At 35.5% G+C, this 124,484-nt stretch overlaps 4 protein-coding genes across 6 annotated transcripts; 2 read left to right on the top strand and 2 right to left on the bottom strand.

Moving 5' to 3' along the window:
• Positions 1–9,867: 9,867 nt before the first annotated feature.
• Positions 9,868–62,188, top strand: LOC127847351 (CTD small phosphatase-like protein). 2 transcript variants are annotated; one of them, XM_052379204.1, is made up of 7 exons: positions 9,868–10,066; positions 18,794–18,945; positions 22,287–22,391; positions 46,936–47,085; positions 48,713–48,811; positions 52,222–52,308; positions 53,450–62,188. In XM_052379204.1, exons 1-7 carry the CDS (start codon positions 9,991–9,993, stop codon positions 53,582–53,584), a joined length of 804 nt encoding a protein of 267 aa, XP_052235164.1. In that variant the 5' UTR covers positions 9,868–9,990; the 3' UTR covers positions 53,585–62,188. The 2 variants fall into 2 exon arrangements, with proteins under 2 accessions (XP_052235164.1, XP_052235165.1); XM_052379205.1 differs by lacking the exon at positions 9,868–10,066 and adding an exon at positions 11,821–12,065.
• Positions 62,189–65,192: 3,004 nt separating this feature from the next.
• On the bottom strand, positions 65,193–83,160 carry LOC127847354 (uncharacterized). The gene is made up of 7 exons (XM_052379209.1): positions 83,054–83,160; positions 80,359–80,406; positions 78,736–79,730; positions 77,169–77,303; positions 73,257–73,435; positions 69,833–69,914; positions 65,193–66,396 (listed from the first exon to the last, which is right to left on the bottom strand). The coding sequence occupies exons 3-7, from the start codon at positions 79,727–79,729 to the stop codon at positions 66,017–66,019; spliced, it is 1,770 nt and encodes a 589-aa protein (XP_052235169.1). The 5' UTR covers position 79,730; positions 80,359–80,406; positions 83,054–83,160; the 3' UTR covers positions 65,193–66,016.
• A 122-nt stretch (positions 83,161–83,282) lies between these two features.
• Positions 83,283–96,683, top strand: LOC127847355 (transmembrane protein 41A-A-like). Of its 2 annotated transcripts, none has more exons than XM_052379212.1 (6): positions 83,283–83,404; positions 84,460–84,581; positions 85,859–86,015; positions 86,702–86,863; positions 87,970–88,108; positions 95,792–96,683. In XM_052379212.1, exons 2-6 carry the CDS (start codon positions 84,484–84,486, stop codon positions 95,968–95,970), a joined length of 735 nt encoding a protein of 244 aa, XP_052235172.1. In that variant the 5' UTR covers positions 83,283–83,404; positions 84,460–84,483; the 3' UTR covers positions 95,971–96,683. The 2 variants fall into 2 exon arrangements, with proteins under 2 accessions (XP_052235172.1, XP_052235170.1); XM_052379210.1 differs by lacking the exon at positions 95,792–96,683 and adding an exon at positions 91,798–92,757.
• Positions 96,684–102,539: 5,856 nt separating this feature from the next.
• Positions 102,540–113,144, bottom strand: LOC127847356 (heat shock 70 kDa protein 12A-like). The gene is made up of 4 exons (XM_052379213.1): positions 113,078–113,144; positions 111,112–111,400; positions 104,705–104,923; positions 102,540–103,987 (listed from the first exon to the last, which is right to left on the bottom strand). Exons 2-4 carry the CDS (start codon positions 111,394–111,396, stop codon positions 103,952–103,954), a joined length of 540 nt encoding a protein of 179 aa, XP_052235173.1. The 5' UTR covers positions 111,397–111,400; positions 113,078–113,144; the 3' UTR covers positions 102,540–103,951.
• Between the last annotated feature and the right edge of the window lie 11,340 nt (positions 113,145–124,484).

Here is a 124,484-nt window from a genome sequence, read left to right on the forward strand (position 1 = left end):
GCTACAAACTAATTATTTTGTCTATAGTAGTTATTGTCCTTTGCATAATTTTAATTATTTGTTGTGCAAACCATCATATTGAAATTTTCACGGGCAGAGAATAGCCGAAAAATGATTTAATTAATTATCCTGAAACTCATTATTTCATTTCATGTGACAAGAAAAAAACACTTTATTCATTTTTTACAAAGTTATTGTTCTTTGTCTATTTTCTGTTTAATCTGTATTTTCATTACAGTTAAAGATATGAACATGAAACGTCATTAATTTGCATAGAACATTGTTGATGAATGTAGATTGCTAGTATTACGCATCTATCCCTTGTTAAAGGAGTTCTGCCCCTTCGTTTTAATGTGCATACATAACCCCATTACATTATTGTATGAAGCGGATTATCAATCAATTATTTTTATAACGATTCCAATGAAATTTAATATATTGAAAATATTTTGAGCTTTTGATATAGATCAAGTTTATCATGCGAGTCTTAGAACCAATGTTAGCGCGAGGCTTGCTATTCCATTTATTCTATTATTTCCTCCCTTTTTTCCATTAATTATAATCAAATATCGCATTTTACGGAATCCGGATAGTTCCATTAGTGCAGCTGCCTCGGTCAAATTTTTCATCGAATCCTGCAATTTTGAGTTAAAGCATGAAATTTGGCACACTTATGTTCCAATCTATCCTGAACAATTTTGGATATGGATCCAGGTCGGCATGTATCTGTGGCGCTTGTGGCGGCCATTTTAAAAATGGCCGCCAAAATGGCGGTTGTATAAAACCTGAAATCAAAATTGACCTAATTTGGCAATTAAACCAAACCAGATAGGAGTTAACTATGTGTGGACCATTATCCCCACTCCTTTTTGGTCTTTCAAATGGGTATACATTTAAATAATAGTACTAGCATTTGGAAACATCATGAAAAAAGCAACATTGTGCACACCAAATGAGACTGTCATTTTCCTACATTTTTTATTTTCCCTCAAAAATGATATCATGTTCTTGTTTATTTAAAAGCACATACACCATCCCGAAATATTTATCAGCAAGAGAGGATATGACTACGACGTACATCTGACGCAAATGAAGATCAATATTAGCGGAATATACTATAAATAGTGTGCACTCAGTGAAAAGTAGCAATATAGGTCAATTCTGAATTGCTTTATACGAACGAATTATTCAACCTATGTTGAAAGGTTCACTACAAATTTCCAAGGGTTATTGTAATATTAAAAATATTAAACTAATATTATATGTAAAGTAGGGACAGATCGAAAAAGACTTACTTTTAGAATGGCAAGCAACTCACAGAATGAACACGATCGTATGGAAGCCAGTGCTTCACATCAATATTTTAACTGGAAATTGTGTATTTTATGTCAAGAACATAACAACCAGCCTCTTCAATGCCCCGCTAACTCATTGAGAAAAGACATCGGGGCTGGGTATAGTTATGTGTCTGAAAACCTAAAGCACTTCAATGATTTTAATTGTTTGCCATTTAATATAGACATTCAGCTATTAGATGATGGGACTGGAATAGGAAACACTATGCTGAAAAATCGTGCATCATGGCATAAGTCTTGTAGAGATAAAATAAGTAATGAGAAATTAGAAAGACTTCGTAAAAGGAAGATTGAAGATTCAACCGAATTTATATCTGCAAAGTACAGAAGGGCGAGTCTTCTGAAATCAACTGTGAGCAATTGCATTTTCTGTAATGAGCCAGCAGGACTTGATGGCCTCCATAGAGCCTCTACCTTTGAACTTGACTTCAAAGTGAGAAACTATGCTATAGAGCTTTAAGATACACAACTTTGGGCTAAACTTTCAGTTGGTGACATGGTTGCTATTGAAGCCCAATACCACAAAAAATGTCTTTTTGCACTTTACAGACGCGGACAATTAGCTGCAAAGGAAACAGCGCAAAGTTCGAAAGAAAGCTCAATGCATGGTTTGGCATTTGCAGATCTTGTATCGTACATGGAACATTGTATAGAAAACAGTGAAGGCCTTAAAATACCAGTCTTTCATATGCCTTTTCTTAAAAAGATGTACTGCATCCGGCTGAATGAACTAGGGCTAAAAGGTGTAACTGAGGTGCACACTATCAGGCTTAAAAATCGTCTATTGTCGACTTTGCCTAGTCTGAGAGAATACACTGAAAAGGGTAGAGTCATACTTGCATTCGATAAAGACGTTGGATCAGTCCTGAAACAGGTATTAGAACAAGATTTTGACTCGGAGGCTCTGCTCCTAAGCAAAGTTGACAAAATAGTGCGGCGTGATGTGTTTCAGCAAAAGCAGACATTCACTGGCAATCAAATCGGTTCCTCAAACACTAGCAGCTTTGATCAGTATGATTCTTGATGGTCTTAAAATTAAAGACCAATCTGAAGGTGAACATACACAGTCATGTGCCTCTATTGCTATATCACAGCTTATTGTTTTCAATAGCCTAAAATCTAGTGGGACTGGTGCTTTTCGTCGTCATAGTAAGGATCGAGAGACCCCACTTCCAATCTATCTTGCTCTTAAAGTTCATGGTGAGACGAGAAAGCGGATTCTGATAGACACATTGTACGATAATGGCTTATGCATATCGTATGACCGTTTGCTGTCTATTTCCACAGGTGTTGCAAACAGTGTATGCGCCAAGTATGAGGAAGATGGGATTGTGTGCCCACCAAAGCTCTCTAACCATTTATTTACTACAGCAGCGGTGGATAACATTGGCCATAATCCTAGCAGTACAACTTCTATGGATTCATTTCATGGAACAAGCATTTCTATTATGCAGCACCCAAAATTGGGGTTTGAAGGTGCACCAAGATTTAACCCTGTAATTGATGAAAGACTGATTGCTGGAAAGAAGATTACAGCTTTGCCAGATAGATACACCTACTATTATTGCACAGAAGGAGCAAATTGTTCCTCCAATAGTTGGTCCAGCTGTACGTTCTGAAGTTCCTGAAATAGATCCTTTGATAGTGAAGGAGTATGAATGGCTGAATAACCTAAAACATTTGTTGGACAAACCTGAGCTGGACATAGAGGACTATATATCATGGGGTGCATATCATGCTTCTAAACAAATGCCATTTAATAATATGAAAACAACTGTCACCCTCATGCCCTCTTTCTTGACTTTGCACATTCCATCGCAATGATAAAGAATTCTATGAATGTTATCAGCGACACCATACAACTGCTGAACCCGGGTCAAGTTCCCGTTAGCACCATGGATTAACCATTATTTGCTATAGCAAAATCAATTCAGTGGAACTTCCCTAATACCCACGGTGAAGATAAATTTGTTATAATGTCGGGTGGACTCCATATTGAAATGGCAGCATTCAAGACCCTGGGGAATTGGTTAGAGTGTAGCGGGTGGACTACAGCCATATGCACGGCAGAAATTGCAACTAGTGGGGTGGCGGACTCATTTATCAAGGTCACACATCTGACAAGGACAAGGCATGCTCATCAGGTCACAGCGGCTGCTTTGTTCATCTTAAGAAATCAAGCATATGATCACTACAAACAGGTGACTCCAGAAGATGAAGCTGTACTGGATTTTTTAGATTGGTGTACCAAAATGAAATCTGAGCAACCACAGTTTCTGTATTGGTCACATGTACTTGAACTTGAGCTATGTATATTCAGCTTAATTAACTCGATACGAAGTGGAAACTTTACCAAATATATTGAGTCTCTGATACAACTGATTCCATGGGTATTTAGCTTAGACCACACCAACTATGCCAGATGGTTGTCTGTTCATATTAGGGACATGAGCTCTTTGTCAGTCACTCTGCCAGCAGTGTAAATCAGGAGTTTTTATCTGGGGGTTTCGTAGCCTATAAGACTACTCGCCCGTTTTCAGCTATGGCCCTTGATCAGGCACATGAACAATGTAATGCTGTAGTTAAAGGTGATGGTGGGGCTGTTGGTCTGACCGACAATCCATCCGCTCTGACACGATGGATGGTGGCTGGTCCGGAAATGTCAAGAATGATTGAGGAATATGAAGGTCATCAAATTACGGAAAATGTATTTCAGAAACACCATGAACAGACTCCTGCTGTTCAGGCAAAGTTCAAAAAAGAAGTTGCTGGTCTCGTATCAATAATCACATACATGGGTAACCCTTTTACAGAGGACAGTGGGAACCTTCTTACTATTGATACAAAAGATATCATGGATAAAGTTGTAGTGGATTCTGTTAAGCAAGCTCTGCAACTCGGTAAGGAGCAGTACTATAGATTTCAAGATGAACGATTCATCAAAAGATCTGTTCCTATAAGCGAGCCCATCAAGAGAAACAAATTGGCATTGTTCCAATTTACAAAGGTGTCAAACAAGACAAAACCCCAACTTGCAATATTAAAAGATGACTGTGCCCTTTTTTCCAGGCTGTATATTGCATGCCAGTCTCGGGAAGGAAACCTGGATGAGTTTTTCAAGTATGAAAACCAACCATATCCACCTGCTTTGGCCAAAAATGGGGAAATGAGATCAGGAACAAAGGCTGATCTTCTTAGTGTACTAGAATCACATTCACGCCGTTTAGAAACAACCTCAAGAGTTAACATTCTAGACGGGGCGATGTTGGTTCAAATGTTACAACCTAGAGGTTCAAAAACATTTCAGGACTATGCTGACAATGTGTTTTTGTCACATCTCTCAGAAAGACTTATCCATGTAAAAAGATTGGATTTAATCTGGGACCGATACATTGCAGATAGTCTTAAATCAGCCACCAGAGGAAGAAGAGGACGTGGCTCAAGAAGACGTGTCACCTCTTCAAACCGTGTACCCAACAATTGGCAGTCGTTTCTTCGAGTTGACGAGAACAAAACGGAACTTTTTCAGTCTCTCGCTCAGCAGTCATTGTCTCTTTCGGAAGATGGAAAAGAAATCTCTTGCACTTCAGGTAAACAGGTTTTATGTGCCCCTCCAAGGATAGCAAATACAATCTTTGAGCCATGCACTCACGAGGAGGCTGATACAAGGATGGTACTTCACCTGTATGATGCGGCCCTATCAGGTTACAGGAGCATTATGATCACTGCGTCAGATAGAGATCTCTGTTCGTCATTATTTTATCGAATTTCCACAGAATTCCAGACTCTGAAATATGGCTGTTGTTTGGTGTTGGCAAAGGCACTGGAGAGTATTCCACCAACACAATCAGCTCTCACTCATCACTTACTGCGAGCGGTGTACCAAGGAGGCCATGTTTGGGGGAAAGCTCTACAGGCAAATCAAACACTACCAAGCCCGTCGCTCTGGGGATGGGAGAAACCAGGCACGGGTACGTGGAAGCCAAGGTGGACTACCCTAGGACAAGCCCAAGATATGTGCTATGAGCTTATTCACTGTGGATGTAAGAAAGCTTGCAGGGGACTGTGCAAGTGTAGCAAGGCCAGCCTTAAGTGTACAGCTCTCTGTTTCTGTGAAGGCCGTTGCTTCCCGGAATAACATGCCTTTTTTCATCGCACATCCACCAAAATGATATTGCCAATTGGATGAAATCATGTTTTATAACTAACATCAGTTAGGCTGGCATACTTTACAACTTGACCTTGTTTTTTTTACAATGCCCTGTATAATCCCCCATATAGCAGTGCATCAGTTATGTGTATGTTTACGCGATCAAACATAATCATATTAACGGTAATGCATACTTTTTCCTGTCAAAACATGGGCAAATAAAGAAAAAAATGTAAATATTTACATGTTCAACCCATCATAAAAAGTGAAATGAGATATTTGACCTTGACAATTTACCTCAAGGTCATCTCAAGGTCATTGCTGGATAGACAGTATATAATTTACTATAAGTCTTCAACACATACAATGCACATTAAACGACTAGTTATGGTGATATTTTGGATTAAAGTTGGAATGGCGGCCATTTTTGCGGCCATTTTGAAAATCGTTGACCACAGCCTTCCTGGGTGGCTGCTGATCTGGATCCATATCTAGATTTGTTTGTAATGGGTCAAAGAATAATTGTGCCAAGTTTCATGCTTCCACTCAAAAGTGCAGGAATCATTGGTATAGCAGCTGTACTACATCTATAATATCGCCCTTCTTCTTTTATCAAGAGCGACACACTACACACGAAGCGATACACGATATTTTGCGCGACAGTCGCGGCGACGCACAATATCGGGACGATATCTATATATTGTATAGAACACATTATATTAGTGCATGTTGTTTTTGTTTGTAATTATACTTAAAATTCATTGTAATTTTGATAACATTTTAATTAATTTTTAAGAATGTAATCAACAAATCCTATACGTTCATTAGAAATAGGTAATAGGTAGCTTGCCACTCTGAAAAAGATAATATATAATATAAGAAATTTATACCTGAAATAAAACCTGTAAGTTCATTTTAAATAACCTTAAATTTTCTTGTTCCCATTTTTTAAAAGCAAATTATCATATAATTTGAATACAAAGCAAGCTTATTACATTATTTGAGAGATGGGTAAAATATAATATGCTCTTAATTCCTAATTAGGTTCTTGATGTACTACGCATTTGAAGTGACATTTCAAAACTCGATTGCACCGTCGTCGCTTTAGTGCTCTGACTACCATTTTCATTTTTGGAGAAAAAGCATGTAAATGTTTAACCTTTATTTTCTCTCTTATTTATGCACGTATGTGGAAAAAATATACCGGAGTGTTTATCAGCAAACGGAGAATACGAATATAATTAAATTTTTACTTTAGTCTGTACTTTAACCCGGAAACAACTGAATGAAAAGGGTGATTTAAAAAAAGAAGGTATATTTACATTCCAATAATCGATTTAGCTCCCAGTATATAAAAACACTTGGAGACTTCTAACGCAATACTTTTCACACTTTTCACATTCAGTAATGAGTAAATATTATGATTCACAGTTGTACATGTAAGCATTTATACTACATTCTAAATTAGCTGACGATTTTAAATGATCCATCCGTGACGGTCTGACGCTTCAGCTCGTGTGGTTTCATATTTCTGCACGTGGAAATGGTGAAAAACTGAAAATCGATATAATTCTAAGTTGATTTTTGTATCATCATTGAAGGTGGAAAACATTAAGGAAAAAATGAAAAATCTTAAAAATGAATGGAGACCTTTTTACCGCAACACTTTTCAAACATGACTACCCCCCTTATGCATATTTTTAGTTATAAGTTATACTAGTTATAAGTCGGACCGGGGGGGGGGTTACTTCCTATATACGGGTATATAGGGGTGTGCCGATTTTATGGGGTGTGTTTTTTGACTAAAATTATAGATTTGGGTATGGTTTTGAGCATCTAAGTATAGATATGGGTATTGAAATCAGAAATTCGCTTGTATATAAATGCATATAGATTTGAAAGTTCAGTATCAAAATAGGTATGATAAATGTCATTCTTGTATATAAATGGGTATTAAAAAATTAATTACAGTAGCGGGAAAGATATAATAGCAAATTCAATAAGTATACTGTATTGATATGGAAGAGATTAAAATTCTAGTATGAAATGTGTCCACTTTATCAAATTCTGGTATTTAAATAGGTCCGGTTTATCAAACTTCTTGTTTTGAAATGGGTCCATTTTCTCAATGGTATCGTATACAAATGGGTATGCTTTTTCAAAAATCTTGTATCAAAATTGGTCTACTTTATCAGAGTTCCCATAGGCGGTTCCAGGGGGGGGGGGGGCGGACGCGTCGTACGCGGCGTACGCTCCCCTAAAATCTCCAAAGTAAAGTAAATTTATTTGATGTTTTACACTTAACTAGATCTAAGTCACCTATTTAAACTTGGCGAAGCCTTCAAAATCACTAAAATCGTGGAGCTTCTGGGGGGCTTCGCCCCCCCCCCCCCGGACCCCCAAAACTATAAACTATGCACTTTTTAGGCATTATAAGAATGTACTTTGATGAAAGTATATAAGGCGTGAAATGCTCGCGAAGTGGTTCTCAAAGCCTTCAAAATCACTAAAATCGTGAAGCTTCCGGGGGGCTTCGCCGCTCTAGACCCCCTAAACGATAAACTATTCATTTGTTGGCATTATACGAAGGTACTTTGATAAAAGTATATCAGGCGTGACATGCTTGAGAAGTGGTTGTCAAAGCCTTCAAAATCACTAAAATCGTGGAGCTTCCGGGGGGGGGGGGGGGGGGCTTCGCCCCCCTGGCCCCCAAAACTATAAACTATGCACTTTTTTGGCATTATAAGAAGGTACTTTGATGAAAGTATAAAAGGCGTGCCATGCTCGAGAAGTGGTTGTCAAAGTCTTCAAAAACACTAAAATCGCGAAGCTTCCGGGGCGCTTGGCCCCTCTAGACCCCCTAACGATAAACTATTCATTTTTTGGCATCATACGAAGGTACTTTGATGAAAGTATATAAGGCGTGACATGCTCGAGAAGTGGTTGTCAAAGCCTTCAAAATCACTAAAATCGTGGAGCTTCCGAGGGCTCTTCGCACCCCTGGACTCCCAAAACTATAAACTATGCACTTTTTTGGCATTATAAGAAGGCACTTTGATGAAAGTATATAAGGCGTGACATCCTCGAGAAGTGGTTGTCAAAGCCTTCAAAATCAATAAAATCCTGGAGCTTCCGGGGGGCTTCGCCCCTCTAGACCCCCTAAACGATATACTTTTCATTTTTTGGCATTATACGAAGGTACTTTGATGAAAGTATATAAGGCGTGACATGCTGGAGAAGTGGTTGTCAAAGCCTTCAAAATCACTAAAATCGTGGAGCTTTCGGGGGGGGGGGGGGGGGGGGGCTTTGCCCCCCTGGACACCCAAAACTATAAACTATGCACTTTTTTGGCATTATAAGAAGGTACTTTGATGTAAGTATAAGGCGTGACATGCTCGAGAAGTGGTTGTCAAAGCCTTCGAAATCACTAAAATCGTGAAGCTTACGGTGGGCATCGCCCCCTGGACCCCCTAGCAGAGCTTTGCCCAGCACCCGCCAGGGGCCTAGCGGCAGCCTTGATCTCCAACAAATCATTCAATATCCCCCCCCCCCCTTAACCAGAAATCCTGGAGCCGCCCCTGGTTCCGGTATAAAAATGGGTCACATTTCTGAAGTCTCAGCGAGACACCCCTACCCTATAATTTGGGAAGTTAGCTCCCCCCCCACCCCCCGGGAGTCGGACAAGACTTATTACTAACCTTTTTTACTATCATTATTAATATATATATCCTTTATTGTATAAGATATCTGTATATTTTATAAACGTGCAAAAAAAGATAGAACCATGTGCTGGAGCGTATGATCGTCGTGGACGAATTATTTTATCGTGTAACCCGAATGTAGTCATATGATCACAAGTGAAAATATTTAAGTTTGAAAAGTGTTGCGTTAGAAAAGTCTCCAAGTGTATACAAACTTAAATCAAGATTTATGGTCCTGGTAAGAGTCAGATATATGTTAACAGTTAATTGGGAGACGTTCAAGGGAGCATCACCGCATTCACATATATCCAATATATCTTTACGTATTCTGAATTTTCGGAATAAATTTAAGTACGACGTATATAATTTAAAAAGTATTATAAGAAATTAAATTCGTGTCAACTGTCTTTAAAAAGAATAGATCTACAGTACAACACACACATTAAACACACTATATATTGTACTGTCTGTAAAATGCAGCAAACACACAAAAATAATCTCATTCATAAACCGCTTTTAGTGCCTAATTATTTTTTCAGTTTACGGCGAGCTATTGTATCTTTCAGTTGTCACAAGCTATGCTGTTAATAATATCCGCGCGCAATTTTGAAACAGGTCATAAGTTTATCTTGACCTATTTACTTCACAGAAACAGAGTAGCGATACACTGGTAGTAGTAGTAACGCGGTTGTCCATATTGTAGTGTAACCAAAATAATATGTCTTGTACATCGGATACATGGCGCGGATAAAACCACGGATTTAATTACGTTCTGCGGCTATAAATGGACGCACCGTCCATTATTACTCAAGTTTCGCGCGATGACGAACAATTGCATACGTTTCCTTCAACGGAAAAGGGTAAGCATTTCGTTTCATTTATCAGAATCGAAAATGGCGATATACTTGCAAAAAAACATTACGCGCTGCGAAGTAGATCGCCACCTGGTAATTCAATTAGCGCTTATCACGCACATTTCGCTAAGAAAATACTACATTTACATGAGATGGAACTAAATTCGCCAAAATAATAATTATTTTGCATTAATGCAGTGCTGTTACATGCAATAAATCGAATATTTACATTTGTTCGTTTCGGGGTCAAGGTCGTTTTGCCTTCGGTATGCTACACGCAAATTTTGTGTGAGAAGATTAAAGAATTATCGCTTGGTACACAACGTATTATTAATATTCAACGATAAAACTCTGTTTTAAACTGTTCTGATTACTAGTCAACCCTACATGAATTAATATTTATCAAATTAAAAGACCGATCACCATTTGTTTACATGTTTAAATATGCAGGTTGTTCTGGTTGTGCCAACACCACAAGTGTGTTGACCGAGATTACGGTAGATAGTTACGACATAAACATATCTAGCGTTTGTATTATTAAGGGCAGTGTATTTATCAGCTGAATAGTAATAAGGACGCATGAATGTCTTTTTGAACATTTAATGTAATTTTAATTGATATATTTTCAACCAAGTTATGCAAATTAACTTAAATGGGTTTAACATTCTTGAATTAAATTATTTTGGAATGTTTGATAATGAATTTGCATGATTTACGGTGCATTAGGGGGCATTGTGTTTCTGACAAACAAATCTCTTGTTTTTTTATAAAAAATGTCTAAGTATAATTGCGACTCAATTTTATTTCAATTTCATATAGACAAAGGATACAACTTATTTGATTTAGATCAATTAGTTTTTACCCAAGTGGACTTTTCTGCTAATAAATTCCCAATACTATTTTGTGTCCCCAAAAGGGCCTGGAAAAGGCCTGTTATTATCATGAATATTGCTCAGAACATTTCTTCTTATATAATATTGATAAAGTTTTTAAGGCTTCATTTCCAACCCTTAGATACTGATGAGCAGCAAACAGCATAAAACCTGAATAGACTGTGAGTTATACACAGGCTGTTCTGGTTTTATGCTGGTTGCAAAAGCCATTTTCACTTTGATTCTAAAGGGGGGAAGGGTTATAGTTTGCTGAATGTTGAAAAGCAATTTTCTTTTCTGTTGAATAGGAAAAAAAAGAATCTTTTATTTAAGATATAACAGAAGTTGCCTATCAACAACCTCAATGTATTTGTTAATTTTATTGTTACTGTTGTTCACAGGAAACGTCTGAATGAAATGATTTATGGAACAGAAGTTTATAAAATTACGCAGGTTTTTGAGCAAATGATACTCAAACCCAATTTACTAGCAACCAAATCCAAATAACCAAATACTTGAACCCTTATATGCGTAAATCTAAAGAAAAATTCAATTTGGGGGTATTGCATGATGGAACAAATTGTGACAGTCATTTTCAGTTGTGTTTCTGCTTTATAGCAATTTTTAGTTATGTTTGTTGATGAGGTCATGCTTTTCGCCATGTGAACATATACAAAAGGGTTATCTATAAAGCAACACATGACATGAGCTGATCAACTATTGCTATTACAAACATCAATGATAATTTAGTATATGATTATAATGAACATAAATAGGTTATCACCCAGGTATCAGATAATACCTATAATTGAATGCCAATCTTGATGAACTCTACGTTCTAATTTTAATTAAGCCACTGTTTGAACTTTGATTGTTTATATTCACTGGTATTTTGAGAATGATTTGTTCTTTACCTGATGATGGGTATAGATGATGTAAATCAATTGAATGTGTAATGCTTAATTTTATGGATAATTTTGAATAATTCGGCTTAATTTTCAAACTAAAAGTAGAGGGAAGTGAAAATTATATAAGATACCATATCATGAATGCATAACCAGTTAACATGTCTGCTACAAAAGTTTGGAGATTGGTAATACAACACCTACAAGAGTTTGTGTCGTGCATTAAAGGTACCGGTACATGTAGATAAACCTCCAAAAACATGTATTCAATAATTATTATGCAATAACCTTGATAAAACGTTTAATGCTACAATGATCCACAGTAATCAAATACCTGCATCATATGAATAATAGTTTAGAGAAAAGTTAATAGTATTACATTTTAGTAGTGTTAATATTTGTATGAAGAATAGTATGTCATTGTGTGAAATAACTAAAAAATGTAATTTACGTTTTCATTTATCAAATATCATTTTGAGATTTACCCCAGAAGTCATTTTTCCAACTTATTTTCATTGAGAATTATACCATTAAACCTATTATTGTTGAGGTAATATTGTAACTATTAAAAAGAACTGTCAAAATGATTAATAATTTTTAGGGCTGTCACGATTCACCGGTATATCGGTATATCGCGGTGCATGTCGTGAAAAAATCGCACCGCAGTGCGCGGGACGGCGTTGCAGCACCGGTTTTTTAAATATTATTATATTAGCACAGATATAAATACATTACATAATTATTTTGATATAGATATCGTTTTGAAAAATGTAGAAGCGATTCAAAAGGGCTAAATAAATAATCTGTTAATATCCAGGTCAAGCAAGCGCTTCCACTTGTAGATGTTTAACTTTCACGTTTAAAATACGGCGATGTATGGGTCCGTATCTTTTTTGGAATTAGGGACAGATTTCCTTTGCAAAAAGTTCATTATTATCCAAAAGATGTTTATTCTATTTCTTATTTTCTTTCTTTAGTATATCGATCGTTCGAAGCATGGCACTTCCGAATCATGTTATCTTAAGATTCTGAATAAGTCGAGGAAGAGTCAGAACGCTACGGATTTTCAATACTGGGCCCGCTGACTCCGCATTTTGAACATGCCCTTGAAGCGTTCGATTTACACAGATCGTAGTCACAGCTATTGTAAACAACATGGCGGACATTTTAGAAAAAGACGCGAACAATAACAATGACTACTTCTATCAAGTTTATTACAGTTTCTTTTACAGTTTCTAGTCATACTATGATACGAGTGTTTTCTGATTATTGAGTTTAATAAAGTTTGTAAAACTTGTTATTCTGCTGTTTTCTTCACAGATACATATTCTGTAAAATATCGCGGTACGTACCGCGATTCAGTGTTGCCGTACCACAATATACCGCGGTACGCTCACAGCGTATCGTGACAGCCCTAATAATTTTATAGAGTAACATAGTATTCTATTGATGGTATTTATTGAATTCTCTTTATACAAATATTGTAATAATAATCCTAGTATTTACATGTATCTTGTTTTCCCTTGTTATGATTGTACAAAATTCCTGCAAACGATAAAATATGACAAAATATATGTAAATGTAAACAGAACTTTGTAACACATATTCCGACATGTATTATACTTGTAGGCATGAACTGGGGTATCAAATGAATCACAATTTTGTCAATAAGTATTCATGTACAGATAAATTAAATAAATTTGAACTTGAATTTCGTGTTTATTATAAGCAACACAAAACTGTTTGTTTGTGCCATTCTATTCATGCCATCAGAAAAACAATTTACATGTAGTCAATCTACATGTATATATAATAGATTAATTATTTATATATGATTATCCCATTATAAGTCGGATACATTAAAAGTTGGCATAATAAGACAGAGAAATACAGCAGTTACTGTATGACGGCAGGTGTTTTTCATGTACACAATTAAGCTGTAGCAATTAATAAATTGGTCACTTGTCCTATATTATTATTAAAAATACTATCAGTCTTTCCGAAATCTCGTCGGACTGCGGACATGTCATTCTCATACAAAACATTATTCCTTTAACACAAAATATTGGAAAAACATCGATCTTAAAATAGCGCAGCAAACTTATGAATATTCATACAGTTGTATACACTCATAATGAGTCTCGCGAGTCATTATGCTAATAGTGAGACAATGAACTTCACGTTCATTGGTGGCCTGATCAGCATATCTGTTTCCCTACATTCGTTATTTTCGTCCAAAGCGGGAAAACCGAGGCCCCGCTGTGTTTTGACCTCTTTTCAAGGACTCTTTGCAAATGTAACAACAGTGGATTCATTCCTTTTCGAAATTAAAATAACCAGCAACGAGCGTGAATTTAGCGGCCACACAACTGAAGCTATTGTCTCTGTAGATGTTACTGGAAATAAATTTGAATACTGACAGTATCTGTTAGTCCAATTGTCTTACCTTTTAGAATTAACGAAATTTGCCCAATATGCCTTGTCTGGTTAAATGTTTTTCGGTCTCGTAAAATGTTTTTTGGTCTGGTAAAATGTCAAAGTTTACCAGACCAAATGTCCTGTAAAATGTTGGCAACTTTTGGAAAGACTTTACTAACAATGTTTTTTCACCATTTTTGGAATGGGGCCGGGTCACTTTTGATCAGGAAAAATCACAGCATTTTTTACTAAAATTATGAAATTGTGAAATTAGTGTTTTTGTTGTTGTTCTGTCAAGAAATGCTTTGAATATGAGAAAAAAGTTTTTTCGATAATATCAGGGCCGTCGTTTGGCAGTTTTTGCCCTTTAAAAAGTATACTTTTTTCCCCTATTTCAGCTAAAAATTCCCCCCTCCCCCCAATTTTTTTTCTATACCTATGTTGCCAGCTGGTATCGTGCTATTAACCTTTGATTAAATGTATATTTATGTAAATCACATTAAAATATAACAATTTTAAGTGTTGAATGGTTGGTGAAAAGATCTTCTAAAATTCCCCTTTTCGCCCAAAACGGATCGAAATTCCCTCCTCTAATGGGCCCCGGCCCAAATCCCCCAAAGTGTAGCAAGGGCCCTGTGACTTAGGTTCAATTTATAGAGCTGGATGTGAGATGAACTAAATATTGAGATCTAAGTGTGTGTTTTTTTCAACCTTAAGTTTGGAATTTTAAAGTCCCATTACGAAAAAATAATATACTTTTCATTGGGAATGGGGTATCGCCCTGCTACATGTACATGCATATTAATATACAAAATAGATCTTTTCCTTTTTAACTGTATTGTCAACTAGGAAAAGTTCAAAATCTGTAAGATTTTTTTTTTAATTTCATTTTTCAATTTATTAAGTAGCATTAACATTGTATAAGATATATTAAAAAAGTTATGGAATAATAAAATTAAATTTTGCATTACATGCACTACTTGTTTTGACATCTATTACTATGAATGAATGTTTAATTTCTATTTATGGTACATGTAGCTAAAATGTGCAGTAAAGATTATTAAATCAGTTGCTAACAGTAAACATAAACACTTCCTGTTTGAAGGGTTGAATTACTACATTAAAATCCAAATGAAGCGTGAAAAAGATGTTGCCATATTTCGGCATAAATTTGCCAGCATACATAATACTGTTACAATCTACAATGCTTGACAAGAGATTGTAAAGTTTTTGATCAGTACCCATTGAATCCCATTGAAAGTTGCTTTTGAACTGTGAGATTACAGTCACAGTGCTATATAAGGATTTGCTCCACTGTATAATGAACTACATGTAATAAGCCCTATGTTTAAAATAGGTAAAATATGCATGTATCAAATTTCCACTTTGGATGAAAGGCCAGTACACTCTTTGAGTTAAATAACTGTTAGTAGGTTCATATATGCAAACCATGGCATTTATTGCTGTGTGCATAATACAGTTTTCTGGAAGGATCTTTATCTGCATTCACAGTTGACCATATGAGTCGTGTTCTGAGAAAACTGGGCATAATGCATGTGCGTAAAGTATTGTCCCAGTTTAGCCTGTGCAGTCCGCACAGGCTTATCAGGGACGACACTTTCCGCTTAAACTAGATTTTCGGTAAAAAGGGACTTCCTCTAAACGAAAAATACCATTGAAGCGGAAAGTGTTGTCCCTGATTAGCCTGTGCAGACTGCACAGGTTTATCTGGGACGACACTTTATGCACATGCATTATGCCCAGCTTTCACAGAATAAGACACGTATAGTGTGCATACATCAATAATAATTTTATACCAGTTGTCAAAATTAGCGGTTTGACCAGTAGTTACAAGGCTTGCTGTTTGTGTTATTTTTATGCCAATCACATTTGCTGTGGTCTTAAGCATTTAGCCATTTCAAAGCCTGAATTTCACCTTTTTAAAGGTGTATAGTCAGTCTTCTCAGGAAGCACCTGCAGCCGGCGATTTCACTGGTTTGTAACCAACAATCTTGACGCCAGCTACTTTTCCCCAAAATATCAATTCAAGACAGTGGAAAAAAATGTCCCTTTTAGTTCTTAGTCGCTGGCTATACTTTGAAAATGTATTTGGCTACTCATTTTTTTATGGAGAACACTGGTATAATACCTATATGTAGTGCATTGAATTGCAAACAGGTAGTGTATGGAATTGCAGGGGTTGAAGAATTTTTCCAGAGCCACTCGCCCTGCAGGGCGAGTAGGCCTGACAATCCACTCGCCTTCCACTTTAATCTACTCGCACTGCATTATAAAAATAGATATCTATATTTAAAGTTATGATCAACCAGAACCTTCTAAATCTACTTAACATAGTGACACTAAACTGCAAACAAATTATCTACACTATCGGATGGATTATATTTGCTTTCCTTACGTTTTCTGCACCTCTTTCCTTTTCTCAATTCTTTCCGCTTTTCGTCTTGAGGACCTTTCTAATTCTTTCTGTTCCCTGTCGCCACCACCTTGCAGATATTTTAAAATAGAACCCTTTTCCATTTTAATATTTCAGATGAATTTTTTCTTAAAGACACACTTGATTGACAATCGGTTGCAATGTGGTAAATTATGCCTAAGGCTTCTGATCACGAAATTCGGAATTATTCTGTTTATTAATAATTATTTCTTTTCTGTTTATTTTTAATTTCATATAAGAAGTATTATAACTAACCAGTGATGTATTATTGTTTTATTGATATTTACATTAAAATTCACAGAATGACCAATATATTTAACAGTTTTATTCACTTTAAATCGATTAGCTAAGAGCACTGACATGGACGAAAAGAGCGCAGCCGATTTCGAGAATTATTTTTACTGTGCCCGTGACGTCATTTTTCATTGTCAAAACGAAAGTGCAGTTTCTTTGTGTACTTAACGTATGTTTTGTTCGTTCGAAAAATTGTTCGCAATTTGTATCGATGTGGAAGGTGTTCTGGAACTGAATTTATATTTCTCAACTTGAAAAACAGCACTCGCCTGGTCGGACGAGTATTTAGCAAATTTTACTCGCCCGACCGTCAACTTCACTCGCATATGCGAGCGGTCGAGTGGATTCTTCAACCCCTGAATTGCAAATTACTATTTTGGTTGTTGTAAGTGTCTGGGACACGTACCAGTAAATATCAAATTAATGGCCAATGCCTGTTTTTATGCCCCCGGTAGGGTGGCATATAGCATTCGAACTGTCGGTCCGTCCGTCCGAAAACTTTAACATTTGCCATTTAACTTTTACAATATTGAAAATAGCAACTTGATATTTGGCATGCATGTGTATCTCATAGAGCTGCACATTTTGAGTGGTGAAAGGTCAAGTTCAAGGTCATCCTTTAAGGTCTAAAGTAAAAAAAATACAATCCAAGGGAATTAATAAGCTTTAAAAGGGAGATAATTTCTAAACCTGCCAAATGATATATTGAAATTTTATTTCAAAGCGGCGCAATAGGGGCATTGTGTTTCTGACAAACACATCTCTCAGGGTTTTTTTAGAAAAAGGGGAAGACGCTGGACGCTGGGTAAAAAGGGAAAATAGAGCGCGAAAGAGACATATTTTGGGAAAAAGTAAAAACTTTTCATTTCAACTCTATAACTCACCTACAGACTTCAGGTTTTTTTTTTAGAAAAAGAGGCATGTCTCTGACCTTTTTGTTCTTAAACAAATGAACAAATATGATATTAAAGTCAAAGTCCTAAATAAAGTTGCGGGGGTAGATCTTATAATGGGAAATGTTTTCAACTGGGGCGGGGGGACGATGTCAATATTTTGATTTCAATTTCATGATGAATGGGTAGATGATTTAGATCTGCTTCAGTATTGGAAGGGAAAGGTGCGGCAGCTGCCGATTGTGTACTTTCACTTTCACAATGTTCGATGTTGATTACATGTACCTCCGAATCCTGCTGGGTTTCAACGGTTTTTGATGATTCATTCTTAAAAAATGTGTCGACGCAATTAATATTTTCCGAGTCCGAACGTTTTATTTTGTTCGTGTATGAAAGCCAATTGTGAGACTTTTTTCTGTTTTAACGTTTATATCTTGGCTTTCACATAGCCTGGATGAAAATTTGACTGGTTTCCGGTAATTAATTGACGAAACACCCTTCTCGCGCAAGACCGGAATCCAGTAAAATAGTCACATGATTAATACGATTAGTTGCCCGGTTTCCCTGACGTTATTTAAGAGCTATATTTAGAATCACTGGTGTTCCCAGATTTGAGTGTTTGGAAGAGAGAGAGCGAGATCGTTGTACATGGTAAACATTGGATAAGTGTCGACTTCCCAAAAGAAAAAAACAACATTTCTTTGAGGGTAAAATATATTTTGGTGAAAAATTATATTTTTGGAGGGGAAATTGTATTTTTAGGGGAAAAATTCTGGCAGGGGAAGACGCCGAATATCCGCGTCACTTTCTTAGTAAAAAAACCCCCTGTCTCTTGTTTGTCATAAAGCACTATCAACAGTTTTAGTAACCATGTGTCAAATGTTTTCTCATTCTAGGGTCGTCGACGTTGAACAACAAAAAACGAAATCGCGGTATTTTTAGCTCATTTCTCTGTTGCTTTGGCAACAAGAACCACCACTCGTCATCAAGTGCCTACCAAGCGCCCATCGCTGTCGAGGAAAATGGCAATCCTAGGGGCATCACACATGTAAGCAGGTTTTCCTAACAGCACAGTTTATATTTGGGACATATTTTTTAAGTTTTTTTACAGGCAGAAATTTCATGCCAAACCCCCCAGCTAAGAATATATCCCCTAACCTTTATACTAGCCCCCCTTCGTTGTTTTAAATTCAATTTTAGTAAAAGTATTTGAATGCTATTCAAACTTTGCCCTTTATTATTTTTAAATTATCATCATTTTAAATTAACTAATTATGAATTATGTTAAATAAATTATTATGAGCAAACATGTTGTTTTAAAATTGTCTGTTCTCACATTGTGTGCATATAAAACAGATAACTATAAATCCTATTATACAATAAGAAGACTAAAGGAGACTAAACATTATGTCATTTTATACCATTGTATGAAAGATTCAGTATTTGAATGCAGTCATGTATTAAGTCTGTAGGTTCAAGTCTTACAAATATGCTCAATAAGGTAATCATATTGTATTAACAAATGTAATTAGCATTATTTGTTTTACTAAGTTTGCAATGTTACTACTCATAAGATAGGTCATAGTTAAAGTTAAGTTATTAAAATGGAACAGTACCCTTGCATGATGAATAATTATAACTGAACAGGTCTGCTTTAATGTTTGTAAAGAAGAATGTCTTTGAGATGACAAAGAGAGTCACGCTAGCAATTATAGGCAAGATACACCTTGGTTATATGTTATTTCAAAACACTTAATATATTTTTGGAGTATCGTGTGTATTGTAACCTATAGGTAAAACCTTAGTTAAAGGAAATGATATTGGAAGTAGAATTCAAGTGATATTTGTTGTTAATTCAAATTCTTTTTAAAGCCACATAAATACTCAAAATCAACGATAATATCGTAAAATATTTCGTAAAATAAAGTAAACCTATAAAAATCAGTGTTCCTTATAGCAATAGGTAAAAAGTCAATGCTAGATGGGGTATTGTAACTTAGATTTAAGGAGATACAAAATGCTGGGTTTTATTTTTTGTGCGACAATATATTTCATGTTAATTTTCCGCCATGATATCTGATTATTTAGGACCTAACACGAGTCTGGCTTTGGGCAGCGTTGGAAGAACAACGTATTCATGAGAACTTTTTATGCCCCCTTTCGAAGAAAAGGGGGTAAATAGTTATCACACTGTCCGTCTGTAAGTCTGTCTGTCACACTTTCGTGTCCACTCTCTAATTCAAATAGTTTTCATCCAATCTTTACCAAACTTGATCAGAAGTTGTATCTAGACAATATCTAGGTCAAGTTCGAATATGGGTCATGCCAGTTCAAAAACTAGGTCACGGGGTCGAAAAAACAAATCAAAGTGAAGTAATAAGCTTTAAATGGACATAATTATCTGGCCTGCCTAATTATATATTCTTGTTAAATAAATTAAAGCGGCGCAGTAGGTGGCATTGTGTTTCTGACAAACACATCTTGTTAAGTTCAAGATCATCCTTCAAGGTCTAAGGTCAAAAATACAAATCCAAGGGAAGTAATAAGCTTTAAAGGGAGATAATTATTCAATATTGAACATAACAACTTGATATTTGGCATGCAAGTGTATCTCATGAAGCTGCACATTTTGAGCATTGAATCTACAGTCACGGTAGTGGCTTTTAATTATTTGCTACTAAAAATAGATAGTGGCTTTTAATTATTTGCTACTAAAAGTAGACATTTGTTAGAAACAATTATTTTCAAGGGAAAGAAATTTATATAATTATAAATCTCTTATTATATACTTCCTTACCAAGAATTTAAGTTCTTTTCACAGTTACTGTACATATTTTTTACTTTTATTATTTATAACTCAAATGATTGATTTGTCAAAGTTTTTTTTAATGATATAATTATTTCTTTGTACTTATTTGTGAATAGTAGGGTTCCACAGAGCTCCAGATAAGGGTCGTATTTTCGTATTTACGAATTATTTTCAAGTCCGTTACGTATTTATTTTAAAATCTTGTCGTACCATTAAGAATTACAAAATCAAGTTACGAATATTATTTTTTTTATTGAGTTCTTTTCCCGTATTAAAGATCTTTGCGGTGCTTATTTAGAATGGTTATCGGGATTGTTTAAGAAAGTGCATTTTTTCCAATAAAAGCGGCGTATACAGTCTATCTGTCAAAAACAATGGCAAAAGGCATGCAATCTAAGCACAGTTTGGGCATATGAAGGTATTTGAAAAATAAAATTGTATAATACTGAAAAGACACTGTTGAACTCGTATAAATAAAGTTGCTAGTATGTTTATTTTGATTTTTTTTCATGAAAATAACCAGTATTATTTATTTTTAGGTCATTTATAAAAAATAAGAATTATTTTCCAAAACTTAGTAGTAACGTTAACAATAAAATTTCAGAGTTACGTATTCTTTTTGAAAATCTGGTAGTAATTTAAGAATTTCACAAAACCTTATCTGGAGCTCTGGTTCCACCCCCCGTCCCTGTTTGGATTGGACAAAATCTTTAAAGGGAGATGATTTCTTTACCTGCCAAATGATAAATAGAAATTTCATTTCAAAGCGGTGCAGTAGGGGGCATTGTGTTTCTGACACACACATATCTTGTTCTTTCCTAAAACTTTAACCTTCGTTAAAGTATGGTCATAACTTTTATAATATTGATGATAGCAATTTGATATTTGGCATGCATGTGTATCTCATGGAGCTGCATATTATGAGTGGCTAAAGGTCAAGGTCATCGTTCAAGGTCAAAGGTAAAATTTATGGCTTCAAAGCGGCGCAATAGGGGGCATTGTGTTTTTGACAAACACATCTTTTGGTTTTTTGTAAATGCTTTTAAAGCAGTTTCAGTGATTGTTCATGGCAATTATGATGCTTTTAAAGAAATGCCAGTAATTGTTTTTGCCATTGCCTATTTTTTTTAGTCCTCTACCGGTTTCACCGGAGGGACTTATGGTTTGCACGCCGTCTGTCTGTCTGTCAGTCAGTCACTCTGTCACAATTTTCTGGATCCTGCGATAACTTTAAAAGTTCTTAATATTTTTTCATGAAACTTGGAACATAGATACAAATGTAGATGTCAATATGGACATTATGCACGTCTTTTCATTTTGTTCCTATGTCAAAAATTCTGGTTGTTATGGCAACAAATATAAAAAAAATATTCTGAAAAATGGTGGAATTTCTGACAATGGTGGAGCCAGTAGGGGACTTATATTGCTTGACAATAGTCTTGTTTAAGCTATCCCTATCCTTTCCTATAATTGTTTATTCCTATTCTTTTTAACGACTGTTTTTACCAATTCTTATGCCAATTACTATTCTTTTTTAATACAATTACTGTTTATTCTAATGCTGATGTTTAATGTTGTAGAATTCCAATGAAAAGTATCTGTTACCCGCTGTACGTCCCCAGGATTCCACCAAGAAGTGTGTTGTGATAGATTTAGATGAAACCCTTGTACATAGTTCCTTCAAGGTAAAACTTTTGCTCCTTATTTAATCCTACTATTAATATAAGTTCCCTCAATTTAGATGAAACCTTTGTTGTAAGGTCCCATAAGAGAATACTTTAGGAAGTTAGTATATATTAGGTTATAGTTTGCTCATACTACAAAGTTAAAACCCTTGAACTAACATGTAGTTCCTTTGAAGTAAAACATTTGTTCCTAGTTTGTTCATAGAATATTAAGTCCCTAGAAAAAAAATCAGTTCTTTGAAGGTTAAACTGTGTTCATAGTTTTTTCATAGTTCCTGCAAATGAAACCCCTGTATATGATGCCTTTAAATTAAAACCTTAGTTCATAGTTGACTGTTCATAATGCTTGCAAAGTAAAATCCTTTATCATAGAACCTTGAAGATAAAAGGCTTGTTTATACATGTAGTTTGTTCATCATTCCTTAATGGTTAAACCTTTTAGTGTCTTCAAGGTGAACCCTTTGTTTGTACTGTTGTTCATTTTCAAAAATACAATCATTGTTAATTTTTCCATTAAAGCAGTTTTTTTTCAGAATTTGTATTTTATTCAATGTGAAACTCTTGTACGTTCATTTGTGAATGGTGAAATACAAGTGAGGGCAAAGTCTTTAAATTGGCCCCTTAATGCTTTACACATAAAATAAGGTCTTTCACATAGAAGAGGTTTCTGATAGCGTCTGTTAATGTTGTTGAGCATGTTTAGAATATACAGTCTCTCTGCACATCATATTTAAGCAGAAATGATTCTTACAATCCTCATCCCAGGACTCCTACATACAGTCATGCTTACCTACATGTACAATGTACCTACCTGTATTGCACACAGGCCTAAATATCATAGGTCAATCCTCAGAATAGCAAGGAATGAATGTCAGTTACCAGGAACTCAGATACCAGGAACTTCTCTCTGAAAGTGTAGGAGAATGATTTTTTCCCAAAGATGCAAGACAGTAAATAATAAACGTCGGTAAAAAATAGGTGATAACATGAACAATTAACCACGTACCACTTAGATACGAATTTTGAAGTATTTGTAGTCCCTCAGAAAGTTAAATCAAATTAAAGACCTTTCTTACTAGATTCAAATTTAAAAGTCTTCATTTTCAACCGTTAGATCCTGATGAGCAGCAAACAGCATAAAACCTGAACAGACTGTGAATTACTCACAGGCTGTTCTGGTTATATGCTGGTTGCAAAAGCTGATTTCACTTCGCTTCTTATGGGAAGGGAGTTAAGAAATCTGAAAACGATTTCATAAACTGTCAATTATTAATTTTAGCTCACCTGTCAGGAAGTGACATGGTGAGCTAATGTGATCGTGAGATGTCTGGCGTCCGTTGTGCATGCGTGCGTGTGTTTGTCCGTCAACAATTTGTTTGTGAAGACAGTAGATGTCAGTTTTCATCCAATCTTTATGAAATTTGGTCAGAATGTTTATCTTGATGAAATCTGGGTTGGGATTATAATGGGTTATCTGGGTTCAAAAACTAGGTCACTAGGTCAAATAATAGAAAAACCTTGTGTAGACAATAGAGGTCACAGTTTTCATCCAATCTTTATGAAGTTTTGTCAGAATGTTTATCTTGAAACCTGGGTTGGGATTGTATTTGGGTCATCTGGGGTCAAAACTAGGTCACTAGGTCAAATAATAGAAAAACGTTGTGTAGACAATAGAGGTCACATTTTTCATCTGATCTTTATCTGGGTTGGGATTGTATTTGGGTTATCTGGGGTCAAAAACTAGGTCACTAGGTCAAATAATAGAAAGACCTTGTGTAGACAATAGAGGTCACAGTGTCCATCCAATCTTTATGAAGTTTTGTAAGAATGTTTATCTTGGTGATACCTGGGTTGGGATTGTATTTGGGTCATCTGGGGTCAAAAACTAGGTCACTAGGTCAAATAATAGAAAAAACGTTGTGTAGACAATAGAGGTCACAGTTTTCATCAGATCTTTATAAAATTTGGTCAGAATGTTTATCTTGATGATATCTGGGTTGGGATTGTATTTGGGTTATCTGGGGTCAAAAACTAGTTCACTAGGTCAAATAATAGAAAAACCTTGTGTAGACAATAGAGGTCACAGTTTTCATCCAATCTTTATGAAATTTTGTCAGAATGTTTATCTTGATGAAATCTGGGTTGTCTGTCTTGTTAAAATCTGGGTTGAGACCAAATTTGGGTCATCTAGGGTCAAAAACTAGGTCACTAGGTCAAAGTTAAAAAAAACAACTGTGTAAACAGTATAGGTCGCAGTTTTCATCAAATCTTAATAAAATTTGGCCAGAATGTTAATCTTGATGAAATCTGGGTTGGGATTGTATTTGGGTCATCTGGGGTCAAAAACTAGGTCACTAGGTCAAATCATAGAAAAACCTTGTGTAGACAATAGAGGTCACAGTTTCCATCAGATCTTTATGAAATTTTTCTCAGAATGTTTATCTTGATGAAATCTGGATTGGGATTGTATTTGGGTCATCTGGGGTCAGAAACTAGGTCACTAGGTCAAATCATAGAAAAACCTTGTGTAGACAATAGATGTCATAGTTTTCATCTGATCTTTATGAGTCAGGTGAGCGATTCAGGGCTATCATGACTAGGGCTGCAACAATATACCGGTATATCGGTATATATCGCAATACGCAATCTGCATATTGTATTGCGATATGATTTTCATCATACCGGTACGAAAAGTTTACAAAAATTCATTCACATTTCGTCCAGAAAAGCCATCCGAAATAATGATAAAAAGGTAAACAAAACAAAGCAGTGTAAATTATTTTTTACGTAAAAATAGCATTCTAAAAAGTGTATTATACGGAGTAGCGTTGTTACATGGGAGCATTCATTCGATGCTTTTGAACAGATTATCGTTGAATTAATTTCGCACAGCTGTAAATGTTTCGTTCGATTCTGATTTGAGCATTATTTGTAATCCGAATTACAGAAACACGCTTCCAAATTTGAATGCTAACGCGACAATAAAAAATTATAGCGTCAAATAAAAAGTGCTTTATCCTTTGTCTCAATAAAAAGCGCGCGAAAATTATACAGACATGTAGAACGTCGCATGGAAAGTATGGGTGTATTTTGTGTTGTATACAAACGGGAACATCACGTCAGCTGAATTACGAGTGTTCAGCGGGAAAAACGCCCCGGTTGGACGTTATTTCATCACATCTTTAAATAGTAACAATTGCAAAAATGTATTTGATACTTAAGAAAATTTGCGAATGTTTGTGTTTCTTATTATTCTTGAGCACATTTATAGTAAATATTTACCAGAATTTGCTTTAAAATTGGAATTTATGGGATTATCGGGTAATTGGCAAGTTATAATTTTGGTACAAGTTAGCAATATATTGCGATATATTGCAATACGGGTTTTTGAACTGACAATATTGCAATACGGTTTTTGGCGTATTGTTGCAGCACTAATCATGACCCTCTTGTTTCATTACATGATGATTTCCACTTAAGTTTTAATTATTAATGTAAGTCTTCACAAGCATTTAAAAGTCAGTTCTGTCAAGCATTCATTATACAGTCTTCAAGCTAAATATTAAGACCAATAGCCCTTTTCGTGTAGCTTTATATCATCAATGCAGAGGTACATGTACAATGTGCCTTTTATAAATACATTGTCATTGTAACTGGGTCAATAGCAGGGATCATATTTTTGTCGGTTTTGTCGGTCCTAGACCGATTGGGGTCATGAAAGACCGATTGAAAATCCCAAACAGTAGGTCCGATTCTGTTTGCTATTAAAATTCCCATGTCATGAAATCGAAAACTTGTGAACAGCGGATTAAAGACGCATCTGAAAAGACGCGTCTGAAAGCACGCGCTGTAACTAAACAAAACATGCCGATACATTTTCCACCAACGTTATAATCCGGTAATATAATTATGAATGAAAGTCGCGGATCTGATCGAAAGAACAGCGGAAAGTTATTTTTATGGGCTGAACTTCACATAAAATAGTACACAAGAAAAATAATATACATTGAATAAATCTTTAGTGAAACCATGTTAGAATCGAAATAATTTGTGTACTTTATACTTTGTTGTTGAATAACTCACGACCGGAAAATTAGATGCGTGGTTTCAAATGCTTCGCTCTCGTGATTAAATCCCTACGCATCTAAACTATCGGCCGTGGGTTATTTGACAACAAACTATTTCTTAATTATTTGGTTTGTTGTTGTCAGTAGCCAACCTACGCACAGACTTTTGTTTGGTTCAGTGCCTGTTTGTAAGCTATTATCGAGTCGACAACAATTTTAAACATCGGTATAGACTTACACAGATTAATAATATTGACAACTATGAAAAAAGTCTGATAAAACAGCACAAGAAACAACAATGAAATACCAAATGATAAAACCAGTTGAGAAAACTCGTTCTGTTTAAAAAAAATGCCTAAGGGAATTTTACTTGTACATTTATTATACCACCTTCATGAATGGCAAAATCAATGGTATATATTTTAACGTAATTTGTCATGATTTCGGATATACATTTTTGGATACTTTTCCCCATTTATATCCGGACCGATTGATGTTGCGAGAAAATATGATCCCTGGTCAATAGAATTTGATGCAAATCTTGGTCAGAAGTTGTATCTACATGATGTCTAGGCCAAGTTCGAACATGGGCCTTACCGGGTCAAAAACTAGGTCACAGGGTATCTTAGTGCGTTTTAAACATTCAGCATGTTGTCCGCTCTCTAATTCAAGTAGTTTTCATCTGATCTTCACCAAACTTGGTCAGAAGTTGTATCTAGATAATCTTAAGGCCAAGTTCGAACTAGGGCCTTGCCGGGTAAAAAACTAGGTCACGGGGTCACTTAGTGCGTTTTTTATCATTCAGCATGGTGTCCTCTCTCTTATTCAAGTAGTTTTCATCCGCTCTTCACCAAACTTGATCAGAAGTTTTATCTAGATGATCTGAAGGCCAAGATCGAACATGGGTCATGCCAGATCAAAAACTAGGTCACAGGGTCACTTAGTATGTTTTACACATTGAGCATGTAGTGTTTTTCCCAGGAGGACAAAGTGGCATGGCGCATTACTTTCAAAAAGGGCATTTTAGCGCGCAGTTTAGGAAAAAAAGGGCAAAAACGTTCCGTGAATACCTGAATTAGGGAGAAACATGTAATCACATCAGAGACAGTTGTGGAACAAAATATAAACAAGCACATTTAATGGTAATATATGTATTTAACTTACTATGATTTATATTCATATATTTACCTTGCAATGTACATTTAAGTTCCATGCTGTTTCAATAAACTGTACAGCACGACAAACATAATAAAGCAATATATGCATATGAATCTGATTTTACACAGATCCACTAACATATAAATGTAACCATGTTTGTCTTATCCAATTTTCTAACAATAATCTCGACAGATGTTTAAAATAACATTGCGAGTAAATTGATCGCTAACAATATGCAAACACTCGTTTCCGTGACATACATCCACCGAGTAGATTACAAATAAATAAATAATGTTGTTGCTATCTAAAACATTTTTATGCATCGTTGATTATCACAGACATTTCATTAATTCCTTCATAATGTATAATCTCCATCGTTAATTCGATCGTTTACGACGTTATTTGCCATTTTTGCCGAGTCACAATTTAATTCTGTATAGTCCGCCATGTTGATTAAATGTCAAATGATGTAAACGACAGGTGCGCATAGCAACGTTTAATCGTATACGCGATTTGCATTTTGTTAAATTAGTATACGTCTCAGTAATTATTTCAATAATTAGATCTAATTATCTTAAAAACGAAAACGATAATGAATAAATTTGTTTGTGATTTTAAATGTAATCATGCGTAAAAATATATGTTTTGATATAACTGAATAATGCATGCAATGCACAATTGCCACGAGAATAACATCGAGTTTTTCATCAAAAGTCTCCGAAGTAATGATTTTATCGTGGAGGAGTACCATTGCCGACCGAAAAGTGCGCTTGGTATAACATAGCCTTCGGCATTATCGATTGATACTGACACGGGGTTATTCACGCATGACTAATACACAGTTTTGGAGCAGTCAGTAAGACCAACCTATAAATCGAGCACTGTAATAGATTAAATCTGCTCAATTTATAGTCGATTATACGTTGACGTCTCTCGAGTAAATCAAGACAGTTGAAGCGTCACAGACAATCAAGGAAGCTGATTTTGCGGACCAAGTTAAATCGTAAGGCAATAAAGATGTTATCGATAAGAGCACGTGGCGGAATTTGCCTTTAAAAAAAGGGCGCGTGGCGAAATTTGCCTTTGAAAAGGGCAGAGTGGCGATCCGGGAGGGTGGCGTGGCTTTTCGCCACGCTAAAATGGCCTGGGAAAAACACTAGCATGGTGTCCGCTCTCTATTTCAAGTAGTTTAAATCCGATCTTCACCACACTTCGGAAGTTGTAACTAGATGATGTGTAGGTCAAGTTCGAATATGGGCCATGCCGAGTCAAAAACTAGGTCACGGGGTCACTCAGTGTGTTTTAAACCTCACCATGTTGTCCGCTCTCTAATTCAAGTAGTTTTTATCCAATCTTCACCAAAAATGGTCAGAAGTTGTATCTTGATAATGTCTAGGGCAAGTCTGAATATGGGTCATACAGGGTCAAAAACAAGGTCACGGGATTACTTAGTGCGTTTTTCGCTCACCTGAGTACAACGTTCTCATGGTGAGCTTTTGTGATCGATTTTTGTCCGTTGTCCGTTGTGCGGCGTCAACATTTGCCTTGTTAACTCTCTAGAGTCCACATTTATTGTCCAATCTTCATGAAATTTGGTCAGATTGGTTTCAATGATATCTTGGATGCAGCGTTTTTTTTACCTGTTTGGGAACACGTCCTGTCCCCTAGAAATTGGGAATTTTTGAGTAGCGAAATCCTTCAAATTGGGAATTTGCGCGTCGTGAAATCCATCAAATTGGGAAATATAAAAAATCAAACAAATACATCAACTGGAATCTATTTTATGTAGTAAACAATGCTTTTATACACTATCAATGGCATTCTGGGATAGAGTAGATCATAAGTCTGTATAACAAATACCAGTTTATTCAAAAAAAAAAAAAAGAACTGGTTTTCCAGATAGAATTAATGGGTATTGCCGCAATATAACTGAAAATTGTTTAAAATGGCATTTAACAATTACTATGTGTGGCAATTTGAGATAACTTGTCTAAATTAAAAGGACCAGCAGATGACCATTGTTATAATGGAAAACAGAAATTTAGGTGGAAAACATTGTGTCAAAGGGTGACGTGCTTAAGACTTTTATGCTTGGCTGATTTTGTTTTGTTCACTTTCTTCAAGTCAAGTAGTATTTTGAATTGTGACTCATTTTCTGGCTATTTATATAAAAACCACGATGCGAGTGTGCAAAATCGTCGGAAGTAGTTGACTATTTAACTTCGCCACGAGTATTTGAAGAGTAAAACGAGATTTCGGATTTCCATATTTGGGTTTGTTTACTACGTAAAGACGTCGCTACGAATAAAACCAAAACCCGGGAAAATATTTTGTCAAAGTCGGCATTTCGAAATATCTATCATTCTTTTCGGATAAGGGTTTTATTTTGTATATTGAATCTGTATTTAACGAGAACGTTCAATAAACAACTGTCAGAACATGTGAAACATTGTTATCGAAGCGTACAAAACAAGGTCAATGTTACTACTATTGCCTTATTTGGTTGACTGTTTCCCCGCCAGCATTCAATAATGCCGCATTATGTATGCCGGCCAGGGAACAGTCAACTTGGTAACTAGGTGGCTCCACCTATCGAAAGTTGCATCGGCCTCATTCTAAAAGAACAACAACAACTACAACAACAACCGTTTCCTTTTCATACTTGTTTACTAACTTTTGAAGTCGTTTTGAGACAAAAAAAAGTCTGTTTGGGATTTTCGAATCGATACGAGGCCGTTTTTATATAAACTATTTGGGATAAGACTGTTTTCTAAATTGGGAAGGGTCCGTCGGCGATTTTGGGACCAGGTCTGGTCCCGATTGGGAACAGGGCCGTTTGCCGGACCCGTTCAACGAAAGGAAAAAAACCGCTGGGATGAGTTCGAAAATGGTTACGTTTGCTTGAAAAACATGGCTGCCAAGGAGCGGGGCATTTTTCCTTATATGGCATTATATGGCTATAGTAAAATCTTGTTAACACTCTAGCGGCCACAGTTACTGTCTGATCTTCATTAAACTTGGTCAGAAGATTCATCCCAATAATATCTTGGACAAGTTCGAAAATGATGTCGGTTGGTTGAAAAACATGGCCAGATTTGTCCCACTGATATCTTGGATGAGTTCAAAAATGGTAACCTTTACTTGAAAAACATGGCTGCCAAGGGGCGGGGCATTTTCCTTATATGGCTATAGTAAAATCTTGTTAACACTCTAGAAGCCACATTTATTATCCAATATTTATGTAACTTAGTCAGAAGATTCATCCCAATTATATCTTAGACGAGTTCGAAAATGATGTTGGTTAGTTGAAAAACATGGCTGCCAGGGGGCGGGGCATTTTTCCTTATATGGCTACAGTAAAACCTTGTTAACACTCTAAAGGCCACATTTATTGTCCAATCTTGATGAAATATGCTCAGAAGATTTGTCTAAATGATATCTTGGATGAGTTTGAAAATGGTTACGTTTGCTTGAAAAACATGGCTGCCAAGGGGCGGGGCATTTTTCCTTATATGGCTATAGTGGCTATAGTAAAATCTTGTTAACACTCTAGAGGCCACATTAATAGTCCCATCTTCATGAAACTCAGTCAAAAGATTCATCCTGGTAATATCTTGGACGAGTTCAAAAATGATGTTGGTTGGTTGAAAAACATGGCCACCACGGGCTATTTTCCTTATATTGTTATAGTAAAACCTTGTTAACACTCTAGAGGTCACATTTATTTGCGGATCATCATGAAACTTGGTCAGAAGATTTGTCCCAATGATATCTTGGATGAGTTCGAAAATGGTTTTGGTTGCTCTAAAAACATGGCCACTAGGGACGGGGCATTTTTCCTTATATGGCTATAGTAAAACCTTGTTAACACTCTAGAGGCCACATTTATTGTCCAATCTTCATGACATTTGGTCAGAAGATTTGTCTCAATGATATCTTGGATGAGTTCGAAAATAATAATGTTTGCTTTAAAAAAATGGCTTCCAAGGGGCTCTAACACTCTAGAGGCCACATTTACTGTCCGATCTTCATGAAACTTGGTCAGAAGATTCATCCCGATAATATCTTGGAAGAGTTAAACATTGATGCCGGTTGGTTGAAAAACATGGCTGCCACGGGGCGGGGCATTTTTCCTTATATTGTTATAGTAAAACCTTGTTAACACTCTAGATGGCCACATTTATTTTCCGATCTTCATGAGCCTTGGTCAGAAGATTCGTCCCAATAATATCTTGTTATCTCAGGTAAGCGACTTTGGGCCTTTCAGGCCCTCTTGTTTAACAATCAGCATGGTGTCTGCTCTCTAATTCAAGTAGATTACATCCGATCTTCACCAAACTTGGTCAGAAGTTTTATGGAGATGATCTTAAGGCCATTAGTTACAACATGGGTCTTTCTGGGTCAAAAACTAAGTCAAGGGGTTACTTAGTGCGTTTTAAAATTGAGCGTGGTGTCCGCTGTTTTTTGTGAAGACAACATGCAAAATATTATGTGTCAATGCGGCATGTGGGGGTATTCGTCTCGTCTGTGACAAAGCTCTAGTTTACCTGGTAGCGCGCCTCTGTGGTATCAAAGTTGGCTAAAAGCCATCTTGAGCGCGATCTTAACGCAAAGATTTTTTTAATGAGTCATCATACCACAAAGAAGAGCCAAATAGGTCCATTAACACCCTCTACAAAAATAAGCTTATATTTTTGTCGGCTTTGAACAAACAAACCAATTGTAACACTTTTTCCATCTCCAGAGTCTCCATCAGAGTGGAACACGGATGTGTTGATTGGCTAACAACTTGTACTGACTGGTGTTCATGTATTTTTTCACTTTGTTTACAATTTTATGCTCAAATATTTAATAAAACGGTCGGGCTATTTAATATGCATTTATGATCGACCGACCAGCCCAAGAATCGACTTGGGCTTCGGGCTGATAGGCTAAATCAAAGACTGATAATATTTAGCAAAAAACCCATATTTCATCTGTGTTAAGCAGTAACAAATAAGAGATTACAATGTTTGAAAAGTTAGCATTCAAATCGATCTGTATTGTTTGTCTGGCATCTCTAATGTCTTAGTGAATATCTTGCATTTATTGTATGGAATAAAGATATTGTTTATACAATTCATGTACACCTTATTTCTCACTAAATGAAACTTTGGAAGGGTTTTGCATTGAAAACTTTAAAATTAATGCATTTAAAGTTATTATCACAGTTTACATAAATATTCATAATTATGTGTAATTTCAACAATATATTGTAAAAGTTCTTTAATGTTTTAACACCATATTTTACCAATATAGCCTGTTATCTGGGACTAGTTTGATAACATAATATGTGTACAGGTCAATGTTATCTTAACACAAAATCTACATAATATTGTACATGTACTAGTGTTATCTAGTTAAAGTGCTGTCCTTTTTTATTGGGCTGAGTTATGATGATATCTACCCAACTGTGTTAAGAAGATAACTTTGTAGCTAGCATAGGCATGGACAATATAACAATTGCCATGACGCCTTATCAGTGATCGCTCCACCCACTTAATCACGTGGCTCAGCGGGAGGAAAACCTAGACAAGCTAACACCAAAATGGCTTCTTTGCCTATAGACTGCATATAGATTTACGCGATATTCCGGATGATTTTATTGACTTGTTTAATACCATTTTACACTTGTAAAGGGGTTGATGCCATTTAGTTATTCTGCAAATGCAAAAAATATACGATTAAAGAGAACATCAGCTATTTATAACGGGTAAATCGGTACATTAAACACGCTCTCAAACGCTTGCGGGCTTACCGAAATCGAACCCGTTATTACGTGTAATGGTGGTACAGTACAGGCAACGTGTACTTTGACAAAAACGCGTGTCTGCGGTGTTCAATTTTCCCGATGGGTGACATTTCGCGGGGGGCGGACACGCTACTGACCGCGGTGTTCGGCGAACACCCAAAATCGCCGCGATTGCACGCTATCATTAACTGGAACACCCGTGATCACCGCAATGCCGCGCGGCCATTGATACATGTAATACCTGTCTGCGATGGTCATTCAAGAGTTTTAAATTTACATGTACAATGTACAAATGAACATAATAAACTACATGTATGTGCAAATGTATGCGTTCTTAAAGTGATATTATGGGCAACTAACAGTATTTGCAATATACAATGTAGGTGTGTATCGTAACCGTTGTTTGTTTTTTGTGTTTTCGCTCGATATACACTTGTATTTGTTAATGCAGCATCAACATAATTAAACAATATCCCGAAAAGAAAAATAATCCATTTGAATATCAACCGTACTTTCGTTTTGACAACTTACGACAGAAATGAATCGATGTACGATGCGAGTCTAAATGTAGTTTTCATGCAGATTCTTTCATACCACACAATGACACAATTTGGTTTTACGGATCATTTCAGGTTAGAGGGATGGGTGAGTCATGTAACATATCGAAAATAATATAAAATTTTTATAAACAACCGGTAACAAGATGAGTTGTAGATAATTTCAGATACCACATTCATTATAACTTATTGTTTTCACCCGTTTCTTTTCAGCTCAATTCAACAGTAACAAAATGCCCATCACTTTAAATTATCTACAACTCGTCTTGCTTCCAGTGGTTAATAAAAAAAATATAATATTCGATATTTTTCATGACAGTTCAGTCCTCTAAGCCGAAATGATCCGTAAAACAAATTTGTGTCTTTGTGTCGTATGAATGAATCTGCACTAAAATGAAATTTAGGTTTACATCGTACCCCTAATCATAACGAAAGTACAATTGATATTCAAATGATTTTTTGATTTTTCCGGGATATCGTTTTAGAATGTTGATGATGCATTCATAGATATAAGTTTATGTAAAGTGACAACACCAAAAAATAACCGACGGTTGCGATAGACACCTATAAACATTGCATATATTGTTAGATGCGCATAATATTACGTTAAATACTTAAAATATCCTTCGACCAGCATGTACATAAAAATAGACTATATTTACTTGTATTCATTATCGCTTAAAGCGGGTATATACGATTTTTTATATGTGTTTAATTGTAATACATTGATAAAATATGTTACAATAACACAAAATAGGCAAGAAAAATTACACATTAAAGCCGAATTTCATAAAATGCAGCAAAGACAAATTAGCGCCCCGAGTCGATTGTGACGTACATATTTTCCTACAATAACCGAAGCATTCGTCTTTGCATTAGGATCGGAGTTAGTGTTCGTGTGTCGTATGAATAGATATCGTTGCAGGAATTCAAATAAACCGTTAAACTAAGTTTAGATTCACATCGTACATGTATGGTTTACATGCTAGCGAATTCGGCTGCACAGCCGTTTTAAATTTCAGAATTAAATATCTGGCTTATTTCGCATTTTTCGACACGTTCTTCTTAACTTTTATTTTAATTTATATTTAAATATATATATAATAAGTTTATTACACATTTTATATAAATTCATAAATATTTGACAACAACGTATATACCCGCTTTAAATGAAAGGGATCAATAATTTACGTTTATATTTAATTATTTTTTTTTGCGAACACGATGAACACCGCGGTAGATATAATGGGTCCGCGGTGATTCGCGGTGTCCACCTTATTGAAAACGGCCCCCGCGAATATTTGATCTGAACACCCATCGCGGGGGTCGTTTGGTAAGCGAACACCGTAAAATGAACACCGCGACGAGTGGCGTTTGTCAAAGTACACGTTGCCTGTACTGTATTTGCAATAAATTAACACTTCACCGGTATTTACCCGTGTTATTAACAAAATTATTACCGAAACATTCCCCCTACCCGTATATTTGACACGAAATAGCGCTTTATAACTGGGAATTCGGTGAAGTTTTACGCGCTTTCTGACGCCGGATGGGTACCTCAATCCCACATGTTATTGCGTATAAAAGTGATATTAATCATATTAAACATTGCTTATGGGACATTTATCAATCACTATAATTTAAAGCGCAAAAACAACACAGTAAGTTTGGACATTGTCTGATATAAAATTAGCGTTGTACGAAAAGAAATATGGTCAGGCTATTATAAATTAATAAGGCTACCAATATAAGACGCTCGCGCAGGTACCGACTTCCCCGAAGTTACCGCATATATTGGTTAACTAATATCAGTAATAATAACTCTTTTACAATAGCATTTATCGATACGTTTTTATTAAAATAATAACAAAATGGTTTTCACTTGTGTCTGACACACACAGAAACGCGATTTTTAACGGGGATTTCGTAAAGTTACACGAATTGGGTACCAAAATTCTCAATTATTTTACATGCACACGTGACATAATACATACTTAATAATGCTTAGTTATTGCTTATATGACATTTCAAGTTTGTGAAATAAATTAATGTTCTATAAAGGGGATCTCGGTAATTCTTGAAGCTTCCACTCGCTCTTGGCGAGACCGCATTGCCGCATTGGAAATGGTATAAATTTAATTCATCTAACTTATCTTTCTGGAGACCAAATGTCAGAGTTGCATTAACCCTTTTTACACCGTTTTTGCCATATTTCATTTCCGTTTTTTAATCCGAACAAAATAAACGAAACTTGTTTAAAAAAATGAGATCTAGGCATTCGAGCTCCTAGTGTGGAAAAGCGTTTAATGGTGACACCACATGAGTGCAAATGTGTTGATACCGTTAATAAGATAATATATCACATGTCATCTTCAAATACATGTAACATGTATGATGTCAAATAAGTGCATTACTATTAAAGTAATAAAACACAGCATGAATTAGGCTTCATGCTGGGTTTTATTTCTCTGTAAGTAATGCAGATGAACCTCGCTTCTGACATATCCGATAAAAATATATTATAATTGTCTTTGACAGTGTTGACGTTCAGTTGTTCGTGGTGACGACCGCATGTATTTATACATCTCTTACACTTCTCAAGATCTCTTTTTGGCTTTGGAAACGATATAAATTAAATGTCACCAACTAATCTTTCAGGATATCGATTGTCCGAGTTACATAATCCCCATTGACACCGTTTAACCATTTTTAATCGTTTTTTTAAAGAGGAAAACAAAAGAAACTCGTTGGAATAAAAGTGAACCTAAACATGTAGCTTGTCTAGAAAATGGCGGACAGGTCGTTGCTAACGAGTGCGCCCGATTAATCGATCGCTGATTGGTGGATCATTTCTAGTGGACGGAGCGATCATAGATAAGGCGTCATGTCAATTATGTTTCTGTTATTGGCCTGCTCAATCCTATATTTTAATGCAATCCATGTTGTTTTGTTAATAATTCTGGAGTTGCAAATTTGGGTCAGATTTTGGCCCCATTGGCAGTCTCATAAAGTAAATATTTTTCAAAAATGACTGCCTATTTAACTTCCCAATTAAAGGTTTTCAAAAACAACAGCCATTAAATAAAAATCTAAATATATTAACAACATTCAGCGTCCTATCCAAGCAAAACACCTTGATGTTAAATTGTTTTTATTAGCAAAAGAAACTTATCCCAATTTTCATATTTTAGTTTAAAAAAAAAGCCATGATTGTCCCAATGCAAAGGACTTAGCCTTTTTCTAAGTTGGTTAAAAAAAAAATTTAGACTAATAGTATTATCAATATGCAGAATGCACTTGGGTCACATTTTGTATATGCTCAATGAAGGAAGTTTTTGGGCCATCAGGGCTTGCACTAAGAAATAAATTTTGGAAGTCCTGACTTCCTGCCCTTTAATTATGGAAGTCCCACTCAAAAATGTTGGAAGTCCAAACAACTTTAATGTTGATGTTAACGGAATGTCAACTGCGTAAATGATCACAAACTCTTCCCATCCATTTTGGGTCACTGTACATCTGTGAAAGTAACTAGATACATGTATATCTTACAACAAGGCGGAGACTACCCTAGGCTTTAAAAATAGGGAGAAGTTTGGAAAATCAGGGTATAAGTTTGTGCAAACAATATCGACTTAAAAAACAAAACATGTTAATTTCAAAACTTTGATTATTTCTATCATTTTACTATGTTCATTTGTAAAAACAATAAATTCTCATTAAAATCTATGTAATCATAACACATTTAAGTCATTCAACACATTTAAGTAATTTGAGATATGTGCGGTTGCACATTTTCATCACATATTTATTGTCATTTTATTATCCTCATTCCTATGACTGCATTTGCAACAAAACACAATCTTAATGAATGGTCATGATGGAGCATCTAGTATATCAATTACTGTTTATCCGAATACTATATATGTCCGAAATATGTACACTTAATAAATGCCTTACCAGTTAAACTTCAATAATCCAAACTTTCCTTGTTGTTATCTGGTTTAACAAACCTTATCAACTATTTGTTACATTTTGTAAATCCATTTAATGTTTTCTCCATTATTGAACCAACATTACTTGTAATTTGAATCGCCAGCTTTGAACTGAACGCGGGTTGAATGTTACAACAGGTCAGCCATTTGCAATGTCGAAAATCATGACGTAGCAATTTAATTCTACTCGGATAATTTATATCTAATCAAGGAAATGTGTTTTCTGAATGTTTCTTACTAGTAAAATGACTTGTTAGTATAGAAAATGAACTGTGATTCCAGTTTATATAAGATGGTTATTACTCGTAATTATCGGTGGATTAACAAACTGTGAAAACTCGCGGGACCTAATACGGTAGTGAATCTACGTAATTAATTAAACTTTGATCAATTTTGTTTTTCTTTAATTATTTTTGCCGTCTTTCTTTTACCGTACCGTCTGCCCAAAACCAGCAATTATCTCCTAATCATTAGACAACATATGGCACGCGAAGAGACACGAGTGTGTTGTTAAAGCAACCAATTTTAAGCGACTGCTTTGTCACAGTCAATTTGCGATCCGCGCGGGGGGTAAATTGTGTAACCGTTAGATAAACAATAAACTTGCTAATCACCTGCGGGCGGTAGCAAATATAAGGAGGCGGAGTTTAGACTGATCGAGACGTGTGCAAAACACATTGAGTCGGCAGAAAGCAGTGTTGATTGAAGTGTTATTTTAATCAACAGCTTACGTCACGGGTTGCTATTTTCGGCGTATGACCAATTTTAAGGAAGTACAGTGGACGTCATGGCTTTTTTTTATCGGCGTATGGAAACAATTATCGGGCGTAATATACGGCCGTACGCCGCTTAGTGCAAGCCCTGCGGCCATTGATGTATACACCATGACACACCCACCCACAAACTATTCTACAAAACTATACCAACCTGCCCTAAAATACTATTTTGGTCTAGCCACTTGAAACAAATATTATTCTTTAACCTCAGCCTTAAATTAATATTGTATTGAACATATATATGGACGATCAAAGAAGTAGATTTACCTTAGGCAGTTGGTCATGATTGAATCGGCTTGTACATTTGTAATGTTATTCTTATTGTTAGAGATAAGACTCTATGAATTATAAGAATACAGGAATTCTTTGTCGACAACACTGATTTGTTGGCAAAATGTCATTTATGATTTCATCAGACAGTTATTTAAGAAGACAACTAGTCTAAGATTCTAAAGTGTAATAAAGCATTTCTTTAAAAGTGTCTTAAATGTTTCTCTGAAAGCCAGATTAACTTAAGTAAGTAGTCCATTTTGCTTGCTTCCTGACCCATTCACAATGCAGCAAACAAATCAACTGATTTCTTGATAATGATTCTTCTTTACCATGTTTCTTAACACATGTAAAATCATGAGGATTTGGATGACTCTGTTTTGTACCAATGTGTCTGTCAACTACAATGATATGAAGAAAATGTGAGAGATGAATATTGAAGACTTCAGGAAGTGTTTATTCTAAATGCATGTCAAGTGAGTCTGTTAAGTGTACATTACTTTGTTTTAAGCAACATGTGCTTCAACATGAGCTGCCCTATTTCTGGAACATAAAATACATGTACTATCATTACACTGTATACTCCACTTTGTGTATTACATTGTTCTATGGGTTCAAGTGCATACATGTAATATGTAAGATAAATGTTTTTATGCCCCCGGATCGATAGATCGGGGGTATATTGTTTTTGTCTTGTCTTTCTGTCATTCTGTCCAAAAATTTTAACCTTGGTTAAAGTTTGATAACTTTTGCAATATTGAATAAAGCAACTTGATATTTACAATGCATGTGTATCTCATGGAGCTGCTCATTTTGAGTGGTGAAAAGTCAAGGTCATCCTTCAAGGTCAAAGGTCAAATATAAATGTATTTTTCTTTCCTAAAACTTTAACGAAAGTTAAAGTTTTATCATAACTTATTAGCTCACCTGATTGCTCAGGTGAGCTTTTGTGACCGGTCTTTGTCCGTCGTCTGTCCGTCCGTCGTCCACATTTGGTTTGTAAACACTCTAGAGGCCACATTTCTTGTCCGATCTTCATGAAACATGGTCAGAAGATCTGTCCCAATGATACCTCCATTGAGTTTGAAACTGGGTCATGCTGGGTCAAAAACTAGGTCACTAGGTCAAAAAAAAGGAAAACCTTGTTAAAACTGTAGAAGTCACATTTTATGCCCAATCTTCATGTTACTTTGTCAAAATGTTTGTCTTAATGATATGTTGGTTGAGTTCAAAAGTGGTTCCGTCCGTTGAAAAACATGGCCTTCAGTGGGCAGGGCAGTTTTCCTTATTTGGCTATAGAGAAACCTTGTAAACACTCTAGAGGCCACATTTCTTGTCCGATCTTAATGAAACTTGGTCAGAAGATTTGTCCCAATGATGACTTGATCGAGTTCAAAACTGGATCATGCTAGGTTAAAAACTAGGTCACTAGGTCAAAATAAATAAAAACCTTGTTAACACTGTAGAAGTCACATTTCATGCCCAATCTTCATGTAACTTTGTCAAAATGTTTGTCTTGATGATATGTTGGTTGAGTTCAAAAGTGGTTCTTGTCCATTGAAAAACATGGCTGCCAGTAGGCGGGGCAATATTCTTTATTTAGCTATAGAGAAACCTTGTAAACACTCAGGAGGCCACATTTCTAGGTCCAAATCTTACAAAAACCTTGTAAACACATGTAGAATTAGCATTGCTTGCAAATGTTTGCATTGCAAAAAACCCATTCAAATGGACAGTACTCAATCAGAATTAATCATATGCTCACACTGCAAAAGTAAACAGAAGAGAACCAATGTAATATGCTCTAGAGTACTGAATTTTCAACTACCGGTAAGCAATGAACAAGGCCTTGTAAAAAAAGGTGAGCGAACTAGGGCCATCTTGGCCCTCTTGTTTAATATTGAGCACAGCAACTTCATTTTTGGCATGCATGTGTATCCCATGGAGCTGCACATTTTGAGTGGTAAAAGGTCAAGGTCATCCTTCAAGGTCAAAGGTAAAAAAAAAAAATAATTTCTCCATTCAATCTCTTACTTTTCTTACTTACTTCTCGTGGAGCTTCACATTTTTAGTGGTGAAAGGTCAAGGTCATCCTTCAAGGTCAAAGGTCAAATAAAAAATCAAATCGGCGCAGTAGGGGGCATTGTGTTTCTGACAAACACATCTCTTGTTTCTTCATGTTTACAGTTGCCATTTTTAGAGCTGATAAGCAAACTCTAGCCTCTGGCTTCACTAAATATAAAGTCCATTAGCCTTCATTGAAGCTAGGTAGAGGGATCATTTTCTGCTAGGCTTTACTTAACCCTTTCCCACTCAGAAGCAAAGTGAAAATGTCTATGTGCATACAGCATAAAACCAGAACAGCATGTGAGTAACTTGCAGTCTGTTCAGGTTTTATGCTGTTTGCTGCTCATCAGTTATTCAGTATCTTAGGGTTGGAAATGAAGCCTATCAAACTTGAATATATTAAGAAAGGACATAAATTTAATTTGATTTTTTAAAGGACTTCAAATGCATCAAAGTTCATGTCGGAGTGGTAAAGGGTTTAAAATATTGTCCCTAATCCCGTCAAATATGATTAGAAGATTGATCCAAGTCTGCCATGCAGTTTCACAATTAACAAAAAAACATTCTTTTCATTTCATGGCTCCAAAGTGTATGCCTTGAACAATATATGTAACCAAGAACAATATATCACTGCTCTATATTCACAGTAAATACAGGTAAACAATGCTGGTAGACATAAGACATCTAGGAGACTTGTGAACATAAACACAGCTGTAAAGTGGCTTGAGATATTACAGAAGTAGAACACAAGTTGTGCATTCCTTTGAACAGTGAAAAGTGGCTGCTGCAGTGTACAGTTCCTATGTCTGTAGGCGTAATTGTTTTATTTATTAAAGTTCTTTTGAGTTGTTCATTTCTTGAGTTTGAGGGAAACACTTTTAGCAAGCAATGTTACATTTTGTAGTTTTCTTTGTTTGGCATTTGTACTGCATTCATGATCAATTTAAAGCAGCATTTAATTGTGCAATAATAAAGTTTAATGTGAATTCCTGAGTCTTTAGTGTCTTAATTCTGTCCTTTCTTAAAAAAATATTAGCTTTCTTCTTGAAAATATGACTTATGTGTAAGATGATTAGAAAAGGTTTTTGGAAAATGGAGCTTTATACATGTGCCTAAATTGTTGTTCCAGATTAGCCTGCCTAGTCTGCAGGCTTATTTAGGCCTTAGAAAATAAATTCCTAGATTCTCATCCCCGCCCCGCCCCTTGATAATTGTCCCGCCAAAACAGTTTTTATTTGAAAAAAAAATCAAGCCGCAAAATACTGAGGAGGAAATTACTGAAAGTACGAAAATAGCAAAGTGCGAATCGGCAACTCAATGTGTCCGAGACGCTTATTGATTTTTAACGGCGCACAAGCGTCATCTGAAATTTTAGTGATCGAGCGCAAACAACAACAAAATGTTTCTTGTTTTGAGGTGTAAAGACGGCGTTACAACCGTAAAAGATAGGTACAGGTTGTCAAAATGTCCAGAAACTTTAACTTTAGCGGAACTGTACGATGAGTTCATTTGTGGTTCGTATGATCAAGCCCCATGATTGTTGAAAGTTGACCTCCTGAAAATGGTCTGTGCCTGCGTCGGCAGTTACAGTAAGTCAAGCTGTCGGCTGCCTAGGAAATTTTATTCTGTTCTGTTAAGATTTGTATTTTCTTTAATACTTTGTCTAGTCAATGTTTTATTGAATGTCAGAATATGTTGAACGTGATATTAAAAAGGTAAAATAAAACACAGTAGTCAAATTTTGATAATGTATTTTTTTTATTCTATATAATTTTACAAACATACATATATATATAGGCGTTATGTATATAAACCAACAAATTCGTGAACATTTCATTACTTATATATAGGTAAGACACATAAAATGAAAAATAAACAATAAAACCCACCCACCCGCCCCAATTTTCCCCCAAATTTGGATGAGAATCTAGGTATTTATTTTCTATTGCCTAAGAACAACACTTTTGCCTAGGGTGAAATTTTAAGAAGAGACTTCATTTAACCCTTTACCACTTAGAAACACACTTTGACACATTTGCAGTGCCATAGAAAGTTTAATTTAATTAAATACCTTTCTTACTAACTTCAAGTTTTAAAGGCTTCATTTCCAACCCTTAGCTACTAAAGATCAGCAAACAGCATGAAACCTGAACAGACTGCGATTTACTCACAGGCTGTTCTGGTTTTATGCTGTTTGCACAAAGCCCTTTTCACTTTGCTTCTGAATGGGAAAGGGTTAAACAAAACATTCCAGAGAGCCCACTTTTCTCATAACACTCCTATAATCTCCACACATCTGTTGCATGGATTCCTGAGTTCAGAATAGAAGCAACTTGTTCTGCAGAAGTTTCACATTCCTCATATAAATTGTACTGTTTTACATGCACAGTTGGTAGATAATCCATATATGGTATATTGGTCTCTTATTTAATTGCATGTAAATAATACAAGATATAAAATTTGTATCATCAATCACATTATTCAAAACATTCTATTTATATATTTGAATATTTTATAATATACATACACATTTAAATCAATAATTCAATTGTATACTCCTAATAAATTAGAATACAGTCATGTAATAGAAAACATGCTTGAAATTCTTTGATAAATATTTGGCATTATTTACCTTGGGTTTGAATGTTTTGGATGTCCCTGCAACACTTATTCTGGGCTCAAAGCCAACATGCCTACCTGTATTAGTCTCAGAAATAGAGGACATTGACAGGACATTGACCATGAGTATGTAAAGATTAAACATTCATAGTGCATTTGATATCTTCCCTTTGTGTACATTGTTATCTTGGGGTTTGGTAAAAGGAAGGAATAGGATGTTTAATTTTATGTTTTTTTATGCCCCCGGATCGAATGATCGGGGGGCCGGGCATATTGTTTTTGGCCTGTCTGTCTGTCTGTCATTCCGTCATTCTGTCATTAGACTGTCCCAAAACTTTAACCTTACAGTAAAGTTTTGCAATAACTTTTGAAATATTGAAAATAGCAACTTGATATTTGGCATGCATGTGTATCTCATGGAGCTGCACATTTTGAGTGGTGAAAGGTCAAGGTCATCCTTCAAGGTCGAAGGTAAAAAAAGCGTCGCATTAAGGGGCATTGTGTTTCTGACAAACACATCTCTTGTTGTTTTTTGTTTTTTTAGGGGGGGGGGGGGGGGGGGCATGGTGGTAAAGGAAGAATTTTTGTTTTACTGCAGCTATATAATACAAAGTTTTTCAGCTTTCAAACTTCATAAGCAATCTTGCATCTAGCTCCTAGTTGTACAAGTAAAAATAGGGTTGCCATTTAATGATTGCCCACCTTGAGGTAATTGTTTCAGTACTTGTACTGTACTTAATGTACCTCAATACTTCTTTTGAGGCCATATTTATAATTCAATCTTCTTAAGAATTGTTCAGAGTGTTCATTTTAGCAATACCTAGGCTGTATTCGAATATCGGTCACATGCAACAACAAATTAGGTCATCTGGGCAAATCTTAGGAAAACCTTGTTACATGTACCACACTAAGAGAAACATTTGTTTCTCAAGCTTGATGAAACAAGGTCAGACTGTTATCTTGACGATATCTAGACCAAGTTTGAATCTGATCAGATGCGTCTTAAAAGTAGGTCACGAGGTCAAATCTTTAAAAAAGTTATCTCTGTAGGCCACATTTATGACTCAGTTTTAACGAAACTTGGTCAGAAATTGTAATTTGACAATAAATGTATGAAGGTCATGTTTTAATCTGGTTAAAGTGTGGTAAGAAACTATATCACCTGGTAAAGTGATAAGCCTCATCATGGCCCTCTTGTACATTTGTATTTATGTGCTTCTCTTCCCCAAAACAGTGAAACTTGCTGTTGAAGTATTTGGTGAATGTTAAAGTAGTTACCATTTTTCACTAAGCACCAGCACAAATTAATATCCCAACAAAGTTAATTCATTGTTCAGCACTAACCCTGTGTACAAGTATTGTAAAGTCGTTTAGCAGAGCTTTGATGATGTCTTGTTTTGGTACTGTACAGGTAACAGGGGGAGTTATGAAAATGGTGTGTAGGAGCATCACCTATATTTATGTTCCAGAACTAATGCACTTTATCTGTGTACCAGTACATGAGCACTCTACCTGTGTGATGAACTTAAGTTTTCATGATGTTGCAGCTGAGTTCAAAATAGTTATGGACAAATAAAAGGCCTCTTAGATCAGTAGAGTTCTTTTTGGTGTCAGGTGAGCGACCCTGACTTATACGGCTGGCCTTCTTGTTTTTATTCTATGCTCATGGTAGGCTTGGTAGAGTTTATTGAGTCAATTACCAACTAGTTTCACAGGAGGGAATCCCGTATTATTTTTTTTTGGCGTAAGCTGTATTAAGCCAGCTTTTCACCCTGACTTGACCTTTGTAAGTGTCCAATAATACTCAAATAAAATTTCCCGCGGCTAGGTACGAATGAATACACTTCATTTATTCCATTGGCTGATTTGAGTATAACACCAGAACATTGGAAACATATCCGCGTCTTTGTAACACTGTTTTACTGCATGAAACAATTTTATCTCTAATGAAAAGGCTCAATAGATAGAACAGTTTTACAATCAATTTTCAACATAAATACAGTTTGTGCGTTCACCTTTTATTTTCAGAGAATTACCAGCGCAAAAGCGTTTATACTAAAGGCTATGTTGCCATATTTAGTACTTACTTGCATTGCATTTCAACCCGCGAGGTTTCGGGTCAATTCGCGGCCATTTGTGAAAATCAGAGTTTATATACAGTTCATCAATGGAGTTCGCAGAAGGGGTTGCGATCATTGTGTTACACTGTTCTTACTGACAATAACGTAGTGACTGTAATGCATTGCATTCCAATCCGCAAGGTATCAAGGTCAGTTTGCGGTCAGTTGCAGAAATCTTTATATAAACGCCGTCTCGTAAACTTTGTGCACTTGAAGTCTGTTTTGATCAGAAAGATACTAAATAAAGATATTCGGCGATATTATTGTGGTATGTCAATCATCGATTTTTAATATGGTTTCAACATTAGCATGATAAGGACCAATTTTGATAAAATTAATTAGAAATATTTATCCATTTAGACCAGTTTATTAAGCATGAGCACAATAATTTACTATACTATAATTATGCAATTAAATAAAATTCGAGCCGGCTGACCTATATGCACTCGTTTATTTTCATGTTTCTTGTGTTTTTCTATTCTGTAAATATAGATATCTGAGTAATAATATCACATAAAGCAAAATAAGCCACGAAATCTGGCTCAACATCCCGTAATTGATTTGCTTATGATGTAGCTAAGAACTGCGCAGAAAAAATGGCATCCGCTACTTTTTATCTCATAGAGATAACTTTTGATCGTTCATAAACATCGACTACAATCAACGCCGTATATCTTTTTTAAAGATATTTCTTGTTTGTATATATGCTATTATAGAAACAAGGAGTGTAACTTCATTTGCCGAAAAACTACACCATCTTAACTGTAAACCATGTAACTCGAACAATTTTAAACGAATCAACTACACACCGGTTGTTTTCGAAATCTAATAAAATATTTTATCAGAAAAAATTAACATCAGTACCATTGATCCAGCAGTATTTCGATGGTGTATTTTTTCGGCAAATGAAGTTGCACTCCTTGTTTCTATTATAGCATATATATACAAAAAAATATATATAAAAAATACGGGATTCCCTCCTGTGACTAGTTTATGTTGCTATTGTTTCATTTAATCCAGTTTCAGCTGCTGTTTTCCATTTCCAGTCTATCAGACATACAGATTTTAATTACATTTTCCCATGTTTTATTTCTAACCAATCAACAATCACCATTTTCTATTTTCAGCCAATCAGCAATGCTGACTTTATAGTTCCTGTAGAGATAGACGGCACTGTACACCAGGTGTACGTATTGAAGCGACCGTTTGTCGACGAATTTCTTAAAAAAATGGGCGAACTCTTTGAATGTGTCTTGTTCACTGCTAGTCTTGCAAAAGTAAGTAAATGTTTCGATGTAGGAAGTTGATATTTTCTGAATCGATACATACATATATAAGACATATTTTACCAATTATTTCAACTGCCCATTGTGGTGGTTTCAAGTTAATAACTTCCGTTTACATTGACCAATTGTTGTTGTCATGACACTTTGGAAATAGCAAGATTGCATCAAGTTTTAGCTTGGGATTTTATTATCCCCAGCCAGAGGCGGAGGGATATTGTTTTGGCGTTGTCCGTCCGCCCGCCCGCCCGTCCGTCCATCCGTCTGGCACTTTTGTGTCCGGAGCCATATCTTGGAAGTTCTTTGGGGGATTTCATTTAAACTTGGTATGAGTATATATATGCATAAGAGGATGATGCACGCCAAATGGCATTGTACACCATCTGTTAAAAACAGACTTATGGCCCTTTGTATCTTGAAAAAATGCTTTTTAGTGTCCGGAGCCATATCTTGGAAGTTCTTTGGCGGATTTCATTGAAACTTGGTATGAGTATATATATGCATAAAAGAATGATGCACGCCAAATGGCATTGTACACCATCTGTTAAAAACAGACTTATGGCCCTTTGTATCTTGAAAAAATGCTTTTTACTATAGGCACTTTTGTGTCCGGAGCTATATCTTGGAAGTGCTTTGGCTGATTTCTTTGAAACTTGGTATGAGTATATATATGCATAAGAGGATGATGCAGGCCAAATGGCATTGTACACCATCTGTTAAAAACAGACTTATGGCCCTTTGTATCTTGAAAAAATGCTTTTTACTATAGGCATTTTTGTTTCCGGAGCCATATCTTGGAAGCGCTTTGGCGGATTTCTTTGAAACTTGGTATGAATATATTCCCGCGCCAGAGGCGGAGGGATATTGTTTTGGCGTTGTCCGTCCGTCCGGCTGTCCGTCCGGCACTTTTGTGTCCGGAGCCATATGGCAGATGTTGTGTTCACTCTGCAACACTCTGAAAATTGAGCGTATGTAAACGTTGAATGTTTTTGTGGAAAACGAACGACTTATTAATTCACCTAAATAAATTGTGAAGGCTTAAGAACCTTCCTTTGTCTTAGTTTTGTGTTATTGTCCTCTGTCCGTCCATCTATCATTATGTTCATCCGTCCAATTTGCACCCATCCTCAAACAAAGCATATGTTGTGGGGGATACCTTGGGCCTTTCAGGCCCTCTTGTTTGATGAAAGCCAGGTTGATGTCACTGTTACTTAAAATATAAATTTGTTTGTTAAATAATTTTCAGTTTGGTTGCGGGTATTGCTCTTAATTATTTCTGGAGAAAGTTTAAATGCATACTAAGCTAATATTGTTCAATTGATTAGTTTGATAGAAAGAAATTGGCAAAACATCTGGTATTGTGGTTATTTGCCATGTTATTTGTATTCAAGTTTGTGTTTAACATTTGAAATACTGTTATTTATAATCATATAAATAATGTTTAATTTTATTTCCGATTTTCAGACTATCACCATATTTTCCTCAATCCAAAAGCTGTAAAATATAAAGCAAAAAATCCCTCTGAATCCCCATTACTGTTTATCACTATAATGAAGTACCATTAATTTATCAATTAATTCAAGTTATTGTGATTGCCATTCAACACTGTTTAATATTTCAGTATGCTGACCCAGTTGCTGACCTACTGGATAAATGGGGCGTGTTTCGAGCGCGACTGTTCAGGGAGTCATGTGTCTTTCATCGGGGAAACTATGTCAAAGTAAGGCTCAGGGCTCGAATTTAACTTTTTTTTTCTACTTGCAAAACATTGCGAGCAGCTTTAATACCAATTCGCAAAATCAAAAACATTCTCGCAAATTTTGCTGGAAACATAATTTAATTTCATTTTTTTATTCAACAGTTAACTTTGCTTTATCTTTCGTATTGTTATTTCAATCTGTGGGCAAAAAGAAACTAGTTATTTTTCGCTTCGACACCATGTCTGTTCAAGTTCAATGAACATGTGTGAATTAGTCGACTGTTTAACGTTCTTTGTACCAATACCATCCTCGTATCTGTACTATAAGTAAACTAGTCTATATACAAGGTGCGCGCTTCCGCATACGGGTATTAGGACATTCTATGACATATGGTTTAGCATTCAGGATGTCGAACGCATTTAGCAATATTACTGTTGTTTTTTTTCACTATTTCGTTACTCGCAAAAAATTACTAGTGGCTTAAAACTTAACTCGCAATCGGTATTTTTCACTCGCATTTTGTGAGTGTGCGAGTGTCAATTTCGAGCCCTGGTAAGGCTTATATTTTGCTTTGTAACTTTTTGATTTATTAACAGTTTTCATTATAGAGAAAGGAAAAAACTAGATAAGTTTATTATATAGAAAGGAATATTACTATATTATCAGCATTCAAGGTATGGTGTTTTTGTGGTGACCAAATTAGTATATATAGTATATTATTATAGAGAAAGGGAAATAGAAATTAAGAAACAAGAGAGTATTAAAATTGTGTTTTTAAATTGGCTGTTTTGTTGACTAAATATAGCTATAAAAAGAACTACTTTGTTTCAGTGCATTTATTTAAATGTCAATGACAAGTATTCAACAAATGCCCTTGAATTTGTTTGAGCTCTGAGTCTCACTCTGGGAAAACAGGGCTTAATGCATGTTTGTAAAGTGTCATCCCAGAGAAGCCTGTGCAGTGCGCACAGAATGATCAGGGACTACTTATTCTGCTTATATGGTATTTTTCTCAAAAGGCAATCATGTTTTTAGCTCACCTGAGCACAACGTGCTCATGGTGAGCTTTTGTGATCGCCTTTTGTCCGTCATGCTTTGTCCGTCATGCGTCGTCCGTCGTCAACATTTTGCCTTGTGAACACTCTAGAGGCCACATTTATTGTCTGATCTTCATGAAATTTGGTCAGAACATTTGTCCCATTGATACCTCGACTGAGTTCAAAACTGGGTCATGCTGGGTCAAAAACTAGGTCACTAGGTCAAAAAAAAGAAAACCTTGTGAACACTGTAGAAGTCACATTTGATGCCCAATCTTCATGTAACTTTGTCAAAATGTTTGTCTAAATGATATGTTGGTTGTGTTTAAAAATGGTTCCGGTCCGTTGAAAAACATGGCCGCCAGGGGGCGGGTCAGTATTTCTTATATGGCGATAGAGAAACCTTGTGAACACTCTAGAAGTCACAATTTTTGCCCAATCATCATGAAACTTAATCAAAACATTGGTTTCATAGATATCTTGGAGTTCGAAAATGGTCCAAATCGATGAAAAAACATGGCCGACAGTGGGCGGGGCAGTTTTCCTTATATGGCTATAGTAACACCTTGTAAACACTCTAGAGGCCACATTTATTGTCCAATCTTCATGAAATTTGGTCAGAAGATTGGTCTGAATGATATCTTGGATGAGTTCGAAAATGGTTATGTTTGCTTTAAAAACATGGCTGCCAAGGAGCGGGGCATTTTTCCTTATATGGCTATATATGGCTATAGTAAAATCTTGTTAACACTGTAGAGACCACATTTATTGTCGGATCTTCATTAAAGTTGGTCAAAAGATTCATCCCAATAATATCTTGGACAAGTTAAAAAATGATGCCGGTTGGTTGAAAAACATGGCCGCCAGGGGGCGGGGCATTTTTCCTAATATGGCTATAGTAAAACCTTGTTAACACTCTGGAGGCCTGGTTTATTTTCCGATCTTAATGAAACTTGGTCAGAAGATTTGTCATAATGATATCTTGGACGAGTTCGAAAATGGTTTGGGTTGCTTGAAAAACATGGCTGCCAAGGGGCGGGGCATTTTTCCTAATATGGCTATATATGGCAATAGGAAAATCTTGTAAACACTCTTGGGGCCACATTTATTGTCCGATCTTCATGAAACTTGGTCAAACGATTAATCTCAATAATATCTTGAACAATTAAACAAATAATGCCGGTTGGTTGAATAACATCGCCACCACGGGGCGGGGCATTTTTCCTTATGTGGCTATAGTAAAACCTTGTTTACACTCTAGAGGCCACATTTATTTTCCGCTCATCATGAAACTTCGTCAGATGATTTGTCCCAATGATATCTTGGATGAGGTCGAAAATGGTTCCGGTTGGTGGATAAACATGTCCGCCATAGGGGCGTGGCATTTTTCCTTATACATGTATAGCTATAGTTAAACCTTATTAACACTCTAGAAGCCGTATTTATTGTACAATCAGACATCATGAAACTGTCAGAAGATTTGTCCCAATGATATTTTGGACAAGTTCGAAAATGGTTCCAGTTGCTTGAAAAACATGGCCACCAGTGGGCGGGGCATTTTTCCTTATATGGACTTATGAATCTTCATGAAACTTTGTCAGTATGTTTGTTTAAATGATATCTTGGATGTGTATGAAAATGGTTCCGGTCTGTTGAAAAACGTGGCTGCCAGGGTGTTCACTATTCATGAAAGTTGGTAAGAACATTTTGTTCTAATGACATCTTAGGCTGCACAGAACAGGTTAGTTCCTTCGAATCTCAGGTGAGCGACTTAGGGGTTTCAGGCCCTCTTGTTTCAAAAATCTAGTATAATCTGAAAGTGTCTTAACGCACATGTTTTAGCTAATCTGAGACAAAAACGTTACGCACATGCTATAAGCCTGGTTTTCCCAGATTGACTCATTTATAACATTTGGTGATAAGCTAAAATAAATGTATGAAGGGCGTAATAAGCAGTGGTTTTTTCACCATTTTGGGAATGGGGCCAGGTCCCTTTCGATTGAGAAATACCGCGTCTTTTTGACTAAAATTGGGAAATTAAGGTTGTGGGTTTTATGCTTACAAACACTTTATAATTGATAATAAAAGTCATTTCGATATTATATTTTCAACGGTTCAACTTATGGATCTGGATTTTGAAATGAATGACATGTTTAGACTTATAAAAAAAAAGCTTATTTTGGAATGCTTTAATTAGGAATTTAATTTATTTTTTTCCTTTGGAAATGGAACCCCTACCAGACCCAAATTTGAAAGAAAAGAAAAACAATGATAAGGAAGCCTTGGCTTAGAAAGTTTACTCAAAGGTTGAACAAAATTTAGGTCAGACAATGTTATTAAATTTTGCATTTAACCTTTTCGCAGATGAAAAAGTGTCATGTTTTATGTTTTAGGACTTGAGTAGACTTGGTCGGGAACTAAGTCAAGTGATTATCATTGATAACTCGCCAGCCTCCTATATCTTCCATCCAGATAATGCTGTAAGTACTGTACAATCGGAATTATTTGTTGGAAGTTATTTTTTGTGTATTTTGCTTGGTCCTCTAAACATCAACATAAAATGCCCAAGGCATGTCAAAGATGGAAGTCTTATATCAGACATTATTTAAAAAATCCATGAATTTACAATCAAATGAAAGTTCCAGATTTATGTATCTAGTAAATTTCATGTCAATGAAAGACATTGAATCTACAGTATTTATCACACCAAGCTGGTTCTTGTTTACATGTTAGGTAAGTTATTGTTATCATGCTGTTGCGCTTTCTTAATGTTATTGATAAAATAAACACAACCCCGTATTGGAACATTTGTTACTGGTCATAATACCAAAGTACTGGGAACAGGGCAATGGTAAGTGCTATATAATTGCGTATAATTCCCCTAAGTGTTGTGCAGCTTATCAGATATGCAGCTAAATTAGACAAATGTGCCATATACATACCTAATCTCCAGCATGATAAAGGTAATAACTTATGGCCATAATAAATAAGTGGTCAATTTGTCAGATAACCACACACAATGTTATTTCATGTATTTGTTTTGTCCTCCAGGAAAAAGATCAATGATGGAAATCATAGATGGAAAATGGTTCTTACATATCTCTTCAATTACAATGTATATAGTAAAATTATGAAATATTCCATTTGTCCTTATATCAATGATTCAACACAGCTTTTCACACGTACAAACATGCAGTTTATCCAAGCAAGTTTAAATTCCTGTATTCTTTCAAATGAGCAGGAAAGGTAACAAGGTCATCAATATGCATGTACATCTGAGACTCAGAATTTCTCATGGTTTTACTGGCTCAAGACTTTGTTTGGCCAAATTTACTGCATAACATACACATTATTCACATTTTAGCTGTTTTATGTGGTTTTATGTAAAAAAAGTTGTAGCCAAATGGAAATTACTTTAGGCTGTATTTTACATGTGCCATGTTGTAGAGTATATGGTGTTTGATCCCCACTGTGGGGACGTTCTTTAGATCTCCACCCAAAGATACCAAGCATTGGTTCTACCTCGGAAAATGACTCAAGAGTGTTTCAATTAGTCTTGGGCTTTTGATTCAATGAAGCTAATATGAATGCATATAAACTAAACTGGACTGTATTTGACAGGTACCGTGTCAGTCGTGGTTCGATGACATGCAGGACACAGAGTTACTGGACTTGATACCGTTTTTCGAGGGTCTCGCCAAAGTGGACGATGTGTATTCTGTGCTACGAAACACTAGCAGTACTGACTCCTCCTAGTATATAGTGGATTGTAACCTACGGGTATAGTGTAGTGGTGTGTAGCCTTAATGACATCGAGGTCAGTCGAGGATTATTAAGTGGGAAGTTGACCATCGTTTTTAACTGGAACACCCCATATTGACGGAGTTATTCCTCGGATCTTATTGGATCATTTATATATGTCACCTGTCACCATATAATAACACATCTGCGTTGTTGCTGATAGTAATTAACAGATTGCTATGTTTCTAAATAAGAACAAAAGCTGAATTGTGAACTGAAATTTGATTTTTCATGTTCTTATTCATTTGTCATTTTTGTGGAAAATGTAGGGAAAATTCTACAATAATTATTTTATTGATATCGGCCGTTTTATGTTTGTTAGAAGAAAAATATCTTGAAGAAGACAGAGTTGATTTAACTTGCCTTGCAGGCTACACTGGAATAAGGCGAAGCTAATAAAGAACTCGGCTTGTCTAAGAGGACAGGGCAGTTCTGGTTATTAGCATCGTTAGCTTGGAAAACAGACTGCAACTTCGGTAGAAATTGTGGTTGATGTCTTGTTGAAAGCAGGTTATTTGCTGCGATGTATGTAAAAATAAGTAAAATTGATTAGGAAGTAGTAGAATGCAGTTTCAGATTTTTATTGTCTGACTTGTTATTGTTACAACAAACAAATTATAAAAGAGTGTAAATTGCACATCTTTCAGCAAAATATCATAATAAAATTTTAAAAGAAAAGAGACAACTATGGAGATTTGTTAAAGTAGAATAAAACAAAAAATACAATAATGAGTTTATGCATGTGCATGCAAAGACATGCAATACATACAGATTATTCATATATGTATTATATTTACATTTGCTTTGAGACATTTTCTTTGAATTTAAATGAGCTTATATGTGCATGTATATCAATCGTTACAACATGGCCCATGTTCACCTACCAATTCTTAGACTTTAAAAGGATTTATAAGAATAAAGATTATTAATTAAACTGGAATGCTCTAAATTTTCTCCATTGTGGAGTTTTACTTGGCGCTTTGACATAAAATCCTTTGATAACCTGCATCTTTGTGTTTTGGATTTGAAAAATGGAAGCGTTTTTACCCATATTCGGAAATTATTGTTGTTAGTTGTTTTGGTAACAAATTCTTCAAAATTGAGTATATTAGTGTTTTCAGCATTATGTTCACTAAGGTTTTACTTATAGAGCTGGATGGGAGGTTAACTCATTGTTAACTATTCTAACAACAATAATATTTTTGTTTGAGGGGGGCGGATGAGTACCTTCTATTCTGAAAATGTTTAGGTTCTATTATGGGAAAAATTTACACTTTTTTCAATTGAGGAAATGTTAAGATAAACAATAACTGAACTGTGAATTAAGATTTCTTGATTTTAAGTCTATTCTTTATACTTAACCCATTTATGCCTAGCGTCTAGACTAAAGGTCTGGCAAACGGCGTAGATGAGGGTCTGCGCTGTTTGCTTAAAGGAATTTCTGTAAGAAATATTCTAAATGTAGAAATAAATATACTAGACATCCCTAATTTTGGAAATAAATTGATCATATTCAGAAGGATGGCAGAGTTCACTAGGCATAAATGGGTTAAGTCTAAGAATGGGTTGATGACTACGGGCTTCAGTGATCGTTTGAGGCTATGTACAGCTCACCTGTCGTGTGTTTGACATCTTACATGCTGTCACTTATAAAACCGCATTTTACACGTATGCAAAGTCTATGAGACTGTTGCGTCATGCGATGTAACTTACTGTTACACATATGCTCAATAACGTATTAACGGTCAAATTTCATGAAACTTTTTGTTGTAATTTAAATTAAAAGTGCACCTAAAAAGAAGAAATTCTGTTAAAAAATGGCGAAAAAATCCAACAAGCTCAGACACAAAGAAATCTAGATATGCGAATCTATTTCTTCTGTACTTCTGCCAATTCACATGAAGTAGAGTGAAATTTTACAAAGTAGAAAAAAAGACTTGAACTGTTTGTCTATGATGACATTAAAGATACTCTGAAATAAGAAATGTAACAAATGTTTGAAAATCTCAATTTTTCACGAAAAAGTTTCATGAATATTGGCCGTTATTATATACTATTTATACTGTACATATATACATGCACCTGATTTGTAAAATAAGTGACTGTATAAAATGTGCTTATTTTATTGAATGAAATCTATGTTATTCTATATGCCTGTCTTATGAGCTTTTGCTTTCAGGGCAAACATTAAGTAAAAGTTGTAACGCTGCTCGGGGTAACAAGTTGGAAACAATTGTGTCTTGTTCTGAGAAAATTGGGCTTAATGCATGTGCGTAAAGTGTCGTCCCAGATTAGCCTGTGCAGTTCGCACAGGCTAATCAGGGACAACACTTTGCGCCTTATCCGTATTTTTGTGTAGAAGAGACTTCCTTTAAACGAAAAATACCATAAAAGTGGACAGTGTCGTCCCTGATTAGCCTGTGGGACGACACTTTACTCACATGCATTAAGCCCAATTTTCTCAGAGCAAGACACAATTCATCTGCGCCACAGTAATTTAGTAAAGCTTGAATAGTCCTGATCAGCTCAAGTACTACTAAAATGTACCCTGGATACTCTTAAGTTTACTTAAATGTTCTCGTGAATTGTAACAATAAATAGGTTTGGCTTTTTTTTCAAATGAATTATGTTCATATTTATGTAAATATTTATAAAATGGCCTCTTTATCATAGAAACTCGTATTCAAAAATGAATATTGAGGTAGGATTTGTTCAAAGAGTTTTCTTTCGTATTCCCTACCGCGTTTTACAACATCGGATTTTGGGAGGGAATAAAACTTGCGTACAGTCTAAATTTGCCGGGTACGTTTTAGTATATTTTCCAAACTTAGGGAAAATTTAATTATACTTGAGAGTAACTGGGTTACATTTAAAAAGTACCCAAGCTGACAATGACCAATCAAGCCACAGTAAATACAGAAACTTCAGCAACATTATCAGTAGAGGAATTCTTATCAACACCCTCTAGTCTTGTGTTTAAGGCAAGGTACCAATACAATGTACAATGCAATATTATACAAACAACATTTTGTGTCAAGAATACTTACACATTTGCACTTTGAGCATGTAAAGATTATTGAACGTAGTTTGAGCAATACACTTCTTTAAGAATTTTATTTATGCTGGTAATTTTATGTATTTGTACATTACCTGGTTTTGTCAGTATTCCTTAAGAATGAATCAATGAATTTATTGAATTTGCATACATCTTAAGTATGACCTCTTAACAATTTTAATAGTGAAAACTTGGTTTGTCCATAATAATTAAATATGCACTTTGGTAAAAAAACATGAAGACCATGGTTTTAATAGCCTGTATTGAATAATCTGTGTTTGATGTTCATGTTTTCAAGATTACTGATCCTTGTTAAACATTGGAAATACCCAAAATATATAATAATTCTTTTTTAAGATTTCTTATTTTATGCAATTAGCTTAAATGGTGTGCAGCTTGATTTAAGCCAGTGTAAATGATGTTATCTTGTGAACTTTGCCTTATATCTTGTCCTGTTACTTTCTTTATGCTAAAAGACAATCATTATGTATTTTGTCCACTGCAAAAAACTGAATCTTCATAACATACTAAGTGTGTGCTTAAATTATCAAATGGTTATTTGCTATGGTAAATACCAATTCTGCTTAAGGATAACATTGGTAAAATGATACAGCTTGACACAACATGTAGGAACAATTTTTGCTCAGAAATTTGCTAGTTAACAATGCACACAATTGATAAAATTGTTTTTTCTACAAGTTTTTTTAAAAATATGTTGAGTATACAGATTTGTTTATGTAAATATTTTAATACATTGTACTTATTCAAACTCAGTCATGTCTGAGGATCCTTAATTGCTTTCAAAAGCTTCACGTGGGAAAATTATAGGGCCAAACTTTTGTTTATTTTATGCTCGCAAATTTTAAATATTTTTTTAATGATTTTATGCATGTGACATTCTTTTACATTTCTATCATAAGCTGCATTTCTATGTTTTTAAGTGTATAAAACATTTCAAGCTGTAAGGTCAGACCTGGTTGCTGGACAATTCTTAAGCCTGTTTTATCTGGATTGGCTTTAGCTCACCTGTTTCATATGGAATATCGTGTAGTTATATTATTAATTTTGATACAACCACTCAAATCTTTAAATGAAAAGTGTATATGAAATAAACGACAAAATACTGCTTTGTATAAAAACCTTTACTTTAACAAAGTAATATTAATTACTTGAATAAGGGACTTAAGGCAGTTAATTTAAACCAGGCTTAAAAATTATGTTAGAAATCAGGGCCTTGCGATAACATTTAACCCAGTGGTTCTAGATGAAGTATTCAAAACTGATACTTTCTGAGCTTACTATTGACCTGTAGTCAATTGTATAGAGACGGATCACTTAACCCTGTCCCACTTAGAGGCAAAGTGAAAATGGCTATGTGCAAACAGCATAAAACCAGAACAGCCTGCGAGTAACTCGCAGTCTGTTTAGGTTTTATGCTGTTTGCTGCTCATCAGTATCTTAGAGTTGGAGATGAAGCCTTAAAAACTTCAATCTAGTAACAAAGGTCTTTTATTACATTAAACTTTCTAAGGGACTACAAATGCGTAATAATACATATCTAAGTAGCAAAGGGTTAAGCCAATCCAAAATTCCAATAAAGATAACCTAAGTCAATTACAGTACAGGCAACGAGTACTTTGACAAACGCCACTCGTTTTGGTGTTCATTTTACTGTGTTCGCTTACCAAACGACCTCCGCGATGTGTGTTCAGATCAAATATTCGCGGGGGCCGTTTTCCATAAGGTGGACACCGCAAATCACCGCGGACCCATAATATCTACGGCAGTGTTCATCGTGTTCGCTAGAAATAAAATAATTGAACATAAACATAGGTCGGTAGCAATTTGCAGAAAGAATCTACCGTGCATTTGAATGTTGCAGGTGTCATTTGGTGTCTAAAAAATTAACAACGATTACAAACAATCACAATCGATTACCGCATACATGCAAAAATTCCCGTCTCTGTCCATTACCCGATAATCCCGAGATTTACGATTTCATGCAAATTCTGGTCAATGTTGACGATAAAAGTGTGATAAAAATGCAAAAATCACAAACGTTCGCCATATCTCTAAACTATCAAATGAATTTCTGCATATGTTTCTATTTAAAGATTTGATGAAATAAGCGCCAAATCAGAACAGGTGTATTCCAACATTCATAAATCACCTGACGCCTAGTGTGCGCGTTGTGTAGAGTTCATGTTCTGTTACAAATTGTAGCCACAAATAAATACATGTATATATGCCTATGATATTTTCATTTTCTTTGTTCTGAACCATAAATAGCGCGCGAAAATTGGCGTGGGTGTATTTATTTTTGACACAAAATCTTCGTAGCGCAGACAACATTGGGATCTTTTAATTTCGATTTAAAGTTTCGTAGTGAATTTCTTCTCAAGTACCGGGGTAGCTCGCGAATGATTTGGAATTGACATTTCGTCTGAATAAAATAAAAATCAAACACGCTGTAACACGCTATATTTAGATTTCATGCAACATGTACAAGTCATTTTCTGGAAATCGGGAAAAATTAAACCCAATTTTGTGAAAACAAAAAGGGGAATTGCATTGATTAACACCATAAAAGTTAATCGTATTGATTATCTAAACGCTTAGTTTTAGTTTCCGACTTAACGTACTGCCCGAGTTAAAGTACACATAAAAAATGTGCACATAATATCTACATGTACATGAAGTATATGATTTTATTTTGTACATGTACATGTACATTTAAAACGTGTGAATGACCCTCGCAGACAGGTGTTTACGGTGGCTGCGCAACATCGCGGTGATCACGGGTGTTCCGGTTAACGATAGCGTGCAATCACGGCGATTTCGGGTGTTCGCCGAACACCGCGGTCAGTAGCGTGTCCACCCCCGCGAAATGTCACCCATCGGGAAAATTGAACACCGCCGTCACGCGTTTTTGTCAAAGTACACATTGCCTGTACTGTACCTTTGCTAACTTATCCAAATCTTAACCAAAACGTGCAACTTGTCTGAGATCTATTTTTTATGCAATCACCAACAATTTTTTTTTTTTCCATAAAATTGAAGATAACCAACAGTTATCAGCTGAATAGGAGATATCCAGATTTATACAATTGGCTACAGGAACCAAATTAAGAGTTTTAAAGTACTCATTCATGTATATAATGCAAAGTTATGTTCCTAAACTGAGTACAAACAAGTGGAATATGGTTCTAATTTCTTTTGCACAAAGTATAATCAAGCTGTGGTTGAATCATAATAATGTTGAAATTCAATAAAAACTGCTTTATTTGTCATCAAAATGTTGCCATAATGTATTGCTTTGTCAGGTTTAAAACATGAGACTAAAGTGCCCTCCCTTTTATGGTAGTGAAAATTAAAAATTGATGTAGTAGCAGACGATTTGTCCTGTGGTTGTGAAAGAGTACAAAATGCACTTCAAAAGGTGAGAAAATGCCACGTATTTTTGGAATACATGCATGTACAGGTATATAGTTTACATATACTTCAGGCTGTTTAAATTGAAGGCTTAATTTTTCGCAATAAATTGTCCTGGTCCTATTCCCAAAAAGTGAAAACAACAACACTATATAATTCTCATGTATGGGCAGTTGATTTCCCAAAATGGCTACATGTACATGTATATAACTATTACTTAAGTGGATTTGTGAATTTGTTTAGGAGTATGCACTTGTTATGTTTTGTATTTAAAAGTTATCTGTTTAGGACATGTATATATATTATCACTGGGAAGTGAGGATATTTATGTTTGCCTTTGTTTTTATGAACAGTAAAACATGTATGTAGTGGCAGGAAAGGATTCTCAATATATTTTGAATAAAATGCAAAAAAGTACTAAAGCTAATGCTCTTGTAAGTGCAAAATCTATTTATCTTATTCCTAATTTTCGGTTTTTTTTATTTACAAAAAAGTTAAGCAAGTTTGTTAATGTATAGAATTTCTTTTGAATTAATTTAATTAATAACATGAATGTGTGCAAAATTAATTTATTTTATTATAGGAGATAGCTATTTAGGGAGGGCGTGACATTGTCTTACAAAACGGGGTGTAAGCTGCATAATTATGTATTATTTAGTATGTTTAATTAACACATTACAATATGGTAGATGTTATGATGTTTTATATTTATCACTGGCTAAAATGTTGTTTTGTTTTATGATATGGGTTAGAATCGTGTTTATTTTTGACATTTAGTCAACTTGTTAAAACTTGATTGATATGTAAAATAGTGTACATACATTTATACATGTACATAAGTCACTTGTTATCTGATTGTAGATAATAGACTTATACAGATGTATACGGAGTTGATAGTATTTTTGTTAAAGATGAATTGTTAAACTCGTTTTCATAACTCACATTATACCTTGTTCCCCTGTTTGCATCATATTTATCATTCTGAATCATGAAATGCCATTTTTTTGTCAAGAAAACCTTGAAATGTAAGAAATCATGTTTCCCTTTAATGCCATTTTCGCTTAGATTCTTATTGCTTAACTTATTTAAATCGCTGTGACCAAACTGTACTTTGCCTTGATGCACTGTTGACATGCAAATCTGATGTTGCTTTTATATTTTAGTCATTTTACAATTTGTATCAGTTTTCACGTAATTGTTTTCCTGTCTTTTGTAATTACTAATTAATTAAAAGGCTCCAGACTTGACACTATTAAAATTTGTTTTCATAGTGTTTTATGAGTAAAATTAAGTTGCCCTCTCATAAATGAACGTGATTTTTAAAAAATATGGACAACATTCATAAATTATGGTGAGATTGGGTTCTGTGTTAGACTAACAGTGTTAAATGCTCTGATGTCTTTAGTGTTCAGAACAATGTCTACCATATTTATGCTTTAAAGGTTGTATGTAAATGGCAAAACGTTATAGGACAAAATTATATTTTTAACTAGGAAGTATAAAACATTTTATAAAGTTACCAATACAGATTGCAGTGAAACAAAAAAAAAATTATTGTGCACAAATACATTTAATTATTTTTTGTTTTGAGACATTTGGAAGTAGTGAAATCGGCATTGCAAAAAAAAGGTTATTTTTCGATGATGGTGAAAATAACATTTTTTAAATCTCATGTAACACAAGTACATATGCACTGACTTGATGGAAATAATTTCTCAAGCTGTTTCACTGATGTAAATGGGAGATAACCATGTAGCGAAATATTTGTGTTGATATTGACAAACAAATACCGTTTGCATATAATATTTGTGATATGAAAGAGATACTTTGCAAGATATTACATGTATTTTGTTCATTCACCTTATCTTCATCACTGTCATCATCATCATTTACATTGTTCATCATCATCATTACAATCTATATAGCCTCATGCGTAGTGTTTTATATGTATACTAAATATACTAGACAAATAACATTTTATGATGTATTATATGCCCATATACTGCGGGAATAATATAAAGTATTTTGTATTTTCTCTGATTTTTAACATGAAAATAAAAATGATTATCATATATTGTGTTGTTTGTTTTACAATAACAACATTTTTAAATGACATGTCTCGTTTTAAATTATTTTTGTTAAGAAAACTGCTGAAAAAATACGTGGTTCATAAAAAAGTGTGGTGCAAGTTCACTGACTTTGTGGGGTTCACAATTTAATGTTTATGGATGTAAACACACCGGTATGTGGTGCTTTTCTTCAAATACTTTAAAACATTTTTTCTTAAGAAGTTTAAGTAGTGCATTGAAGACAGTTTGTAATGATGCTTATGGCAAAGTGAACTACATCAGAATAATCTGAATCAGAATTACCTTATTTAATAAGCCCATGTTCTTGCCAAAAATTTGATGTTTAACGCGTGATGCTGCACACAACGTGAAATTTTGGCGTCGATTTTAGACGCATTCAATGATTTATTCTAAAATCTTAAAATATTAGCACAAACTGCAAGAAAAAACTGTCTTGTATGCACTCAAGATTTGTGCTGATGTATTTCAATAACTTTAAATATTTGCAAAAATAAAGATCTTAACGTGTGTTAACATTCTGTCCAGCCTTAGTGTAAACCCCTGTGAACCCCGTTGATTCTGCAGCCTGAAAAAGGACTTCTGTCTGTGTGCAAGTGATCTATCAAGTGAGCTAGCTGGGTTGCTTTCACAGCTATTAATCTACTAAAAGTAACTTAATGTGCCTCAGTATGGGCTATTAAGTATTTAATGCACATTAAATGCCCATTTAATACACTATATTTTTCAGTGCATTTTTACATAAAGTGAATAAATACACTTAAAAGAGTACATATTTTATGGTGAAGTGTACTTTTTGTGTCCCCCACTATAGTAGAGGGGGACATATTGTTTTTGCCCTGTCTGTTGGTCTGTCTGTTGGTCTGTTTGCGCCAACTTTAACATTTTGCAATAACTTTTGCTATATTGAAGATAGCAACTTCATATTTGGCATGCACGTGTATCTCATGAAGCTGCACATTTTGAGTGGTGAAAGGTCAAGGTCATCCTTCAAGGTCAGAGGTCAAATATATGTGGCCAAAATCGCTCATTTTATGAATACTTTTGCAATATTGAAGATAGCAACTTGATATTTGGCATGCATGTGTATCTCATGGAGCTGCACATTTTGAGTGGTGAAAGGTCAAGGTAATCCTTCAAGGTCAGAGGTCAAATATATGTGGCCCAAATCGCTTATTTTATAAGTACTTTTGCAATATTGAAGATAGCAACTTGATATTTGGCATGCATGTGCATCTCATGGAGCTGCACATTTTGAGTGGTGAAAGGTCAAGGTCATCCTTCAAGGTCAGAGGTCAAATATATGTGGCCCAAATCGCTTATTTTATGAATACTTTTGCAATATTGAAGATAGCAACTTGATATTTGGCATGCATGTGTATCTCATGGAGCTGCACATTTTGAGAGGTGAAAAGTCAAGGTCAAGGTCATCCTTCACAAGGTCAAGGTCATCCTACAAGGTCAAACATCATATAGGGGGACATTGTGTTTCACAAACACATCTTGTTTAAAGAAGAAATACACTTGAAATGCACTAACATGTTCATGTATTAATGCATGAAAAATGTAGAAAAATAAACTTCTTTCAGTACAGTGATTTTTTCTGCAATTTCATCTGTAATAAATGCTCATGACATTCACAAAAATATGATGATTATACCGCAGCATTTAATCCACATTAACTATGCTTTCAAGAAGGGTAAGTTCCCTTCAGAGGGGTAAGTACCCTTCAGAGAAACTAGATTGTGAGTTTGATTCTTCCATTCCAAATGGCAATGAAAAAATATCCTCATTGGAGACAACAGTTTTGAGTTTAAATAAGGAAAGGTAAAAAAAAAAGAACCCGTATCATTATTTTGCCAGGTTACAAGACTATTGCCAAGCAATATATGTCCCGTACCAGCTCCACCATTGTCAGAAATTACGCCATTGTCAGATTTTTTTATATTTGTTGCCATAGCAACCAGAATTTTTTACGTAGGAACAAAATGAAATGACGTACATAATGTCCATATTGCAATCTATCCATGTTTCAAGTTTCATGAAAAAATATGAAGAACTTTAAAGTTATCGCAGGATCCAGAAAACCACCATTTTCAGCAGTATTTCTAGTCTATTTTTTGCCATAGCAACCAGAAACTTTGACATAGGAACAAAATAAAATTACGTGCATAATGTCCATATTGCCATCTATCCATGTTTCAAGTTTCATGAAAAAAAAATATTAAGAACTTTTTAAAGTTATCGCAGGATCCAGAAAAGTGTGACTGACCGACAGACAGACAGAGCGCAAACCATAAGTCTCCTCCGGTGAAACCGGTAGGGGACAATAAACACATTGTATTTGTAAATTCGCAGCAACTGAACATTATACCACAACAGATATGCCTGGACAAGCGTGCATAGATAATTGTCCTATTGGATTTTTTTCTATAAAAGTAATGCTGAAACTTTCTGTGATATATTTAAAAAAAAGATAATTTTAACGATGATCCATTTTTAATAACTAATATGTAGGTCATGATTATATAGGTTTGACACATGTTAATATGCCTTATAGTGAATATGTAGTTTGTTCAAGGAAGAAAATTCATGTCAGTTCACCTGATATTTGGGACTACTTTGTTTGGTTTGGTACAAATTTGCTCCCTTTAATGGAACATAATTTGAATGGCTAATAAACATACATGTAGCTTAAGAGATATTTCAATAAAATGTGAAAGAAAAAGTGTGCTTTTTGAGTCTTTTATGCCAAAAAGATTTAAACTCAAGTCACAGTGGTATTAAATTTTAATTTGGAAAAGATATACATCAACAGTTCAGTGTTCTAATTTCTAATTTAACAAAAATAATCTAATTTTAACGATCTATATTGTATTTCATGAAAGGTATTTGAACAATTCCTGTTTTATATGGCCTATCTAGTTATAAGCTAAACTCAATCAATATTTTAAATTAATAAATGTAAAGCAGTAACAGAAGAACATGATACTAATTTATGTATTTATTTACCAGGCTGCAATACATGACAAACAGCTGCTTACTTGTATACAGCAATGAAGGGCATCACATGATCAGTAAGTGGTCAGGTATTTTTTCACTTTTATCACAATTTTAAAAAAGTTTGAAAAGCATGTATAGCTAGACACTATTAAACGTACACTGGCCTTTATGCATCAATGTTACAAGTACTGTAAGGATTAATACATTAGTTTTTCGTTTTACAAAAAAAATGGGTTTCATAGATAAAAGAATATAAAAAGTTACAATTAAGTCATCATTATATCATGCAGCATATGCACAAACACAAAGGAGTATGAATGTTAGACTTAATAGAAGTCTGTAATTTACGCACATAGAGTTTGAAAGTTACCGGTTAAAAAATGGTATGTAAAACACACACACACACAAACATATATACGTTTGTATATGACTCTTGCTCTAAAAAAATGGGGCTTAATGCATGTGTGCACAGTGTCAGTGTCCTTCCATATTATCAAGTGCATTTCGCATGGGCTTATCAGGGACAGCACATTCTGATTATAATGAATTTTTTCTTTAAGAAGAGATCACACTAGGTTTTCATTTAGAAGAGACATCATTAAAATAAAAAAGTTCATAAAAGCGATGGTATTGTCCTGATCAGGCTGTGCAAACTGGACAGGCTAATCTGGGACAACATTTTACAAATATGTTTTGAGCCCAGTTTACTCAGAATGCAGCTCCATATATAATAAGTTCCCTCACAATTACATAATGATACATACATGGTTTAATGTTCAGCAATAGAACAGTGAATCAATGTTGTGTTTATCATCCACTTTTTCCCTCTGAAAGTTGCTTATTTTTTCCTCCGTATGTTGCTCGTTTTTTTCTTCTAATGTTGCTAATTTTCTCTTCCAAATGTCCCTCATTTTTCATTCCAACGTTGCTCAGATTTTCCTCCAAATGTTGCTCCTTTTTCCTTCCAACTTTGATCATTTGTTCCTTCAAATGTTGCTCATTATTTCCCTCCAACTGTTGCTCATTTTTACTCTCAAGGTCTCGTAACCATGGCAATTCTTCCTCAGAGAATGTATACGGGTCTGCTTCCTCCACACATTTCGGGTCAAATTTCGGTCCAACAGTCCACAGGGTTTCAAGGTCATATTTTTCACGCACATCTGGCATGAACATGTGGAGAACAATGTTTCCTGAAGAAAATAAAACTGGGAAATTAAGAATTAATATTGTCAATATCACATGTATATCTTTAGAAATAAAGATATTTTGAATAAAAAACAACAAAGAAATGAGTTTATAGAAAGTTTTCTGACTAATATCACAACAGAACATTTGTTTGATGAATCTTTTAATAAACAGCTACAAGAAATGTCTAGGAATTTTGTACATTTATAAAAAAGAATGATTCATTTGATAAAATATATCAGGTTTACACGTTCTTGAACATTACTTCAAGCTCTAATCGAAACAAGAGGGCCAAGATGGCCCTAGTTCGCTCACCTGAGAGGAGTCGGTTCATTCAATCTTTACCTAATGGCAAACTTGACCTAGATATTGACCAGACAAACATCCTGGTCAAGTTTCATCATTATTGAACCAAAACTCTGGCGTACATGTAGGGAGTGTTTTTGTTTTTGTAAGATTTGAAATGGTGACCTATCATCAAACTTGACTGAGATCTTTCAGCAACTTTGATAAAGAATGCTTGAGAAATGTGAATGCTAGAGTGTTTACAAACCAAATGTGGACGGACAGCGGACAAAGACCAATCCTAAAACCTCACCTGAGCAATCAGGTGAGCTAAAAAGTGTGTTTCACCGATCTGAGCCATTTTCCAACTAGTCCAAGAAATCAATAAAACCAATGTATTGACTAAGTTTCACGATGATTAAGCAAAATATGTGACTTCCATAGTGTTCGATCACAAGGTTTCTCTATATAGTCAAATAAGGAAAACTGCCCCACCCCCCTGGCAGCCATGTTTATTGACCCATCGGGACCTTTTGCAAACTCATCTGAGATATATATAAAACCAATCTTTTCACCAAGTTTCATGATGATTGGGCAAAAAATGTGACTTCTAGAGTGTTCACAAGCTTTCTTTTACTATATAAATATAAGAAAACTGCCCCCAAGCCCCCTCGGCAGACATGTTATTCAACTGACAGGAAGCATTTTCCAACTCAACTCTCGTATCAAGGAAACAAATGTTCTGACCAAATTTCATGAAAATTGGGCAAAAAATGTGACTTCTAGAGTGTTCACATGTTTTCACTACAAACATATAGTGAAAAATGCCCCGCCCACTGGCGGCATGTTTTTTCACCGATCTGGACCATTTTCGAACTCGTCCAACATATCAATAAAACCAATGTTTTGATTAACTTTCATGATGATTGGGCCAAAATTGTGACTTCTAGAGTGTTTACAAGGTTTCTCTATAGTCATGTAAGGAAAACTGCCCTGCCCACTGGCTGCCATGTTTTTCAACGGACCGGAACCACTTTTGAACTCAACCAACATATCATTAAGACAGACATTTGGACAAAATTACATGAAGATTGGGCATTAAATGTGACTTCTACAGTGTTTACAAGCTTTTTCTTTTTTTTTGACCTAGTGACCTAGTTTTTGACCCAGCATGACCCAGTTTCAAACTCGATCGAGATATCATTGGGACAAATCTTCTGACCAAGTTTCATGAAGATCGGAAGATAAATATGGCCTCTAGAGTGTTTACGAACAAATGTGGACGGACGACGGACGGACGGATGACGGACAAACACCGGTCACAAAAGCTCCCCTGAGCAATCAGGTGAGCTTAAAAACATCCAACCTCGAATAACAATTAACACATAAATGATACACAAATCTACGCTGTATTATTATGAAAACATTAATAATCAAAGGGGAGTAACTACTGTAAACTTAAATGCAATATTTAGAAGAGTTGTCTCGCATGTTACATGACCTTAATTCATGATTGTTTACAAGCCTTTTTACTATATAAATATAAGGAAAACTGAGCCGTCCCGCTGGCAACCATGTTTTTCAACGGACCGGAACCATTTTCAAACTTAACTCACGTATCTAGGAAACAAAAGTTCTGACAAAATTTCACGAAAATTGGGCCAAAAATGTGACTTCTAGAGTGTTGACATGTTTTCACTATATACACATAGAGAAAAATGCCCCCCCCCACTTGCGGCCATGTTTTTTCACAGATTTGGACCATTTCCGAACTCGTCCGAGAAATCAATAAAACCAATGTTTTGATTAACTTTCATGATAATTGGGCAAAAAGTGTGACTTCCAGAATGTTTACAAGGTTTCTCTATAGCCAAATAAGGAAAACTGCCCCGCCCACTAGCGGCCATGTTTTTCAACGAACCGGAACCACTTTTAAACTCAGCCAACATATCATTAAGACAAACATTTTGACAAAGTTACATGAAGATTGGGCATGAAATGTGACTTCTACAGTGTTTACAAGTTTTTTCTTTTTTTTGACCTAGTGACCTAGTTTTTGACCCGGCAAGACCCAGTTTCGAACTCGACCGAGATTTTATTGGGACGAAGCTTCTGACCAAGTTTCATGAAGATCAGACTATAAAAGTGGCCTCTAGAGTGTTTACGAACAAATGTTAACGGATGGATGGACGGACGGACGACGGACAAAGACCGGTAAAAAAATCTCACAAATTGAACTACCGGTATGCAAAACTACTTCAATCACATTTGCCAATAAAATCATCTGTAAACCTGTCTGTCTGATATCTAACTGACTAAAACCTTCATTTTAAAATAAAATGATTTGGTTGCTAATATGTCCAGTAGAAACTATAACTGCAATGTATTTGTGGAGTAGGGTTTTAATGCATCCGTAAAATAAAAAAAATAAAACATGGAAGTTCTGGGAATTTCATGATGTAAGTACCATCAAGTTAAGATAAACATATTGAAATAACAATTTAAGTGTATACCACTTTAAGTGACTGATTTTACTTTAAAAAAGAAAAAAATGACCTAAAAAAACCACAACTTATATTTGAATTCTGAAATTCATGTACTCAGGACATTTAAGGCTGCCAAAATTTCCAAATACTCTAAGGAAAATATCCAGAATCTGAGAGTTAGGAAATGGTCAAAATGGGTCGTGCTCTGTGGAAAGGAGTTAAATGCATGTGTGTAAAATTTTGTCCCAGATTAGCATGTGCTAATCAGGGACTACACTTACTGCCTAAACTGGATTTTTGCTAAGAAGAGACTTTCTGCGAACTGCGGAAGCTAATCTGGGACAACACTTTACGCACATACTTTAACCCCCTTTTCACAGAGCATGGCCCAAATAAAAAATAAACGCCATGAATATAACGTGAGCTGCGTTCTGGTAAACCAGGGCTTAACACATGAGCATAAGGTGGTCCATGTTGCCACAGGCTTATCAGGAACAACACTTCCTTTTTGTATTTTTCATTTAATGGAAGTCTCTTAATAGCAAAAATCCAGTCTAGGCAGAAAATATTGTCCCTGTTTAGCCTGTGCTTTCAGGCTAATCTGGAAAATTATGCACATGCATTAAGCCCTGTTTTCCCAGAGTGTACCTCATATGTTTATTACACATACCCAGATCTAGACAACACCACTCTGTATCCTCGCCATGAACACGAACATAGGGCCGATCCTTGTAGCCTCGCTTACGCTTGTACTGAAAATATAGAACCATGCATACTCTAGAACTGAAAATTGAGAAGCATATCCATGTACTTAAATAGAGAACCATATGTTTGTACTGAAAATATAAGACTATATTTTTGTGCTAAAAATAGAGAACCATATTCCTGTGCTGAAAATAGAGACCCAATCAGGCCATTTTGACCTTTGAACTCTTGAATTCTTTCGCATGACAGGCCATCCAATGACTGTGAACAAAATTAATGGATAATCTCACAATGAATAACATAGTTATGGCCTGGACAAGCTCATTTATGGCAATTTTTGACTTTTGAACTCCAAGTGTGACTTTGACCTTAAAGATATTGACGTAATTCTTGCGCATGACACACCATCCAATGATTGTGAACAAATGTACCAAGTAATTTTAAAATCTCACAATGAATGACATAGTTATGGCCCAGACAAGATCATTTATGGCCATTTTTGACCTTTGAACTCAAAGTGCAGGGCCCTCACACTACTTTGGGGGAAGGGGTCCGCAGCCCTTAGGAGGGGGAATTTTCGCGGCGTTTCCCTTTTTGGGGGATTTTTTTACTTACTCTCTCATTATTTCATTTGTACATGTTTGCACTACATGCATTTTTCATAATTTAGTATATTTGAAAAGATTAAATTAAAAGAGAATTGAGATATAATAATCATGAGACACATCTTTCTATTAAAAAAAAAAATAATAATAAATTTTTTTTTTTTTTTTTAGGGGGATTTTTTCCCCCCAAAAGGGGAAAACAGTATACTTTTCAGGTGGGGGACTGCCGCCGAAATTCGGCGGCAGATTTGATAGATTGAGGGCCCTGAAGTGTGACCTTGACCTTGGAGATATCGACGCAATTCTTTCTCATGACACACCGTCCAATGATTGTGAACAAATGTACCGAATAATTTTAAAATCTCATAATGAATGACATAGTTATGGCCCAGACTAGCTCATTTCTGGCCATTTTTGACCTTCAAACTCAAAGTGTTACCTTGACCTTGGAGATATCAACATAATTCTTTGGCCTGACACACCCTCCAATAATGGTGAACATATGTGCCAAATGATTTTAAAATCTCACAATGAACGACATAGTTATGGACCGGACAAGCTCATTTATGGCCAGTTTTGACTTTTCAACTCAAAGTGTGACCTTAACCTTGGAGATATCGATGTAATTCTTTCGCATGACACTCCGTCCAATGATGGTAAACAAACGTGCCAAATGATTTTAAAGTCTCACCATAAATGATAGTTATGGGCCAGACACGCTAATTCATGGGCAACTCAAAAGGCACGCTTACTAACAAAATTCCTGAACTCGTTTAATAAAATATGGTATGATATGACAACTTGTGCCAGATCTTATATATAGTTTCTGAGTTTCTATAGCCCTAAAAAGTTTGTGACCAACAGACAGACTGACTGACGGACAATTGCAAAACTATATCCCCCTGCCTTTGGCGGGAGATTAAAAAGATCAAATCAGTCAAGCTCACATGCCTATAATAATATGTTCATAAAGTTTCTTCACTCTAGAAGCAATACTTTTTGAGTCATGCATTATACAAATTTCAAAAGGACGGACAGAGGGACAGACAGGGGAAATCTAAATGGTCCCCCTCTGAAAGAACGGTTCCCTGCCTTTAAGCACAGTGGTACCATGTACCCAAATTTCCAAAAAGGTTACCTATGTGTCCTAATTTCAAAAAGGATTACCCGTGTGCCAGAAGTTTCAATTATGATACACCCCTGAACCTTCATTTCTATTGTTATCTGTGTGTGCTTGTTTCAGCTCTGGAGTAAAGAAGAAATCAATTTAGGGCAGAATAAATTGAGTAAAAAACTAAATCCTGTGGAAAATGCCTGCCTTGCTCGAAATTCACACATATTGCTTAATGATGTTGCACCCTGAAGTACAATAAGCTTTTTCAAACATAACTAACGAGCCTTTATAGGAACCCATAAAATACTCAAGAGACCAGACTTACATGTATTTACTCATGCAGTCCTTTTCTTGGCATTTCTACAGGTCCGTCGAACGGACCCATTACCACAGCAAAATGGTTTAAAAATATCAAAATTGATTTTTTTTCACATTTTTTTTTTATTCAAGAAGTGTCTACAGGGCTCGAATTTAACTTTTTTTTCTCCTTGCAAAACATTGCGAGCAGCTTTAATACCAACTCGCAAAAGCAAAAACTTTCTCGCAAATTTTGCTGGAAACATAATTTAATTTCGTCTTTTTTTATTCAACAGTTATTGTGAGTTAACTTTGCTTTATCTTTCGTATTGTTAAATCCATCTGTGGGCAAAAAGAAACTAGTTATTTTTCGCTTCGACGCCATGTCTGTTCAAGTTCAATGAACAGTACGTGTGAATTAGTTGACTGTTTAACGTTTCGTTGTACCAATACGATCCTCGTATCTGTACTATAAGTATACTAGTCTATATTCAAGCTGCGCGCTTCCGCATATGGGTATGAGGACGTTCTATGACCTATGGTTTAGCGTTCAGGAAGTCGAACGCATTTAGCAATATAACTTTTTTTCACTATTTCTTTACTCGCAAAAAATTACTAGTGGCTTAAAACTTAACTCGCAATCGGTATTTTTCACTCGCATTTTGCGAGTGTGCGAGTGTTAATTTCGAGCCCTGGTCTAATGTCAATTATAACAATGACATCCAACAATGCATATGACTATCATTTCAGTTCTTTCCAGATGTCATTTAACAGTCTCTTGCCCAGGCGCTTGAATGTCAAAATCAGAGTCCCCAGGGCGCCTGATATTGTTTGATTAGTGTATTTTTTCAGTTGACCAAGCCATGTCGTCCAAGGTGGAAGTTTTCAAACACCTGTCGTCTCATTTATCAATGTGTTGCTAGGTACATGTAACCTAGGATTTCAGGATTGTAATTGAGCAAATTAACCGGATCAATGCAGTTAGCAGTACACCCAGCACTTGCATGTTGTATTCCTTAAATAATATTATGTATCTTTGTCTTATCGCCCAATTAAGCCATAAACATCCAATGCAGTGTGTATTTTATCACCCACAATTAAGTTAAGTACATATTGAATTTGTTTTTGTAGCACGTTGTGCTCAGGTGAGCAAAAAAATTCAATGTACAGCCCTGAGGCATCTGAAAGAATTCCTGTGGAAAACACTTAATTTATATAATTTTGTTCTAATAATTTGGTTATAAAGAATTATATTTTTGTTTTTCCCCAAATCAGAAGCCTTCACCCCAAAAATATTATTACATGCATCATTATCAATCCTAAAATTGCATTTTTCCCCAAAACAGCCATAAAGAGGCCTGTCATATACTCACTGTCCACTTCAAGTCCTCACCCATGGCGCGCAGATGTCTGTTGCTGTTGGCACTAACAATGACCATATAGTCGGCAAAGTTGAGGTCCGGCGAGATACGGATGGTAACAATGTCGGCTGCGTTTATTGACTCCAGCAGCGTCACCAGATCTTCAACGTCAAACACGCCTGTCTTCCCACCTGTGGGAGGTGACAATCAGGATAATTTATTATCCCAATAAAGGGGCTAGTTTAAGCCCCACTATCCACATACCTTCTAAACATTGAACTGTGCAGATATTGCTTTGAATAGATTCTATTCTAACACCACCCCCCTGCCCCCCCCCAAAAAAAAACATTTTGCAATATAATTATTGAAATGGTCAAATAATAATGATAAGGTAAATGTTAAATAAATTGCTAATAATAGATAACTGTTAAAATCAATAAAAATAAGTGACCAAATGCCAATACAATAGAAAAGTCACCAAACTAACGTGTGAGAGGTATGGGGGCCTGCCAGGGCTGGGCTACATACGTGTGAGAGGTATGGGGGACTGCCAGGGCTGGGCTACATACAAGTGAGAGGTATGGGGGCCTGCCAAGGCTGTACTACATACGTGTGAGAGGTATGGGGGTCTGCAAAGGCTGTACTACATACGTGTGAGAGGTATGGGGCTTGCCAAGGCTGTACTACATACGTGTGAAAGGTATGGGGGACTGCCAGGGCTGGGCTACATACAAGTGAGAGGTATGGGAGCCTGCCAAGGCTGTACTACATACGTGTGAGAGGTATGGGGGTCTGCCAAGGCTGTACTACATACGTGTGAGAGGTATGGGGCTTGCCAAGGCTGTACTACACACATGTGAGAGGTATAGGGGCCTGCCACGGCTGGGCTACATAAGTGTGAAAGGTATGGGGGCCTGCCAGGGCTGTTCAACATACGTGTGAGAGGTATGGGAGCCTGCCAGGACTGTACTTCATATGTGTGAGAGGTATGGGGGCCTGCCAGGGCTGGGCTACATACGTGTGAGAGGTATGGGGGTCTGCCAGGGCTGGGCTACATACGTGTGAGAGGTATGGGGGCCTGCCAGAGCTGTACTACATAAGTGTGAGAGGCATGGGGGCCTGCCAGGGCTGTACTTCATATGTGTGAGAGGTATAGGGGCCTGCCAAGGCATTACTACATACGTGTGAGAGGTATGGGAGCCCGCCAGGGCTGTACTACATACGTGTGAGAGGTATGGGAGCCTGCCAGGGCTGTACTACATACGTGTAAATAGTATAGAGGCATGCCAGGGCTGTACTGCATATGTGTGAGGTATGGGGGCCTGCCAGGGCTGTACTACATATGTGTGAGAGGTATTGGGGCCTGCCAAGGCTGTACTACATACATGTGAGAGGTATGGGGGCCTGCCAGGGCTGTACTACATACGTGTGAGTGGTATGGGGGCCTGCCAAAGCTATACTACATACGTGTGAGAGGTATGGGAGCCTGCCAGGGCTGTACTACATACGTGTGAGAGGTATGGGAGCCTGCCAGGGCTGTACTACATACGTGTGAGAGATATGGGAGCCTGCCAGGGCTGGGCTACATACGTGTGAGAGGTATGGGGTACTGCCAGGGCTGTACTACATACGTGTGAGAGGTATGGGGGCCTGCCAGGGCTGTACTACATACGTGTGAGAGGTATGGGAGCCTGCCAGGGCTGTACTACATACGTGTGAGAGGTATGGGAGCCTGCCATGGCTGCACTACATACGTGTTAGAGGTATGGGGGACTGCCAGGGCTGGGCTACATACATGTGAGAGGTATGGGGGCCTGCAAGGGCTGTACAACATACGTGTGAGAGGTATGGGAGCCTGCCAAGGCTGTACTACATACGTGTGAGAGGTATGGGGGCCTGCCAGGGCTGTACTACATACATGTGAGAGGTATGGGGGCCTGCCAGGGCTGTACTACATATGTGTGAGAGGTATGGGGGCCTGCCAGGGCTGTACTTCACACATGTGAGAGGTATGGGAGCCTGCCAGGGCTGTACTACATATGTGTGAGAGGTATGGGGGCCTGCTAGGACTGGGCTCCATACATGTGAGAGGTATGGGGGCCTGCCAGGGCTGTACTACATACGTGTGCGAGGTATGGGAGCCTGCCAGGGCTGTACTACATACGTGTAAATAGTATAGGGGCCTGCCAGGGCTGTACTACATATGTGTGAGAGGTATGGGGGTCTGCCAGGGCTGTACTACATATGTGTGAGAGGTATTGGGGCCTGCCAAGGCTGTACTACATACATGTGAGAGGTATGGGGGCCTGCCAGGGCTGTACTACATATGTGTGAGAGGTATGGGGGCCTGCCAAGGCTGTACTACAAACATGTGAGAGATATGGGAGCCTGCCAGGGCTGTACTACATACGTGTGAGATGTATGGGAGCCTGCCAGGGCTGTACTACATACGTGTGAGAGGTATGGGAGCCTGCCAGGGCTGGGCTACATACGTGTGAGGTATGGGGGACTGCCAGGGCTGTACTACATACATGTGAGAGGTATGGAGGCCTGCCAGGGCTGTACTACATTCGTGTGAGAGGTATGGGAGCCTGCCAGGGCTGTACTACATACATGTGAGAGGTATGGGGGCCTGCCAGGGCTGGGCTACATACGTGTGAGAGGTATGGGAGCCTGCCAGGGCTGGGCTACATACGTGTGAGAGGTATGGGGGACTGCCAGGGCTGTACTACATACGTGTGAGAGGTATGGGGGCCTGCCAGGGCTGTACTACATTTGTGTGAGAGGTATGGGAGCCTGCCAGGGCTGTACTACATATGTGTGAGAGGTATGGGTGCCTGCCAGGGCTGGGCTACATGTATGTGAGAGGTATGGGTGCCTGCCAAGGCTGTACTACATACGTGTGAGAGGTATGGGAGCCTGCCAGGGCTGTACTACATACATATGAGAGGTATGGGGGCTTGCCAGGGCTGTACTACATATGTGTGAGAGGTATGGGGGCCTGCCAGGGCTGTACTACACACATGTGAGAGGTATTGGAGCCTGCCAGGGCTGTACTACATACGTGTGAGAGGTATGGGGGCCTGCCAGGGCTGGGCTTTATACATGTGAGAGGTATGGGGGCCTGCCAGGGCTGTACTACATATGTGTGCGAGGTATGGGGGCCTGCCTGGGCTGTAGTACATACGTGTGAGAGGTATGGGGGACTGCCAAGGCTGTACTACATACGTGTGAGAGGTATGGGGGCCTGCCAGGGCTGTACTATATACGTGTGAGAGGTATGGGGACTGCCAGGGCTGGGCTACATACATGTGAGAGGTATGGGAGCCTGCCAAAGCTGTACTACATACGTGTGCAAGGTATGGGGGCCTGCAAGGGCTGTACTACATACTTGTGAGAGGTATGGGGGACTGCCAAGGCTGTACTACATACGTGTGAGAGGTATGGGGGCCTGCCAGGGCTGTACTACATACGTGTGAGAGGTATGGGGGCCTGCCAGAGCTGTACTACATACGTGTGAGAGGTACGGGGGCCTGCCAGGGCTGTACTACATATGTGTGACAGGTATGGGGGCCTGTCAGGGCTGTACTTCATATGTGTGAGAGGTATGGGAGCCTGCCAGGGCTGTACTACATACATGTGAGAGGTATGGGGGCCTGCCAGGGCTGTACTACATACATGTGACAGGTATGGGGGCCTGCCATGGCTGTACTACATACGTGTGAGAGGTATGGGGGCCTGCAATGGCTGTACTACATACGTGTGAGAGGTATGGGGGCCTGCCAGGGCTGTACTACATACGTGTGAGAGGTATGGGAGCCTGCCAGGGCTGTACTACATACATGTGAGAGGTATGGGGGCCTGCCTGGGCTGTACTACATACGTGTGAGAGGTATGAGTGCCTGCCAGGGCTGGGCTACATACGTGTGAGAGGTATGGGGGCCTGCCAGGGCTGGGCTACATCAGGCTCAGGCTGAACTATGTTCACAAAGTCCTCTATCTCAACGTCCGACCACATCCTTCCAGTGTCTGGGGCCACTGTGCTGCCCTTACCAGCGGCTGAAAACAAACACTGATCATTTGAGATCATATATGGAACACTGATGAATAAAAAAGATACCATGGTAACTGGTGACATAGTGACTACTAAAAAGATTATTTTTAAGACCAATTTTATAGATCTCCTCATAAAAGTAACTTTACAAAATACTACCTTTTTCTTAAGTTTTTTTATTGTGTTTATTGTCATTGAAGTAAGAACCAAATTGTGTTTAGCAGTCAACATCTTTTTAAGAGATTGCAATAGTTCTTAACAAAACAAATATAATTTGACAGTTTTTTTTAATTATTTGTTTAACATCACATACTTACGACTCAAGGGGATGAAAATACTCCACCCTACTGAGGTCACTTGTTACAACATCCATTCACATTCATTGAGAACATAAGCTGTAAGGAGAATATAAGCTGAAAGGACAAAATAAGCTGACAGTAGGAAATAAGCCAAAAGAAGGAAATAAGCTGAAAGAAGAAAATAAGCAGAACAGATAAAACAAGACTATTGCCAAGCAATAAAAGTCCCCTACCGGCTCCACCATTGTCAGAAATTCAACCTTTGTCAGAATATTTTTTTATTTGTTGCCATAGCAACCAGAATTTTTGACGTAGGAACAAAATGAAATGACGTGCATAATGTCCATATTACCATCTATGCATGTTCCAAGTTTCATGAAAAAATATTAAGAACTTTTAAAGTTATCGCAGGATCCAGAAAACCACAATTTTCAGCAGTATTTCTAGTCTATTTGTTGCCATAGAAACCAGAATTTTAGATGTAGGAACAAAATGAAATAACGTGCATAATGTCCATATTGCCATCTATAAATGTTCCAAGTTTCATGAAAAAATATTAAGAACTTTTAAAGTTATCAGAGGATCCAGAAAACCACCATTTTCAGCAGTATTTCTAGTCTATTTGTTGCCATAGCAACCAGAATTTTTGCACTAGGAACAAAATGAAATGACGTGCATAATGCCCATATTGCCATCTATCCATGTTCCAAGTTTCATGAAAAAATATTAAGAACTTTTAAAGTTATCGCAGGATCTAGAAAACCACCATTTTCAGCAGTATTTCTAGTCTATTTTTTGCCATAGCAACCAGAATTTTAGACGTAGGAACAAAATGAAATGATGTGCATAATGTCCATATTGCCATCTATCCATGTTCCAAGTTTCATGAAAAAATATTAAGAACTTTAAAAGATATCACAGGATCGAGAAAAGTGTGACAGACTCACAGACTGACGGACACACAGTGCGCAAACCATAAGTCCCCTCCGGTGAAACCGGTAGGGGACTAATAAGCAAGCTGAAAGGAAGAAATAAGCTAAAAGAAGAAAATAATCTGTTAAGGTGAAAATAAGCTTTATGAAGAAATAACACCCATGCAGAGTTACTCATTTTTCAAAAGTGTAAAAAGAGTGTTTACCCTTGATTGTCCCAGGTAGATTGTCGTCCTCAGGGTACGACAGAACCACAACCGAGTCTGGGTTCTCTGAGCCTATCCTATACCTCCCAGCATGCAACACCTCACTTTCTGTTTTACCCACAATGCCATCCTCTGAGAGCTCAGAAATCTCAATTTCACTTTTGTTTGCTGATGCTTTTAAACTTTGTTTGGCTTCAGGTTTAGAAAAAACTTTAATGTCTGTTTTCTCCTTCTCAAGACTGCTGTTTTTTTCTTTTACAATCTTATTTGATTTTTTATTGCTGTTGTCATTACCACCACCACTACCACCATTGTTATCATCATCACTGTCACTACTGGAACTACTAGAGGAGTCACTGTCACTATCGCTACTTGATGAATCGCTGTGTAAATCTGCATCATCATCTTCATTGTTGATGCCTTGAACATGTAATGTACCAACATTCAAACTTGTTTCCCGTCTTTCTTTCAGCATGGCAATATATTCTTCAGTGGTGTAGCCAAGTTTTTCATATTTCTCAATTTCACCATCATTTTCTACCTTATGTTCATCATCACCCTTATGGGTATTTGAACTTTTGTTGGAACTTATTTGATTAAGCTCCCTATTGAAATCTTCACGGATATCTTGGAGTAAAGACTGTACTTCCTTATCATTTTTATAATCAGCCGAATCAGATCCAGATGATAAGAAACGCTTAACAAAGGACACTCCATCACATCTACATAATGACATATCATTCTTTGTGAATATAATATTTTGGCCTTTTAAAGACAAACTTAAATACTTTTTAAATAATGTGGCACTTTGTGGATCATATGAAAATGTCTTAAGAAACATTCTATATTTTGGTATTTCATTTGTTTTCCTGAATGAATGCTTGTTTTGTCTGCAGACAGGAGCTAAACTCCAGTACCTCAAACATGGTTGAGACAGCATGCAGGTAAATCTGCACTGATAATACAGCAACATTTTGAGGGCTCTAGGTGACATTCTGCAAATATATTTTTAACATCATGAAATGGTACAAGTTACTGCCTGAGCTTGTTCATGAACAGGTATGGGCATATTTTGCATAATTGGATGCAGCATCAACAACTTAAATCACCACATGCATGCAGTTTTAGCCAAAACTTAATAGCATTTCAATTAAAATTATTGGATAACTAGATAACTGCAGTCATTTAATAGGGAAGATCCCAAAGATGCATTTATCACCTGTATATTATTTTATATTATTCACTGCACTGGTTGGTGAGTATTTCTCAGACGGAAAATTGGTTTTTCTTGAATTAATTCCTCAATAATAAGAGATATTGCATGAAAAATTTACTTGGGTTTGTCATCAACAAGCGAATGTAAACAAAGTATTTGTTTGATGTGCGCATGTGCCTGTAGGAGGGCAGAAAATTGGGTCATTAAAGGGGGGTAATTGTCCTCTGTAGTGTACAGGATTCCCGGACATTTACATGTAGATAATTTGAGTATTTGGAACAAATAAGAAATAAAATGATACTTTGATAATTTGATGATGCAATATGCTGTCATCTGTGTGTGTAAATATAGTTCATTTGTTTCCAATCATTCTATCATTCTTTAGTACTTTTAATTATAATACTTGCCTTTTAACTAATTGCTGCTGCTGCTGTCAACTTCAAGAAAACAAGCATCTGCAAGTATGTGACAAAGCAAATCGTATTAAAGAGTTACAATACATGAAATAAACTGAACGTCTGATAAATACTGCTGTCCGACAAATATTTACTAACCAGTAGGTGTTAACAAGGACAAATAATGATTCTTGTATACTGTACAGTATGGCATATGAGACATCCATGCAAATTAGTAAAATGTAATACGTCTAACTTTCCATCCAATGTCTTAGTTCTAATTCTGAGTTATGGAGGTTTCGGTAAATAACAAGTTCGGTAAATTGGATTTATATAGTTAATGCTGCGGAGGTTTCGGTAAATTGGTATAAATAGGGAATATCACACCTTGAATCGATGAGGGTGTACACTATAAATTGAGTTGTTTGGCACTAATTAAATTATCAGATTAAAATGTATGAAGTTGATGTTACCAATTGGGAGATGCAACGTGTTAATATTAATTACCCAGGCTTGCAACCTATTAATATTCTAATCACAGGAGGTAATTTATATATTAAAAGTTTATATTAAGGTCCTGTTTTTTGTTTTTTTCACATATGTTTTATACAATTAATTGGAAAAACCTTAATTAAAGTTTATCAGATAAAAATATAAATAATTTTATAAAATATATTTGTTTCTTATATGAATATAATTTTCGCATCTTTTTACAACAAGCAGGTCAGCACATAAGGTAGTCATGAAGACGCATTGATGACTTGTAAATAAACTCTGACCTTCACACACACTTTTTAATACAAAAGTTTACAGTGATATGCCTTATTAATTTGCTAAATATTGTGAGTGGTGTTTTATCCATGTTTTAAATGTGTCTTATTTATTATATATGGTCAATAAAACGGATTAAAATGATAATCAGTTCGTATTATTGTATTCAACGGGTTTTTTCAGGCAATAAATTATATCAGTTATTTTGGCAGTAAATCCAATTTTTCCAGTACAGTAGCCAGGTGCCTGTGTATTGAGCTGATAAGATAGGGATCACCACGGCAGGTTGCTAATACACACTGTAGACTTCCCCTGTTTTACTATTGTATTTGTTATTAACCTGATTTGAATAAATGAAGTGTATTCATTCAGGTCTGCTGGCGTTATGTTAGAGGTCATTTTTATCAGTTTTTAATTATGTGTAATTTAATTGCATCTCTTGCTTAACTCAATGTTCAATGGCATGTGCACTTAAAAAAAAAAAAAAACATCATGTGTATCATTATATTTCGTTTTATAAAATACGTTAACATATTATATGTTTTACATTGTTTGTTTGTTTGTTTTTTCTCAACCAGAAAGAAATAATAAAACATTGTTATATATAAAGCGCACTCGGAATTGACCTTTAATTTGATGCAATCCACATTTTTTTAGCGGCCAAGGGCAGTATTCTGTGCTCAGCCGCTGATGGTGTAGTGATATATATACAATTCTGATAAGAAACAGTAGCAGAATTTATAAAATTCAAAATTTGGCTCTTAAGAGGTGGCCTCCATGTGGCAAGAGCTGGGAAACATATTCATTATGTTGGCAAACTACCTCATGTGTATGTAGAGAAATTGAGTGCTTTTCGGTGGCCTAAAATACTATTGTGCTTTATATTTAAACTTAATATTTGTTCAGGAGTTTTCCTCGCTTAATTGGGAAGAGGCTCTAGCCTATGGATTTTGGGAAGAAATTGCTCATGTTGGGAAGAATTCTTGCTAAAATTACTGCTTTGGGAAATGAAAAAGCTGGTGTAAGTTAGGATTTTTGGGAAAACTGCATGATTTTAAAGAAATTTTCAATTGGGATTGTTATATTAGGCTGAAAACGCCTGTTTGTTTTTTTTTGTTTTTTTTTAAATAAATCATTAATTTTCTACAATATTTTACAAGACTTTCAACATTTTTTAATAGCATGTTAAACTTAATTAAAGATCTTCTATTTATTCAGTCTTTAAATCAGCATTTATTAGTACTATTATGTAATTTAAATAAGAGCATCAAATTTTTATAAAAAAAATTAGTATTGATTTATTTAAATCATAAATTTACTTTCAATAAAGTTACATTTTATTTTCAATCTACATTTTTTGGTTTTTGTTTTATAAAGTTCAGTGGTAGCTCATTCATGCCCCTAAATTCTTTACCATAGGCATAGCATTAATTATTCAATTCAAAATTAATTCCCAGTTTGCAAATATATGCCCCTGATGTTATTGTAGGCCAATAATAGGTGTCATTAACACCTCATGGTAGGTGTACCTCTATAAAGATCCATTTTAACGAAACCTCCACAACATTCACTATATAAATCCAAATTACCGAACTTATTTACCGAAAGCTCCAGTACCCCTAATTCTAAATCAAGACAACTTACCAGAATGAATACTGTCCATTTAAGAATGTCAAAGATTCATTTGTAATTGTGTATAACATTCAGTATGTGTTAAATGGTATCAATAAACCAGTAAACAAACTAAAATATATGGTAAACACAACTAACCAGTGAATAGACTTTAATTTGGTACGAACGAGACAATCGTGAATTTTACATAATCTACATCTAACGTTACGACTGATCGTCTATTGTGATATGCATCGAAAGCCAACATTTTACGAATATGTTGTTGTTTAGTTCTTAAAATGATAAGCATTTGTAAATATCTTACATGTTGATGAAGACTTTTGACATTCACCGATTACGGCATTTTCGAGTAAGTCGCATTGCCGATGCCGTATGCACATGATGTTGCAAAAATGTTTTTACAATCTCTATAAAAAATTGAGACAAAGGTATGTTTAATCATAAAATGTATCACTGTCTGCATTTCTGTGCTATAATCAATATAAAATTCTTATATATACATTACAAAAATATGTACGTTACTTTTACGACATGCCATAAGCCAACTGTCAAAATTTTCAGTTAAATCCTCCCACATTATTAAAAAAAATTGTTGAACAAATTACTGCGCAGAAATCGAATCTTCATTTCGTGTTTTTCAAGCAATCGATTTTGGGTTCGTTTTGCAGTCACGAATATAACTTATTGGTGAACACTTCTGTACACTCATTTTTGACACCATATCTCAACATGCTCAAAATTTGTAAATTTTCAATTTTACTGTTTGTTTCCTCACATAGAGCACTACCAATTTGCAAATATGATTTTTTCGTCAATTTTATCAATTTACCAAAATAAAAAAAATCCCTTGAAGAGGCAAATTGGCAGCTTATACTATATATTTATATATAAATATAATTTTTTTTTAATAAACACTCAGTTAAGTCAAACTGTAGCTGAAATAATTCGTGTTCAGAATTAATCTGAAAGTCTGCCAAAGCAAAAATCATCAAAAGACTATGGCGGCAATTTATATTGACTAAGTCATACTGTTAAATATTTTAAACGGTTGTCCCTGGGACAATTTGCTTGAAAAGCCAGTAAATGTTTCTCTATCATCTTGCAATATTGTCTAACTGCCGTAATAAACTTGTCTACAAACACTTTTACAGGAAAATTAGACTTGCTTGATTTTAAAATTGCATGGCCCGACTTATCTGGTATAGAATATCCACATTTTATCAACAACTTTAGAGTCTTTCCCAAACATGATACATGTACACTGTAAAAGACTATTTATGTACTGGCCACCTTTCCCCAAGTTTATTCAGTTTTTTTTCCCTTCTTTGTGACCCGCTGAAAAACGGCCCTTTCCCCTCGTTTTTTTTTCCCTCAGCAGGTAAATTTTCCCCCAGATTTCATTCCCCCCCCCCAAAAAAAAATATTTTTGTTTGTTTGTTTTTTTGTAAACTTTAAGTACATAAGTTAACCTGATCCAGTGTAGAAAATTTCATAAAAAATTATCTGTTACCTTGAATTTTGTTTTAAAAACAGTAAAATATGTAAAATTGATTATTTAAGACTTTCCTTATTTTCCCCAAAATCCGGCGTTTAACGTGATTGTGTTCCCCAAAATCCGGCATTTCGCGATATTTTTTTCCCCTCAAAAAAGGCCAGGCCCTTTCCCCAAAATCAGATAAAAAACCCTGTTATTTTGCAACTTTGTTTTAGGAAACAATTTGTTGAAAGGCAGCCATGGCTTCTGTGCTGTGGATACCTGTGGTGTTTACAACATCCTGTCTCCTAATCTACCTACTGGCCAGCAATCTACCGGAGCATACAGGATCTGACCGGTGAGTGGTCAATTCAACTATACAATACTTGTATTGTAATTAAAAGAAACTGTGATCATGAAATGACTTGAAATAGGACACATTTGCTTAAAGTGACCTTATTGTTACAAAATCTATTATGTAAGTTAAATAGCAGTCAACCAACAATTTAGTTAACATATCGGCATTGATTTATCTCACCTACAGGGGTCTCCAAAGGTTCATTTTTAAATTAAAAGGAATTTTCATTTAAGACTATATCATGCTTAGATGTTTCTTTTGAAAGGACATTGGGGAAATGTTTTAAGTGTGTGCCTAATATTTCTAGATTTTAACTTCTAAACTGTAGACCTTCATAAAACTGACAAGAATAGAATTTAAAAAAAGTTTATTCCGGCTGGCTTAGAAAGTGTTCTTTAGATTTAAAAGACTATTGCCTATACCAAACTGGCCATCCAGACTGTTATATAACTTTTATAATTTTTGATTTATGTATGTGATCCAAATGTTTAAGATTTAATGAAAATAGCAGTATCATTAACAATAATTTATAAGTCAATGATTTCACATAAATTTGTAATGCTTTATAATTAAGTCAATTTCAAATTATGATAATTCATCAACTAAGCTGTAATGTCATTATAGTTTGTATTTAGTGGTGTTTTGATCCTTGATTTATAGCGTTGTTTTTCTTGAGTTGAATCACTGAACAAAAAGTGGATAATCATCAATGTTAGTAAAAATAATTTACATTTGAAGCAGAGGGACGGGGTTGAATAATGGGCCCAATATAAAAAGCCACTTAAAAAAATTTGACATGCTATGTCATGCATAAACTTACCTTAAATATTAGATAATAATTGTATAACTTTGTGTTTGGACAACTGAGTTGAATCTGTTCTTGGTGAGAAGTAGATTGCTATTGGTCCAGCAATATCAAGCTTCTATTCTACACAGGTATCTTTTTTTTTTTAAAGAACCAATAATTCATGCAAATGACTGGTATACAACACTTTTCAATATGCTTAACTCAATATACTTTAGCCTTGCTAAGTGACGTCCTTAGTTAGCATTTGCTGTCAGCACACGGTAATAAGGGATGACATTTTCTGCTGTAATGAGTTGTGTTGCTAAAATACAGAGAATATTAATTCGGAAACTGTCGTCCCTTATTTGCCTGTGCAGACTGAACAGCCTTATCAGGGACGACACGTTACGCACATGCATTAAATCCTGATTTCCCAGAGCAATGGTCATATTCAATGCTTAACTCAATGTATATGTTATTCAATGTCAAGGTCTGCACTGAAGTTTCCACGTAACCTTGATGAGTTGAAGGCTTTGGCGACCTTGCTGGATGATTACCATGATGACAACATGCTGTACGTTCTGATACTCTACTGCTCTGCCTACATGTTCAAACAGACCTTTGCAATCCCTGGCTCATTCTTTATGGTAATCTGGGTATTCTAACTTCTTATTTTCATTTGAACTTCTCATGAAATTCCTTAACAAGCAAGACTACTTACCTCACCTTATGAAATAAGTGTTTGGACAAGGAAAAAGTAGTTTAGAGTAGGTGTTCATTAATATTTAATAATGTATCCCCCATATTTAATTGGAGCAAAGTATGGTAATTCTAGTATGAAGTCTGTGGACATGAGGGAACTTTTTACCTTGAAACCATCAATGAGTGCAATGTGGGTATAAACTAGTAACAGGTTCTGAACCTCACAATTGTGTCTAATAATTGTTTGATGTTTGAACATATGAGGGTAATAATGTCCATGTTGTGCACATCATTTTAAAATTAATAGATGTTTGCAGGCATCCTTGAATTTCCTATGTCAAAACCTTTCCGACTCAGGAGCAAAGTAAAATGTCTATATATATATATATATATATATATATATATATATATATATATATATATATATATATATATATATATATATGAAACCAACATAAAATTAGAACAGTCACTCGCAGGCTGTTCATGTTTTATGCTGTTTGCTGTTCATAAGAATCTTAGAGTTTCAAATACAGCCTGTAAAACTTGAATCTAGTAAGAAAGGTCTTTATATTTAATTTGATTTTCAAAGGTACTACAAAAATGACAAAATGCCTATCTGACATTACAGAATCTGCTTGGTGGAGCCATCTTTGGTCTCTGGTACGGATTTCCGTTGACCTGCCTGCTGTCTGCCTCTGGGGCGTCTTGCTGTTATCTGCTCTCACGGCATTTTGGGAAAGACTACATCGTGAAATACTTCCCAGACAAAGTTGGCTTCATGCAGAAAAAGGTTTTACATTTAAGTTGCTTCTAAGTTATCATAATGTTTTTGCAATGTGTCAGTATAAGTTGTTAATCTTTAATGTTGGCTGCAAATTTGTGAATACATAAATATTGGAATATTGAACACTTTAATTTATCAATGCCTTATCAATTATAAATCTGAAAATATAATAATATCTTATTTGCAGGATATGTTATTTTGAAATAATGATTACATTCTGTCAAAAAAATGATTGCATGGTTTATTCATTTTTGTTATAAAGAACAATTGAGGACATACAAATTATGATTTATTAAATTGTATTTACAAGTTTATGTAAAGAGTTATGCTTTGTAAACATGTCCTATGTGATAATTTTCAACCGACAATCATATTGAAGATTGTTTAGATACAGACTTTGGAATTCTTCACTAAAGTTATAAATAATACGACATACATTTCCTGGTCTGAGAGTGGCTTCATTTGTGATATCTTGGTTATTATCAGAAACAATCTCTTTTTTTGGCTCAGATCATATGATGATATGCAATTTTCTACTCAGCTGAATATTGATAATGTCAGTGGGCCCTTCAGTGTTGTTTTTTCGTTCAAAATTGGGTCCGGTATTCGGCACCAGTCCCCTTGAGAAAAAGTATATATATTTCCCAAAATGGGACCTAAAAATTCCAATTGAAGGTTTCAATTGTTGTTTTTTTCAGGTATCAATTCTTTTTTCATCTCCAATACAGCTAAATAATGTTCAACCTTAGAAAATGTTATACTGAAAACACTTATTCTCAATTTTGAAGCATTTTTTATCAAAATAGCAACTAATTTAAGTCAAAACACAGCGAATTTTACCAATCTAAGAGGACTCCATATCATTCCCAAAATGGAGAAAAAAACACTGCCCTCGAACAATCTTAATTATCAGCTGAAACTTAGTCCGACTCAAAACAACATTTCTGATTACCAATTTGAGCATGCTGAACAAATGAATAAAACAAATTGAAAAAAAATTGAGTGAAATTGAGATAGAATATTGACTAACGTATGTTTTTTTATTCTAGGCCCCTGTCACAGAGGAAAGGCAATCATTTTTACACTACTAGATGTATACTGGTATGTTTCAGGTGTCAGACAACTCTGATAGTCTGTTTTTCTTCCTGTTGTTCCTGCGACTGTTCCCCATGACTCCCAACTGGTTCCTGAACATGGTGTCTCCCATACTCAACATTCCTATACATCTGTTCTTTATCTCCGTGTTTATAGGTGAGTGTTTTAACCTCTGTGTCATGTTCTTTATCTCAGTGTTTATAGGTGAGTGTGTGGACCTCTGTGTCATGTTCTTCATCTCCGTGTATATAGGTGAGTGTAGTGTTTTTCCCAGGCCATTTTAGCATGGCGAAAAGCCACGCCGCCCTCCCGGATCGCCACTCTTCCCTTTTCAAAGGCAAATTTCGCCACGCGCACTTCTTTTCAAAGGCAAATTTCGCCACACGCCCTTATCGATAACATCTTTATTGCCTTACGATCTAACTTGGTCCGCAAAATCAGCTTCCTTGATTGTCTGTGACGCTCCTACTGTGCTTGATTTACTCCAGAGACGTCAACGTCTAATCGACTACACATGTACATTAATCGAGTAGATTTAATCTATAACAGTGCTCGATTTAAAGGTAGTCAAACTGACTGTTCCAAAACTGTGAATTAGTCATGCGTGAATAACCCCGTGTCAGTATCAGTCGATAATGCACTTTTTGGACGGCAATGTGTACTCCTTCACGATAAAATCATTACTTCGGAGACTTTTGATGAAAAACTCGATGTTATTCTCGTGGCAATTGTGCATTGCATGCATTATTCAGTTATATCAAAGCATATACATTGACACATAATTACATTTAAAATCACAAACAAATTTATTCTTTATCGTTTTTGTCTTTAAGATAATTAGATCTAATTATTAAAATAATTACTGAGACGTATACTAATTTAACAAAATGCGAATCGCGTATACGATTTAACGTTGCTATGCGCACCTGTCGCTTACATCATTTGACATTTTATCAACATGGCGGACTATACAGAATTAAATTGTGACTCGGCATAAATGGCAAATAACGTCGTAAACGATCGAATTAACGATGGAGGTTATACAATAAGAAGGAATTGATGAAATGTCTGTGATAATCAACGATGCATAAAAATGTTTTAGAAAGCAACAACATTATTTATTTATTTGTAATCTACTCGGTGGATGTATGTCACGGAAACGAGTGTTTGCATATTGTAAGCGATCAATTTACTCGCAATGTTATTTTAAACATCTGTCAAGATTATTGTTAGAAAATGGGATAAGACAAACATGGTTTCAATTATATGTTAGTGGATCTGTGTATAATCAGATTCATATGCATATATTGCTTTATTATATTTGTCGTGCTGTACAGTTTATTGAAACAGCATGGAACTTAAATCTACATTGCAAGGTAAATATATTAATATAAATCATAATAAGTTAAATACATCTTATTATTATTAGGCCTGATAATTTTCCGGCCTGGGCCGGATTTCCGGTTTTTAAATTTGCTCAGAACCGATTTTGAGATTCACGCAAATCCGTTGAGAAATTCGGGAGGGGGGCGAGCTACCTATTTAGGGTTTTCGGAGATACCTTGGAGAATCTGGACCGGTAGCCGGTAAATATACCGATCAATGGCCGATAAACGCTTATGACGTCATGCTAGTTTTTCAGGCTTTCAAGTAACTCGGATACATGAAGACAATTTTGGAAAATTTTGAATTTTGGCGAACTAAAACGAGCAGCAGCAAATTGTATCTTAAATCGCATTATTTTTTCAGGTAAGTCTATTTAAATTAATATTATCTATGTAGCAGGAAGAGTTTTGTTTCTGTCTTAGACATAAACAAGCATCCATCTATCTATCTATCTCTGTATACTGCCAACCGCTCTTTCGAGTATTATAGGCAGGGAAAAGGTGAACGTCAGTAACATTAGTGAGTGTGAAAGGTAAAAAGGACCCAGCAAAGGATATTGTTGGGTAGTGAGACTAAAAGCTTGAAATCTACAGGAGAATGGAGAGAAGTCAAGTGGTTAAAAGAGTTTAGTGAAGGTGAAAGATAAAAGTGAGGGTTAAAAACATCATTTAACAGACTAGTACCGCACATTTACCACTGCCCTCTTGAACTTTGAACAAGATCGGATAGGGTAGCGATATCAGCTGAGAGCTTGTCCCATAGTGTGATGCTGTGTGGGAAAAAGGAGTAATAGTGGTAGAGTGATCCTGTCTGTATCTTTTGTAGATACAGTGGGTGCATGTGTCTAGTGAAGCGGATTGGTGCTTTTATATATTGTGGGAGAGGTATGGCAACAAGGTTGTGATAGATTTTATAGAACATGATGAGTTTGCTGTCATTTCTACGATCTGCGAGCGATCTCCAGCCTAGATCTTGTACCATGGCCGAGACACTGGAAAAGGGAGAGTTATCTCGCTGCACCCAGCGTGCAGCCCGGTTCTGCACTCTTTCCACTTTATTGATGGCAGTTTTGGTCCATGGGCTCCAGACAGTGGAAGCATATTCCATGACGAATATGCCTACATTATTCAAAAATGACATGTCACGATCATTTAAAGTTTCATGATTGACTCGTGAAAGTTTGAATTGATAATGATATTATATTTTTGAGAGCGTTTAATATTTGAAGAAATATAATGTCACGGCGTGAATGTCATGGCTGCAGTCCCATCCTCTTCCTTTTCTCTGCCTTTTCCCTGCTTTGCTGGCCATGCACTTTGATGCTGATTGGGACTGGTCCTATTAAAACCATTTGTCCAGAAATTATGAGCCCAACAGCATCAAGTGTCACTGATAAAAACACAAATTAGATGCACAGGCAGCAGTATCATAAATTTGCCCCCCCCCCCCCGAACCCTACCCCTCCATGTTCCCATGCAGTGGCCGACAAAATGCAACTGGATTCGTTAAAAGACAGTAAATGCAATGAGATTACACTACTAGCCGATCTCCTGCTTGGCTAATAACTTTAATATTCAATTAAATTCGACTTTCTCGCTACATGTCTGTGTTTTGCTGTCATATTTTGTCGATCGAATGCTCGGTTCTAAAACGCCATATCATTGGCCAACACAATGAGAACAACCAACCAGATGACGCGTTCTAAAATTAAAATGGTGTACATGTGTAGATAAAACACCGAGTGACATATAGCGAGAAAGTCAAATTGAATTGAATATGAAAGTTATTAGCCGAGCAGAAGATCGGTTAGTTGTGTCATCACGTTGCTTTAACTGTCTTTTAACGAATCCAGTTGCATTTTGTCGGCAACTGCATGGGAACATGTGTGTTTTCGATGAAAAAGGTCACGTCCAGTGTTCCACAATCTTTCAGCAATAGGCATATAGTGCGTTTCATACCTTGTGTATATATATTTTTCAATTTAATGGATACTTTTTTTTTTTAATCTGTAATGGATCCGTGATTTTTTTTTTGCATCTGCTTAGCTTAGTTGCCACTGTCTGTGTATGCTCTGTAATATTTGTTTACAACTCTTATTTACTTACAAGAATTTGAGTAGATATTTTATTCTTTTATAAATGTCTAGAAACAAATTTATTTAAACCTTTATTTATTTAAAAGAAATTAGTGGATATTTTATTTCTTAAAAAAATATCTGACTTGAGCAGACAATTCTTAACTTTTTAAATTTCCACAACTGATGTTATAATATTATTCATAATATTTTAATGTATATTTGCCGTATTTAATAACATATTGATCTCAGTCTTTTCCAGCATTATACACTTGTAATCCTTATTCATCATGTGTTTATAGTCGGTTGTACAAGCTGCCCAAGCTTATGTTTGTTGTTATTTCACTCTTGCCGACTCAAATAAATCTTATCTTACCAAAACCAGTTGGAGAATACCGTCACATTATTCAGAGGAAGAAACAGGAGAAAGACCAAGTCAGCAAAGAACTGACCATTAACACACAAAAGCCACCCTCCAAAAGAACAGCCATGGATATGATCAGCCACCTAGCTAAAAGACAGAGGCAAGACCATGTTGACAAACTTGACAGTGTACAGACTGGTTGGAACAAGGAATAAACATCAGAAAAAGCCATTTGATATAAACAAATAGAAAGATTAAGTAATCAAACTCATTTTTCAAAGGCATCATATGATTTCAAGATGTAATTAGTTTTGCCATTGGTTTGAGATTGATGCTATCAATGTATAAAGTGTACATCACCTTAGTTAGTAGTTAGTTACAAGTTTATAAAGTGTTTGAACAATTGTTGTTAAATATTGAAATAATTAGATGTTCCTTTATTCTTTATCTAGTCATTTATTGACAACGGAAGTGTTGGAAGTGTTCAGCCTCTGGACTAGTCATTCATTTAATTAGATCAATGTGCTATCTTTGTAGTTATCTTGTGTACATAACCTTAGGACAAAAATGTATGTTACTATGTTACAAGTTTATCAATTGTTTTAACTGTTGTTGTTTTGTATTGAAATACTCAAATGTTCCTTGTCTTCTTGTTAACAACTGAAAGTCATTTCTTTATATCACAAGCGTTCAACTCTTTTGACTAGTGTTGCTTTGAATTACACCTATGTGCAGTCAATGATTGCAGTGTACATAACCCTTGTACATTTCAAAAAAAGTCAATGGGTTTAACTATTTCGTTTTGTTTTGAAAGAGCGTTCAATTTACTTTGACTCTTTTTAACAAGACTTTTAATGAAACATAGCAAAGTAGCTCAAATATTAATAGAACAAGTATATGCACTTAAATATTGAAATTGCTTGCATATTTATTTTTTAAAGGATATGATGTACCTCAATTTTGTATTAGTCATATATTTAAATAATGAGCCTTCAGCTCTTTAAACTAGTCATGCATTGAATTGCACTCATCATGTAGCTCTGCTTCAACTCTTACCTAGGTAGTCAAATTATAAGTAAACATTGTGCAGCTATATTTCAGCAAATGATCTATTACCAATAAATGTGCTTGTTTATATGTTATATTTTCCACAACTGCTTCTTATGCGATTACATGTTTCCCCGTAATTCAGGTATTCCGGGAACGTTTTTGCCCTTTTTTGTCTAAAACGCGCGCTAAAATGCCCTTTTTGAAAGTAATGCGCCATGCCCCTTTGCCATCCTGGGAAAAACACTAGAGTGTGTGGACCTCTGTCTCATGTTCCTCATCTCAGTGTTTATAGGTGAGTGTGTGGACCTCTGTGTCATGTTCTTCATCTCTGTGTATATAGGTGAGTGTGTGGACCTCTGTATCATGTTCTTCATCTCTGTGTATATAGGTGAGTGTGTGGACCTCTGTGTCATGTTCTTCATCGCCGTGTATATAGGTGAGTGTGTAGACCTCTGTGTCATGTTCCTCATCTCAGTGTTTATAGGTGAGTGTGTGGACATCTGTGTCATGTATGTCATCTCTGTGTATATAGGTGAGTGTGTGGACCTCTGTATCATGTTCTTCATCTCTGTGTATATAGGTGAGTGTGTGGAACTCTGTGTCATGTTCTTCATCTCCGTGTATATAGGTGAGTGTGTGGACCTCTGTGTCATGTTCCTCATCTCAGTGTTTATAGATGAGTGTGTGGACCTCTGTATCATGTTCTTCATCTCTGTGTATATAGGTGAGTGTGTGGACCTCTGTGTCATGTTCTTTATCTCTGTGTTTATAGGTGAGAATGTGGACCTCTGTGTCATGTTCTTTATCTCAGTGTTTATAGGTAAGTGTGTTGACCTCTGTGTCATGTTCTTCATCTCCGTGTATATAGGTGAGTGTGTGGACCTCTGTGTCATGTTCTTTATCTCTGTGTTTATAGGTGAGTGTGTGGACCTCTGTGTCATGTTCGTTATCTCCGTGTTTATAGGTGAGTGTGTGGACCTCTGTGTCATGTTCGTCATCTCTGTGTATATAGGTGAGTGTGTGGACCTCTGTGTCATGTTCTTCATCTCCGTGTATATAGGTGAGTGTGTAGATCTCTGTGTCATGTTCCTCATCTCAGTGTTTATAGATGAGTGTGTGGACCTCTGTGTCATGTTCTTCATCTCTGTGTATATAGGTGAGTGTGTGGACCTCTGTGTCATGTTCTTTATCTCTGTGTTTATAGGTGAGTGTGTGGACCTCTGTGTCATGTTCCTAATCTCAGTGTTTACAGGTGAGAGTGTGGACCTCTGTATCATGTTCGTCATCTCTGTGTTTATAGGTGAGTGTGTGGACCTCTGTGTCATGTTCTTTATCTCAGTGTTTATAGGTGAGTGTGTGGACCTCTGTGCCATGTTCTTTATCTCAGTGTTTATAGGTGAGAATGTGGACCTCTGTGTCATGTTCCTCATCTCAGTGTTTATAGGTGAGTGTGTGGACCTCTGTGTCATGTTCTTCATCTCTGTGTATAAAGGTTAGTGTGTGGACCTCTGTGTCATGTTCTTCATCTCCGTGTATATAGGTGAGTGTGTAGACCTCTGTGTCATGTTCCTCATCTCAGTGTTTATAGGTGAGTGTGTGGACATCTGTGTCATGTTCGTCATCTCTGTGTATATAGGTGAGTGTGTGGAACTCTGTGTCATGTTCTTCATCTCCGTGTATATAGGTGAGTGTGTGGACCTCTGTGTCATGTTCCTCATCTCAGTGTTTATAGATGAGTGTGTGGACCTCTGTATCATGTTCTTCATCTCTGTGTATATAGGTGAGTGTGTGGACCTCTGTGTCATGTTCTTTATCTCTGTGTTTATAGGTGAGATGTGTGGAACTCTGTGTCATGTTCTTTATCTCAGTGTTTATAGGTGAGTGTGTGGACCTCTGTGTCATGTTCTTCATCTCCGTGTATATAGGTGAGTGTGTGGACCTCTGTGTCATGTTCTTTATCTCTGTGTTTATAGGTGAGTGTGTGGACCTCTGTGTCATGTTCGTTATCTCAGTGTTTATAGGTGAGTGTGTGGACCTCTGTGTCATGTTCGTCATCTCTGTGTATATAGGTGAGTGTGTGGACCTCTGTCATGTTCTTCATCTCCGTGTATATAGGTGAGTGTGTAGATCTCTGTGTCATGTTCCTCATCTCAGTGTTTATAGATGAGTGTGTGGACCTCTGTGTCATGTTCTTCATCTCTGTGTATATAGGTGAGTGTGTGGACCTCTGTGTCATGTTCTTTATCTCTGTGTTTATAGGTGAGTGTGTGGACCTCTGTGTCATGTTCCTCATCTCAGTGTTTATAGGTGAGTGTGTGGACCTCTGTGTCATGTTCGTCATCTCTGTGTTTATAGGTGAGTGTGTGGACCTCTGTGTCATGTTCTTTATCTCAGTGTTTATAGGTGAGTGTGTGGACCTCTGTGCCATGTTCTTTATCTCAGTGTTTATAGGTGAGTGTGTGGACCTCTGTGTCATGTTCTTCATCTCCGTGTATATAGGTGAGTGTGTGGACCTCTGTGTCATGTCCCCATCTCAGTGTTTATAGGTGAGTGTGTTGGACACTGTTTTACAACAAGTTATTCATTACAAATATTCCACATTCAACTGAGTTAAATGTATAGGACACTGATTCCCTATAATTTATTCATAACAAAAAATCCACTTTCATCTAGGGGAAAAGTATATGATTAGTATAAGTGCTTCGAAGTATGGTGATGTTTGAAATATAGCAAGCAATTAAACTCGAAACTTGCAGTTTATGAAGAGGGCAATTCATCATCTTCTCCACTCCTTTTACAACTGAGCACCAATTATAAACACAGAATGATTGAAATTGGGATAGCCTCCTTGGAACAGCCCATGCAAAGCATTAGGAGGTTTAAACCTGTAAAGGGCTTGTTGAACTTCAGACATACATTTTGTTTTAAAGGTTTTGCCAATGCAACCTATTATTTTCATTTTCAGGTCTGATGCCATACAATTTTATATGCGTTCAGACTGGATGCATGTTAGCTGATCTCCGAAGTACAGATGATATATTCACATTTGCCACCACTCTAAAGCTGTTAGCTATTGCTGTAGTTGCTCTGTTACCAGGTGTTGTGATTAACAGACTGAAGCAGGGTCGATTGAAAACTGAGTAGTCAACAGCCAATCATGATATTGATAGTCGTAAAGTTGTTTTGCCTATTATCAGAGATGATGGAATCTATTGATTTGCTAGTGTCTTCTGGTCTCTTATTAATACCTCATTTTCTTGGTATGTAAACAATTTCTAGCTCGACTATTATATATGAAATATATGTAGTGGAGCTATCCTACTCACCCCGGCGTCGGCATAAGCGTTTGTGTTGGCGTTAGCGTGCAAATGCTAAAGTTTGCGTACTACCCCAAATATTTTCAATGTCCCTTGATATATTGCTTTCATATTTTGCATACTTCTTTACGAACATGACCCCAACCTATAAACAAGAGCAGACAACTCTATCAAGCATTTTATAATAATAATGGCCCCGTTTCCACTTAGAATATGCATATTATTGATAAATCTATGTTTAAGTTTGCGTACCACCTCAAATATTTTAAATGTCCCTTGACATATTACTTTCATATTTTGCAAACTTATTAACCAAAATGACCCCAATCTATAAACAAGAGCAGACAACTGTATCAAGCATTTTGTAAGAATTATGGCCCTTTTTAATTATAATATGCATATTACTTTAGTTACATTGCCTTTACTTCTTCATTTATGATCAGATTTTATTAATACTTTGACAAAACAACACTTACCTGAATACAACAATGGATTCCACCCAAACAATACACGACGCCCCAACCCAGAATCCCTGTCCCCCCCCCCAAAAAAAATAGTTTTTTCCCTTTTTTTATTTTTGAAAGATCATCTAATAAATAACCACACCTCACATTATACCCCCCTCTCAACCCCCCTACCCCCCCCCAAACATTTTTTTTTCCTTTTTTTAATTTTGAAAGATCGTCTATTAAATTATTGAATATGAACAATTTCCCCATGATGGCTTACGTTATACTGTCAAGCATTCGAATAGTCGAGCACGCTGTCCTCTGACAGCTCTTGTTATCCAAGCATTTAAAAAGTGATATTTTGTGGCCGCTTTTAACCTCTTGTGTTGTACTTCACAATTTGTTTGTATCCACCCTGAACATAATAAATGAGAGTATACTCTAATTATCATGAACGTTTGTCCGTCCTTCCCATTGTCTTTCTCTCTGTCCCTCAGTCTTCTGTCAGCCTGTTGACACAAATTTGTCCAAAGGGTTCTACACCTTTTCAGCATACAACATTTAAATTTGCTGACATTATGCATATGAGATTGTTATCATCTATGGTAAAAAAATTGCAAAAGTTATGCCCCTTTTTAAACTTACACATTCTGGGTCTTCATTATTATTAAAAATCTTAGACAAACCTTGTTTCATATAAAACCACAAAGCCCAGGGCGTTAATATTCGGTACGTAACATTGTATTGAAGTCCACAATACAATACATTAGTCCTGAACCTATTGGCAAAACTGACCTTAACCTGAGGGTCACATGATCTTTACGGACTTATACTAGAATATCAACACAACTTAATTTATTCTCAAGAAAGTGTACTATTAAGAATGTATCATTGTAAAGTGATCCTTTGCATAGTTTGTTTTTTATAACCATACTTGTGTGCTTTCTGCTTTCTAAGTCTTACAGTTCTTGAAATGTTTGTTGACAATCAACGCTAAGCTGAATAAGCAGCCAATTGGCACAGGGCACTAAAGAGTTACTGGACTTTCTTTTTAAAAAATAATGCTAAATTTGCAGTTTCCTCTCTCTTATTCCTACAGATTTCACTGAATGTGTAACCCACATTTCTGCAAATGTTTGATGAGATAAAATGGAGGCCAGGTTCATTTAGCGAGCCAAATCACACAACACACTGAAGCCTGATTGCCTTTTGTTTTTACAAAATATACACAATTTGACATTGCTATATTATCTTCACCCAGTCACTTTTCACCAAATCCCCACCAGACCTGCCAGAAATGGGGTCCATTTATTATGACGTTATATATTTCTGTTGATGACCTTGCTGCTTTTGTTGAAGCACATTTACATTCCATATATTTATTGCTGTAAATCTAAAACCATTCAATGTTTTTTTTTGTTTTTGTTTGTTTTGAAATAGGACTTTAGAAAATGTGTTGTGCAATAGTTTAGGGTACTGTTTAAAGGACACATACAATAAATGCATAATAATGTATCAGAGATTTATCTTTGGTTTCTTTTTCTTCTGGCTAATTATATTAGAAACAAGATAGTGATTTGAGTAGGTTAGATAGTGATTTAAGTAGGTAGAAGTGAAATAAGTCAATGGAAATCCAACAATGAAAACGAAAGTCGCATATTGACTACATAACACATGTAGTTTACAAAGGAACATAGGGAAGCATTTAAACCATGCCTTTCAGTTATAAGGTACCTAGTATAGCTATAAAATATTCTACTGACAAGTCTCAGTAAAAATCAACATCATGTAATTATCAATTAAAATCTTTGACTTTTTATGTGAAGCATTTCTTGAAATCTGGATTCGTTGTTCTGTATTTTAATACGATCCATACAGAAGTGTCCAGTAATACTGTAATGGTATAATTGAAATTACGTGTTATTATGTACATTTGTGCTCAAGTAATGGTATTTTTGTCTCAAGTAAATTAAAACTACACACATATCAAATATATTATATAATATATGTATTTTATTTAGAAAGGGTCGTCATGTTTCTAATACTGGTGTTAATGACACTGTGTATGATAAAACAAATGCAGAGCATTACTTGTTTCCTTTCTAAAATTATTCGCATAAAGTGAGTCTAAGAACAAAATTGTATTATATTGTGTACGCATAGGCATTACTCCTTTATTATGATGATTATTTCACATTTCGATTTTATCTGTTATTGTAAATGCTGTTAGTATTTGTGTTTGCTGTTTTTCATTCTATAAAGATTTTATTCTTCAATTACTTTAAATTGATGATTCAAATTATTATACATCTTAAATGTTAAGTTTGTAGCTGATCCGAGCCCAAAGTGTTCAAGATGAGCAATTGTGATCAGTATAAGTCAAGAGCATGTAGTCATGCATCCTGTGTAGCCTGTAGCCAATTGTATACATGTATAAATATGGGTAACTTAAGCTTATCCAAAAGATAACCTTATTCGAATAAATATAACCAAAGTCAAATACCTTGTTCAAATATAACCCAAAATTTAACCAAAACGTGCATCTGTTCGGATATTTTTTTTTATACAATTGCTTACCCCAAAAAGATATCCAAAAAGTTAAGATAGCCACAATTATCTGCTGGATAAAAGTTATCCAGATTTAAACAATTGGCTACTGGTTGCCTCGTCAGAGATATCATTCTTGTTCAATATTTATGAAAATGTGTCAGAATGTATTGACAATATTTCGACCAAGTTTGCATTTGGGTCACTTGAGATTACAAAACTATATCACGATGTATCTTATATAAAAAATATGTGTACCGCTTTAGTAGCCACATTTAATTAAATAAATTATGACTCAATCATAAATAAACAAGGTCAACATGTTTATCTGACAATATCCGCATTAATGGGGATAACACATTGGTAAATCCTTGTTGGAATTAACTTATATATGGTTACCAAATTAGGAGCCATATTAAATGTTCTTAATTTTGATATAACTAAATAAAAAATGGTTATATAGCAAATATGTAGGCCAGGTGGAAATCGATGTCAAGGGGCTTCGAAAAAGGTTAATCTTAGAAAAACCGTGTTACCACTATTGTAGCCACATTTATGACCAGTCTTAATGTCAGATTGTGTATTTAATATTGAGGACAAGCTCGAATCTGTGTCATGAGTGGTAAAAAAAAGATCCCTAAGTAAAATCTTAAGCAAGCACGGTCACCCCTCTAGAATCCACATTTATGACTTAATCTTGATGAAAGTTAGTATTATTTATCTTGTCCATAACAAAACCAATTTCAAGTCGGGTTAAATGGGATAAAACTAGGTTATAAAATTAAATCTTGGACAGACCTTTTCACCACTTTCTAAACCACATTCAGGCTCAATCTTGATGAAATATGGTCATAATATTACAATATTTAGGCAAAGTTCGAATAATGGTCAAGTGCGGTTTAAAACTAAATTACAATGTCTAATTTAAGAAATACCTTGTTAACACCCTGGGGGCCAAATTTATCAATTAATCCTGATTAGACTTGGTCAGAATGGTTATCTAGGCCAAGTTTAAATCTGGGTTTATTTGGGTAAAAAAAAACCGTGTATCTAGAAAAACTAGTGTAAACGTTTAGATTGTTACCACTCTAGAAACCACATTTATTATTCAATAATGATATCTTGACCAATTTCGAATATTGATCATTTGTATTCGAAATTTATTGCATCAGGTCAAAAGGTTGTCATGCTCAATAAACACTCCAAATGCAACATTTGTGACCTAATTACAATGACACATATCCTGGCTGTTTGTCTTGACCATATTTCGACACTGTTTAAAATTGTGTTATATGAAGTCAAAAATACGTCACGCTGGATAAAATTGTGACATTTTTTGTACCATTTAGATTTTCAAATTATCTAACCTAAATATAGGCTTTCATATAACCTTAAACATGTCGCACACAGTTACATATGTATGGAACTGAGCATTCTTTATTAAATGCATGTACTTTACAGTCACAGAGCAGAAATGAAATTCTTTTGAAATTCATTCGATGCATCCTCATCTATTTATTTAGTGCAATTTTAGGTTTTAGAATTTAAATAATCATAATAAACCAATAAATGTGTTTGTTATTTCCTACTGCATTTATATTTTTATGCCCCCGAAGGAGGACATATAGTGAGCGGACTGTCCGTCACACTTTGCGTTGAGGTTTCAAAAATTGCTCATAACTTCTAGATCTATGTCGCTTCAGATAGCGATTTCATATTTGGCATGCATGTGTATATGGACAAGGCCTTTCCACACGCACACAAATTTTGACCCCTGTGATCTTGACCTTGAACTTAGGGTCCGCGTTTAGGTTTCGAAATCTGCGTTGAGGTTTCGAAAAAAAGCTCATAACTTGTATCAAGCGTTTATATGGGACATAAGTCATCCTAGGGTGACAGCTCTTGTTTCTACATTTGTTCACTTAAGACCGTTGTAAGACATTGCTCCTTGCATAAAATCGAAAAGCTAAACAGTCGAGTCAAATAATCTGAAACCGAAATCTAATTTTTTGTTCGTGTAAACTCCGGTATTTTCCGTACTTATCCCGTCAGTATCGGACGTTTAACTGTTGTTACTATTTTTGTGGATGTATGTGCAGGTGTGAAGAAAACGTTTGTTTGTTATAAGCCCTTCTTTGAAAGACCTCAGAAAGTTATTGAAATCAAGCGCAATAACGTTGTGTTGTTTTTGTGTTTTTACGCTGATACAGTCGAATCTCTATGTACAGTCTATAATCTCTATGGATAACGGAGTGGCTGCAATAAAGACACCTCCATAGCCTTTGAAGTGAAACTACAACACAAAAAATTAACGTACCATATATAAGGAAAATAGAAAGAAATGCTTTTAGACCTCTTTTTATTCTAAAACAAGCCAATTGACTTTTGACCTCGTAGTGTATCTTTGACCTTTGAGAAAGTAAGAGGAGTATTATACGCGACAGGTCGTCTTGTAATGATTTACAACTGTGCCAACATTTTTAAAACCCAGTTCTAAATGACAAACCTATAGCTGAACATTATACACCCAATAATTCGACCATTTCACCAATAGGTTTTACCTTGATTTATACGGTAGGGAGACGGATGTAACACGCGACATCTCGTCTTATGATGGTTTATTTGTTCTATTATTTATCAAAACAAAAGCTCATGATTTCCATAATCCAATCACTCCGCATGACAAATATGCGTGCACAGATCCCGTACAAAACGCATCCAAATATCCTTTACTCGTCTTCATATAATGCTGAAAGTGGGATTTTGGAGACTAACCAACGTGTTGACATTCAAGTGTAAAAACCATTGAGTAATAAATGTGGCGTGTATGGTAGTAACATGGTTTAAGTTAGACTTGAGACATAAGACCAAGGTTTTTGACTCACATGACCTAGATACAAACATGGTCGAGATTTTCTCAAGATATACAGTTTGAACAAGTTGTATCAAGATTGAGTAATAAATGGGGCATTTTTAGTTGCAACAAGGTTTCGACCTGATGACGTAGTTTTCTTGACGCATGTGACCCAGATTCGAGCTCAGTCTAGAAATGTTCAAGACGTTTTTTCCGACATCATTCCATACAGATTGAGTCAAACCTGGTATCCTACTTTTAGTGCGTACACGACACAGATTCACACTGTGACTACCGTACACATTTTAAAGATAAACATTCTGACCACGTTTCGGCAATATAATTTATAGTGGTAAATAGCTACATTTGATAACTGACAACGCATAAAACGCGACGAAGGATGTTGACTGATCACAATAGCTCACAATGAGCACGTCTTGCTCAGGTGATCAAATAGGATTTATCTCAAATGTGTATCCATTCAAACTGTTTTTAACATAAACATTACGACTAGAAACATAAACCAATCAAGAATGTAGGACTTCATTGATCGTTGAGATTTCTTGTGAAACATGGGTATGCGGCAAATGGTCTTAATGTAATGTCATTTTAAATCACACGCGCAGGTAATGAGAATGTCACCTTTGCCACAAAGCTCAATTCCCGCTCCCGGCGAATGGAGCCACTTTACAGGAAAATTGGCTACCACCATGTTCTCCTGTACGTTTTGGGAACACAGTGTCCAATTTTGCGTACAGACGAACTAAAAGACGACGCAGGCCAGAACTTGAGTCTCCTGCATTGAAACGGACTTAACAAAACTAAGAGCTAAACGCGGAAAATGGATTGTTCTGACTGGAACTACCATTGCAGCACGCATAGCCTATATCAGTTAACATCGTATTTTGAGATTTTAAACAACGCGAGTCGGCAAAGACAATAAGTATGCAAAACATGCCAAAAAGTACTAGATAGTTATGTTCTTCACTGGAAACAGTTTAACGTAAGCATCTCTTCTTTCTCGTTCGTCATGTTCTTCGCTTTTACTAACAGCTCTGTGTGTCCGAACGTAAAGGTGATCACACATTCCTGGTCTTTAAATGGTATATTCGAAGGGTTTGTTATTGTAAATGACCCAAGTAGTTCGCATCCAGAGTCTGTTGTGTATCTTGGGTTTTCTGACAGTGTTCAGAAAACAGGGCTTTCCGTTTCATGAACCAAAGGCGTGTAGTAATGACGGACGCGATGATCAAATGGTATCTCCTCGCTGGATTTTACAAAAACTGCAAAACAATCGGCTGTCATCCAGTCATCATCAGCAAAACAAAAATGACTTTTGTCTTCCGGGTGTGTATTTATATCAAACTTTTTGCAAACACTTATACCATACGTATGAGTCATCACGCGTGAAGCTAATATCTCCGGATTATGTCCAAATAGTACGGCGCCTTTTAAAACTGCTAAGCCTGCATCGTTTGGAACAATAAAGTTGATGCCATTAAATTCCTTTCTGAGCCTTTCTTTAACATATTTGGATTCGGCAAACCCGCCACAAAGTATGACAGACTCTATATCTTTTATGCCGTCTTCAGCCAAAAGAATTCTCACATGTTCAATAAGAGGTCGTATTGTAACCTCAAACCAGCTCTTAATTTCTGATTCTTTAATGCTAATTTTATCTCTTTTAATTGAAACATGAAACTGTCTTGTTTGCGCAATGTTTGACAATGACAATGGTATACGTAATGTAAAAGCAGTATCAACATAACGATGCGATCTTTTTTTGTTTTAAAAATCCCTTGTCAACATTAAATAATCTTCCAGATGTGTTTCGCGTAATTCGTCCAATACGCCATCGTCTAGCTCATTATCTAAATACGTTAAAAATTGCTCATTGACGCTGTTACCACCCCATGCACCTCCGCTAGCTTTGTGTATCACTTTTATGGCTTTATTCTTCATTTGTTCGTAGACAGAGATATCGACAGTTCCACCTGCAGAAGTAAACGCACTTTTACAGAATGTAATGTAAGATATTTAAAAAAAGATAATCGAACCATTTTCACGTAAAAATGTACTGTTTTATTGCTGGCAGTTTGTCTTGTAAAGCAAGTGACAAAATGCCTATTCAATACATGACAAAACACAAAACAAACGCCAAAGAAAAACTGTTAAAAGCCGAGGCTTCCGTGTAAGAAAGTTCAGTGATTAAATATGAACACGAGATAAATCTTTGGTTCGATGAAATGAAATTAATACAACATTGACACGATTTCAGGGGTTTGCATCAAGCTTTTAATGTACCTCCCAAGTCGATTATGATTTGTTTGATATCGGTGGCTCGTTCATCTTTATTTTCATCTGTCTGTGTACACCACAATGCAGCTGCTTCAGATTCATAAGCCAAAAAAGTAGGTCACTACATATACCTGCCTTTAGGAATGAATCAACTTTTAACTTAACAAAATAAGCAAAACTGTTCTGTGATTTCTCGTGATAGTATATTTCCAATGTTCATTTTAATATAAAAAAACGCTTAAGCAAGTCAAAACAATTAAATTGGGAAATTATATAACCTCACAACGATTACAGCCTCCTATCCTAATGATATTGTTATTCTTCATATTGTATGTATATGACTATTTTCATAGAAACGTTATTTACCGCAAATCATGTTACACAATTTATCAAAGAAAAATATCATCACAAACCTGAATAGCCGCCTCTCTCATGAACTGATTGGCACCAACATCCCATATGGCAGGTAAAGTGATGACGTACCGGATATCATGTTCGCGACTGTTAGTTGTTCGATCTTGAATATCGTCCATGAGGTATTTTTTCAAGGCTTGTATTGCCATAACAAATATTGGCAAGGCTTCATGATCCTTTCCGCTGACGTCTTTGATTGTTGACTTCCGGGATATATGCTTCAAATATTAAAACACAGAAATATAAAACAAAAAGCAAATTCAACTAGGGTAAATAAGAAGAGTCTTAAAACCACATTATGGGATTGCGACAGTTTAAAGGTGTTTCAATACTAACAAACAGCTAAATAATAATAACATTTAAAACGGGAGTACACAATTGAACATATGGAGATTTAAACAAACAAAAACTATTTACGTAAACGATTTATAATTCGGTCACTCCTTAGATCTGCCCATGTAAAAACACATTTTGAGTTTACACAAATTATGGCCATACCGTCTATGCAGACCCGGTCCAGATCCAATTATAGTTATTCATGTGTATGAAAATAAAAGTTCTTACTTAAATAAAGGAGATGTTTCACTAAAAATAAAAAGCTACCGAACACTGTTTCCGTATTTCACAGTGTTCGATATCCGTATTCATCTGCTGACAAAGCGGACTGCTTGTGTGTGATATACATCGTTAATATCCGTAAACTTCCGAAAGGCATTGGGATAAAACATGGGTCACAGAAACGTTAAATTAAGCGTAGTTGTACGTATTTGACAAACGGTAAATCAAAGTTAGCAACTTAAGCTATAGTCCCCACGTGGAACGTTTTTCTGCATAACTGCGTATAAAGCAAAAAAACAATTTGATTCAATATTTGGGTCAAGTATTCGAAATGTGCATTAAAATGGATATTGCAATCCTTAGACTTGTTTAATGTTACTGGAGCACTTCGTAAGTGAAAGAGGTATTTCTTTCTTGCGGCATGTTTGTCATCTGAGACATTATCACGGATCAGCTGCAGGTATAAACAAGTAAAATACCTTCTGTTGTAGCATTTTTTGAATGCTTTATATATAATTAGCTAAGACAAAAACACGGGTATGTGTTCATATATGTTATGCTTATATACTTATCATTTTTTTGCATAAATATAATTTTTAAGATTATATGACTTATTTATATCTTGACCGATGACGTAAGAATATCATTTCTTGACATGTTTACGTCAAAATTTAAATGGGACAAAGAAGGGGGGAGAGGGATAGAGACAGACGGACGTACAGACGTACAGACGGACAGACAGACAGACAGACAGACTGACAGACTGATAGACTGACAGATCGAGAGAGTGAGAGAGACGGACGGAGAATGAGACAGAGAAAGACAGAGAAAAAGATAGAAGCATGTTCTTACATGTTTGTTTGTGTACCAACTAGAAGTATCTTCCATTTATACATTATTTATACCTAAATATGAACAAAACCTTGTTCCAAATTATAAGAATATCCAAAATAAACGAATGGTACTATTGAATATGCAGTGTTGGTTATTGCTGGACTATGGTGTTGTGGTGTATTCAGGTGTATTTTATTGCATTATTTTATTGTGTGACATTGTTTTCCACACAAAACAATTACAAAGAGTTTTTATTATTAACTATACTCTCTGTTATTATAGGAAGAAGTGTTCTCATAACACATGTCAAGAAAGTTCAGTAAACAATATTTGTTGTGACAGCAGTTTATTAGGGAACCGATTTGGAATATAAATCACTTAATCCATCCAAAAACGCAGCAGCACTATGCATATTCAAACGAATGCATTGAAATTCAACACACTCGCATTTCACTATGACTTGTTTGAAATGAACACAACTGCATAACGTATGATTGAAGCACAGGAGATTAGGGCATGTATGAACAAACATTTGTCCTGATGTTTTGATATAAATTTGTTCATTTTTATCAGACATAATCATTAATAACACCTGGCAAAATGCTGTAGAGTCTAAATAATTTAATATGTTATTTTTTCATTATACTTTAATGAAACAGACAATTTGATAGATTATATTTTCTGTCATTATGGGCAGTTACTTTTATAACTATTAATATAGGCATTTCTGGCCCAGCCTTAAAAAAACGAGACTTTCTTTTCAAAACAATTCGCAAGTTATACTTATTCGCTAAAACGTGTACAGTTTTACTTTTATAGAAACTATATATGGGCGTGTAAATTATCTAATGTATTATTTATATTTCAATTGGCAGAAGTTCAACTACTAAAACAAGCGTCATTTGTTGATTTACTGTTGATTAGAGTAAGTACTGGTTCTTACTAAGCACATTTTGTTCTAAACCAAAGCACTCATTAGGGACAGAATATTGCTTGTTAGTTATACCCGCCGAAATATCAAATCTTTAATGACACAAGGCTTGTTTATCTCAAATTATTTTTTAGTTCGATATCAGTTGTCCATAAGGTTATGCATATGTCGCATCATATTGATATACAACTATTACAAAAACATGATAAACGCTAAAGTGATAAAGTGATGACAATGACAATTATATATATTTATATTTATATATATAACGACATAGAGAATACATGGTTGGTGCCTAGATGGAGAGAGTTAATCCGGTGAGGCTTATATATATATATATATATATATATATATATATATATATATATATATATATATATATATATATATATATAAATATATGTACGCTTGTAGGTGTTTTTTGTGAAATGAGAGAAGCAGATGGATCATTAGCATGCCGGAGTCTGGTTATCACTCGAGTTATATTGTCGATATACGAATAACCAAAACCGCTAAATGTTGTCCCGAAGTCAAATGCTGCAACAATCAGAAACTTCTTCTCTGACGTTTCTAATCCTGTTATGAATACTATATTCATTAAACTATATATATATATATATATATATATATATATATATATATATATATATATATATATATATATATATATATATATATATACATCCTCATATGCCTTGAGAAGGGCGCCTTGTAATACATCAAATGCAGGATGAGTTAGAGCTTTAACATTGATTCCACAAAGTTCCTCTGCAAATCGATCTTGAATGTGCACCGAGTAGAATCACAGCCTGAGTGTTCCATGCATGTGAATTAGCCATATCATTTCTGACAAGTTCAATAATTTTTCTTATCTCCTTTTCAAACAGAGATTTTATTTCTTGTACATGCAAACGAATCTTGTCGCGTTTTACATCACTGTTGCTTTTAACATATTCAACCTTGCACCGAGTTTTTAGCTCAGTAGTCATGCGCATCCAAATCCAACTTTCATTAATAGGAAGATTTTCAATTTTACAAGCTTTCATTTCTATCTGGCAGAGAAGTTCAAAGTATCCATAAGCATGATTTTTGCGTACACCCTTTAACTTGTCTTTGTCAAAAAATCTTTCTAAGATAAACTGTTCACGGCAAATACATGCGCGGCTTTCACTATGCAAAATTTTAAAAGTGTTTTCATTTGGTTTGTGTAGTGCTGTCAAGGATATTGCCTCTCCTAAAAGCAAACATATTGGTATTTAAGTAGGATTTAAAACAATATTTTTACATGCAATAAATGTGTAAATTGACAAATATATATTTTACCTTCTTGGTTAAGCACTATATAGTTTTGTCAGGAGAAATTCGAACGACTTTGATCAGTGTTGATATACCACATGACAGCAGCTTCTGATTGAAATAGTGTGTAGTTTTCTACCAGCGATACCTGCCTAATAATTGAAATGAAAGAGCATTAAAAAATTCGTGCGTGTCTTGTAACTTAGAATTTAAAGTAATAGGACGCTCGTCAGGTACATTTATTCGTCCTATACAGTGAAACTCAAAACGATCTCGTATGAATCTTATTGATACAAATTAAATATACGAAATATTTAAACAGTGCCACACAAAATGTTATACGAATTAATAATACTGCACTGTTAACAATATTTAAATAGACAGCAACGCTGTCGTTAGGCAAGCACAAGTAAAATGAGTCAAGCTTTTTGTTTGGACGAGTTTTCAAAGATATGCAAAAATTAAAATAATTTTCATTTTAATTCTAACTTAAACTGTACGACAACAACAGTTTTAATAGAATTTCAATACACAACTAAACTTTTATTTTCATCAAAACAAATATGAAAATATGAATATTGAGGTTTAAGCCAACGAACGTGTTGTTTGTTTTTACATACTAAACTAAATATAGGAAAATTATATCACTCGATTTAATTTTGTCAACACGTCTTTTTTTAATTCACGAGTAATTTCTTCCTTTCAACATAATCTTCAACGAATAAAATCGGGAACTATTTGTTTTTGATTGGTTGTTAATTTTTGTTAATGTAAAGTTAATTAACATATTATTAACATATTATGAGAGTATGATCAAAAAAGGCGAAACTGACCAGCAAACCAACCTGAAACACAAAGTAAAGGGCGGCACGGAAAATAAGGGTCGGATAAGTTTGTGGGAAAAAAGCCCTGTTTAAGCATTACAATAAATAAAACCTATGAGTATAATCCCCAATTAAATTCGAATCAAAGTGTACGTACGATATTATTTCAAATTTTATTCATGTAATCCATCTAAAAACACAACAACACTATACATAAGCATACGAATTGCATTTACATTCCAACACATTTGCATTCTAATAGGACCTGTAAAGAACACAACTGAATGACGCAAGTTGATTTTCTAAATGTCGATACGGTTTTTTCTGAATTTAGATAAAGGCGGGTAACATACAAGTGTCAGCGACTTTCAGTATTGTTTTAAGATACAAATGACTAGAAATGATGTGAAGAAAACGTATTATTGTTTTCGGGCAGTGCAAATAAATGCAATCGGATTTATATTCGGAATCTGTCGATCCAAATGTAATTACAAACAATTCCATCTAATTTCAAAATAATATATATTAGAAACTCAATAAATAGACTACCCGATAAATGCCTGGAATTAGAAAGCTCGCTTAACCTTGTCCAACGGTCATTTTCTTAGTCTCATCGGATAATCAGTCTCAATTCCGGTACAATATATGTTTTCTCCGTATCTTAATTTTAAACTTTCATTAATATATAGTAAATAAACTTCAATCATTTAAATAAAAATAAATAAATTTCAATTAGTTTAGCACGAAGAAAATATTTTGTATTACAGTATCAGACAGAAATGTTCTGAAGAACCGTGTTAATGATCGGTATGTAAATCTTATCAGAAGAAATAATTCCTTTTTGATACAGTTGGGGTTATCTCCGTTAAGAATTAGTGCAGTGAAAGAGCATATGTTTTATCACTTATGTTTTATCACTTATCACAAAAATTAGGTCACAGGGAGACGACAAACAGACCGACCGACCGACAGACCGACGGACCGACGGACCGATATACCGACCGACAGACCGACCGACCAACCGACCAACCGACGGACTGACGGACGGGCAGGCGGGCAGGCAGGCCTGCAGGCAGACAGACAGACAGACAGACATACACAGAACAGACAGACAGAACAGACAGACAGACAGACAGACAGACAGACAGACAGACAGACAGACAGACAGACAGACAGAGACAGACAGACAGACAGACAGACAGACAGACAGACAGACAGACAGACAGACAGACAGACAGACAGACAGACAGACAGACAGACAGACAGACAGACAGACAGACAGACAGACAGACAGACAGACAGACAGACAGACAGACAGACAGACAGACAGACAGACAGACAGACAGACAGACAGACAGACAGACAGACAGACAGACAGACAGACAGACAGACAGACAGACTGACAGACAGACAGACAGACAGACACAGACAGACAGACAGACAGACAGACAGACAGACAGACAGACAGACAGACAGACAGACAGACAGACAGACAGACAGACAGACACAGACAGACAGACAGACAGACAGACAGATAGATATATATTAATCGATTGATACATAAACACAGATATATATTAAAGAACCTTAGTGACAGCATCCTATATGAACCTTTTTCCGAGCTCTCCCCATGTGTCTTGCACGGTAAAAACGAACATTATTTCTGAATCGCGGATATCTGGAGTACGCAAGCGAAGATCCGAAATAAAATGATCGTACAAATACTTTATCGTCGTCATCGCAAATGTCTTTCGCTGAATATGTAACTCCGTCGTGATCTGTTACAGTTGGGTTGCCGGAATTGCTCTGCAGTATTGAAATGTGTCATAATCATTGTAAAACATGTGGATGAATATAACAGATAAACATATTCGTCTATACTTGTATCAAAATAATATGCATACGATCAAACTGCTGTTGATCTAACTACACACAAATTACTTATGTTGCAACTGATGGTTACCTTCATAATCTGCAAGGTATTCGGAAATCGTCTAAAAAGTTTAAAGCCGTTGAGCTCATTTTCTCGTTCTAATGAAGCAAAATGATATTCTGCTTTTAATCCGAATGAATGAAACTGCCCTTTGTCATCGATTAGAATGCTTGAGAATGTTTTCGTTGAAACAAAATTCCTACCATCATCGAGCACGTCTTTAAAACGACTTTCAAACATGTTTCTTCTGATGGAAGTAAGTGAGTACGCATATTTCGTGTGCTTGATACCAAAGTCAAAAGCAACCTGGGCCATGTTACTACAATTGAAAAACAGCATGAATAAACATAAAAATTAGTAATATTGCAAAAAATAACAAATACCAATAAAAATCAATTACATGACAAACATATCGGTATAGTAACTGAGTAAAACCTTTTCTGTCAAACTTTTTTCTTTGCAAGATTATACCGTTCGTACATACTTCATATAATAAGCCCATTCAGATTGCACAGAGACTACTAAATGGGACAGTTTATAGTTTCAACTAGCTTAGAAGATTGGTTGCCTTTACTGATTACTAGCAAACAAACCAAGCCATATTTTAAGAAATTAGATTGTAGTGTAAATGAGTAAAAACAATCAAATACAGACGGATTCCGAGCTTGTAATACGACTTTTGTCAATAAAGTGCTGTATTTAGAATTGAGTTAATTAATGCGATTCGCATCCATAAATTTATTGTTTTAACTGTTCAATGGATGAACAATTTAAACGGAATGCATTGTTTGTAATTAATTTTACCATGTTTATTTTTAACATGCATACAATGCATATTTTTTGCCACACTAACCTAGTAAAATATGCGTGTATATGTTGGGCAAACGAATGTATATTTTGTCAAATTACAGCTGCATTATTGATAACCACGCTAATAAATACGGAAAGGCAGAAGCGAGGCAGAATATTGCAATAACGTCTCACATTTGTACATTAAACACAGTTAAACAATACAAAATCCTTATATGTGCACATGTACACAACCACTCTAAGAGAGTAACGAGAATCGATGGATCTAAAAAGTCTAAAAGTGTTCAACGATTATATACATCTTATAAACTTTCACCCGTGTTTTACTTATAAAAGTGGTCCTAAAAGAAATTTGATTAAACAAGAATATCAGTGAAACTGATGGATGCTCCCCGATGATGCGTTTTGTCAATGTATGTGTAAATAAATACCTAAAAAATATATTATTAGCCTCGGTGACCTTGACTTTGACCCCAGTGACCTCAAACCTCATCGAAAGGTAGAGGTCCATGCAAGGTACCTACATGCTAAATAAGAAAGCGATTGGTTAAGTATTGAAGATGCTATGAGAAACGGTAGCAAACGTGTGACAGAAGGAAGTCTATTATTAGCCTCGGTGACCTTGACCTTGACCCCAGTGTCCTCAAACCTCATCAAAAGGTAGAGGTCCATGCAAGGTACCTACATGCCAAATATGAAAGCGATTGGTAAAGTATTGAAGGTGCTATGAGAAACGGTAGCAAAAGTGTGACGGAAGGAAGGAACTACAAACTTGCAACTATATGCTCCACTGAAAATATTTTCGGGGAGCATAAAAATATATATACATATACACTAGGAGACAATGCAATTTGTTCTTTATACACATATTTGTAGTTTTTAATCACAAGGTATATTATTATACATGTAGTGCCACTCTTTAGTGGATGCGAACAATAGCAGATAAAACCCATACACGAATCTGATTATAATTATCTTCCGGAGACGACACTGTAAAACTGTATATACAATTTAACTGATCTACCTTACAAAATACACATGAGTGTTCAAAAAGCGTTACAAAAAATAGTCTTAACGGAAATTGCATAGACATTAATTACTTATTAAAGATGTCTACTGTGTTCGGATGATGCAATTCGTAAAATATTACACTAGTAACGTTATACGAATAGAAAAAAATACTTACAAGATGAGAACATGTTCAGCTATGTCAAGCAGGGTAATGCAATACAATGTGGCGAATACTGTGTAAACTTTTGCTATCACGCCACTGATAAAGAAGGCCACGATTAAATCAACAAGACTTATGTAAAGATATCGAAATTAATCTTCGTGCGTGTAACACACATCAGTTGATAGTTAAGTAGTGTACATGGAAATTTAGACGAAATGAGCAATTTGTATTTGAAGTGGACAATTTAATGCTTATATTATGTCACCAATACATGCACACCAAGGTTGAATCCGTCACTTCCAGTTTAAAACAGGCTTGACGTATATGATTGCAACTAATTTTAATGTCATTTATGTACATATACATAACGTCAAATTGCATAATTTATGTATGTATTTACTATAAACAGAACCTTCATTTACCCGCATATGTTACATTTATAGCTAAATGACCATTAATCTCCAATGTTTGATCGCCAGAAAATGTATCATTGGATTATGGTTTTGTTTATAATGCACATGAAAACAGATTTTAATATTATTACCCCAAAACACATAACCTTTGGTAAAAAACTACATTAAATGGGACACAGTATTTGCATATTTTATACGAAGACAGTAAAATTACGCAGTAATCACGCAAGAAATACATGTATCACTTATTTAAAATCCAGCCATACATCTATGTTCAAATGTCTACTAGTGTCATCCATTTTAAAAAGTTACAAATCTCACTGTATTATTTATAACTTTATGTTCCGTGCACTTGTACATCGGTAAGATACCTATTTCAAACGTTTTATGAATATATAATTATTCAAAATATTTATGGGCAGTGTCTTTGTCATACTCATACCTTCATCGTCATCTTCGTCGCCGTCATAAACAACGGCATAATTCGAAGTTTGTGTTTCCCACAGATTATCAACGTTATAATAATCGGTTAAACCCATTTGTTTTATATATGGAAATGTCAAGCATTCTTAAGTCTTATAAATTAATATCGATGTGACTTATTCTCTCAATATTATGATGTAAACAACGTGTATTATCAGCTGTTTATGGTGATAGTATGTTAATGAACTGATTACGGTTAAGATGTGTATGACATTACAATTTTGATGATGAATATGATGGACTCATAGCGGTGATGATAGCATTTTGTTGATTTTTGTGTTATTAATTATAAAAGAACATACAGGGGTGGGTGGTGTTTTTGTTGCTGTTGTTGATGGATTAATTGTAAATGTATGATGTTTATATTGATTTAGCTAGACATTTATCAGACCTGAGAAGAAACTTCATTTATTGGCAAACTTTCGACGCGTGAATTTTACTGAGAAAACATGGAATTTTTACACACAGGGAAAATGCATCGACTGAACTGTTTTTTCTCTTAGCATGCTTGGAAATCATTTTATCATCTAATAATGACCTATAAATGTAATGATGCTATGATACAATGCTCAATGTGCGGCTTATGTTTCCAATTGTTTTAGTTAGAAGACGCCGCAACTAAATAGTCGATAACTTTTTCTTTGGTAATCTCTGAATGTAATTTTATTTTATCTGATATTTAAGGCCTGTATTTCTTAATGACTAACTGTGCTGCGCAAAAACTTCCAAGTGCCTGGCATAGTGCACTATTTAAATTATGCATACGGGTCGGAACTCTGGCGACGAAAAACGATATCCTTACACTAGAAAGATTTCTGCAATCATTCATAAAATCGATTTAAGAAAACTGATGTTCTTTCATAAACTCTGCTGTTTGAACACCACATATCTCACAGAACAACTATTTGAGTACCGAGTAGCGCTTTTAATATCCGATGAAATTAATCACAGTAAGGGTTTATTACAGACATATATGAAAAGTATAAACTTGTGAAAAAAACTGTAAAGTTTATTGTAATTCCACTATATTTCTCCTTAACTGACGTGGACACGTACGGTAAACAATGCGATCCGCCAATCTCACACGAAGCGATGGACAGTAAGTGTAACAGGGGATCAAAAATGTAGTGTCGTTCACCCTCACATCAGGGCCGCATGCATCTATACCGCGGCGAAGACAATGCGTGAAACAATTAAGGCTTGGCAGCTGTTTGTATCCTGGTAGAAACACGGGAAACTTCCGGACATCTTTGCAGACACTGTGGTCTTAACGTCCTATACAGCGACATTCATGCCGATGCCTCCTGACCATACTAACTTCTGTCATATAGTAACATAACTGCTATCAGCGGCCAGCACTCTCAATGATGAGTCAACCAGGAATATATGTAGTACATCATAGTTATTGTGTTGCATATGCAAAGAAACAGAAGTTTTATTGATCTCTTTACAAATAATAGTTAAATGTAAATTATTGTTTGTGTAGATAATATTTTACTGTATGTTTATATTTGTGAATGTTTATTTGAATTATACTGTATGTATGTTAGCCCACCGGAATGTTGAAATAAAATTTTCACATATATATAGGCACTTGAAGGTTTTTCTTCATTTCTTTTAGAATGCGTTACATTATCTTATTCGATGAATAACACAGTACCGTGAAGTAACGGTGTTGAAATAATGTTTATGTGCGTTTGACGTTCAATATACTATAGAGACATAGAGCTCCTATCCATAATGAGGACATTTTTTACCGAAAGTAATTAGCATCATGTTATAAGTTGGCAAAGAACTATTTCAATATTCAAACGGACGTACGATTTAAAAAGACAAACCCCATTTACATCGTAAGTGTACCAACATATGTGAAACGAAAAAAAAATTAAGAGTAAACAAATATATATTTTGGATGTCAATAATAACTATGTTTCAACTCTTGTTACCACCTCAACTGCGTTTCAGACCGAACACAACACATACCAAATACGAACCAGTTAACTTGAACCCAGAAAAAGATCTTTGGTATCTATTGTTTTGCATTCAACCATAAGACTCAGTACGCTATCATAATTTACATGTTAAAAGTTTTCAATACCCAACAAAAGTTAATCCGGCAATTCATGAGTTAAGCTTCTTGAAAGGGAATTCGCCGTTTACAAAACTCGATATAAAGAACGACTTTGTCAGCTGCAAGTTCCATATTGATTTTGTTATCTACAATGTTAAAACATTTGTAAGGCATTTAACAGCAATGGACCTGGTAAGATATTATATAAATTATATCGCATTAACTATGTGTTGCTTCTCAATCACTATTTCGGCAAAACCAGCCTCTGAGAATGGCGCTTCATTTACATGTTCTACATCTAAATAATTATAAGTATTGTACTTATACGATGCAGTAAATAGTAGCAAGATTTCTACAATTATCAATTGGTAAATGGGGCAGGTAAATCGGCGTTTACCTTTTTATGTAAAGGGGTAGTCTCCCTATATGTTTGACCACTGTTATACAGGTTGAAGAAAAATCCTAGCTTAAACAGTTCTTGCGAATTGTAAATATACTCCAAATGTCTTAAAAGTATCTCCTTTTGGCTCTTAGCACTGAACAATTACATTACGGAAAAAGTTAATGGCTGCACGAGCGTACATTAGTACTGCATTGGGAACAAATAAAGTATGCATTATATTTTAATGATAGATACGGCATTCTTTGACATTTGATGACGCACTATAGAATGCTTAAAAACGTGGTGAGGACATTTAGGAAACTGAGGACATGGTCGTCGCTCTTAAAAGACGCGCACTTGGGTTGAGAACGAAAGTACAAAATATAGAATATATCCAGTTTTATAGATTATTTTTGTGTGCGAATAATGTACAGTGCAACATGGTTTATCGTCTCATTCAAACAGGAATTGGTAACTTAGGTGCAGACGTGATTCCATGCTAATATACCTAAATGTTAAGTGACTTTGAAACGACCACACACGACCATAAATACTAGTATAACCATGCGTGAGAAATATATTACACACTGAAGAACAATCATTTCTCACTTTCCATAAAAACATATTTGTGTGGCAATATTTCGGTGTGAAGACATGCACGTAAACATAGCTGCCTTGTAAATTAATATTATGATAAATACGGAAAATGCAACGCCTTTGAGTTAGTCAGTGTAAGTTAAGTACTTTTCGAAAACGTTTCCGTAAACCAGAGAAAATGGATTATACCATGATCTCTTCTTCATTTAGCATAGCCTCTAAAATGAACATGTATAATAGATCCCTAATTAACAATCAAACCAGTCACAGAGTAATATGCTTAGGGATAAGTCAAACGCCTTATGATGTATTCTTCATTTATTGCTTAAAGTTTAGGTTTAAAAAGGCACGAATACAAAATGTACGTCTTCTTTAATGCGTATATCAAATGTGATGAGTTCATTTAAGGTGTTGTAGTTAACTGATTTCTAACGTCGGGCGCGCATAGTACTATACAAATAAAGATTAGAACACTTAAGAAGATGCAAAGGTTCCACAACAAACTCGCGATTTATCATCACAAACGTTTATATATCTATTTGGTGCCTTTTATTTTTAAACGCATTATGTTAATATTGTAAGTTCTATGCAAACATTTACCGTAATCAATACGACATTTAAGTCAATTCAGTGCATCGTTATCTCGCTAATGAGTAGATTTGAATAAGTCGGTTCTTTGTTAACTACGTTAGGCTCGTAATTTCACTGATATGAAGTCCTGATTATATTACGCTAGTATCATCGTACCCTGCAAAAACATCCACAGTATTCACGAACGTACTTTAAAATCAGGTCACTGTCTTTACTCGTTGACAGCGATAACATTATGCGCAAATGCCTTTAGCCTCGTTGTGTTAATGTCACAAATAACACCAGCATTGACATGACGACAAACATACGGCTTGTTTAAAGTGCACACAGTGTCGCAGCTGTTGTTGTTTATATCATGAGTTTGTTTTCAAAGCACTTTGCTATATGGTGTGTACGCATATTTAGAGATCATGTGAACAATTAGATGCTTATTTAAACAGGTCCGCATATTAAGATATATGTGTAATTAGACGACTATGGATATTTTTTTACGCCGATGTATCATTAGGTGTAGTTCCGGACATTGCACGTCAACTTCACACATACTCATTTACATATTTACTGAACTTGTTTAGTGTATTAAGTATGTATTTCTGATAAGACATTATACTAAAGTCATTTTGTCCATGTATTGTTCCATACACTGTGAGCAACAATAAGTGTCACATATGCAATGCTCGAAAGATAAAAAACATAAGCTCTTAAAACCCTGCGTTACCGTCCTTTTGTCAACTACATAAGCTGCCATATTCATTTCAAATTAAAAGACTGAAACATACACTTAAATAATATCGGTGTGTCTGTTATTAACCAATTACACGCGCTACGCGTCTAGCAATACTTAACAAAATATGAACGCTGCGGGAAATTGCCAACATTCTCGCCGCCATACGTAATTATGTTATCTGTCTTTATCTGTCTAGCAAGAAGTCACCTTAACTCGTAATGAAAACTTGTTTACTGATAGGGCTGTACTCTAGATGCTGCACTCAAACTGAAATAGTCCTGTCACAGAATGTGGTTTATGCAATGTCACCACTTCGTACAGTTCTTTTGGTGGATCGCTCCATCCCCCTTCACCGAAGAAACTTTAAAGGGATCTTTTCACGTTTTGGTAAATTGACAAAATTATAAAAAAGTCGTTTCAGATTCGCAAATTTTCGTTTTAGTTATGATATTTGTGAGGAAACAGTAATACTGAACATTTACCGTAGTCTAATGTAGCCCTTATATGTATCTATTGACGATTTAAAAACCCAAAATTATAAAGCGTTGCAAAGCGAAACGAATTAATAATCTGGATAGTTCTTTTAATGTCGTTTAATTTTGTGAAACTACGAAGATTGCTTATATAAAGTATAAAATACGTCTTCCATACATACTTGACAGGATGGCCGAGCGGTGTAATTGGTTTATACACCAGGACTCCGGGGGTCACAGGTTCGAACCTGCGGGCTACTTATTTTTCCTTTTTTATTTTATTTTTGATTTTTTACTGGAGCTCTTTAGATCCAATGTTTACATTTATCAATATAAAGCATTTAATGAAAAACTTCAAAACATGCCAAAATCTGTGAAAAGGCCCCCTTAAGAATTGAATAAGTTGATTTGTACAATGTGTGGACTGAGTTTCTATACCAACATTTAACAAGCCATTCTTCTACACATTTTCGTTTGGTTGTATTATGCTACATATTGGATGTTTTAGTTAGAAGCAACCTGTGAACGCTGGCTTTATGATTTGAATTGTTATTTCTTAATGTAATATAATAACTCAGACAATACAATACGCCAGACAGCCACGAAGGAATGGGCCACGCAATGGCGGTCATGTTAAGTTCCAGTTTAACTGACAAAGATGGTGTGTTACAATTAACTACTGATAACGTATTTGATGAAATTAAAAATTCAGCCTAGATCATCAACAATGTTCACATTAATATAAAACAATTGCACATATAAGCGCATTCAAACTGCAACTGCATCAAGAGAGAAGACTAATTACTAATTAATCAACCATTTGTCCAGCAATTTGACACGAAATTTAATGAAACTGTGGGTTTCGCTTTTCTCATGTAATCATGTGTTATATTAGATGGACTTAAATTATGTCATAAGTCCTTAAATAACTAAATATGACAGTGTATATTGTATTGTATGTTTTGGTCTGTCTTAAATTGATAAGTGTGTTGGTTTTAATGTTCACATAAAACGATATTATTAACTAAAAACTGTTTATGTTGTTAAAGTGTTTATCCATAAGATGTTTCTATGTATGCAATCGTGTCACGTGTCTTGAGTGTGTAAATAATTTAGTGTGTAGAAATGATTTCTCTTGCATAAGGACCAGTAAGAATATGTAATAAATGGGCTTACAATCTTATTCTATTGAAAAGGTTTCTCAAAGCGCATCTTGGTAGAATGGCTAAGTAGGACTCATATTCAAAGTTCATTTAAAAATTTCGAATTGCATCCAACATTTAATTATTATTTAACGTTCTATACCAATCCTGTATATTTAACATTCTATTCCAATCCTGTATAAAGTAATTATATACTATGCGCTTGAATTCCTCAACAAATTTAATGATGTCAATATTAATTACTATTTATATCCTAAAACAATAACTGAAACTATGGTCAGCAAGCATTTTGTAAACAGTACATGTCCACATATGTCAGCCTTTGTGATAATCTGAAACAGCCAAGTCAAAAATGGTTTAGATAATGATATTTTGATATCTGACAAACTTAAAATAATATGTAATGACACTGATATTCTATGTATATATATATATGGGAAATCTACCCCGCTAACCATAGACACCTGCATTACATGTGTTATGCATAACCTTTAATTATCGTTTGACAAAATCTTTCCAATTCCTTACATTGCATATAGCCCCAAACGTCCGCAGCATTTTTGTTATATGAAACCAATAAATGCATCAAATAGTTGACAAAGAATTATAGTCATGAAGAAGATAATAAACTATTTATTGATTTTAATGTTTTATCTGTTAGGTGTTCCTGATGCGATGTGAAAAACAAATACTCAAGGTAGTTAAACTAGTTAAAATCATTTTTGAATGAAGTATCCATTATAGGTCCACTTAAAACGAGGCTTTATGTATGCGTAAAATATCATCCCAGATTAGCCTGTGCAGTCCGCACAGACTAATCAGGGACGAAACTTTCCGATTGTATGATATGTTTCGTTTGAAGGAAGTCTCCCTTTTACACGAAAATCTAGTAAAGGCGGAAAGTGTCGTCCCTGACGACACTTTACGCCGCGACTCATAAGGTAAAATAATACCACTACATGTACTCGTGTTATTAATCATTGCACTTGGAATGCTTAACGTTTTACAATGTTTATTCCATAGCGCAGAAGGGGTTTTGAGAACAATTCAATATCTGTGAAAATACCCAGACTGCGCGGTAATTTATGTTTCACAATAATAACTTTACAAAGAAGCATTTGTATTATATGTGGAAAATTGCACAACAGGGTTTCTGTCTCAGCGTGCAATTTATCTAGATTCCATCGCAGACAATTTGACAGGTTCTTTACCATAGCTCGTTCGGCGAATACGAAAAGCAATTATTTATCTGGAAAACCAACTTGTTTCCTAGACAGTCAATTCGACGTCAAATGCACACAGCTACACAAGTATATCATGAATTGTAGAAATGACAAGATGAAATAAAAACGTGGTTTGCGACAAAGTTGTAAATGTTTAATTGTTCAAAGACTCATCATGTTGTAAAATGGTGTGGGCAGTCTCTGAATAGACATCCGTTTAATGTTTCTAGTTAAGTTGACTTGCCTACATTATAGCAAGCTGTGAATTCCACAAACTATATAACACATATATATATTCACATTTCGAGAAGGGTTTGCATAATATTATCAATATAAACATACGAAGACTGTCATCGTTTGCCATTAATATCCGCCTGGAAATACACATGGGTATTGTAGTCTTGATTTCGCTAAAGGAATGACATATTATTGTTGATACATCGGCAAGCACTTCAGGACTAATAGATCCTGTTTTTTCTCACATGTTTTTATGTTGTTGTTCAATTATTAGTATTTGTTAATGCACATGTTTCTTTATGAAAGTTAGTATTATGTTTATGATCATCTTGTATTTCGGTTGTGAAACTAATTTTTTATATTGTGTTGATATCATTAAATATCATTCAATTTGTAACGCTAATCCAATGTGTCTACTTAAATTGTTTATATAATTATTTAAAGTCATTTCATTCAGCCGAATCATGTTTACTTGAATCCTAATATTGAATATACTGAAAATGAGATCGTTTATAAAATGTATTGCTACATCCAATTTGGCATACAACATTATTTTACAGATTATTAATATCGTGTTTATCATTGAAAAACACAAAGGACATTTTTTCGAAGTTCAAATATATGAATAATATGAACAACTGGAATATCGATTCACTTAGAAACGTCGTGATATATCGTCGTCTTCTTCCAAGAGCAGGCAACTAATCGTCGAAAATTATGTTATGTTTATAATGACGATTTATGACTGCATTTAGAAAAATGCGTTTCGTGTGTTCTACCTCAATTGTTATACATTTGTGCTAGTCATTATCAAACTGGTTGATATGCTATCTATGTTGTGTTATACTTTTGCCCCGAGGTCATTCATCGTATAAGCTTTGAAACAAACGCGCTTATAACACACGTGAAAATCCCACATTTGGGTCTAAGAATACAATACTTAATTTTGAAACATTAACAAAGTCGTTTTAATAAAAGTGGTTGATATTATGATGCTCAAAAGTTTATATTTAAAATTTAATGCGTTTCAAACGGAAAAGTATCATAGTGCAAATTTGTGTTTTTCTTAAAAACGTAAGTTTTAAAGATATTGCAGAAACGTGACGTTGCGTAAAAACTATAAAAAACATGGCTTCGTCTTATACTAGTCATCAGTTTAATGCACTTAAGACTTAATTGTGCTTGAACATTTCAAGTATGTATTTTTTTAGGTAACGGAGATCAATGCTACTGTTCGTTTTTCTGTCGTTTTATAATGTATTACTTTTTGTGATGACATTTTTCTGAAAAACTCATATGCAACACATTCGATCGTTTAAACTAATAAATACTTCGCCTATTATATTATAATATTTTTCAAGATATATCTCGTGTTGGTGGTGCCAATTAACTTTTTCAGCGACACTAAAATAACTATAAAAATGTGCATATATGTGCATATTCGGTAAAACAACAGCCATTCCAGAATATTAATGTTAAACTATCAAGTATTTGTCGCAAGTACAACTATTACAATTGACAGTTTGACATATATTTGGTGTCAGTACGCGTACTTTAGATCTCCCCAATAGATACAAAGTGCTGATTCTATTTCCAGGAAATGGACTAAAATAAATAATAAGTACTTTAAATGCAATCGAGGTAAAACAATAGTTTTAAACAAAACTAAAATCAAGCCGTCAAATTCCTTCACCGTCACATATAAAGTTAATTAAAACGTTTTAAACGACTCGAATATACGTAAAGGGTTTCTAGTTTTACGTCTTTAAAAACTGATGGCTTAATTATCAATGCGGATCACATTTATCTTGAAGGGATACATGTCGATTTAATTAAGTTATGTCAAGATGTAACACTGATAGCACTTCAAGGAGGTCAAATACGTTTTCAACACTTTACTTTCGCATATTTTGACCGAATTTCTTAAAGGGGCCTTTTCACGTTTTGATAAATTTACAACATTGAACAAAGTTGTTTCAGATTCGAAAATATTCGTTTTAGTTACGATATTTGTAAAGAAATAGTAATACTGAACATTAACCATTCTCTAAATAGCCATTACATGCATCTTTTGACGATTTAAAAACCTGAAAATTATAAAGTGTTGGAACGCGAAATGTTTGACTAATTTGGAGAGTTCAGTTGTAATCTTTATATTTTGTGGAACTACGAGGATTACTTATATAAAGTATAACATACAAACCTCATTGTATTAGTAAGGATGGCCGGGTGGTCTAAATGGTAGACTTTTTACTCCAGGACTCCAGGTTTTCAATAGTTCGAGCCCTGCTGAGGGTTACCTTTTTTTTCTTTTTTAAATTTTATTCTTGATTTTGTATGACAAACTTCAAATCATGCCAAAATCTGTGAAAAGGCCCCTTTAAAGGCATTTTTTTATATGAACTTGCTAACGAACAACTTAATTATTACGAATATTTCGATGAATCACATATTGTTAGTTTCGTAAAACTTATTTTTTGTGCCTACGTGTGTTTCCGCACAAAATTAATTAATTGTTTTAAACATTTGTTTTTTTCACAAAACTTCAGTATTATGCACGTGAAGTTAGTCTGTATACGTTTGTTACAGTGTCGCCAACATGAAAACTCTAAATATCCGCGACAGTAATTTGGGATTCCAAAGTAATTGTCTTCTTCTATTGCACATTATTAACCCATTTATGCCTAGCGTCTAGAAAAAAGGCATTGGCAAACAGCGTAGACCCGGGTGAGACGCCGCATGATTCGGTCTGCATGGGTCTGCGCTGTTTGCTTAAAGTAATTTCTGTAAGAACTATTCTAAATATAGAAATAAGTTTACTAAAAATCCCTAATTTTGGTAATAAATTGATCCAATTTAGATGGATGGGAGAGTTCACTAGGCATGAATGGGTTAAACTGTGCGCCAAATTTGCAAACTTTGTCCTGTTCAATTGCACCCGAACTATTTGGGAACGCGTATTCGTATAAATAATATATTCGCCACCTGAACTTTTTGTAAACCTGTATTTAACTTAAAACCTATTTATTTTAGCTCGATTTTATTGAATGTACTAACTA

Source organism: Dreissena polymorpha, chromosome 10, assembly GCF_020536995.1.
Source record: "Dreissena polymorpha isolate Duluth1 chromosome 10, UMN_Dpol_1.0, whole genome shotgun sequence".
Lineage (NCBI taxonomy): Eukaryota > Metazoa > Mollusca > Bivalvia > Myida > Dreissenidae > Dreissena > Dreissena polymorpha.

Coding starts and splice junctions, on each gene's coding strand:
- LOC127847351 (XM_052379204.1), top strand. CDS start 9,991: ATGGACGCACCGTCCATTATTACTCAAGTTTCGCGCGATGACGAACAA. Junction 10,067..18,793: donor GTTTCCTTCAACGGAAAAGG/GTAAGCATTTCG, acceptor TTCTCATTCTAG/GGTCGTCGACGTTGAACAAC. Junction 22,392..46,935: donor TTGTACATAGTTCCTTCAAG/GTAAAACTTTTG, acceptor TTCTATTTTCAG/CCAATCAGCAATGCTGACTT.
- LOC127847354 (XM_052379209.1), bottom strand. CDS start 79,729: ATGTCACCTAGAGCCCTCAAAATGTTGCTGTATTATCAGTGCAGATTT. Junction 69,915..73,256: donor GTGAGGACTTGAAGTGGACA/GTGAGTATATGA, acceptor CTATATTTTCAG/TACAAGCGTAAGCGAGGCTA. Junction 66,397..69,832: donor GTGGTGTTGTCTAGATCTGG/GTATGTGTAATA, acceptor TATTTTCTTCAG/GAAACATTGTTCTCCACATG.
- LOC127847355 (XM_052379210.1), top strand. CDS start 84,484: ATGGCTTCTGTGCTGTGGATACCTGTGGTGTTTACAACATCCTGTCTC. Junction 84,582..85,858: donor GAGCATACAGGATCTGACCG/GTGAGTGGTCAA, acceptor TTCAATGTCAAG/GTCTGCACTGAAGTTTCCAC. Junction 86,864..87,969: donor TTGGCTTCATGCAGAAAAAG/GTTTTACATTTA, acceptor GGTATGTTTCAG/GTGTCAGACAACTCTGATAG.
- LOC127847356 (XM_052379213.1), bottom strand. CDS start 111,396: ATGGCCCAGGTTGCTTTTGACTTTGGTATCAAGCACACGAAATATGCG. Junction 104,924..111,111: donor ATACCTTGCAGATTATGAAG/GTAACCATCAGT, acceptor TAATATTTGAAG/CATATATCCCGGAAGTCAAC. Junction 103,988..104,704: donor TGAGAGAGGCGGCTATTCAG/GTTTGTGATGAT, acceptor TTACTTCTGCAG/GTGGAACTGTCGATATCTCT.